At 40.9% G+C, this 123325-nt stretch overlaps 3 protein-coding genes across 4 annotated transcripts; 2 read left to right on the top strand and 1 right to left on the bottom strand.

The window, feature by feature from the left end:
* The first annotated feature begins 9532 nt into the window (after positions 1-9532).
* Positions 9533-29726, top strand: PDIA6 (protein disulfide isomerase family A member 6). 2 transcript variants are annotated; one of them, XM_042466839.1, is made up of 13 exons: positions 9533-9664; positions 16225-16366; positions 17699-17756; positions 19866-19992; positions 22063-22169; positions 23025-23161; positions 24503-24617; positions 24995-25135; positions 26429-26513; positions 26628-26700; positions 26967-27125; positions 27805-27901; positions 29240-29726. In XM_042466839.1, the coding sequence occupies exons 1-13, from the start codon at positions 9631-9633 to the stop codon at positions 29312-29314; spliced, it is 1350 nt and encodes a 449-aa protein (XP_042322773.1). In that variant the 5' UTR covers positions 9533-9630; the 3' UTR covers positions 29315-29726. The 2 variants fall into 2 exon arrangements, with proteins under 2 accessions (XP_042322773.1, XP_042322766.1); XM_042466832.1 differs by lacking the exon at positions 9533-9664 and adding an exon at positions 11096-11159.
* Positions 29727-29818: 92 nt separating this feature from the next.
* ATP6V1C2 (ATPase H+ transporting V1 subunit C2) lies at positions 29819-57155 on the bottom strand. The gene is made up of 12 exons (XM_042457602.1): positions 57027-57155; positions 50212-50279; positions 47635-47720; positions 41814-41908; positions 40763-40854; positions 40371-40469; positions 38875-38943; positions 37495-37587; positions 36390-36483; positions 34556-34653; positions 33935-34064; positions 29819-31559 (listed from the first exon to the last, which is right to left on the bottom strand). Exons 1-12 carry the CDS (start codon positions 57153-57155, stop codon positions 31464-31466), a joined length of 1149 nt encoding a protein of 382 aa, XP_042313536.1. The 3' UTR covers positions 29819-31463.
* An 8581-nt stretch (positions 57156-65736) lies between these two features.
* On the top strand, positions 65737-118224 carry NOL10 (nucleolar protein 10). The gene is given in 20 exon segments (XM_042480133.1): positions 65737-65830; positions 67249-67326; positions 69282-69319; positions 70161-70297; positions 70617-70682; positions 71528-71588; positions 73214-73299; positions 74020-74098; positions 74674-74823; positions 83788-83854; positions 86370-86422; positions 101525-101651; positions 102579-102628; positions 102630-102659; positions 102746-102844; positions 103829-103918; positions 106769-106942; positions 108625-108872; positions 115750-115852; positions 117817-118224. Coding segments are annotated over 20 exon segments (1914 nt in total). The 5' UTR covers positions 65737-65769; the 3' UTR covers positions 117934-118224.
* Positions 118225-123325: the final 5101 nt, after the last annotated feature.

The raw sequence follows: 123325 nt of genomic DNA, 5'->3' as shown, positions 1-123325 counted from the left end.
AGTCACACTGGAATAGTACCTCTTTAAGAGCTCGTCTGATAAACACCAGTGACTGAGGCTTAGAGGACTAGTGGGTGTGATTGAGGGCTGTGCCATGCAAATCTTGGACCAATCAGGTGAGAGGAGAGCCCCGAAGTCTCTCCTGTTGCAGAAGAGCCCCCTGGAGGCGAGGCTGTGAGGGCAGGGAGGGTGTGGCTCAGGGGCTGTGGAGAACGAGGGCCGTGGGCGAAGGTGCTGCTGTGGCTGGAGGGGGAGCGGAGGTGGAGGCAGGCGAAGGGAGGGCTGGGGACAGGCCAAGGTCTCACTGTGGCCTGGAAGGACATCTCAAGGAGAGGAGTCTCTGGGCAGACAGGCATGCATTCTAGCTTTGTTATTTTTCCTCTAGTTTTGAGATAATAATTCGTGAGGTAAATGCGAATTGCTATTGTTGTCGTCTGGGTTTGTATCCCATGTTAAGCAGCCTTTTTGTATTTTGTTGTATTGAAAAAGGCAGCAGAGAAGGGCTAGCCCCAACATTCTCTTTGCCTCTTTGTTCAGGGGTCTGTTCTTTTGGAGGCCATCCTTGACTCTGAGGGAGTCTTAGGCAATGATGGACTTTGCAGGAGCCCCTCTCAGAGCAGAAGGGAGGAGGAGAGGATTCCTGGGTGGATGGTGATCTCTCCAGGGGTGAGCGTAAGAGGGGCACCCCAAAGAAGAGATATAAGGACTCCCTGAAACAACATCTCAGGCTTGGCCAAATTGATCACCAACAATGGTCTGCCCTGGCCTCGCATCGGGAGGCATGGAGACGCACTATCCATGATGCTGCAGCCTTCTTCGAAAGCTAACGCCGAAGGAGTCTCAAAGAGAAACGACAACGCAGAAATGACAAATCCAACCCGGAAACATCACCCAAGGAGACATTCTGCTGTGCTTTCTGCAACCGGACTTGGTCTTTTTAGTCATCAACGCGCTTGTAGAAAGCATGGGATCATGAGTCCTTCCTGAATCTTCATTCACAAAGAAAAGCTAGAGATATACAGCCACCCCTCCATTTTCATGGACTTTGAATCCGCATCCCTCGCCTGTTTGCGTGTGGCAAAATGGGGCAGGTGCATGCCGCCATTCAAACCAATGGGGCTTTAATCTGGCAATTTTCTGGGGGGGGGGGGTTGGGGGGGGGGGGGGGTTCCTGTGGAAACAGAAGGGCTACTGTGTATTCTAACAGAAGATAAAAGTCTCCAAGAACTTTGGATGAAATCAACTGTCTGTGATTGTTTTCCTTTAAGTGTGAAAAGTGGTCAGTGCACTGCCAGTACCAATAGCTGGTGTGTGTGTGTTTATACTCTGCTGTGAATATTGATATTTGACTGTAGCTAGGCGATTTTTACCCAGACTGCACCAAGAATTGGCCTTGTCCAAATATTATTACTGGCTGACCGTGGCTCCATCCTGTGAAATCCTGGGGTTTGCAGTTTGGTGAAGATGAAAATCCTCTGGCTGAGAATCCTGAATATTTCACAGAAGTATAACTCCCAGGATTCCATAGGATGGAGCCATGGTAATTAAAGTGGCATCAAAGTACTAGAAGTGTGTAGTGTGGAAGAGATTTTGGGATTTCCCAGAAGCTGCTTTTAAAGTATTGGCACATTCAAATAACATACCTTAGAGACAACTCTGCTATGTACTTGACACTTTCCTATCTCCTGCGTCGGCTGCTAGACTGACACATGAGTCCTCTCCAGCATGGCCTCCTCTATAAGGAAACCCTATGTACCCTATATATGCTTAGAGGCATGGAAGGGTGTAAAACACTTTCATTTACAATAATGTAGGATGTAAAGCAGCTTTTGGGGGAATGCAGCTCCCAAAATCTCCCGTTAGCATGGTCAGTAGCCTTGCTGGCTGTCAGATCCTGAGAGCTATAGGTGAGAAAGGATGACGTTTTCTTCAAACGATGGTTCCTGTTAAAGTCAGATTAGCAGAGCATGTTTATTACAGAGTTACCATTGAGGCACTGAGGCAGAAACCAAGTCCTGCAACAAAGCTTGCTGCCAATATGATGCACAGAACTAGGACTGGAAAGAAAGAGAATTCAAGACTTTTGGAAATTCCAGGTTGCTAAACGAAAACGGTTTCATTATATTCTGAAATGCCTTTCCGTGGCTGGCTGCTTTCATATTAGTAACTACCAGCACAGAACTAGCTGCTGGCTAAAGATAAGCCATGATGGTTTCTGATCCAAATATTGTTCAGATGACAAGTTTCTCATACATCAATACAAACTGTGAACAAGAAGTTGTGCCCTCCCCCAAAAAACCCACATTTGGCTATTCCATGATCTTTCCTATGAGGAAATATTGCCTGCTTGCAGATGGGTGAACCTACACTTATCTTCTTGTGTCAAGGTTGTGTCATTAGGCTTTCAAATACTAGCTATTAAAATGTTAATATATACTGTGAACACTTGGCATTTGCTAATCAGTACAACAATTTAAAAGACAGGTGTGTCATAAACACACAGAAAAGGCACATTCCGGCCAATTAAAATGGTATCAGTCATCAGGATTTAAAAAATGTTGGAAGGGGACTAGAGAAAAAGATTGTACAGATGACAAGACTAAAGTTTATGTGTAACATTAGTAGAAAAAGCATTACTAACTTGGATTCTGGATGGTGTGTCATGGGAGGAGGAGGAGGTCAGTGGGGGAGTGACACCATGAGTTCCCATAGCAGGCGATGCCAGCCATAATGCCACACTGGATTTCTCAGGGGAAAAACTAGTAGACAGAACAGGTTCTGTGTTTCCAAGGCATTTTATAAAGTATCAGAGGAAATAGTGTTACTTGTTTAAAAGCCACGGAAACATAGGATCCATTCTGCCTCTTGGTTCCTATTCACTTTCGGTACTCTTCCTAACTATGGGGAAGCAGCTTTTTAACTGGCTACTACTTTTATAACAATGAAAGCATTTGAGTCTTGCACTAGAGATGATGTGTACTTTCAGGAGATACGTATCTTTCTGCTCCAAAGCCCTGCATGCTAGAATCTGATGCGCATTTGCAACTGTACAAGTTAAACGCAATAAAAAAGGAATTTGCCTTTCCCTATCCAATGTGTATTTTTAATATACATATACATATATATATATATCTATCTTTTACAACAATACTGTAAATCTCTGAGCTCAATGAGCTTTTTTCTTTTGTACAATTAAAAAATAAAATAAAACTTACAACTATGGTCAGAAACTATTTATTTATATAGTTTCGTCAGTTAATATTCCAGAGAAAGTCTTTCTAAAACATCATACAAAAGGGATCATAATTTTGAAATATAAAACAATGCAGATGCTACATAAAAATCTATAAGCAGTGACATATTAAATTAGTTCTAAAACACAAATGACATTTAAGCTGCCTTTACCTAGAAAAGGTTTCTGTTTTTTAAAAAATAGACAATCGGTGAAGTATATTGTGACTCTATAGAGGCGTTTGGACAAGGAGAGAAGTTGCATATCAATACATCAACAAAAGAATGTCCAAAACGTCAATTCTATTTCTCAGAAGTAGATCAAAGTCTGCTAGAAACATCAGGTTTTCAGGATATTGGAAACTACAAGGTAGAAGTTATAAAGAAAGCTGCAACTGAAGGAAAAGGTGAAGTTAAGTATGGTGGTGAAGATGGCAAGGCAAGTGATGGGGGCCCTCGGAAGGAGGGGGGAAAGTGGTGAAAAAGTCCGAAAAAGAGAAAACTGGAAGACTGTGAAGAGACCTTCCAGGGTACAGAAGTCTTTGTCATGCCTAATGGGATGTTGAAGAGCAACCAGCAGCTGGTAGACATCATTGAGAGAGTGAAAGCTGAGATCTGGCTGCAGATTGAGAAACGTAACACAGTCAAAATGTGGGTGCAGCTGTTGATTCCTAGGATAGAAGATGGCAACAACTTTAGTGTTTCTATTGAGAAAAAAACTGTGACTGAGCTCTGGACTATGCAGAGCAAGGCACTTCATACTTGCACCAGATCTCTAGATACTACAAAGAGCCCTCCCTGCATGTTATCTGACACCATCTGATCTGACCTGGGAGGGAGTGAAAAGGCAGATCCAGCTCCATCAGGGCTAGCCTGAAGAAGATGAGCCCTCTTTCCAGTCCATCTGCCATGGTCCAGGCCTCAGAGGAAGAGAAGAACTACTGGACGTAGGGTTGCCATCCCTGAGGGCCTCTAAACCGGGAAAAATGTAGGACATGGTTTTAAAATGTAGGACCTTTTTAAAAAAAATTCCTTGCCAGGAAATTTTTAAAAAAGGCCCCAGGGAAGGCTTGGAGGAGGCCATTTCCAAGCCTTCCCTGGGGCCTGGGAGACAGCGTCAAGGCAGTAGGCAGGCAGCCACCCGCCTAAGCTTCCTCCTCTGCCTCCGCCTCCCGGGCCCAAGAAAGTGCCCAGCACAGAGGCGCGCCAGGCAGAGGAGGCGGTGGGTGGTTGCCGGGAAGTGCCTGTTGCCCTGGCGCGTGTGTGCGCGCGCAAGGAGCACCAAGCCAGGCAGGCACCTCTGCCTCCTCCTCCGCTTGGTGCAGCCTGCAACGGAGGAGGAGGAGGAGGAGAAGGAAGTGCGCCTCCTGCACGTGCCCATGCCCCCTCCCCACCTCCCTGCCACCCTCCCCCGCCTCCTCCTGCACACCACCTCCTCCTTCGCCTCCTCCTTTGCTTCCTCCACAAGGCCTGGAACGGAAGAGGAGGTGGGTGGCGCGGCCACGCAGGGAGGCAGAGGAAGGTGGGTTGGCGCTGTGCAGGCCCCGAACTGGGGGCTGAGGGCCAAACCGGACCGGGAGGGGCCCCCAAAAGTGGGTTTGTCACGGGGGCCACCGGGTTATGGCATCCCTAACTGGACGTGATCCCTTTCCCCGCCACCATTCCTGTCTCCTTTTGTAACATGTCTTTTTAGATTATATGACTGAAGGCAGGGAACCGTCTGAATAATTATCTGTAAGCAGCTCTGAGAGCCTTTAGGGCTGAAGAGTGGAGTATAAATACACCCAATAAATAAATAAATAAATAAATAAATAAATAAATAAAGTTGACCTCTATGGATTCAGAAGACGCCAAGGACATAGAGTGCACCCTTTGGGTGATGGTGCCCAGGCTGTACATGGATTCAGACATATGCAAAATGTCCTACAGAAGCTATATGCACTCGAGACATTGATGACTTCACAGGGAAGAACTGCCTCCCTCTATTCAAATGATCAGCCAGTTTTACCTGTTAAGGGACCATCCTGTGGGTGCATTGAGATTTCTCCTGGCACTTTAGCCCTTGCTATTTTATGGCCCTTTGTTGCCCAGTGGATGGTGCATGTATATCTTCAAAGGAAAAGAAGAAATCAAAATTGAGGGCTCAATTCCACACTTTACTTTAGGACTGCTAATATTGGGAAGCTCTGGAAACCTCTAAGAACTGCAGGGTCTGGGACAGCTAAAGCTTCCATCTAGGTTTTTGCCTTCCCTTTTGTACTTCATAACGTATTTGAATAATCAATTTATCTTAGATTACAAATAGAATAAACATAGCATATCCCCCAAAATAAAAAAGGCTGATGATGCAAAGAGGTGAGAATACTGTCTTCCATTTGCTTTCAGGGGAGACCAGAGGCCCAGTCCCACTACATCATTACAGCTCTATTATTCCACTTTAACTGCCATGTAGTCCCATTTTATGGAATCTTGGGATCTGTAGTTTGGTGAGGCACTACAGGAGCTCCCTGGCTGAGAATTGTAAATGTTTCTCCCTGGCTACCAATCCCTAAAATGTCTGATTTGTTTTCAAAGGCATCCATGTGTGGCAGTGCAGGAGTCTCAATGAGATGTTTCTGCAGTACAGATAGTCAACAGATCTAGTCTAGAGGGGAAGGTCATGGCTAGCTGACTGGATCGAGTTGGTATAATGCACTCAGCATCACAACCAGGAGTAAGGCAGGTTCAAAGAGTACCCACCAGCTGAGCCCTTCTTCTTCAGGGGTAACATGGCTCCATTTAAGACAACAACAAGTCATCTTCACTCCAGGCCCAGTTTACAAGAGCAGGTTTCACAGGCATCAAGACGACACCTCATTCCCTATTGACCTGTGTTGACATTCCAGAGGACCAGAGACAAGACTGAGATCCTGTAAGGAATGAGACAGAACAGAAGTCACCCAATGCCACCCATTTTCTGATAGCAACCAGGCAGGAGCCCATCCACTATATATTCATTCCTCCAGACATTCACTTCTCCAGAGAGCTAAGAAGGATTTGCTAATCCATGGTAACAAACGCTCCCATAAGGTCAAGGACGGTCACACTTCTCAACAGGATGATCTTATGGTGCAGATTGCCTTGACAAGGGATTTTAATGTTGTTGACATCAAGGCAGTGTGTGCAACATCATGCCAGAAGTATGCATAACTAGGCAGCCTGATAGTATACAAGTTAATTTAGAAATTCCACTTAGCTTAATGTAACATTTGACATAACCCCATGAATTTCACAAGGCATTCTTAGGCAAGGAATCCTTAAAGATGGTTTTGCTGGTTCCTTCCTCTGAAATATGGCCTGCAGCAACTGGTATCCATCGGCAGTCTCCCATCTAAGTAGTAACCAGGGCTGACCCTGTTTAGCTTTCAAGATCAGACAGGATATGGTGCCTTTAGGGTATTTTGGCCACCAACATAACTTAAATAAATAAATAAAATATCTATTTATATTCCACCTCTTCCCTTTTGGGGATCAAGATAGGTAACAACAGAAGTTAATACAATACAAAATAACCAAACAACACAAACCCATGACTTCCCCTTAATCCTCACCCTCCCTCCCTGAATAAAATTACCACAATAAAACCATATATAAATACAGATCACAATAACAAATTAAAATCAATTAACACATAGAGACAGTGGTGAAATTTAATCAGAGGATCAGACTTGACTCTGAAGGCAATCTGTTTAGCTAAACAAGGCGCGTTACAGACTGCCCCTTTGGGGCGGCCTGTAGGCGCTCCTTTCCCCAGTGTATCGGGGCCTCAGCTGCCACAACGGCAGCCTCCGAGGCCCCGATCCACTGCTTTCCAGGTCATGAGGAAGCGGCAAAAGACCGCTTCCGCACGGCCTGGAAAGGGGTGTCCTTGGGGCTTCAAGCCCCAAGGACACCCGATGGCCGCGGGGAGGAGGAGAAAGGGGCCACTTGGCCCCTTTCTCCTCTGCGTTGCTGGGCGCAACCATGTAAAAGCTGCGCCCAGTGACACAAACCTGGAAGGAGCTCCGAAACGCCCTCGCGCGGCCCCACTACGTCACAACTGCGCTGCCCCGTTTAGAGGCAGCGCGGTCATGATGTTGTAATGGCAGTGGCCGTGTGGAACAGCCGCTGCCATTTTGTGTGCACTCCACGCGTGCTAGGCTTGGGAGCGTCCGGAAAGGATGCTCCTTTCTAAGCCTAGCACGCGCGGAGCACGCACTTTTAGGCCCGTCTGTAACGGGCCCAAGAGACTGTGAGCCACAAACCTCTTACTTGAATTGTCCTCCAGATAGTCAACACCAGAAAGCACTACATGGGTTTCATAGAACCATAAACCTGGGAGAGACCTCATCAGACATCTACAGTAATCCAACCCCTTGCCATGTAGGTATATACAGCTGAGGAATATCTGAAAGACAGCCATCCAACCTGTGTTTAAAGCCCTCCAAAGGGGGACAACCCACCAAGGCAGCCTATTTCTCTGCAGAGGAGCTCTTACTGTCAAGATGCTTTTTCCTAAGGTTTAGCTGGAATCCTCACAAATCCTCACACAATCTTAGCCGTTGAAACAAACCTAATAGCAAGTACAACCTATTAATGGGCAAACTTTTAATAACAAAATGGTAGTCACACATTACATTGAGGGTGCAAGAGGATAGAAGACAGACCAAAATGTTGTAGTTTCTGAAGTTTCTTGGTATCGATGAATGCAGTCTTTGTTGTCTTGGTCTGTAATCTTGCAGGCAGAGAGTGACTACAGGTTTCTTTCTGCAGTGATCCAGCGATCCTTTTTAGCAACTGCTCCTAGACTCTGGAATGACCTGCCAGACGAGATCCATCAGATTACCACCTTGGAAACCTTTAAGAAGGCTATTAAGATGGATCTCTTCTGGCAGGCCTTTCCAGACTAGAAATCCTTGCTGACCTGCCTCCTCCCCCTCCTTTTCTCCCATTATCCTCCTTCTTTATCTCTATTCTACCCAGAACCTGCTTGAAACTCTTATTTCATTTTAATCGTTATTGTATATCAACATTTTAAACTTTTTTTCTTGGTTTAATCTTCTTTTAGCATTTAATTATACTTTTATGACTGGAGGGAGGGGTGGGGATCTTAGAATTTTTAATGTATTCTCTTTTAACTGTATTTTGCTTTACTGTTGTAATCCACTTGGATTACTAGCGATTAATCAGAATAATAATAATAATAATAATAATAATAACAGGTTGAGTCTTCCTTATCTGGATTTCTGAAATCCAAAATTCAAAGTTTTCTACATGAGTGGCTGAGATAGCGACACCTTTGCTTTCTGTTGGTTCTGTGTACACAAACTTTGTTTCATGTACAAAATTATTGAAAATGTTGTGTATAAAATTATCTTCAGGCTATGTGTATAAGGTGTATATGAAATGTAAACGAATTTTGTGTTTAAACTTGGGTTCCATCCCCAAGATACCAAAATCCCCAAAGACCCCCAAAACAAAAGAAAAAGCACCTCTCAAATCCCAAACACTTCTGGTCCCAAGCATAATGTTTATGGTGCACAACATCTATTCATCTTTGCAAGCCACTCAAGGCGTATTTTTGTCACCTAAAAAGCAGGATTAAAATGCTGTACATCATAGCATTTTAACAGCAGCAGCAGCAGCAGCAGCAGCATGAGGTTTTTACAACCTGACAGTTGGGATGGATACCAGGATAAAATAAGTACCAGTATAGGTCCAAAACACACTGCAGAAGTCATCCAGTTTGATACCGCTTTAACTGCCCTGGCTCAATGCTAGGGAATCCTGGGAATGGTATTTTATGAGACAATTAGCCTTCTCTGCCAGAGAGATTTGGAGCCACAATAAACTACAATTCCCAGGATTCCCTAGCACTGAGCCAGAACAGTTAATGCAGTCTCAAACTGGATGATTTCTGCAGTGTGTGTTTGGACCTTATGCTGCATCCGCACTGGAGAAATAACCCGGTTTGGCACCGCTTTGACTCTTTGTCTGTCTGAATGCTATGGAATTCTGGGAGTTGGAGTATGTTGTGCTCCGCTCTGGGCCCACAACAAACTCCAACTCCCAGAATTCCATTGGATTCAGACAAAGAGTAAAAAGGGCTGCCAAACCGGGTTATTTCTCCAGTGCGGATGCAGGAAGCGCTCCGCCTGCTCTCTTTCCTTCCTTTGCGCCAGGCGCCATTGGCTCCTCCTCCGCTCGGGTCCTGATCCGTCGTGTTCTGATTGGCTATGCAAATGAGGGAACGCCGGGAGGGCCAATCAGCGTCAGCCACGGCTGGGCTCGCGGAGCATTTCTGGGTCCTGCTGGCAGAAGGGAAGGGCAGAGCCCAGAGGCCTCGCTCGCTCTGCAGGGAGAAGAAGGAAAGGAGGCAACATGGGCGCCTTGGCACGGAGGGGCTTCTTCCTGGGTAAGGAAGGGAGGGAGGGCAAGGAGAAGGGGATGGAAAGGGCCCCTGCTGCTGCTCTTGGTGGAGGAGCTGCCCTGGCTGGAAAGAGGAGGGGGAGGCTGTTCTTTGCAGGGATCAATAAGTCTGGGGATCAATAAGATGGGGGATCAGGAGGTCGAGATCAATAGATGGGAGGATCATTAGATCTGGGGATCAATAAGATGGGGGATCATTTGATATGGGGGTGACTAGGTGGGTTGATCAGTAGATCTGGGGATCTATAGAAGGGGTGATCAGTAGGTCTGGGGATCAGTTGATGAGGTGATCAGTTGGTCTGAAGATCAGTGGATGGAGTGATCAGTAAATCTGGGGATCCATAGAAGGGGATCATATAATCTGGGGATGAATAAAGTGGGGGACCAGTAGGTCTGGTGATCAATAGATGGGGTGATCAGTAGATCCAGGCATGAGTTGATGGGGTGACCAGTTGGTCTGAAGATCAGTGGATGGAGTGATCAGTTGATCTGGGGATCAATAGAGGGGTGATCAGTGGATCTGGGATCAGTAGATGGGATGATCAGCAGATGGAGTGACCACTAGGTCTGAGGATCAATGAACCAGGGGACCAGCAGATTTGGGGATTAACAGTTTTGGGGATCAGCAGATTTGGGGCTCTATTAACTGACATGGGCACGGCATAGTTGCAAACTGAGATACTGGGGAATCCGGGCCGGAAGGGGTATGGAAAATGGGCCTTCTTGCTCAGGCTGAAAAGGAGAGTGGGTTGCATGTGATTCTGGGATCAGGCCATAAAATCTTTTTTTAGATCATGGTGGGGAAGTGGGGGCAGGGAAGCTCTCCCCCCTCTTGAATCTGGTGCTGCCTTTTGGAGTGGGATCCTCCTCCTCTTTCTGGGGGAGCAAGGCAAGGGCAGCCACCTCCCACTTCTCTTTCAACAAGGAGCAGATTTTTCACAGAGGCCAGACAGAAACTTTGGGGTCCTTTCCAGGCTGTATTTTATTGCTGTGTTCCTCCAAGTCATTTTTTTTTATTTATAGCAACCCTAAAGCAAACCTATCATAGGATTTTGTTTTCAAGTTCCTTCAGAGGGGTCTTGCTATTGCCCTCCTCTGAGGCTGAGAGAGCGTGACTTGCCCAGGACCACCCAGTGGGTTTCCATGGCCGAGCTGGGATCCAAACTTTGGTCCCCAGAGTCTTAGTCCAGTGCTTAAACCACTTCACCATACTGGCTCTCAAGAGGCCTGTTTAGGATCCATGAAGGTAGGCCATAATGCCAGCAATCACATCTATTGCAATGAAGGATCTGGCTTTGCCTGGCAACGTTTCAATTTGATGCTGGCTGAAGCAGGAGGGAAGTGTCTGGAGAGGTGTGGAGGGGAAGAAGGACTGCTTATGATTTTAAAATTATCTCCTGATTTTCTTCCACGCAGCACATGATGTGGCACTATGGTCATCTTCCATCCCTTCAGTTTTGGCAAGATGGCATCCCGGCGAGGTAGGCTAGGCTGAGACAGAGTGACTGGTGCAGGGTCAGCTTCGTGGCTGATGGGATCTCATCCTGGGCCTAGTCCAGTGCTAAACACTACACCACTTTCATAGTTATTGTTTTATCCACCCACACATACACCAGGTACTGGAACCCAGAGTCATTTGCTGAAGCTGAATAATCAGAATTTCAGGAGAGACATACAGAAGTACAGTGGCCCCTTGGTATCTGCTGGGGTTTGGATCCAGGACCCCCAATGGATACAACTGTATTCTTTACATAACACATAGTTAAACATTAGAATTTGCTACCTTTTGGGCAGATTCTTAGGGGAGTTAAGCTATAAATGGCTGCTACTCCTTGTTGCTGTCTGTCACCTTTAGGCTTCCCATGGTTGATGGATTGACCGCTGTTTTCACAGAGTTCAGTGATGAGTCCCTAGAGGAGCTCTCTGGCTGAGAATTTTTAAGTACTGCTCCCTAAACTACAAATCCCAGGACTCGGTAGGTGGAAGCATGATAGTTAAAGTGGAATCATGGCACTACAGTCAGCCCTTAGTATCTGTGGGGTTCCATTCCAGACCCCCCTACAGATGCCAAAAAAACACAGGACTTCAAGTCTTATGATTTTTTAATGGCAGTGCATACTCCACTATTAAGGACAATGGGGATTGTCACCTGCAGATGCTCAAATCTGAGGATAGCAAGTCCACCTGGACTAGGGAGGCTTTTGGTCTGATCCAGCATAGATCTTCTCATGTCCTTAGTGATACTTATTTGAAAATAAAATGCATTGAATTATTTCTGAGTAAACAATGATTGTGCCCATGCAAACCTTCCTAATACTGATAAGCAGTGTAAGATTACTAGCTTCCACACAGGGTGAAAGGTGTACAGCCTTAAGTCACCCGCTTGTTATACAGGATGTCCTTCTTAGGTGGGTGTGGAGAACTGGAGTCAGAGTTTTTCTCCTGCCATTGACTAGGCCAGTGATTCCCAAACTTTTGTCTTCTGGGTGTTTTGGACTTCAGCTCACAGAAGCCCTAGACAGCTTGGCCAGCAGTCATGGATTCTGGGAGCTGAAGTCCAGAACATTTAGAACATTAAAGTTTGGGAACTACTGGACTAGACTAATGAACCCCATGACATTATGCTCAGCTGAAGTGCCATGTGCATCCTTTTCATCTGGTGCTTCACTAAGAAGTGGCTTTACTTTGAGGAGTTCCCGCTAGTTATGATCAAGAATAGGAGATAGGCAGGATCTTCTTTGTTATAGATTCAAGAGTTGGGATTGGAGGAAGAGGTGGGTCTTGCTCTGAGGTCTGTATTAGGTGGATCACCATGGATGGAGTTTCAGCTTTAGCAATACAAGCTTGCTTCTGGAAGGAACTGAACATCCAGGTTTCTGGAAGCAGTCTTTTTGAAGGGATAGTAGTGTAATTTCTTTTTGCAAAATTTCTGAGTTCATAGATTTCCATCAAACCATTTTATAGTCTGAAACAGACTTTGTTAGCGAGGCTGCTCTAACTCACCTTCTTTTGGCACACTTTGCTGTTTGGGTAGTAGTGACGTGTTAAAACAGCACTACTCAAAAATGTTGGTCCTTGGACCTTGAGCTAATGGCTGCTAGTTCTGGTAGGTTCCAGGAAAGAAAATAGCAATTGTAGCCAATAGGCAAATATGTATTGTTAATTTATTGTCAAAAAATTGCCAGTTCTCCACATCAGATAGCCTGGAATGCATGGTGTTGAAATATCTGTTGCTTATGAATCTTAGGGATCTGATTTGAGAATTGTTCTAGCAGAAAGAGAAAGTTCATTTTTCTCAGTTTGTAATGTAGTACAATGTCTACAGGTAGGGTGTATGTGTGTTGGAATTAATAATCTGTATAGTTTGCTGGTGGCCAGTCCCATTAATTACATTAACCAGGAATTCTGTTCATGGAATCATCTACAGAACCTCCACATTTGTGGCTTTGACTTTTGTGGATTTGATTAATATGTTCTCTCTTAAGTCCTCCACTGAAACTCTGCCAGAAGTTGACCGTAGAATTGTGCTGGATGACCTAGAAATCCCTAGAGAAAGCATTTCTCTAGGCATTTGTAGGTCCTCCTGCATGATTATATGATCAGCTTTGTCAGATGTTGACCATAGAGGTGTACTGGAGGACCTAGAGATTCCTAGAAAGATGTTCTTAGGTAAAAAAAGAATAGTGCTGTTGTTTTTAATTTGCATTCACAGGGGTCCTTCATCCCTAACCCCAGTGAATTTGGAGGGACCACTGTACAGGTGGTCTGTGCCATCAAAGTGTCTTTTCATGGGTTGCCTGGGATGGATGCATTGGGAGGGACACTTCCTTTGGGACTATCCCAGTCATGTAGAATGCATCATAGAGTCAGTGTGGTGTAGCGTTGGACCACTAGTTGGGGATAATAGTTAGGTTTCTCTCCCCTGTAGCCTATAAAGACAAGCATAATTCTCTTGGGCCATATGGAGGCCAGAGATTCTCTCTCTGCCCATGACTTAGTCTATGAGAGATTGAGGAACCATGGAACCTGCTGTACTATGCATACCTTCAGGTATATTGAGAATTGAATATACAGGCATACACACTTCCAGCAAACTTGAAGAATGCTAGAAATTTACCTTATTCTCTGAGCAATAAGGATTGCATGAAGAGAGACAGGATACCAAATGAATCCTTGTCTGACTAGTGTCAAATTTGGTTGTAGCGTTTACAGAAGAGCTTGACCTGCAAGGTAAACCTTTATGACTTTGCCGCCTCAAAACTTTCAAACGATGTCTCTGAGTTTCAGCCAACTGCCATGTACAGTCATTTGTACATACATTGTTCTTTTGGACTCAGAAAACATCAGGGGGAAAATGCTGCTCAAAATCTGATACATTTTGCCATGAGGTACATTTTCATTTCACACAGTGAGATTGTTTTGGGGCAAAAAATATTCCATTTTCTGGATGAAATACAATGCGAAGAAATGGGAGTGTTTGAATGAGTATTTGTCCTGGCCTTCTGCAGCAGGTGTACACTCATTGAATCCTCTCCAGGTAGGACCAAACAGAGATACTGACAGAAAAAGGGATGGAAATATCTGCTACAGACATCCCCAGGCAGTTAATCTGGAGTAGTTATAGATAACATTTGGGAATGTCCAGGACCAAAGAAAGATGGAAACAAAGATACATTGCTAGAAATCTTTGGCTTACTTTTCACAGAAAGCATTTTTACCACGTAATCCTTGAAACAAATAGACATGGCATATACTCAATAATAACAACAACAACAACAACAACTTTATTGGCCAGCATGATGGCATATACTCAAGACATGGACATAAAGTACACTAACAAAGTCGAATTTATTTGTTTTAAGCATATTACTCCTTGCAGGGGCATATCATGGATAACATCAAGCCTTGGAGGATCTGTAGTTAGGGTCTAGTGTCCAGGTACTGCTGTTTCATAACATTAGGGAACCTGCAGAGATTTTGTGAACTCATGAGGTTCTTGTTATTTGACAACAGAGACACACAGGATGTCTAGAGTCAGTGATAAGCTGGCTGTCTTTGAGGACATGTGGACTAAAACCGGAATCTTTTTGTTAGTTCCAAGTAGAATAGACCCATTGAATCATTAGTAACTTAATAAGTCAGCAGTTACATCGATCGACTGGGTCTGTGTTGGCTGGAATTGATAGTAGGAGTTAGGCCTGTTTTCTGAGCAGCTTTATTGACACTGTGAAGGGTAGTTGTAACTGTAGATAAATAGCTGGTTAGGTTCAGAAATACATTCAGGTTGAGTATCCCTTATCCAGAATTCCAAAATATTCAAGAATCCAAAACTTTGAGCTACAACACAAAGTAGAGTAGTATATACCTATACAGGTTGAGTATCCCTTACTCAGAATACTCCAATATTTGAAATACTCCAAAATCCAACATGGTTCACATGGATGGCTGAGATAAGTCACACTGTTCCTTCCTGATGGTTCAGTGTTTACAAACTTTGATTCTTGTACAAAATTATCAAAACCACTGTGTAATTACCTACAGTCTGTGTTTAAGGTATATATGAAACATTAAAAAATGTAATGTTTAGAGTTGACTGCCATCTCCCAAGGTATCTTATTACTAGTATGTGCAGCGCACCCGAGTTATATGTGGCTTTGAGTGTATGTGCTAAAGCTGTGCGGGAGCACGTGGGGCAGCGTGTGCTTGTTGCCACGCGCACAAGCCCCATTCACTTGAATGGGGCTCAAGCATAGGCAGAATTCACCTTATGCAGGGGGGTCCGTAACAGATCCCCTGCATAAGGCAATGTTCCATGTATATGGAAGTATTCCAAATCCAGACAAATTCAAAACACTTCTGGTCCCAAGCATTTCGGATAAGGGAGGCAAGCTGTCTTCTATACTTCTGGTAGCAAATGCCAAGGAAGTCAGGAAAAGACAGCACATGTGTGACAATGTTTCAGTACTAAGGCTTCATATCCTGTAAGGGAGTTCATCACAAGAAGCCCAGATTGCTTCCATTGTGGTAAGAATAGTACATGAATCATATTTCCACAACAACTGGAAGAAGGTTTGCTGCCTCAAAACCTGCATAGGGTGGTACCTTTCAACAGAATAAGCCTCCTCCCTCTGTTAATTCTGTAGTAGGGCCAGCAGATAAGAAAACCAGGAGCAGTTGTACATCTTGTAGGAAATTGGCTTGCAATAACTAGCATCAAAGTGATATGGTCAGGTTTTATCTTGTATATTATCTTGTTGAGATGATGTTTCACAGGATATAGTTCTTTCAGCTCAGGCTGTCTTGCTATTGCAGGATTTTGGAAGGCCCTTGCCCTATGCCTGTTCCCCAAATCTCCTCTATATATATATATATATATATATATATAGAGAGAGAGAGAGAGAGAGAGAGTGTGTGTGTGTGTGTGTGTGTGTGTGTGAAGTTTCTCTTGTGTCCCTTTTCTTCATGGGTTCTCTTGGCCATTAATACAGCTAAGCTGTTGATGGTCTTTTAAGAAATTTTAATTTTTTTAATTTTTATTTTTTGTAGGAACTGTAAGCTGCACACTCTTCTTGGCAGTCAATACCTTGTATTCTTCCGGCGATGATGTTATAGAACTGACACCAACAAATTTCAACAGAGAGGTTATTCAGAGTGACAGCTTATGGCTAGTAGAATTCTATGCTCCATGGTATGTTGTAATTGAATCATGTGTTTTGGAGAATAATTACTAGGGATATTATGTTAACAACTTTTTCTGTGTATAGTTGACCTCCTGTGAACATTTCCTCTATCTCCTCTATCTCTTGCCCCAGAATATCTGGCCAGAACCATTACAATCATCAGTTAATCTGATCAGGTGTGTGTATAGCACTGCTTGGAATAGTTACCTTTTTTGGACTACAGCTCCTAGCATCCCCAGTCAGATTGACCATGTGAGCAGCAGGAGCAGGTCCAGACATATTGGCCTTGATCATTTCCATTTTCCACTGATGTCCATATGTACAAAATTAATGAAAGAGGGCCCTATTATAGTTGTGGAGTTTTAGGGAACACTGACTTGGTTCAGGTTACCAGTCCCACAGAAATGCCTGTGCATACTCCAAACGAGTAATAGCAAACTTATGACCACTGATTTTTATAACCAGGAGGTGCAACTCATCTGGGCACGGATGTATTTTCATTGAGCCTAAATATCCTAGAGGAACCAGATCCATCTGCTCTTGGAGCTAAGCAGGATTCGTTCTGGCTAGTATTTGGATGGGAGACTGCCAACAAATGCTAGCTGCTGTGGGCTGTATTTCTGAGGAAGAAACTGGCAAAACTGCCTCTTAAATATTCTGTGCCTAAAAAAATCCTGTGAAATTCAGGGGTTTGCCATAAGTTCACAGGCGATTTGAAGGCACACATGCACAAATTATCCTTGACTTACGGTCTGATTTAGTATTTAAAATCACACTAGACCTTTTGTTGCTTTTACTGCCACAGATTAACATAACTACTCCCCTAACCAAGAAATTTTCAAGACCAAGGATCTTCGCCATTAGCAGTCAGAAATTCCAGTGATGCTTCATCTTCTAGTATGGAAAATGCTGTGATGGAGCCATGCCAGTTGAATTTCTGCTTTCTATGCATCTGTTGAAAAGTAGAGAGCTTCTATTTTGGGGGTATCTTTTCTTCTTCAGTATGTGACACTTCCCTCAGTTTGGTACATCTTTCAGCTTGCTCTACGTGTCCAGGAAATTCAAGCAGCGATGGATGTTGGTTCCAAACTGAATGGAGAACTACAGAATTAAAATTCAATCAGTAGCATTCCATAGGTTTTTCTTCATTGCTTGTTGTGCAGTTTAATGGTCTCCCTTCAAGACATGATCTTTAGAGGGTGCAAAAGGGCTGGCAGTTGATCTGCTGAGAGCATTAGGTATCTGGATTTGTATGGGGAGGCTTTGTATGGGGAGGCTTGGAATAAATGTTTTAAATTTAAAAGTTTTAAAATTTGCTTATGTTCCTCCTTCTGTACAAGGTGTGGTCATTGCCAAAGGCTGACACCTGAATGGAAGAAAGCTGCCACAGCACTGAAAGTAAGTAATATATCTGAATGAAAATGTGTTTATATGGAGCAACACCATTGGTTCTTCTAGCTCAAATGTCTGGCATTCCAAGATCTTTCCCAAACCTACCTGGAGATGTTGAGGCTTTTCCTGCACGAAAAGCATGTGCCCTGATTCTGAGCTGTGGCAGTTTTTTTGCTTGGTGGTTGGGAGGCTATCATTGACTGCCCCTTATTTGCCTTTATTAGCTAATATAACATTTTATTTTATATATTTATAATGTTATGCTATTTATGTTTTTGTATTAGCTTTGTTTTAAAATTCTGGAGTTGCAAACAACATTTGGGATTGTAATTGTAGATCCATATCCTGTTGCAGAGTAACGAATGCATAAGCACCATAGTTAACGTAAGGTTCATGTTTGGAAAGGCAGTCTATAGATAGGTATATAAATAAATGGAAAGCAATAAATATTTATAGGACTAAGTTCTGATGTAGTGCTTCTGGTTTAAGAGACCAGTTTTGTTTTTGCAGTATCAACAGATTCAAGTGCCCCTGTTTTGCAACTGTTCTCTCTGATTTGCTGCCTACATATAGACTACTATGTAATGTCCAAATTGGTAAACTCAGCATGCTGGTTTTCAGTTCTATAGCTGCATCAGATTTGGAATATTACATCTTATTTGGAATGTTATTGAAACCTTATACTAAGCAGTTATTTCATCTCCCTTCAGTTACCATGACTTCATAATTGTATAACTTCCGCAGTTATACTGCTGTCTAGATTATGCAGGACTCTCTCTTGCATTCTGTCTCATTTCCTCAGAGTTACTGTAGTTGAACTGCATTGTTTAATTGGCAAGTGGTTAAATTGACGTTGTGAAAACATTTAGTTAACTAAAATCAATACCCCTTAGAAAACTTGAGTATATCATTTTAAAATGCTCTAGACATATACTGCCTAAATGCATCTATATTGCAAGTTTAATTGATGGATGAATTGTATGATTTCTAAAATCAAGTCAGATTTTGTTTGTTAGATGACAGTCCCAGTTATAGCACATTTTATTATAAATAATCATATGAGATCGGTTACGCTGTAAGAGTGGTGGGATGCTATGTGGAAAGGCAACCACTTTAAAAAAATGTCCATTGCTGGGGAGTGCATTGAGCACAGGTTTGCCACTTAGCCTATTTCTTTGCAGATAAAATCAGCCATTGTTGTAATAGATCTTGACAAATGTGGTGGCATAGTAACAATTTAATTCACTGATAGCAAATACAGTACTTGCCTACAATATCCTCTGTGATCACAGTACCTTTAGCAAGTTAAATGTAGTCACATCCATAAGTTCTTTGGAGCTGGTTGCCACCTATTCACAAGACAGAAGGTTTTCTTCTATTGATTTAAATCAGTGGTTCTCAAATTGTGGGGCAGGACCCAGGTGGGAGGGAGAATTGCTCAAGGGCAGCATGAAACTTGGAGGCCCTGATCCCTCTTCCTCCACTTGTTTGTTTGGTGTGTGTATTTTGGTCGGCACATTCACATTGGGAAAACTTTTTCTCTCCTGGAGGGGAAGAGAGAGACAGGGAGGGCACTTGAAGCAGCCACTTTTGCCTGTGGGAGGAAGAGGAAAGCAGGGAAGCTCACTGGATTATGGTCACCACTTCTTTTCTCCCCATGTGTCCCATCACTGTCCAAATTCTCAGGATGAGATGCTACCACATGAGTATATTCCTATATATTTATGAACATACATGAATGTGTCAACAAAAATACCCCCACCAAACAATTTTTACTACATCAAACAGAGGGACACAATGTCAGCATGTAGATGTAAAGAAGGTCATAAGGACAAAAAGCTTGAGAACCCCTGATGTAAACATTCTTGGGGTTGTTGTTTTTTGTTATCCCTCTCCCCCCACCCCCTTACAGTTTCTTTCTTCTGAACTAGAAGTAACTTTTAGTTGAAGAGAATTTTATTGGTTCAGGAGACCTGAAATCATGTGCTTGTGAATAGTTTGCTTATTATATTAGTATAGTCCACATTCAGCAAAATATCCTGTTGCTTGTAGATTTTTTGTTTCTTTTTCAAATGCACTAATCCTAACTAATGTAAAGATCTTCTTTTCTTATAGGGTGTTGTGAAAGTAGGAGCAGTCGATGCAGATAAACATCAGTCCCTAGCTGGTCAGTATGGTGTCAAGGGCTTTCCCACTATCAAGATATTTGGTGCCAATAAGAACAAAGCAGAAGATTATCAAGGTACTCTTTTAAGTGGTGCATTTTGTGTAAACAATGGAGGGGGGTCTAGTCCACAGAAACACATGCTATAATAAATATAAGATGCTACAGGAATCTTTGTTAATTTTGCTGCAATTGACTAATTTTGCTATCACTTTAACAGTTTATTATTGTTGAGTCTTGAGTATTTAACTGAGGAGAACAACTAAGAAGATTCTCCTCTTCTTTACAATATAAGGCCTGACAAGTTAGGAGAGATAATTCTATCATTTTTTTTTAGTATAATGAAATTGTGGGAAAGTTGTTTTAACATCTGTCTTTTACTTTGGGGATGAACCAAGACAGTCACACCTTTCCTACTTTGGTAGTGTTTCAGCTGGAGCAAGGAACATTGTGATAAAGGCCTGCTGCAGAATAGATTTTTAGCCTTGGTGTCAGATGAATGCTGATCAAGTTTGTCAGGGATCATCTGTCAGCAATGGACAAAACCCATCTCCCTGCTGGCAGAGAAGCCTTCCCAGGCATTGCATAATTGTCGCTTACTATTTGATGTTCTTTTGTTGCCTGTTTATCAAACCATTTCCTGTATTGCTATGTACTGTATATGCATTATCATACTTGAGAGTATGTATTTTCCCTGGAAAATTATTAACCATCCATTATGAAGCCAAGCCCTCCCTCCAGTCCATCTGCCTTGGTCCAGGCCTTGGAGTAGAGAGGAACTGCTGGACCTCTTACCCTTTCCCGTCACCACTCCCTTCTCCTTCTGTGTCATGTCTTTTTAGATTGTAAGCCCGAGGGCAGGGATCCGTCTAACTAAAAAGATTGCATGTACAGCGCTGTGTAAATTTACAGCGCTTCATAAATAAAGATTAATAATAATAATAATAATAATAATAATAATAATATGATTATCAGTCTAATTGCCCAGATACTGGTGACAGGCTCAGACTCACTCTGATGTTCTTGCACCCACACAATCTTGCGAAAATACCTCCCCTAAGCATTTGAAAAAAAAAGTCAGTAGCACCAGTGCGTTTTGTCCATCAATGGCTTTTGAAAAGTTTAATATGTATGTATGTGGAGGGGATTTGAGGCAGGGTCACAGTGTTAGGCAGAGAAAGTTTAATCCTTTCCCCTCAAGAGGTGGCCTTTTGCTCCCTGAAAATGCCCCCCTCTGGTCAAATTGTTGTTGTTGTGTGCCTGCAAATTGTTTTTGACTTATGGCAACCCTGTCACGAAGTTGTCTTGGCAAGATTTGTTCCAAGGGGTTTGCCTTAGTTTTCCTCTGACGCTGAGAGAATGTGACTGCTCCAAGATAACCCAGTGAGTTTCCAGAGCTGAGTGGGAATTCAAACCCTATCTCCAGAGCCATAGGCCAGTGCTCAAACCACTGCACTACATTAACAAACTTTTCTATGGAACCAGTGGTAGTGTTTTAGAAATGTAACTTCACCATGCTGGGGTAGGAGGCATGGAGGTTGTCTTGTCTCCTGTCAGTAGTCTGAGATGAGAGAGTCTGGACGGGGAGGGGCATATCTTCTAATAGTTGCCGACTGAACATAAGATATACAGTTACCCCTCCTTTTTTGCCCCTGTTCCAGACCCCACGGGAAAACAGAGTTTGGCTTATATGTATTCGAGCACCATTAGCTTCAGTATAGGTTCAGGGGCATGCGGGCATGCCCCACAGGCACATGCCCCATTCTTTCCCCCTCTGTTCCTCCCTCGCATATAAGTGAGGAACATGAGTCTGAAGACTGCAAGAATGGAGGAAGGACTGTACTCAGTTTTTTCAGGGCACAGAGGATGCATAGGCAGATTAGGCCCAGAATTTCCCCATCTCTGCTGCAGGGGCAACAATTTGTCAAATGCAAAGTTCTCTAGTGCTCTTTATTGACTACATTAGTCCTTCTTGCAAATGTAATTTCTCCTGATACATAATTGGGTAGTGGGCACTGGGTTTTTCTCCCTGCTGGGGAAAGCATTCAGGTACTTTTCAAATCAATCAGTGGAAAGTGTGACTATCTGTTGACCTGTTGGGTGTCTGGACTTTGCTGTTGATCATTTTATTATTCTCTTTTGACTCAGGGGCTAGGACAAGTGATGCTATTGTTGATGCCGCTTTAAGTGCTCTCCGGTCACTGGTAAAAGATCGCCTTGGTGGCAGAGGAGGTGGCTATAGTTCTGGAAAACAGGTACCTATAGGCAATAACAACATATTGCTTATTTCAAAGACCCACTCTATTTTCTAAATGTCTTGTCAGAAAAATTACCCTCTGGACTCTTAACACCCAGAATCCCCATATTCTGGGAAATGTAGACTAAAGAAGTAAAATTTTCAAGCTCTGGTGGTTCTACAAAAGTGCTAGTAATTGAGACAATACTTTCCAGTGTTGGATTAAAATGCGTAACCTTTTGGAATTTAACTGGTGGATTTTAAGAGGAATTGCATTCTCTCATCTGGTGTCCTGTAGGTGTTTTGCACTTCGGCTCCCAGCAACTCTAGTCATTGTTGCCAGTGGTTGCAAATGCAGTTCACTGTAATCCAAAACAACAGGCTAAGGAAGGCTGCTGGAAGTGTACTTATAAATAGCATACCTGTTGAACATTCAGAGTTTGAGAAATAGGAAGTGGAATTTACATACTTTGAGATACAGAGGAAAAGACAATGATGTCAGAAGAATAAACAAGAAAAGAGTATATTATGAGTTTGAAGAAAGACAGAGTAAAATGACAAAAAATGTAATACATTTTTTCTAGTTTTAACAGTAACATCTCTGTAATGGCTTACAAGGTAAATGTTTTTAAAAACACGCTTGTAAATGAAATTACAAAATAAGGATCCTGGAAACAGACAGGTGATACTCCAATCTACACAGCACCCTGATTAGATGTTGTGTGGCTTGACAATATACCAACACACACAGAGGGGGGGGGAGGGTTCTGTTTTGTTGTAGCCAGAAACCAGAGCCTCATGGGTAACACTGGATCTGATGTAAGCATGTTCTGAACAAATTTGAGATGCTCTGTTTGTGTGTTTCAAACAACAGAGTAGCTATGAAAGTGGAGGCTCACGGAAAAAGGATGTGATCGAACTAACAGATGACACCTTTGATAAGAATGTCCTGAACAGCGATGACATCTGGATGGTAGAGTTTTATGCTCCTTGGTGTGGACATTGCAAAAAGTAAGTAAGGCACTCATCAGCTGAAGTAATTTTAAATAAGAGTTGGAAAAGATCTGCATAAAAAGCCTGCTTTCTACCAGCTTTGAGCCCATGGCATACACACGATGTACTCCTCCAAGATTTCCAGAAGCCAACTTCGCGCCACCCAGCTGCCCAACAGCACAGCGTTTAGATGCTGCACACTGCCAGAGCCCCTTAAAGCTGTCTTCCAGCTGAGGTGGGGCCGAAAAGCTGGCTTTTTAGTGGTGCAAAAGGAGCGGCTGTTTGCCGCTTCTTTTTCGGCCAGCAAAAAGGCAGATTGGGGCTGCGCCGTGCGGTTGCCGTGGCCCCAATACAGCATTCTTGGGGAGGCTTCAAGCAGCAGTCTTTGGGCAGTCTGTTTCATCCCTAAGTTGAATTAAATTTTGGCTTTGAATTTTCTTTCTGCATGTAGAACATAAGTAATGGTTTCTTGAGATAGTTTATTTATAGTTTAGGTTAATGACCTGGCATGAGGACTGAAACAGTGCACTCTTTATATGTGTTAGATTTGCTGAGTTAAGGTAATTAGGTAGAGGAGTGCAGTCTGAATTGCGCTTCTCCTTCCTAACTGCTACCAATGGATAAACACACTCCATTTTTTCATTGAATTAGGGCCCAGTACACACAGGCCAAAAGTAGTGTGCTGCCGACGATACTAGGGTTTGGGAGCATGCAGCAACCGCATGCTCCCGAACCCTACTACATATGAGTACCGCCATGACTGTGCGGCCCCACACAGGGTGCGCATCCATATGTCGCTGCACGGTGCTTGCATCATGGATGTGCCACAGTGATATTGGCGCACTGATGGCGGTACCCACGCACATCCAAAAGAACCTGCTTTTAGTGGGGGTTTTTTGGAGTGGATGGAGCCCGTGCGGTTTGGTTGCTGTGGGCTCCCTCTGGAAGAAAAAGGGGTAGCTCCACCACCCTTTTGGGGTGGTCTGTCGAGCACCTAGGTTTCTCCTCTCTTTGTTTGCCCTTCCATTATCACAAATGAATCTGAGAGAAAGACTGCTGGAAATTAGCCTGTAGAACATTTGATGTCTTTCTAATCTCATAAATCTATCTATGCTATTAATTTTTGTGTAGTGATAGTGGTGGTGATGATGATACAAGCATTTATAACACCATTGTCTACCTACCAATCACAACTAATTTTTTAGCTCTACCCTGTATATTGAGACTAACTGTTGTTCTTCAGTCCCTTTTGAGGCTTGAAGAAAGATTTTTGCTTTGTTTTAATTCCCACATAACCATTATCAGTTAGCAGTGATCTAGGAAAAGATGTTCTGACAGATAAGAACTTTCTTTCCACAGTTTAGAACCAGAATGGGCAGGAGCTGCAACAGAAGTGAAAGAGCAAACCAAGGGGAAAGTGAAGTTGGCAGCGGTAGATGCCACAGTCAACCAGGTGTTAGCAAATCGATATGGGGTGAGTAACTACAGCAAGCATTATCAGTTTTCTTCTATGTACTGCGATTTTTCCCCCACAGACAGGGGTTCTTTAATTGATTATTTTAAGCAGTTATATGATATAAAATACAGAAAGTAAATGCTATATTGGTGTACAAGCAGTTTGTTTGTACCAGGTCAGGAATTTTTTAAAAACTTAAGTATATGTACAGAATAAGTTCATTTTTTTTTTCATATGGCCCCCACTATTTAAAAAAGTTGAATTTTGTAAAAGTAAAATTGGTTACAATGCACCTGGAACCAAATTAACTTTGACTTTGAAAACCTTTAGTATCTAGAGATCTGTGCCTTTTGGCCACTCCCAATGGTTTATTACCATATGCAACCTTATTCCAGATCCATGGGTTTCCTACAATTAAGATCTTCCAGAAGGGAGAAGACCCTGTGGATTATGATGGTGGAAGGACAAAAAGAGATATTGTTGCTCGTGCCCTGGACCTCTTTTCAGAAAATGCACCACCACCTGAACTTCTGGAGGTATGCTTGTCCAAATAAACAAATTCCTTCCTAGCTCACATTTTAGCATTTACAAGTAGAATATGCTACAGAATTTTGGAGTCTGGAGTGCTATGCCAGCTCCTCATGTTTTCATTCAAGTTACATCATTCCATCCTCCCTCTACTGTATGCTTTGGCCCTTGATCATGCTCCGTCCTGATGGAACTTTTCTGTGGGAGTTGTACTCCAGGGGCCAGGTCGAGGGTTGTCCTGTTCTGCAAAGCTTGGGGTTTCCCAGTTCATGCTGGTAGCTTTCCTTTTGTTTTTCAGTAGCTCCATTTTAGCTGTATAGTTGTCCTAACTCTAAAACAGAGTTTTGAAAGCAGAGCTTCTTTGCAAGCCTAATTAGCCATCTTATAAGGAGCTCTTCGAGTGCCATTTTGGGGACAAGCGGCATGCATAAATAAATAAATGTAACAACTGATGACTTCTCTGTCAGTGAAATGGGGGATCTGAACCTTAAAGTAGTTATCCAGCGTGCTAAGCCTATTTGGGGGAAAGAATTCAGCACACTGGATACAGTTGGGTCCTTGGTATCTGCTGGGGTTTGGTTCCAGGACCCCCATGGATTCCAAAATCTTTGGATGCTCAAGTCCTATTATAATTATTGGGGTAGTAAAATGGATTCTCTTTCATAAAATGGAAAAATCAAGGTTTGTGTTTTGGAATTTTTTAAAAATATTTTCAATCTGTGGATGGCTGAATCCATGGATGTAGAATCATCTTACTGACATGGAAGCCATCAGAGGAGGTAGAGCAGTTGCTTTGAGAGAAGTCAAGCAAATGGTTATAGAATAGGATTGATGGGAGAATGAAACAGCAGCTTTCTAAATGTGCAGACTGATCTCTTGCTAATCCAGGCATGAGCATCTGCCTTGGTTTTAGGGGTCACTTCTCACATTAGCCAAGTACTTGACGGCCATTCTCTGAAATCACAAAATCTTTATTAAATAGGATTAAAGCCTTAAAATGACCCTCATGTTATTAACAAATAAAATTCCCTCAGTTATACTTGAACAGCTATCATTAAATTTATATGTAATGAACTGTAATTGTACTTAAATTGACTTCAAATTGATATTGATTGCGATTCTAAGTGTAGTGCATTAACTTCCTTTTCCATCGACTAATATAGACGAGATTTTCCACCAAATACCATTGACAAACCAGTGACATGATTTGAGGGCTGTATACAACCTGTGGACTTCCTTTCCCATGGGCCTAGTCTTCTTTGTCCTTGCTTATGTTCTAAAACATTTTTTCTCACTTTCAGATTATTAACGAAGATGTTTTGAAGCAAACCTGTGAAGCCCACCAGCTTTGTATCATTTCTGTCTTGCCCCATATTCTTGACACAGGTAAACAAAAAAACATATCCCTTTCCCCTTTGGTGTTTCAACATAGTGCTATAGTGTATAGTCATAGTGCATGTAATGTTATTTAATCTTCTGTGGTTTCTGTCTCTTAATCAGGAGCTGCAGGTAGAAATTCCTACTTGGAAGTCATGTTGAAAATGGCAGACAAGTACAAAAAGAAGATGTGGGGGTAAGCTTATTTCATGGAAAATGCCACTTACATTGTGCAAAATTCCTGCAGAAATGAAAATAAGAGAATGACTACAGAGATACTATGGGCCAGTGTAGATTTAACACAACAACAAAACAGTCTAGAATAGAGGTGGGAATTGTGTCTCTATCTAGATGTTGAAGTTCAACTTCCTCACCACTGACTGTGCTAGCTCTAACTGCTGGAAGTTGCAGTACTTTTATGCACGTTTTCTGTGAGATACAAATTTGGCTTTGTTTTCCTAGGTGGCTGTGGACAGAGGCTGGAGCACAGTCAGATCTTGAAAATTCCTTAGGGATTGGAGGCTTTGGATACCCAGCTATGGCGGCAGTTAATGCTCGAAAGATGAAATTTGCATTGCTGAAAGGATCTTTCAGTGAACAAGGGATTAATGAATTTCTCAGGTAGAATTATATATCTTTGTCTGTTCCTTTGTCAGTATTTACCATATATACTCGACTGTAAGCTGACCTTATGTATAGGTTGAAGGCAGGTTTGGGAGCCAAAATTATGGACTCATGGATAAGTAAAGGGTAAAATTTAGGGGCATATAACAAAGGATCTAAAGGATAAATCAAAGGAAAATAATCCCAAAGAAGTTAGAAAATTCCAGCAGCTTATGCTCACCCTAAAAGGCTGAATGGATGAGAGAGTACTCAGTGCTTCCAGGAGAAATTACACTCTTACCTTTCACCAGTGAATGGTTCTCTTTTTTTTTTTTTTAAATAAGAGTTAAAGTACAGTACTTACATTGACCCATACATAAGTTGATTGAGTTTTTTTTTTGGGTTGAACTTTTGAGTAAAATTTCTAGACTTATACATGAGTACATACAGTAAATTGTCTTTGCCCATAAAATTCTTGTTGCTCCTTTGTTTTGACATTATGTTGTGGCTCATGTGCATGGTCCTCAATCAGTCTTTTGAACATGTTAAGTGCCCCCTTTTTTAGCATATGAAACAAACAGACTGCATGTTGCCAAGTGGACAGTGAAAAACATGATGGCCTTGTCAGACCTATTGAGCAGGCTGTCTGGCGGTTGTAAAGTAAATTCTAAGAATGCTTTGACTCTTCTTCTTTTAGGGAGCTCTCTTTTGGCCGAGGGTCCACAGCACCAGTAGGTGGAGGGGGCTTTGCTAAGATTAATTCAGTAGAGCCCTGGGATGGCAAAGATGGTGAGGTAAGAGGCACTTTTTGATCTCTCTGTGTTCGAGTATTTATTTGATCTCTTGTTTAGAGTCTCTTTATCATTAGCAATCCAGACAAGCGTGTTGGGAAGGGCTGTCTCTTTTTATATTCCCAGTCTGCTTTTTGATACAACTGTAAAAATCTTCTTCTTTCTATAGGCTCCACTGAAATCTTGGTTCTAACCCTTGTTGTTTTTTTTTCCTGGCTAGAATGTGGTCATATCTGTCTTTTCTGCTGTCTACCACACCTGCAAAAAACCTCCCATAAAAACCCCACCCTGAGCTCTAAACCAGGCAGTGTGTCTCAGTTCTCTTTCTTCTGTCACTCCACTGAATTGTTTTTGTTTTAAGCTTTGGACATATTTTATGTTTTCTGTCATCCTTTCCCTCTTAGTTCAAGCTCTTCTGACTCATTTCCTTTCAGGTTTTATTTTATCATGTCTGCAAACTCATCTCTTCAGATTCAGTTTACTGCCTTGCACATCTTTGTTTGCAGTTCTCTTCCTAATACTCTTTAGAACTCAATATTCTACAGAGTGAGTAACAGAAACTAGGAATAGATCTACAACATCATGAAATGGGTTGAAGAATATTTTGAAAGAGTTCTAAGAGACTGCAGTTCCTAGCACTTCCCACCATTAGCTATGTGAGCTTGAACTGTTGGGAGTTGCAGTCCAAAAGCATCCAGAAAATCCTGCTACAAACCACTGTACAAAATATGCAGGTACTTTATAATTAGACTTTAACCCAGGCCTAAATGCATGTGCTGATTACAACTAGAGTAGATTTTATAGGTGGACGTAACATTCAGCAATTGACTCAGTAAGTCTTCTCTAGTTGGGACTAGTTTTTTCATGTTGGGCCTCTAAAAATGGTTGGCTCTTCTTACTAATGTTACTGAGTGAAACAAGCTAGTAGGGAGATTGGGGATAACTATTGTACCAAAGCTTGACAGAATTTGAATTTCCATATTTTATCATGGATGCTGTTTAGTCTTAGTCTGAGTCTCCACAGTACTCATCTCAGTAAAGTCTGATTTGGGGACCAAAGACTATTTAGGTAGCAGGATTGGATGCAGTTTATAATTCAGTACAAATCCTCAAGGGTGCAAGTTGGTGTCTATAGCTTGTTGTGCACAATCTGAAAGGCCATCTTGAAACAGTTAGCATTTCAGGTCTGTGACAACAGCTCCTCCAAGTTCCAGGCTGCTTTCTTGTCAGTCACATGAACTTGTGAGCTTCTTGTCAGCTTGTTCAAAGAAATGAAATAAATTTGTTGATGTACCTGAAGGAGGACCTGCTTAATTCATAGTCTCTTTAATTACCTCATAGCTACCACCTGAAGAGGATATCGATCTCAGTGACGTAGATCTTGATGACTGGGATAAAGAGAAGGATGAATTGTGAGACCGTGAAGACATTTTGTTTCTTGAGAGACTTTAGGTGGTGATTTGACAGAACTTCAGTTTGCACACAGAAGTACCAGTGGTCTTTTTGCTGAGACAGAGCACCTGAGTCAGCGATTGAGAATGCTGTTAATAGCGTACCTCTCAAGAAAAAAAATCTCCAAAATTCTATGAATTTTTTTTGTATTGAGTAAAACTGATTGTATTCTGTGTGACAGATACCTGGAAGATGATGACACTGACCTTTCATTGAAATAACTCCCAATTTTGGCTTTTGTCCGGCTGGTATGTGGTGATTGATGGTGACTTGAGACTTTTTATTGTAACTAGTTTGAAAATGTGGTCTTTCCCCCCTCCAAAGTGCTAGTTGCTCTAGCCTTCATTTCAGTGAAAGAATAAAACAATATTTTTGACACATTGTGTCAGTGTTGTACAATATCAAAAAAGGTCTATGTTTTGACAGAACAGTACAGCATCTCAGGTATCATTGTGCAGGGGACATGAATCATACAGAGAAATGTTTTATAAGTGTTGCTAAACTTGTAGTTCTTTATTGGAGAGGATATTTTCCATCTCCTTTTGGAGACAGCAGGGTTCACAGGAAAAAAAATTCCTTGCAGGTGTAGTGGAGAATGTCCATGGCAGGTATACTATTGACATGAACATTAATAGTTTAGAATGGGAATTTTCTAGGAGCCATAAAGCCAATGCTATTGATCTGGGAAAGGGATTGATCTGACCTATGTGCCAGGTGAACTGTGATCTGCTGGGATGCCTTCTGGTCTGATGTTTCCTTTCCTCTGCTGAAGACTATTCTGACACTACAGATGTAACTCCAGATTATTTTGGATATACAGAAAAACACAAATCCTTGGTGTGTTTCTTCCGCTTCTTTGGGCGTGTGAGAGTGCCTAGTGTCAGTATTAAATCAATGCTTCTCTCATGCCATTGGGAGTATAGAACTTTCTGAGAAAAGGCAGGAGTGGGCAGAGTGTGGGTTGCCTGCAGTCCCCCAGAGGCCTTAAAGAGATCCTCAGATCACCAATTTAAAAATAATAATAAAAAAGTAGCATGAGCCTTCCTCAGCATGAGGGCCAATTTCACTAAATCACTATATTTTGGAGTCAGGCTAAATGGTGGCGAGAGTGTCTCAGATTGGAAGCGACATCCATTGGCCTGTTCATGGGTGTAAAACAGTTCAAAGAGACCAAAAATAGTCCTCAATGCCTAGCATCATCTTGAGCAATTAATTGCCCTTAATGAAGTTGATATGAGATGCAATTTTGTCACTTTCCATCCTGCATAAACTCCACATTTTTGTATTTCCTGAAAAGTTATATTGGGTTTTGTTACAAATTGGCATTTCTACTCACTTTACAGTAGGATTTAATTGTAAAAATGGAGTGTAAGAGAGACAGTTGTACAATACTGCCTTGTAAAGATAAATGTCCAACAAGCTGTCAAAGTGGCTTAGATTCCAAAAGCTGGATTTTGTTCCAAGATTCCCTCGCTTTTAGCCATTTCACCAAACACTAGATTAACAGGGAAAATCAGTAGCTTAGTTGTGCCACTTCTCATTAATATAATCTGTGCCTGAGTTTCTCTCAAGTGCTGAACTGAACAACTTGACATGGAGAACCTCCCCCTTGTCCAATTACTTTCTAAACTATCTGTCAACTGATTGGCTTCAGTACAAGAGTGTGTACCTGCTGCATTGACTGAATCTGAACATGAAACTGTTACAGATCCATGATTTAAGAGTATTCTTGTCATCTTAATCACCAGATATTACTTGATTTTATTTAAAATCCTGTTTGAGACCTCTTTTTGTAACTTAAAAAATAAAATAAATACAACTGTAACATAATTGCCTTGTGAAGCATGTTCTCTAACATGATCAGAAAAGGCTTCCAGAATTGTCACACCTAAAATGAAAGAGGGCAAAATTATTGAATCTACAGCGTCGGGTGAAACCTGGGAACTACACAGAACACTTGCTCCACGTTATTTGGCTCATCATGGGATCCCTTACTACCATGTTTTTAAAAAATTATCTTGGAATTGGAGGTACTTGCACAGCAACTTCATTGCTCATGAACAATCAAATATTAAAATGCTGGAGACCAGTCATGGGGTAAGTCTGGCACCTCTTAGCTGCAATCCAGAAGGCTGAGGTCAATCTTGAAATAGACATAAGGGTAGTAATCTTGACTGCTTAGCTGTAAGCCAGGGATGTCCACAGAAGACTGGAAAAAGAGTCAAACAAATAAAATTTTCAGGTGTGTATGCAAGAGCTTTAGGACTCACTATAAAGACTGGTTTTATTGAATAGTTGAGGAATAGCTTCATTGCACTCACACCAGCAGCACTTCTGCAAACAAACTCCTTTTTAGGAACAGCAATATGTGGCTGTGAAGATGTTGGACTACAGCTCCCATCAGCCCAAGCAGTGGTAAGAGCTGATGAAAGCTGCAATCTAACATCCATCAGGACACTTGCTTCTCACTTCTGCTGTAATTAAAAAATACTATATGCAGTTGTTGACAGACTAAAAATTTCTTGGGTCTACAGAGAAAGACAACTCTTCAACAGAGAATAATCTTCAGTGCTAAGAACTGTCTCATTGAGTATGCAGAGAATGCACAAACAGAGGGCAAAAATATGGGAAGAACATGGGAGAGGCAGTAGAGCACTAACGTAAGAGCTTCAACTTTTAAAAGTGGTAGGAGCTCTTGCCATCTCAGATTTTGACCCTATTCGAGAGGACAGTAAATCTTTGAGAATTTGGAAAATCACTTTAAAAATTGGTTACATTTATAGTCCCTAAGGCCCACCCAACCACCACTATAATACATTGTTTTAAAAGTAATTTTACTTGGTCATTTCTGGAAAAATAACCAAAATAGTTACCACATAGTCAGGAGTTGTTTTAAGAAACAAGGTATTTTTAAGTAACTGGCCTGTGGTTGTAAACGTACCCTCTCATCAACCTTTTCATTACTTCAATATCCATAATAAAATACTATACACAGCATGAAAAAGCACTATAAAAGTGATATTCCAGCTCCACTGCTTAGTGAGGCCATACTTCTATAACTAAACTAAAGCAGTACAATTACATTGCAAAGTTCCCCCATAACAAGTTATAATTGTAATGCAATTCAAGTTTCTTCTTCACGGTCTCTCTATGTCAAACGTATGGGCCTGGGCCTGGGCCTGTGCAGAATCAAACTGTATTGTTTCTGCAATGTGTTTTGGATCCTTATATTGCATAACTGGACAACCATTTTCCACCTCTCGCTTCATGCACCACAGTTACACTTTTTTACAGAAAAAAAAGGGAGAATTAATTGCAAATCACTAATGAAGAAGCCAAAGAGAAGCATGTTCTAAGACTTGTCCACTTAAGCTCTCTGAAGCCCATTTTCAACCTAGTCAGATATTGCAGTAGGACAGAGGTATTCAGGATGTATGCAAAACTGTTTCTTATTCCTCTACACTTTTATAGCATCTTTTCAAAACCCAATATGAGTAAGATTATCAAATGTTAGAAAGGCTTCTTGCTTCATTGTGGTAACCTGACTTAATTGCATCTATTTGAGCTACAGGGAGTATGTCCAATGAAGAGAAAAAAATTGTATACTGAGAGATAAATGTACTTTTGATTGCACAACTACAGGTGTAGAAAGCAAATTTTCACTATATGTGGCTAGATGTTACAGTCCAAATGGCTTTGTTAAGCATCTTTAAGGCAAGTGTCAGCACAGTATGAAATATCATGCAAAATAAATGGCTATGGACAACCTAGGATGCATCTTTGTTGTTGTTGTGTGCCTTCAAATAATTTCTAACTTATGGAGACCCTCGGGTTGAAGCTATCATAGGGTTTTCTTGGCAAGTTTCTTCAGAGCGCATTTGCTATTGCCATCCTCTGAAGCTGAAAGCATGTGATTTGCCCAAAGTCATCCAGTGGGTTTCCACAGCTGAACCAGGATTCAACATCCAAGAAAAAAGTGAAACATTACCAAATAAATACTAAAAGCACTAAATCCATGCTTCTTAGTCATGCTTAAAATGGATGACATTTTGACATTCTTCTTGTTTGAAATTTAGGACATGTCCTGGAAAAGGAGGACATCTAGTCACCCTGACCAGGTTGTCTGCTCGGTATCCCTTAAGGCCCCGTGCTGCCCTCAGATGCATTTAAGGACTCTGCCCCTTCAATCAGGTCAAAGGAAGATTCTTCTATGCATAACATTGGGGAAGATGGGCATCATATTGTCCTCCTAGGCAGCAAAATATCACAGGTCAGACTAGATCTTCTGCCATGCTATTATGGCACTATTTGTTCATTCAAAGCTGCTGCTTCTATAACTACAATATGGGCTGTGAGAAATCTAAAACATCCAAACCTAATAGGACATAAAAGAAACCACTATGAAGAACGCAAAGATATAACTGTGTTAGTCTGTAGAATCAGTATGTAGAGAAATCTTGTAGCAGATCCCTACAAGATTGTTCTACGTTATGAACAATGGTGTATTTCTTACTTTTTGATTAACTGCTGTAAGGCAAACAATGGTGATAGATCAGAAATGGTGTCTTCCATTTCAGCACTTACATCCATGATACTGGCTGCTGCTACTTCATCCAGATGTTTGAAGACTGCATTAAGGACCTCTCTCAACCTCTTTGCAGATTTCTTGTTAGGCTGAATTAGCATTGCCTGGAAATTCACTGGTAGTCCATACCTTTAAAAATTGAATATATCCATTGACCAGTCAGCATGTTGGACCACATTCTGGGTGTAATTTCAAATACTGTTTATTTCAGCTATTTTCAATTTTTATTTGCAAACCTGTAGTCTAAGCTCCAGTTGTCATTGCCTCTTTTGCCTTATTAATGGCAACCTTGCTCCCCAACTTGCAACCCTAGATACTGCTGGGACTTAGCCAGCATGGCAGGTGCAATAAATGTTTCTGGGAGTTGTAGTCTTATAATATTCAGGGACAAGCAGGTTCAGAGCGAACTGAAACATCAAATTAAATTAACAGGTTTGCAATCAGCTTCCTTACCTCTATTATGAAGCGTATATTCACCATGATATAGCCAAAGCACTTATTGTTTTCATTCTCATTGTTTTCAATGGGAAACATTAAAAGCTTAAATCTCTTCCATTGAAATAAGTGGAGATCTGAATTAGTTTTGTTTTATACCTTGATTTAAGAAAAGTCTTACTTACCTGAGGACAGATTCAGAGAAAACTCTAAGAGCCTTTATATGAATCCAAGCCACAAACATCTCACTGAAGTTCACCTTTAACCAACGCAACAGTGGACCCTTGGATAATGAAAAAGGAAAAAAACCAGGTATATTATATTTGGTTGTTTTGGAGTGTGTGTGTGGATTCAATACCTATGCATCAAACTGTTGTTTGCTACGGGAATTTGTAAAGCTAATCTCTGGCTGAAGTCTTTTCATACAATATAAATACACTAATCCTGTGCACGCTATGTTCCCCTAGCTCTGTTCCACAGTCAACAAGTCATTCATGTGGATAAAATGGGAGAATGCTATATACAATTTAAAGGTATACCAGATAGATTGTCAATTATTTCATTTACTAGTGTGATTCCCACCTTTAGACTTCCAGCTGTTCCTGAATTACAGCTCCCAGAACCTCAGACCACTGGTCATGCTGGCCCAATCTTCCAGCAGTTGTAATCCAACATCTGGGGATTCATGGGTCAGTGCCAGATTATTAGTATTACCTGTATATCAAACAAATATTTCTGGGGAATGGGGTGCATCACCCAATCGTTGCAGGAGGAGCGCTGCTTAGTCCACCTGCTGCCAGTATTTTTACCACTACTGTGATGCCATTTCAATTTTCTCCCTAGGATTTTGGGAGAAATTCTGGGACTCCCCAGGAAGTTTGGTTATCAAATTTCAACCATCTTCAAGCTGGATTAGGCTCACAAGGAAGAGAATCCCTCTGAACCACGGTTCTGACCTAAAGCATCAACATGTCTTGCACTGTTTTTGCCCTGGCACTGTATCCCATCTCCACACATTGCCACAAAAGAGTCATTTTAATTGAGCTTCACTTTCCTATTTTTACACAGTTAAGGGTTGGGAGAACTCTGCAGTGCTGGAAAGGATGAAGGCAGAGTCTTAAGAAAAAACCCTAACAGGAGACGACTGAGAGAAACATCCATAGAATGAGGCTTTGAAGAAGAGAATAGTGTTGCTGCTACCTGCATTTGAAAAACTCACTAACAGGTGCAGAGCAAGCTTTAACTATGTGCCATTCCTCCCAGGCACTCTGTTGCAAGGCAGAAAATGGCATCCTTGGCTGAGGGAAGGGGATGATGGGGAATCCCCTTTTCGGAAACTGTTGAGTTGGCCAGATGGAGGAGGAGGAGGAGGAGACCATCACCATCACCACTGCCACCACAACCACCACATGCCCAGGCAAAGGCTATCATGAGCAATGGAAAATAACTATGAACAGAACCAACCCACTAGTGACCAGGTCTCCTTCTGACCCTTCCACCCAGAGCACACACATTCCAAGTCCCCAAGCTTTTTATCACACCTGTTAACAGGGAACACCAACCTACAAGCAAGTCTTATCTTCTCCTGCCTGGGGTATTAAAAAATAATCTGCTCTGGGTATCTAACATGCTAGGCAGACCACTTCTTTCAACTACTCTGACTTCACTGAATCCCATCTACCTGAAATACCATATAATGCATATAATACTTCACATACTTCACATGTAAGAGGATGTAGACTGTAGTTCATGAACTATACGTGTGTTTCAGAAGCCGCAGGGATTTTTGTTGTTTTAACGGTGCTGCTTGTTAACTGCACAGTTTTTAAACTAAAGTGTCATCCTCAGAGGAGCACAGAATATTCAGCTGGTCTAGATGTTATCTTTAGATACTATAGCATTATGTGTTTCAGTCTCCATCATAGAGAAGACAGTGCTCTAATCTACCTGACTCTTAGAGATGACACAGAAACCAATAAGAGTTAGGCAAAGGTATGCAACATGATGCAATGTACTCACATACTGTTGCTTCTTATCAGAAGCTAATTTCCTCATTTCTTCCTTTTCACATTTCAGTTCTTTCTCATCAAAGTAAAATTCCCGCACCATGAATCTTAAAAAAAAAAATAATGAAAAGGTATTGACATTCAGTATCCGTGCCTTATTAAACCTCTTGCCCCGTGTGTTTATGTGTATATATCCCTGCACATATTTAATCTAAATGCTACAGAACTAAGGCTTTGCCAAGAAGCAAAAACAAGCCCTGTCAGTGTAGCATGTTATCCAAGTAAGTCACTTCAGAAAAAGGATTAGAGCTTTGTAAACAAGCTCTTCTAAACACTAATCCTCTCCTCTCTGATGTGTCTGTATATCCAAGATGATACATCATTTTGTTACTATGGAATTTGACTTATTAGGTTCAGCTGTACATCTGTAATAAAAGATTTATCATTTTTCCTCTAAGAAACTCAGAGTGTCAATTTTAATTTCACAAAAGCTCTGTGAAAATGGTTGATTTGAAGATGGTGGCATCAAGCCAACATAAATGTGTAGTGACTTCAGATACAATCTTGAACATGACAGGCATTATTTCCAGGGAGACATGCAAAAAATTGCACAATATTATCGAAAAATACATGGTGCAAGTGAGTTGCATTTGGTTGGTACACTTCCTCAGGGTAAAGTCTTTTGACATTGAAAACTTTTGTAATTGTATGAGAAAGTGGAGTAGCTGTTGCTCCTTGTGGAGCTAATTTGCAGTATTCTCTGATCAGAAACCATGACCTACAAGGCATTTTCAGTCATGATGATCCTAAATATGCTTGCTCTCCTTTCCTCAATTATATAGTGTGAATTAATTGGCGAGAATTAACATTTTTCCTTAAAAAACCACATTTCTCTCTTTTCTGGTCCTGATCTTACACAACAATAGTAGGTATGACAATGCCTTTTAATGGGTTTGACACCAGATTAAAATGTAGAATGATGGTGTGCTCTTACTAAAGAATTAAATATTGGTGGAACTGAGCACCTATCTTCCTGGCTTCACTAGGGTACATTTGGATTTTTAAAAATATGTTATTCCTAGTCTTCCTTTGGAATACTAATAGAAAATAAACATCACTTGTTCTCTCTTGCTTTGGCCTTAAAGTCATCCATCACTTTTCGGAATAGTGTTACAGTGAACAGTCCTCCTTCTGTATCTTCAGTAATCATCCTGTTGGAATAAAATACACATATTGATTTTTTGCTCTTTCTTTGATGTCTTTCTGCATGAAGTGCCTCCAACAGTTAGCACTTAACAGTAATAAAAATAAAAATACTATCCAATAAGCAAGCTGGTGATTTCTTGGCCAGTTTACTTTCTCAGCAGTCTCTTAATTAGGAAATGCTACAAATACTATCATGCGTTGTATTGCTATAAACAAGTTTCCCCTTCCTTCCCCTTCCTCAATGTACTTTTGCTGTCATCAGATTATAGGAAAGAATTTCAGGGCATTTCAAAAAGTAAAAGCAAGTTATAAACACCACCACCTCATACACCCAAGAAATTGCTATTTGTTTCTTTCACAAGACTATGGCTGATCAGTGACATTTTGCTGCCCAAAGCAGAAGAGAAGATGGCATTCCATCCAGTTTCATGTGCAGACCTGATCAGGAATTGTAATTAGATATTCAGCATTTCCACATTACTACCATCCAGGAAAAGGTGCTGGAAGTGGTTGCCTTGTTTTTGTTTAATGGAAGGCCCAGTCCTGCCTATGGTGAGAATGAGGCCTCTCCCAAGCAGGCATCTTCAACTCCACCTTTCTAAGAACGTTTGAGTGTCATGCCCAGGGAGTATGATGCTAAGGGGTAGCATTTTTCTTCAAAAACCCTAAAGCAACAGGAGCCGTGTCCTTTGCTGTATCTGATTACCCAAATCACTATTTGCCCTAGTTGACTACCTCTCAATAAACCTTAATTCCTGCACATACTTCAGTCCAGTAGAAGGGGAGGCTCCCAGGTTATTGGAAGAGCTTTACATGAATTATCCAAAGTGATGAACCTATTCCGTACCTTGGATAGCTCCTTTAACATTTGGAGCATAGCAAATGCACAACCCTACTGACACAAAAGTCATGAGCCGCCACGGCTCCAAAATTCCATATTTCCATGATATCCATATAGGGAATATTGGGAAATGTTTCTAAGTAACTTAATATCATGTTAAGCTCAGCTTCACCAAAGCAAGATATGCAGAAAGGACGCGAACCCTGCTAAATGCCAGAGTAAAGAATTTGTTTGCTTTCTATATTAATCTGAATCCTCATTCAAATTCATTGTTTCCCAGATCTATGCTTTACTATCAGGGCCCTTGAAGCTGCCACTGGGATGATACAGAATCTGTAGACAAAAGCTAATAAATACAGTCAAACCATTAATTATCATTATAAATTAAGAATGGAATGAAGGTCAAGATGGAATGCGTGAAAAACAAGCCTGTTCAGAAATCTCAACTTACTTTGTAGACCGCGGTACCACCATATCAGAAAGTGATTCGTAGGTTTTTTGCCACTGTACATAGCTTGACCTATATCAAGAAAGTTGGGGTTGTTTATACAGCAAAAATGTTTTTAGTACAACTTGTTTTTCCTAAGTCCATGTAAGTTCAATTAATGAAGTGAAAAATAAGCTGCCATCTATACATGCCAGGCACCCAGGCTTGCACCACCAAAACCTGGAAGGATTAGAATTGTTCAGCTCTGTTTAACAGATTTCTTAATGGCGCAACTAAGAACAAGCTCTAAGACATTTGGGAAATAGATCAACAGATCTATTTAGATCAGCTTCTGGCAATGGGAACGAGACAGCAAGCACACACTGTGGTGCTCTCCAGTAGAGTAAAACTCCATGCCCCAAGTTGCAGAAGAATTTAGACCACCTCTGCTATGGGAGGGGGGGGGGTCACTATTATCTAGGCTATTTCAATCCCTCTTTTTTAAGACACTCTGTCTTACAGTCAGCCCCAAACGAAGAGCTTAGAATAGACTAAAAACTCTGTTGGTGCACAGTTTAACCCACTGCCTAAATAAAGGGTAGAGAAATTGTTTCTCCCCAGTGCAAGTGGGCACAAGTGGCCCACCCCTGGCTTAAATAGTCTACCTGTCTGAGTTGACATGATGCTGGAGGCAGGAAGACTTACCCTTTTAGAGGCTGGGGCTTCAGTGTCCATGATGCACCAGACCTGCACCTTTTCCAACTAATATCTGGTCCCACATAGGTTCCATCTTACCTACATCTTCTTTTCAACATCTGCCTGAAGCTACTGAGTGAAGTTGTCAGAGATACAAGCTGAGGAACTCTGCCTCTTGTTATCAAGAACCCCTAATAGGTTGTATGAATGAGCCCTACTTTTTATTCCAAAATACATTATATTACACTGTTAATTTAGCTGCTTTGAGTTTACTTCATAAAGAAAATCAGATTATAAATTCTAAAAGATAAAATAAACAGCTCCTGGTTCTAGTATTGTGTTTTCAGTCTCTCTCTCTCTCTCTTTCTCTCTGTTTAAGTGTTCATATTTTACATGCAGTATGCATGCACTAAATGCAGTCTGGTGCAGGACAGTAGTTAACAAAGTGAGTTACCATACAGTGCCAAGCTCAAATCTTGCTTTACTTAGCAATTTAGCAGGTAACTAGTAATGGGTTTGCACTCAATTTCATATCTATAAAATGGGGATAATACTGAACTTCCTGGCAGGCTGAGAAGATTACTAACATAACAAGTATAAAATATTTCATGGCCTGTAAAGCAGGATTGAATAGGTAGTCCTTCACATGTTGCTGGACTGAAACTCCCATCAGCCACAGTCAGCATAGCTAGCAATGAGGAATGAAGGGAGCTGAAGTCCAACAACATTTGGATAGGAACATATTCCGCATTCTTTCTATTCACGTTATATAAATGTATGTATTGTGATTATAAACATTGACAAGACAGCAAAGTTTTGCTTACTTGGGAACTACAACAAGTAGAGTGATGAGATATTCAGAATTCAACACAAAGTCTTCTTTGTTCACTATGTCCGTTAAAGTACGTGTCAAAAGATTTCCCCTATGGAAAAGACAAAAGACAAAAATAAGAGAGAGTGATATAACCAAGTTCTGACATTATGGTCAGAATTCACGTAGGGTTTTCAACATTTTTAGGAAATTGACTTGAGTCTGCATAATTAATTTCTATTTTGCTTTTTTGCCATCAAATACACAATTAATCCAGTCCACATGATCTATCTGTAAAGCTATATCCCAGTGTACTCAACACATTAGGGTCCCATGATCATTTCAAATTAATGGCCACATACAGGTGCTGCTCACTAATATTTTCATAAACTCATATATACATACATGTTTTTCCTTTCCAGATTCTGAAGATTTCCTTTGATGTTGTTGTACACAGCTGCTCGGCTTTTCAAGTCTGTTTCTATTTGTGTAATTTGCTGAATATAAAAAAAAGAGAGAAAAAGGTCCAAGGGAACAATTGTAGTTAGCAGATTTATATATCATCCCGAATGCACAAATCTACAGTGAATATGGATTATATTGTTCACCCAGCTGGACAACTGTAAGCCAAAGTAGTTCTGATGTCAAATACATATTTGCATTTAATGTACAGGCTTTTACTAATACAAACAGTATTTTCCACAGCCATGGAAAATAGGATTTGCTCAAGCTAATTGTGCAGGATGTGATGGCAAAGAAATACAGTGGCTTTCCATGCAAAAATATGGCTTTCCATGCAATATTTGACATGTGGTAACCTGATTTAATTCTCCGTCCCGCTTCTCAAAGCACCTTGGGAACAGTAGTTCAGGGGAGTGCATTGGAGCAATCCTTCTCAAAGTATATGATGTGGTAGACTGAGTTCCCCTTCTCCCTTAATGTGCCAGGGACCAGTACCATATTTGTGCCATTGGCTATGGCTTGTTTTTTTGTTCCTTGGAAAATCACTGCAAACCAGCAGCCATTGAAGGGGCGCTGATCTAGAAACTACCATTCTCAATCGTACTCCACTAGAGCTGTCTAGCATAGAACTTAAGAATCCCTCACTAAATCACAAATGCCAGAATTCCAGAGCATGGAACCATACAGTTGAAGTGGTATCAAAATGATACTGTATAACAGTGTAGTGTAAATACACTTAGTACATGCTTAGAACGGGCCAAATGAAGTCAGAGGGAGTGAAGGCAGTCATGGCTACACTCACAGATATCCACAGCTCTACATTAAGCATGACTAGATGTGGATTCAGCAGCTCGTAATGCTTGATTGTGATTCTGTGAAAGTGCAGTAGTCACAAAATTCACTGACTTTAATAACAAAACAACATCTTGTTCCTGTGAACTGATTTTTGTAAGAGTGATTTTTCCATATGAAAGAGAGTGAAAGATTATATTACCTTTGCTAATGTTTCTGAGATATTCTTCAGTGGCTGTTTTATGGGGTACTTAGCCATATCCCACTCAAACCTTGTCAGGTAGCTAATCAGGTCAACTGAAAAGATATGAGTAAACACAGTAATAGCACATTTATAAATAATAAAAAGGCATGGGCAACTGTTGTCTTGCTTTTTGCAATTATTCCCATGTTTTCATTATCACATGTCATCATGTAAGCAGATTCAGGTCATCTGATCATTTTTATGTAAACTGTATGGTTTAGGGGTGGGAATAATGTGGCCCTCCAGATACTGTTGGACTGAATTTCTCAGCAGCCTTTGTTACCATAGCTCTAGACAAGAATCCTGGAATCTGCAGTCCAACAAAATCAGGACAGCTGCACAATTCCCACCTCTGGTGCAGATGGCCTCTTGTATATTAATCCAGGGAAGTCATCTTTTAAAAATCAGCACACTATATGAAATGTCACATAGGATTTATCCTAGCAGTTGAAATCCCATCACAGATAGCTTTGACCCGAGTATCCAATTTGAATGGAATACCTTCTGGTATCATTAGAGATCTACAGTGCCAAAGCACTATCTTTCATGTACGCCATGATGTGTCCAGTCTGTCTCTGTTGTGTATGTTGCCTTGCCAGGGCTTTGACCTCAAAGACATGCTGTAAATATTTTTGATTTTAAAAAAGCACTGTGTCTAAATCTCACCTGACTGAAATCCTAATTCAAATAGAGAGGAGTTTTGTCAATAACCTCATGGTGGTGTGAACTGTTTCAAAAATATGCATCCTTGCATCTGTTTCCAACCCATTCATCTCCATATCTTGGAGATGGGACCCAAATCTAAACATGTGTCACGGGACACATTGAGAGAATTGGTTGTGGTTGGGCCCTGAGAGATCTCTCCAGCTGCCTATTCTTGACCCATAACTGCGAGAGCCCTGCAGACATCATGCCTTATTATGCACTGCACTTTCAACAACCTCTTCTTCCATGGTATGAAACTTGTTCCTTTTCTGTATCTGCATCCATTTTGCTAGAGTCTCTAGCTCTTGAAAGAGTCACTTTACCATCTTAGATTTCCTGGGTGTGGAAAATCTGACATGCACAGAAAGAACCAGGTACAAAAAGTCCTGGTACATAGAGATGCCATCTTTAGTGCTGTCATATAAAGTATGCATGAGAATGCCAATAAACTTATTAAGAACTGTTTCCTCTGAAAGTGTACTCACTCTGTCCATCTGTGTCTAGTTTGGGGCTTGTACACAGCACAGACTGACTAGTGTATATGAGATCATGCAGTCCCCCTGCTCCCTTTGAATATTTTTGCAGATGAGAAATGAATTTATTGTTTAAATGCACATGGGGAATACTATATATACTCATGTAAAAGTCTAGAAATTTTAGTCAAAAATTTGACCCAAAAATCTGGGTTGACTTATCCATGGGTCAATGTAAGTATTGTACTTTCACTCTTATGTATATATTAAAAGGAGCCATCCTCTTTCTCTGAATAGAGTGTTAAAAAGTGAGAGATTAGTCCATCCTGGGAGCACCAAAAACAAGCATGGATCCCCTCTACTCTCTCATCCATCCAGCCTTTTAGGATAAGCACAAACAGTTATGCCTGTCAGAATTTTCTAAGTTCTTTGGCATCATTTTCCTTTGCATCATCCTTTACATCCTTTGTTACATGCCCCTACATTTTACCCCTGACTTATCCATGGGTCATATCAAAATCCATAATTTTGGCCCCAAAAACCTGTCCTCGAATTATACATGAAGTTGACTTATAATCAAGTATATATGGTATTTGCATTCTGTGACACCTGGGGGAACTATTTTACTTGTCTAGGCAAAATATGTTTGTCACAGTGTCAGAGTAATAACAGTTAATTTAAGGACTAGAATCCTGTAATCCAGTCAGCAATTAAGAGCCAGGAGGATGTACTGCAGGCACTTATAAACAATGTATTTAAGTTATTTTATGAATGTCCCATTTTGAAGGAGCTGCTTGTCTGAAAGTATTAGATCCATTCACAGAAAAGTGTACATAGAGACTTAACTTTCAAGCAAAAAAATTAAATATGGACAATAACAATACAGTACATGGAAGTGCCAGAGGATCATTATATAAGAGTTCCTTATGTTTTGATATTTTGTACTTAATTAACAACATTTGCTACTATGTTCTTTTGTCTATCTTCTCTGCTTCAGTCATAGACAATAGCTATTTTTAATTTCTCTGTTAGGATCTCTTCCAGAGTTGATTTATTTAAAACCACTTAGATTTTAAAATAAAAAGCCCAGTTTAAGTCATTTGTTTACATAAAGTGTCCAATTTGAAATTCACATATTTCTATAATAATAATAATGGTGATGAAATTCATATATTTCCTGAATAAGCATGTAATTATACTTGAAAATACATTGATTTGCTTGTGTTCTCTAGCAAGTGGATACTGAGAAGCTCTTGATTCTGGAGGTAATTTCCAGTCAACACGAATTGTTACTCTGATAACTTTATTTTTCATGCATTTGTCTAATGTCCTTTAAAAGTTGTCCAAGGGTTCATCCAAACTGTAGAACTAATGCAGTTTGACACCAACTGACTACCATGGCTCCAACCTATTAAATCTTGGGATTTGTAGTTTTGTGAGGCTCCAGCACTCTTTGGCAGATAAAGCTAAAGACTTTGTAAAACTATAAATACCAGGATTCTGTAGGATGGAGCTGCAGTACTTAAAGTGGTGTCAAACTGTATTATTTCTACAGTGTAGATGCAACCCCAGTTGGCTAGCATCACCATATCCTGAGGCAGTGAATCTGACACTTCCTGTTTCTCTCTTGAATCTCCAACTATCTAACTTTATTGAATGACCTGTTCTGGATGCTCTATATACTGTACTTTCCTTTGATGTGAATGGGTCTTTGAAATTGGAACAAACAAGTCCAATGAAGTTAGTGACAAAACTCATAACCTGATCAGCTTCCATCTACATTTTATAACACAAAAGTGCAGGGTTAAACTAGACATTTTAACATTCAGTTGCCATCAAAATCAGCAACTGCACATCTAAATCTATCCTGTCACAACCTACCTCATGTCACGTCCCAAATTTTCTACCCTTTCCCACTGGCAGCCAATGACTGAAAGAGGTGGCCAGGGAAGAAAAGATATTGTGACATGACAATATGCTGTAATGTCTACTAAATATTGGGATGGAGATAAGAGACGACTGATTTTGTATTTCTCCTGCAGCAACTGCATGTTTCCCGTTGTGTCTATTTTGGCCCTCAGTTAGGCAGTCTCTACTTTTCTAATCTATGAATAAAAGTTTATATTAAAACACTTTTTGGAGAATCAAGAGCACGGGTATTTTTTAAGTCCAGGACAAAGTGATCACAGGAAGGCAGTTTTCACCACACGGTCGGTCTGGTTAGACATGCAGAGTGGTTAGAAGTGGAAATAAAGATTAGGGTAAAGAGGAAACAGAAGGTTGGAGGAGTAGGCAAACCTGCTGTAATCTGAATCATAGGGAGATGGTGATCAAGCTACGAGGCTGTTACTAGAGAAATCCATCGTAACCTGATCACTGTACCCCTACAGTCCGACAAGAGACTCAACCCTCTCGTTAAACACAACATGCACATGCTTGCAAAACACACAACTGTCACCCATATTCTACATACTCTTTAGACATTTCACTTTATTCTTCGCTCCTGAAATATAGTAAGTGTGATCATTAAACGTTAAAAAATAAAATTAAGCATAATATATACAACAGACACTATACCAAAAAATACAATTCTCCTCTGGTCTTTCCACTTGAGAGAAAGTACTACTGTTAAAAACTGACCATCAGAACACAGGAATGGTCAAAGATGTGACTGCTCAGACTTCTTTAAAGAATTAAAATCCTAGCCAGGGCCAACTCTACATCTGAGGTTTTGGGCAAAGCATCCTTCAGGGGACTCTTCTTTGTCTGTCAGTCATGCCAGTTTTTTAAACAGTGCTGTCCAGCTTATGGGTCTGATCATACTTTTAATTTCCCATAATGCTCGAAAGTGAAATAAATAAAGTGATAAGGGGCCTGTACAGAATGGCACTTTGTAATGGCCTGAGCCTGAATTAGGGTTGCCCGAGGACTTAGCATTTACACGCTGCAAGCTACAATTAACAGAATAAATGTGAATCAAAAGAACTGGATTCTAGATTATGTTATATGAAAACATATCCAAATCCTTCCGAACCATGGAACCTTTGTCTTCTACATCTAAAGTAATGTAGTTTGGTGTGTGTACCTGTATTACTTAGAAGATTGGTTTGCTCCCAGTTGAGGGGGGGAAAATAAGAATTTGCATCTTGATGCATGCCCGACTAGATAACATGCACCATGATGACACACTCCAAACGGCGCAGCCCTTATGGCATCTCTGTAATGCCAGAAATAGCTCCTTTTTCCAGCAAGTTGGGGGTGTGGCATCTGGTTGCCACATCCCCAACCCAGAGCCGCCCCTGTTGGGCTATCTGTTGAGCCCCTAAGTCTAATTTCCCACAAGTGATTAAGTCAGTGAGAAATCCTTGTAATACTAGGCCAGGGTCGTTGTTTAAGATACATAGTACCATGCAGGATAGATATCACAAAGAGGCACCAGGATGCCAGCTTCTAGCATTGTTTCAGATCCTACCAAGAAGCTTTTGTTAATGAGTTCTGGAATTAAGTTTCCCAGCCACATTCTCCTTTGTCCATCAAAGGCGTCACAACTTTTCTGTGGCACAGAGTTTAGACACGCAGCTCCGAAGAAACGGGGGGAAAGCCACCATCGCTCCAGCAAGGGTGACTTTTTGCCAGCTCCAAAAGGAGCAGCTTTCTGTCACTTCTCTTGGAGCCGGCAAATCTCCGGATTGGGGCCACAGCATATGGTTGCTGCAGCCTTGATTTTGAGGCTTACTCAAAGGCAAGTTGCTCCTTTGGGGCCATCTGCTTAACCCCTTAATGAAGAATTATATTCCTAGGAGAGAAGTGCATAAGTAGTCACACTGGGGGACCTGTGGGGATGCACATTTTCATCATGCAGACAGAGGAGTGGGGGAAATTAAATCACATCACGCACTAAGAGTGTTAAGAATCTGCCCTTAAGACAGAAATTGATTTTGGGAGCAGTATTTTCTAAAAGTGGAAGTGCTGCCCAGTTACTAAACTTATGGATGTATTCATTCCCACTTTTTTTTGTTTTGTTGGAAACTTGGGTGAAAACAACGGCCGCATTCCCACTTAAAAATAAATCACTTCTGATTCGAATTGATGGATTAGTTTGGCAGCAGAGCTTAATTCACAACTACATTTGCCCCAATCGCATTTTCTTGCTGCAAAACAACCCACTTGTGGTTCCCATTGATGAATGAATGGATTCAAAATGGACTTGCTGCAGCCGGCCAAATGGCAAATTTTAAGTGATTCTGATTTGTATCTGGTTCACACATGCACTGAATCGATTTAGAATCACAGAATCGTAGAGTTGGAAGAGACCACAAGAGCCATCCAGTACAAACCCCTGCCATGCAGGAACTCTCAATCAAAGTATCCTCGACAGATGGCCATCCAAAAAGTTGCAGAAAAAATCAGTGTCAAAAAGATGTGTGTTAAATGGGTCTAGTGTATGGTCCCCTCTCCGAATCGCTTTAGCGATTCGGTTCAAGTGTGAACCAGAGTCATTTAAATCACTTGAAACCGATTTAAAACATAGTGGGAATGAGGCTGTTAAGACCAAAAACACAAGCAGCATATCAAGAATATTCCAGTTTTGTCTGACATACCTCCATTTGCCAGTAGGTTTTCCTGAACTTTATCTTTGGAGTCTTCCAAAACCTCTCCAATATACTGGGCAATTTTCTTTATTACACTTCATGCAATACAGAATGGTAAAAAGAACATAAAAAATGAATGAGAAAATCATGAAAGGACTGGCAGCAAAAATACCACAAACCAATGCAATTCAGAGTTACCAGGTGCAGGCCCTGAAATAGCTGATTATTGCTTGAAAAGCAAGATTGACATGAAGTGTGCAATGCATTGTGCAGTCCATACAGCATTATAGTAGGAAAAGCAGAAACAGGGTTTGGATCTGGCTGGTTTATAGACTGAAGTCCACATGCAGCCAAGCAGGGAGAAAGTACTTCTGTTCATGGACAGCTTTTTAAAATGTAGCCAGAGCTTGTGGGGGATTTTGGCCTGTTGATGCCATATCCCCCACTCATCAGGCTTCCCTGTTCCCTCTGGATTTAGCTGCAGTCTTTACTATAGCTAGTACACAGTGTCACGTAATTTAGTTCTTTGGTCTGGGGGAACTATAACTCCTCCAGTGTCCCAAGTTGTTGCAGTGTGACTTCAAGTCGTTTCAGACTTATGGCAACCCTAAGGTAAACCTATCATGGGAATTTCTTGGCCAGATTTGTCTAGAAGAAGTTTTCCATTGCGTTTCTCTGAGGATGAGAGAATGTGACTTGCCCCAATTCACCCAGTGGGTGTCATGTCTGAGCGGAGAATTGAATCCTGGCCTCCAGAGTCCTAGTCTAACACTCAAACCACTTTGCCACACTGACCTACTTCTTTAATTTACTTCTTTTCACCTGGCAAATTTTAAAACAAATTTAAAGATGAAAAGACCCCATAACTAGGGGAACAAATAAAAAACAAATGGGCAGAAAGCATCAGAAGTTTGCATCCTACTTTACAATGACATGGAAAAATACTCAGTCTCACTGTGTAAATAAGTAATAAAAGTACATGGAAGCAACAGACCCTGCAGACTCTCACTCTTTCTGTGCTGTCCTGCCGAGAAGCAGTGCAGACAGGTTTCTGCTGCCTAGCTAGGTTTACCAGCAAGCCTCACATGTGTTGATCTAATAACAGATCCATCAAGAGTAAGTTGCTCAGGAGCACCAAATGCAAATACGTTTCTCATTTGCACAGCTTCCAGACCAATCACCTTCTGTTTGGGACCTGTAATATTAACCCTTATAAACCTTTGCAAAGCCCTACATCATCATAGTCTCTTGCCAGTGGCTGCTGTACCTTGAGGAAGCTGCTTTTCAGCACAATTATGAGTAAAGCATGAGTTGTGAGAAGTTGCTGGTTCAGTTCTCACCTGAGCTTATGAAGATGCTTACTCAGAAATAAGGAACAAAGGCTCACTCCCAAGTAAGCCAGCTCAGGAATGGAGCTAGTCCTAAAGATTGTATCCCCATCAGACAATAAGCTTCTTTGAACAAGATGGGACTCCTTTTCTGAGTAAACCTGCCTAAAACTTCTTTCACACAGGCTGGATCCCCACTGCAGAAATAATTCAGTTTGAAACCCTTTTAATGGCTATGGCTCAATGCTATGGAATTTTGGAAACTGTAGTTCGTTGTTGCATCAGAGCTCTCAGAGAAGGCTAAATGTCTCACAAAACTACAATTCCCTAGCACTGAGTCATGGCAGTTAAAGTGGTTTCAGACTGGATTATTTCTGCAGTCTGGATGCAGTCACAGTTAATCTGAAAGCTGCAGCTAGATCCCTTTGCATTTTAGAATTGTGTTTTAAATGACCTTAGAGGGACTGCAGCTCAGTGGCAGAATATACCAGAGGTGAGCAGAAGCAAAGAGGCCACTACAACAGCCTTGGATAACACACACAGCTGGTTGGGGATGATGGGAATTGTAGTGCAACAATATGATCAAGCTAAATCACACTTCTATATTCCTGGCTGACATAATTAGGCTGTGTCTACTAGTGGCAACCCTTACCAATATAGCAGAGACATCAACTCAACTCATATGCTTCTGGACTGACAGCAGAGCTACACCTAGGACTACAGTAGGAGATACAAGAAGAAATGGTTTAGAGAAGGAGAAAAAGAGCTGGAAGACTTCTGAAAAGAAGAGCTGGCTCTAAAAAAATAGTGCAGAACACAGGTATTTACCCTAATGAATCTTGTTGTAGTCACTGGGGTGCCTTTCATATTCCTGTAATGTTTTATCCCTGTCCCTAGTCTGAGCAGAACCATCTCACTTTAGATCAGCATAACACAGAACAGAACAGAACAGAAAACATAAGATACATGCTGTACCATGCATACAAAGGGATGTGCCTGCCTACCCTCAGTGTAAATTCCACCACCTACGCTGACCTTAAGGATTCCATTATTATTGTCAAGTTAGGTAGGAAAGGCAGGATCTGGACCTTATTAAGGGCAACTTGTCTTTAAGGACAATAAAGTCATGCCTGTCCATCCTGGCTGAATGCTAAGGATGGGCTTGAACAAGTCAGAGTTAGGTTAATACAGGAACACTGTGTCCTGTAAAAACAACATCCGCTTGATGTTTGTGTGTAGTAAATAAAATCTATTTTACCTTTCAGCAAAGCTATCAAGTTTCCCCAACTCATCTGAGAGGCCAACAAGAGCATCCAGTGTTCCCACCTGCAGAAAGAACCACAAGTGGACTCAGCATGAACAAGTCAGTGATTGGCCATATTTTGCCAGATTTTAGTGGCCTTTCTTTGAGAGCCAGGATCTTCCATGTTATCCAGTTGGTAAGGACATTCACGGAAAACCTGAGAGGACTTTTCCCTTGAATGGAAAATGCTTGCAATGCATCATATTAGACAGTCTATTCTAAGTATGGAAAGATATGTTTTTGTCTTATGATTATGAGGAATTGTGGTTTGTTTCAATTTTTTTGTTCCTTAGTTGCTCAAAATATGAATGCCATTAAGTACAGCCCTGAGTACTTAATGTGCATTAAAAGGTTTGCTTCCAACATTCAATCGGAAGAAAACTTAGGGAGCATTCACACATGAAATAACCGGTGTGAAACCTGATTATTTTCGTGGCATCACACTTGCCCCGATTGCACTTGGGTGCCGTTTGCGGGTGGGGGGGGCATGGAAAACCCACTTAAATGAATGTATTTGACACCCAGGTCCTTAAGTGGTCTTTTTTTAAGAACTGTAATGATCCACATCTTTGGCAAGTAAGCTGTCGAACGTACGGATCGTGCTGCAATCGTTCCCCAGAAAAGGAGGCACATCCATTTTAAAACCGAATGGGGCAAGTGTGAATGCAGCAGGTTAAAATACCATGGAGAGATTCAGAATGAAAGTTCTAGGGGAACATCAGTTGCCTCACCGTGGGGAGTCTGCAATCTCCTTGGGACAAAAAAAATATGGTGAATGCCCCCTCAGGCTGCATCCACCACTGAAGACAACTCCGTTGGACAGCACTCCCATGACTCTATCATACAGAATCCTAGGTCTGTATTTGGTGTGTCAGTCTGTGTGGTCAGAGAGCTCTGGTGTCTCATCAAACTATAAATCCCCAGGATTCAGTAGGACAGAGTCCTAGGCATTTAAATGGTATCATTCTGCAGCATGGATACATCCTAAGCTCTCATCCATAATCTCTGATATGCATCCTCCCCAAACTAACTAAACACAACAGTGGGGGAGCCAGATAATTGGTCACATCTGTTCTTCTTGATGTGCTACAGATTCCTGAAAACAGAGGAAGTTATCTTTAAGGCCATGACACATCACTTCGTAATGTCACCATGCTTATAAATCACAGCCCTTTACGGAAGTAAGATGGTTAACAAAATGCAGCTTGCACACACACAAAAAGCTAGTGAACTAGCAGGAAACAACCACATCAATATTAATAAGATATCAGAGGTTCTGCATGCTGGGGCTGGATAATGAAACCCCCTCAAAACATGGTTCTAATCTAGAGAATATATTTGGAAGTTTCCATAAATACAAAGCTGTCATTTAAAATATAATGACTAGATATGTCAAAAGCTTAATGTACACTCAACAAATTATGGTTTCAGTTGATTAACATAAGCAGAATGTAACCCAACGAGATTATGAATTGATATACCAGCTTCCCATACCTGATATTCTAGACTACAAACCTCCCATTATCCTGTCAAACTGACCATGCTATCTGGAGCTGTTAAGTGTGGGACAGATGCATAGAGAACACACCAGCAGGGGAAGGCAGCTACACAGGCTGTAGTGTGGGAGTAAGTCCTAATGAAGTGAACAGGAACCTACTCCTAAGTAAACACACATAGGACTAAAATGTGAGATGGGGTGGGAATTGTGTGGCACTCCAGAATGGCCAACTCCAGCATTCTAATAATTTGCTATTCTAGTTGAGACATCACTGGGAGATGCAATCACCAGCATCAGGGAGCTGTATAAAGCCATATCCTTGCCACAAGATGTTTGTAACAGCTCAATCCTATAGTCTGGTCAGAAAGAAGTAAGTTACTCCCAGGCTTACTTGGAAGGAAGTGCAACAGATCAACCTCTATCAACACTTGCTTGGGAGTCAAACTCTACTGAAGTCCAATTATAATGAGAAGTATGATTGTAAGAAGTCCAAACTATTTCAGCAAACCTTTTTGAATTCCTCTGGCGAGGTGCTGCTTAATATACCCACAGAAGGAGAAGAGCAACACACCCCACTTTTCAGGATGCTCCACACTGGTTAATTGGGATCCTTTCCCTGCCATGACTATTTGATTACAAAAAGATGTTTGATTACAAAAAAAAGCTTGTCCCCCAGGTAACAGGTGGTGGAATATTAAGATAATAAATATATTTTCTCTACCGGCAACCAATCGACAGTTTAATCACCACAGAACAGGGACCGCTTTCCACCCAATGTAGAACAGGGACCTGCTTTCATCCCCATGTCAAATCACCTCCATAATTTCGGTACTGCAGTACAGATCTAGACTAATAGAAGGTGATGGTGGGGCAGAAATGTGACTGTCTCCCCCTGCCCCTTCCATGTTTGTTCTGTTCTGGTTTCTTTCCTCCTCCCAGCTTTTACCCCATCTTTACCTGAGGGTCAGGGATAATGAACTTGCTGTTGGTGACAGGTTGCTTTGGACGTCACAGTATGCACTATCCCAGGCCACCATGTTCGCCTTTCCCCAGGTGCTGAAATTAACCAGAATCTGACATGGCTCAGTGGTCCCTTCAACCTGAAATCACTGCAGCCAAACAAAGGGGGTGAAATGGGAGAAATAACAAAATTTAGGAAATAATTACATTAGTCAGCGCTCTCGCCTTTTCAGATTAACTTTTTCAAAATGGTGCAGGAGGATTAGTTTTTCAGTGGATTGAGAAATGTTAAATCACATTTCAGTGTGAATGAGTATGAAAGTGTCACCCTCCCCGAAGGTCAGTGTAAGGCTGTAGTAGTCCTTTTTTCTCTGCTGGGGGTTGTTTCATCTGGTCTGTGGGTAAGCAAGAGTTGGCAGTCACAAGGTCACTGATGCCTGGAGCAATTCAAATGTTTGCAAAAGTAATCATCCAAGATGTTATCAATCCATCCCAAGAGAAGTCGCATGACTGTAATGCAACTACTTTTAAGGCTGCTCATCCTCATACACACTCATGGGAATAAGCCCCTCTGAACTCAGTGGGACTTATGACTGTAAGTGAACACATATGGCTGCAACCTAAAAAAATTGTTATTATCTTCAGGTGAAGGGATCCTAAGATAAACCTCCCACTGCGACCATAATTAAACTGTCATCAAGAGGAAAAGGGAAAACATTTCCCTATCCTAGAAAAAACGAAACCTGCTACTGGAATATTGTTGTTTGAATACTATACTAAGCCTTAAACAGTTTGTTGTTGTTATGTGCCTTCCAATCATTCCATATGGTGAACCTAAGGCGACCTGAGGCTGAGAGAGGTGACTTGCCCAAGGTCACCCAGTGGCAGAAGGTGGAATTGAACCTGATCTCAGTTTCATGCGCCCAAACACTTAAACCACTATGACACACTGTCCTCTTAACAAGCAGGATAAAATTAACAGACATCCGAAACAGCAAATTATGATAATTTACCCTCCTCACTGTATTTCTGAACTTAGGAACTGTGTCTGAACTACAGGCTATGCTTATGTGTTTGACCAAGGCTGTTACTTTTTCCTAAGTGGAAGACAGCAGCGATCTCTCAAGGTCATGTCTTACATTACTCTTTGTACGAGGAGAGGAGAGAAAACCAACTCCTGGGTATAAATATACAGAACAGTAATTTATAAATGAGTGTACTGTATAAATATGTGGTGTTTGCGGACAAAGTGCAGATGACAGGCACTGGCCCTTTTCAGAACCCTCGCTTGCATTTATGATGCCTGCAAAAAGCCTGAGAGTACAGACATGTTTAGACAACGGACCTTGCATTCACGTGGACACCTGGATTTCTGAGTACAAAAAGTGACTGTTGGTGCCTCGAATCATTTCTGAATTATGGCGACCCTAAGACAAACCTATACGGGGGTTTCTTGGCATGCATTTCTCAGAGGAGGTTTGCCATTGCCTCCCCGAGGCTGAGAAGCATGGACTTGGCCAAAGTCACCCAGTGGTATTCCCGCCAAACTGAGAATTGAACCCGGTCCCCAGAATTGTAGTCCAACACTCAACACCACTAAGCCCATGATGCTCTCACAAAAAGTTAACCTCAAGCATATCACACACTGACTTCCTTCCCACCTTGATAGACTTCTAATTAGGAAGTTATTTTTTACATCTACAATGGAGGGTGTTTCCTCCCTGCAGAAACAGTGCCTTCCCCTGCAGCCAATGACTGCAGGGTATAAACCTGTGCTGTAATCCATATTTCAGTCACTGATTAATCAGGACTTGCTCTAAATAGAGAACAAACGTGGGTATAAACTAGGGATATATCAAAATGCATCTTCAGAGGTCTGCTTGCACCTCGAATCAACCTTTTATTATTTTGTTCCCATCAAGCAGCTCTTTAAATCAGGCTACTTCGAATTAACATAATAAAACTCACCAAAGGGTTGATCCTATCACACATATTGTTGTTGTTGTTGTATTATGAACACTTTATTTCTCCTTCTAATCCTATACAAATTCTTCCTTGGGGCAGGCAACAAACAAGGACAGATCTGCATCTGCGCTGCAAAAATAATGCAGTTTGATCCCCCGTTAACTGCCATGGCCCTATCCTAACAGCATCCTGTGATCTGTAGTTTGGTAGGGCACCAACACTCAGTGGCACTGAGGGCTTCTCTGGAAACTAACAATCCCAGGATCCTACAAGACAGAGTTAAAAACACTTCAAATGGTGCCAAACTGCATTATTATACATTGCAGATGCACATATAGAGGGTAGCCACACTGAAAAAAATTAAAGCTGCATGACTGCCATGGCTGGATCCTCAGAATCCTGGGACCTTGGGTGAGACACGACAGCCGGTAGTCAGAGAGATCTGGTGCCTCACCAAACTACATACTCCCAGGATTTTGTAGGATAGATCATGAAAGTCAAATGGTGTCCTTGTTGTGTGTGTGCCTCCCAAAGCGTTCCAACTATGGCTACACCTTTATATAATAAATATAATAATAAACTTATTTGTATAACCGCCCTCTGAAAAATCAGAAGGCTGCAGGGGTTTTCATAGCAAGAGAGGTTGCTATGGCCTTCCATTGAGGCGCCTGAGCGAGTGTGACTTCCTCAAAGGTCACCAGTGGGTTTGCCAAGCGGAAATCGGAGAATCCAGCGTATAGGTCCAAAACACACTCCAGAAATAATCCAGTCTGAGAACTGCTTTAACTGCTAAGGATCTGGAAACTGTAGTTTTGTGATACAATCAAAGATATGCCCATGTTAGTCAATAGAATCGGTAGTAGACAAAATCTTGGAGCACCTTGAGGAAAATGAAAGAAAGCAGTGGCGCAGAGCTTCCTAGACTAAGTCGAGTTTCCTCAGCAAGCCTTTACGTGGATGGTCCTGGTTTCACTGTGTGTCTGCTTTCAACTCCAGCAAATGCACCTGAGGTCTAGGAAAGCTGCATGCTGCCAACTTCTTTCTTTCAGTGAGTCTCAAAGGTACAAGATCTCTCTACAATAGTTTTGTTACCCTTTTACCTTCTCTGCCAGGAGAGTCTAGTTTCACAACAACTCCGTCAGTCCCAGGATTCAGGGCCAGTTAAACCGTTCCAACTGGATAATTTCTACAGTGTGTTTGTTTGCGACCGTAGCCAAACACTCACGATTCCTGGGCGAGGTATCTAACGAGATGAAGGGGGCGATACCATAACCATCAGCTGAGGAGCGTGAGAGAGTGTGCCCAAAGGTCACCCAGGGGGTTTCTGCAGTGACAGTGGACAGTCAAAGCGCCCCCCCCCCCGACTGAAAAGCTTGAGGAGGGAGCGTGGAGAAGGAAGGACGAAGAAGCACGGAAGCGAATCTGGTCTCCAGGAGAGTCATCTCAACCCACACCTGCAAACAGTAATCCCGCTGAGACTACTTTACAACTGGCCTTGGCTCACTGCTAAGAATTCTGGCAAACTGAGTTTGTGATCCAGTTCACAAGACTATAGCCTGTGCTTACGTCTGTGGAACAGTCTGTAGCGGCGAAAATCTTGTCGAACCTTGAGACTGGACTGAAAGAAAGAAGTTGGCCCAGCACGGCAAGCTTTGTTAGCACTTCCAGTCTACTCCTCCAGTTGGCCAGTTCAGAGATCAATCATAATAATAATAATCCAACAACACACAACAACAACACACAACAAGAAACACCACCACAATCATGAGAGCAGATCTTGTGGCCCCTTGGAGACTAAAAACTAAAGAGAATAGTTTGGCCAGCAGGAAGGCGCTTCCTAAACTTCACCCCAACCCTCCAGATGCATTTAGTGGAGTGGTCCTAGGTTCCCACACAGCAAATGCATCTGCAGGAGAGAGTAGATGAACAGTCTAGGGCAACTCATGGCCCAATCCCCGAGAGGCCGGACAGAGAGACGTGTGGACTTGCCCCAAGGGCGGGGTATGCCAGTGGACCAGTCGGGGACCAAACCGATCCCCCCCCCCTGAGACTGAAGAGCTTGAGGGGGGAGGGAAGGAAGGACGGAAGGGAAGTTAGTTCTCCCTTGGCCCAGGCTCCTGGGCTGCCCAGTTCCCTTCCTGGTGCTCTGTACAGGTGAGCAGGAGGATGGCTGCAGGCTGGGGCTCCGTTGCTGAGCTGCCCTCTGCATTTTGCAAGGCTGCCTTGGTTGATGATGGAGAATCAATGCGCTGGAGCGCACTCATCTGATTTCCTTTCTCCTCCTCTTCTCCTTTCTCCTCACGCCATCCTCTTCTTCTTTCCATCATCCTTTGCCATCCGCCCACACCTCCCAGTCCACCACAACTCCCCAGCGGTGTCCCCGGCGTAACTGCTCCACCAACTCTGCCTCTGTGCCAGAGTTGCCTCTTTCTGTGTGGCTGGACCGTCTTCTGGGGACCCTAAGGAAACCTGTCATGTCGGGTTCCTGGCCAGTATGATACTGGCCTATTCATTTTTTCTTTACTGCCCTAGTACCAGTTGTGTTCTCTGTGTGTTCTTGCCCAGTATATGATACTGGTTATTTCATTTTTCTTACCAGTTTATTCTCTGTGTCATGTTATTTTCATGTGGTTTTTATACTTGTGGTTTTTGTATTTAAAAAATCAAATCACGAAAGACATAATTCATATGCTAAGGGTAACCCCAGAGTAGGATTCAGACATCAGTTTCTGAAGGAAAGAATTCTCACACTTATAACGTTTAGCAATTTAAGCCTGTTACAGACTGCCCAAAATAAAGCTGCTCGGTCTCTTTGGAGGTCTGGTGTTTAAATGTGCCTGTATCCTAAGAATCCGGAAGCTGCATCCAAACTGCACTTCCGTGCTAGGAATGGAGTTGTTTCTTTTTGGTGCGACCTCCAGACTCTTAGGACCATGCTCATTTAAATACACATACTTCCAAAGGAGGACCCGAAGCAGCAGGCTTTATTTTGGCATCTGTAACAGGCCCTAGAAAACACTTTACTGTCTTGGGTTTATAATTTCTAAAGATCATGATCTTAAAGCGCTTGGTTAACAGAGATGGGTGATGAAAACAGGGCCTGAAGATCTGCAAGGAAGCAGAACCACTTTGTAACACTCGAGGACAATACAATAAAGATTATTTTTCATAGGATGACAAATAATATTGACCCACGTAATAGCATTATGAGCCAAGCCGATGTGGAAGGATGAAGAAAAGAAAGCACGGGACAAGAGTAAAGATTATATATATATTCTATTTAGATATCCTATTATATATACATAATACAGTATTGGAACAGAACACTTGTTGTCAACAGTAATATACCTGCTATCTTTATAATTTTATAAAAACTGTTATAAATTTAAAAAAATTAAAATTCAATTATGGCTCGACCATAATGTAACTGTCAATAAGAGTTTCTGCCTTGGATGACACTGATTATTATTTTTTCTTAGGACTTAGTACCCAATCTTCTTTTATTCTCTGGTATGTTCTTGTTCATATGGTTATTATGGTTATTATTGTTATTAAAGCTTATTTATATTGCCCCCATTAGTTTGCATGGCACTTACATAATCATCCCAGCAAATACAGATTGCTACTCGCCTACAATCTAGCACTCAGCTAGCAGGCAAGTTACAAAATAGAAATTTATGATTAAAATAAACTCAAAAACAGCAAGACTATAAAGCAAGCCCACACTTTAAAACACCACGTCTCCTGACTCAATTTATGTCAGCCTTAGGCGAACCTGCATATAGGTTTTACTCAGGACAAGCTTCTTCAGAGGAGTTTGTCATGGCAACCCTTGAGGCTGAGGTGAGTGACTTTGTTCAGCTTCACTCCACTGGGTTTCCATGGCTCAGTGGGGAGTCAAACCCTGGTCTCCAGAGGTTCCTCGCTCCCTCAGCTCATATAGTCTATCAACCGCCGCTGATCGCTTTTAGGCTGAAGGGCCAGGGGATAAAAGACCCATTTAAAAAATCATTCAAAACCACTACTTCCACACTGGACGTTGTAAATGATTATATATATCTATTCATTCCTCCTACTAAGCGAACCATTCTACATTTTCTCTAAGGCTGGTCTTAGCAGTCTGACTGAGCCACTATCACATTCAGAGGCAGCGGAATTATTAAAAGCCTTAGGGGCCCCTCATCTCTGCTGATGGAAGTCCTGGAAATCTTTTCTCAAGTCTCTTTGCTGTCGATTGTAACCCAATCCCAGTGATACGTTCCAAGTTGAGAAAACTACTGATAATGATTTATTAATTTTCTTGTTGAATTACGTAGAACACAGATCGTTTTTATTCGGTGCAGTATGTTTGTCATATGGTTACTCTGGTTTTTTGATAAACTTAAAAATACAACTCAGATTTATGGCGAGACCCTAAGGCGTGTCCTTGGCGAGTTCATAAGAGGGGGTTGCCATGGCCCATCCCCTGAGCGTAAGCAGAGTGTGACTGCCCAAGGTCACCCCAGTGGGTTCTCCATAGCTGAAACTGGGAACTGAACCCTACCTCTTTCCAGAGTCACAACCCAAACCACCTGCCACCCACCACCTGCCCTCAACTACATATCAACTTCTCTGTTGGCGCTGAACAGCGCGCCACTAGTATTAAACAGTGATACTCATTTTTTTACCCTTGGCGACCCCTCCCCCTTTAACATCGTGTGGATGCTGCCCCCCCCAATATAGTATATGGATTAAAAATAATTTATTTATTTACGTGTGTGTAGTTTCATTGCACACTTCACATTTTATCACTTTGTAAGGAAATAACAACTCATCAAAGGCACAGCGTTTTATTAAGTTCACTTCACGTATTGAACTCAATGTCATGTTTACATATCATACAAAACATTTTAACATAACATTTACACATTAAAAAAAATTGGGGAAGAGACGCGTACGACAGGACGAGGTCCAGGGCCTGCAAGTCTCAAACCCCACAGCACAGGAAGAAGAGGAAAAACTCATCACAGCAACTCCTGTCCATAAGCATTCAGGAAGAAAGACAGAAAGTCCCATGGAGGTCACCTGGTTGCTGCTTCACTCCCCAGGCAAGTGGAACAAAAGATGCTGCCCCCACCTCTTTTTTCTGGCACATAACGATTAGTTACAGCCCAACCATACTACTCATATACACCATACATCTGGAATCGCCATAAGCGCACCAAGATCCTGTCTGATCTTGGCAGCTAAGCACGGGTCAACCCTGCGTAGTACTTGAGGGGAGACCTCTAAGTGTAAGTGCTGCAGGCTGTCTCCCATCCTAGTACTAAAACCAGAGTGACCGTGCTAACTTCCAAGAACCAGACGGCCAGCATACGGCGGCCTTAGGGTAATATTTCTGGAGGGCCAGAACACCACCCCTGCTCCATCTTCGGTGCATACAGACGACAGAAACCCACCTCCACTGATTGGTGGAGGGGGGAGGGCAAAAAAAAAAAAAAAAAAGAAGAAGAAGAATAATCGAAGAATCATAATAAGCAAGGAGAAGGCTCGCTACTGAGGATGGGCAAGGCTGCATGCGCATGGCATGTACAAGGCGACGGAATGGAAGCGGTAGGGGACAGAAAACAGGGGAGAAGAACAAGTAAGTAATAAGAAGTCGAAAGCAACACAAGAACAAAGGATCAACAAAAGCAACAACACACAATAACAGATGCAACAATAACAACAAGAAAAGAATAAGAACGAGAGGGGCGAGTAGGTAAGAGGGAGAATAGAGCTAGACGAGAGACACACACAGGACGGGGGGACTGGGTGGGGCAGGGTGGGCAAAAAAGAATACAAGCAATACACCAGAAGAGTATACGAGAGATAGACCTACGGACAGATACGATACGGGAAGATATAATACAGAGGAGAGCGAGAGAGCGAGCGAGCGGGGAACTGTAAGAATAAGAAGCTCTCGATGGTATGATTCATGCCTCACTTCTTGTGCTTAATGTATTTCTTGTTACATGATTCTGTGCCATTAATGTTACAGGTCAGGTTGTAAGGTTTCCGGAGGTGAAAACGTAGAAATATAAAATATTTCAATCATAATAAAATATGTACATGTTTCAAGTGAACATCCTCTATGCTAAACATCTTAATAATAGCACAATACTACTAATAATTTTTCCAAGTTTCAAGCGTGAAAACTTACTACATCTAAATATTAATAATAATAATAACTAGTCTGTAACTGGCTTCAAGTGAAAACTTGTAAATGTAAACTGTAACTATGAATACATAATACATAATAATAATATGTAATGCTTCATGTTAAAATTTTTAAAAATCCAACATATTCAAAACAACAACAATAATAATAATGTTTGTATGTTTTAAGCAACACTTATCTAAATATAAGCATTAATAATTACTAGTAATTGTAATGTTTCAAGTGAAACTTGTAAATCTAAACATTAATAATAATATAATAATAATAATAATAGATGCATAAATAAAAGATAACACGAGGCCATAACAACAAAAATTAATACACAGCAGCAATAAACTAACTTAAATATTAATAACAATAATAGTTTGTTATATTTCAAGTGCAACTTGTAAGTTAATCGTTTAATAACATAAGGATAATGTATGCATTTTGCCATGGCCACAAATGTTCTCTAGGATGGAGGGGGCGTTCTCTTTCCCTCCCAAAATCTATGACCGGAGTGGTCTTATTGACCCCGGAGTTGAAGCCTGCCCTGTTCCTGGCAGAGAACAGAGAAGCGCCATGCAGGTCTCCGCCTGAAACGAAGTTAAGATCTACAGCCTGAGCGCCGGACGGAGCCTCCCAGAGGTACAGCCTCCCCTTCTTTCCTCTTTCAAGGCCTGCTTTGGGGCGCGGAAGGGGGAATGGAGCCCAGGCCAAGGGAGGGCTGTCCCGAGGGCTGGTGGTGGGGATAGTAGCCCCTGGATGAGAGGCAGGGGGCCAGAGGGCAAGCCTCCCTGTTCAGCCAACACTTCCTTCCATTCTGAGCAGCATAGGGAAGCCTGGGTCCATAGAAGGCATTTCAGCTTTCATTGGTTTGTTTTTCCTGGAAGGAAGCAGCAGAAAAACACGCTTCCTCCCTCCTCCATACTGACATCCCTTCAAGATCTAAACAGGGCTATCCTTCACCTCTAACCTTCTCTTCTCCGGCTAAAACCCCCCGGCTCCCTCTGAGTCCTTCTCATAGGGCTTCATGGTTTCCAGACCCCTTCTTTGACTCACCACCTTTAAAATAAATGTCATAGAGAGTCAGCCATAGCATAGTGGCTTGAGCATCGGATTGCTGCCGTCAGGGTTCAAATCCCGTCTCTGCTCTCACCCCCAGAGGAAGGCAATTGCCAAAACCACCCGGGTGAAGAACCTTGCTAAGAAAAAGAAACCCATGATAGGTTTGCCTTAGGGTCCACCATAAGATGGAACAACAATTGGAGCCACAACAAAGCACAACAATAAAGGCAAACACTTCTGAGCCGGTGAGAAATCCTGGATTTGCAGTTTTTTGTGGCATCAGATCCTCTGACAAAGAAGGATAAATAGCTCACCAGAGCTACAAATCCCAGGAATCCACAGGATTTTAAGCAATTCAGTCGTTTGTAGATGCATGTGGCTCTAAGCAACTTCAACCTGATGTGAGCATGCAAGTTTGGTTAAGAGCATTTGAAGGCAGGAGCCTCAACTGAGTTTTCAGGATGAAGCATGACCTGTCTGGGCAATTTATCTTAGAGTCCAATATTCCTCAGAGGCCCATATATATATATATATATCATATTATTCTATACACACACCACACACAACACCAACAACACACACACATAATATATACTATATATTATGGCTAATTGTCAGTACCTGATCACTTGTTCACATTCTCTTGCACATAGTAATTGACCAAGTAATTAGGATCTGCTTATTTTAGTCTATTTACTGCCATTTACCTCTTCTGCATAAATCTTTGCCAATAAAAACCCAACGATAGGCTTGCTTAAGGTAACCCTTAAGTGGGTTTTAACTTGAGGGCACACAGCAGCAACAACAACAAAATAGTATTTACAGTCCTTCTACGCAGAGAAATCAATACCTAATTTCCCCACGTTTCTTTAATTTCAGCAGTGCAATTTTGTCGCTGAGGGAAGTTATTATGCCGCTTCTGTTAAACAAGAGGGAGGAAGTTAGACTTCAATGAAGGATTGTTGTTTTTCTGCCTTTTTTCTTCATTTGCAGGATTGTGTATTTAAGATTCATATTTGAGAGCTGCTCAGTCTAGTTACTTTATCGCTTTCTAGTCCCTTAAAAATAGACGCTTGTCAGAATTTTGTCAAGTGTCCTATTATAAGTTGCCTTACTATCAGGCCTTACAGACTGCCAAAATAAAGCTGCTTTGGGTCTCTTTTTGGAGGTATGCTGTTTAAATGATGCATGTCCCTAAGAATACGAAGGCGCACCAAAAGCTGCCCTCCGTGCTTAGGAATGGAGGTGGCTTTGGCGCAACCTCCGGACTTTTAGGACCCCATGCCTCATTTAAAAACAGCATACCTCCAAAGAGACCCAACAGCAGCTTTATTTGGCAGTCTGTAACAGGCCTCAGTTTCCACCATGTTTTCTTTTGGGGCATTGAGTAGAAATGGGGTGCCTGGTTCCCTGTGGCATGACTGTTCGTTCATGTGAATTGCTATTTACATGAATAGGTACCCAGAAGAACACCTCTGCTTTGTCTGTATTAGAATACGTGATACTCAAAGAATGAGATTTCCTGGTATTAATTATAATTTGAACATGAGAAGTTATTGTTCTAATGAATCATTGGTTAGTTCCTAGTGAATTGCTATCAGATCACTTTGGCTTTGAAATAAAACACTTAGGACTTCCAACACATTTTGGGGAAAGGTGTGTGTACAAATCCCTTAACTAATCAGCTGAATAAATAAATATGTTCATGAATTTATTTACTGTTCTTATTCATTTTAATAACGATTTCATGTATTCCATCACTATTCTTTTCCGTTGGACCACTAGCCCTCAGTTTTGTTTTGTTTTTTATTTTCTTCCAGTGGCTTTCTGAGTAGAAATAAAAGAGCACTGCAGAAGAAAGAGTGTTGGTGAGTTACCTTCATACAGAATGGAAAGAGTATTGCAAAATGTTGTCTGTTATGGAGCGATGAAAGTGTAAAGCCCTGTTTGTTGTGTGCAGCCCCTATGGGACCACAGCTGTATGGAGGAATTAATCATGCTTGTTCAAAAAACATGGTGGGAACCTACGGACCTTTTTCTCTGTTCCGCTGGTCTGACAGGTTGCTTTTGCATGGTGCGTCTATACTGTAAAAAGAGTCAGTTTGATACCACTTTAAGTGATTGTAGTCCCATCCTAAGGAATACTTGACATCTGTAGTTTTAAACAAGGTCTTTGAGCCCCTCTCTGTCAGAGCCCTACTTTTCTACATACAAATTTCAAAATTCCCAGCATTCGTAGGATGGCACTACTGACAGGTTAAAAGCGGTGGTATCAAACGGCATTACTACTCTACCAGTGAGACTGCACCTGCTGTACACTAGTAGGGCATGACCAGGCAGACCTAGCACTTTTTCTACAGTAACACAGGAAACATAGGACTTTTGTTCCAGGTAAGAACCGTGCTCTTGAGCTGTGTGTGAACGCTCTGTCCCTCCTTATCCCTCTCAGGTACTCTTACAACTCTTCTACTTGAGAATGATGCCCCATTTCCCCACATGATTCACCAATGATATAGCAATGCCAGGAAAACCAAAATATGGAACATGATTAAACGAGTTGGAATGTTTTTGGAAAACCTGTCAACGATTAAAAGGAAATTTTAGCCTGCAGTGTAATAGACAAATTTAAAAACTTGGCTTGTTTTGGACTTTTTTTCATGTGTGTGAAGCTTGCATATTAAAAATAACCAGTTTGATTAGTGGCTTGGTTTGCTCTGAGTGCGTCCCACTTGAACCAAACTCTTAGGGAGCACTAATTGAGCTAAGAATGAGGCGGGTTACAGACTGCTGAAAAGCGGCGGCCTGCACCCGCCCCTTTCCCCGCCAGATCGGGGCCTCAGTGGCCAGAGCAGCAGCCGCTGAGGCCCCGATCCGCCGCTTTTCAGGCCGTGGGGAAGCGGTAAAAGGCCCCTTCTCTGCAGCCGCCCCGTATAGAGGCGGTGCGGTCATGACGTAATGGCGGCCATGTGGAACGGCCGTCACCATTTTGTGCGCGCTCCGCGTGTGTTAGGGTTAGGGGGCATCCGGAAAGGACGCCCCTTTCTAACCCTAGCATGCACGGAGCGCGCACTTTTAGGCCCGTTTGTAACGGGCCTGAGTTTCACTTCTTCCTCATTGAAATAAGTAGTCTCTTAAAAATGCTTAACTTGTGAGTTGTGCCCATTGTTATTAAAAGCAGTTGTACATTATTATTCAACACAACCTTTTCAAGGGAGCAGAAATCCCTACAGCATGTTCACATCATTCTTTCTATCTTCAACTGGGGTGATTATCACTACTGATGCAATTATTCCTAAATGGTAGCATGATAAATTTTCTTGCCTCCGTTTTGGCTCACTCATTATAAGTCCAAGGATTTAAACTACCACAAGCAGCAAGGAGGATTTTCAGCTGCTCTGTTTGACTGGCTGTCCATGAAAAGTCTTTTTCCAAGATTGGGATCCCTTCCTGGGAGATGGTCCTTAAGGCAAGAAGGACTGTCCTCCCACAACTAATACAAAGAACTTTCCTACACTAAACATACTATGGCCTGAACCAATGTGAAAGAAAATGAAGCGGGAGATTCAATCAGTCCTGGCAGGACATCACAGTCACCAAAAAGACAGGTTGCCCTTGTCATGTGCAAGCCAGAGCCCTTTATGTTTTTCCAGGGCATGTGTTTGAGGGTGGAATGCTCCCTAAAATTCTCTAGAAATCGTTTTTAAAATTACACTCTTCTCAGTACTTTCTTCAGTAAAAGCTCATATTATTTTGAAGTTTTGACTAGGAAATCTTTCATATAATTAATTACCTTTATATTTTTAAAGATATTCGTAGGAGAATTGAACTCATCCAAGATTTTGACATGCCTGCTGTTAGCAACAAGCTCAAGGTGTCGAGGGATGGCCAGTATGTCCTGGCAACTGGTGAGCCAAGAACCATGTCCTTTCATATTTCCGTATGCCTTTTACAGTTGTTAAATGTGTCTGCTTTGAATTGTTCTGGGCTGGTGCCCCAGAGATAGTATGATTGAGGAAGACAGGGTGCTAAAGACTGTATGGGGTGTTCATCTACTGGACAGTAAGCTTAGTAACTGACAAAGAATGAAATAACAGGAACAAAATGCTTATTAAATAGTTAAAGCCAGGAGTGGGAAATATGCAACATCCCAGATGTTGCTGGACTACAAATCCCATCAGCCCTAGCCAGCAGTAAAGGATAGTGGACATTGCAGGCTGACAACGTCTAGGGGCCTTCAAGTTGCCTTCCCCTGCTTCGGGGACAGTGCAACTATAAGCCTCAAGACAATTTAAAAAACCCATTCAGGATCTGCAAATAATGTCTGAATTCTTAATTTTCTAGTGTACTAAACAATGTGTATCACTGCATTTTCCCAATAATTATTTTTTGCTATGGTCAGTTACATACATGGCTGAACTTAATCTAGATACTTCGATGTGATACCTCATTTAACAATGTAGATGTTTGTATTACTTCTTTAATAGAACATTTCATACCAGAGGCATAACTAACATGGAAAGGATAGGTAAAGGTTCCTACATCACAAAAAGGAGGAGTACTTCAACATGCTTCAGCAAAGTTTTTATTCAAATCTAACAATATGCACATGTGAAAATAAACAGGTCAAGTAAGACTTGTAAAAATAAACAAAAATATTTTGAACCTTCTAGATACCACTTGAAAGCTTTCCAAAATGCATCCAGGGATGATATTTTCTTCATCAGCCTTCTCTTTTCTCAATGATTTCTATTTTGGTGGCCAAACTTATATGACTGGAGGAGATGGTGATACAGGTGTACAATTAAGAATACTTCAGTCCAATTTTCCAAGGGATATATGTGAGTTTAACTATGTAGTAGTGAATTTAGAAGAAGTAAGATTATCATTGAGTCAGGTTTTGGTTAATATATTGCTACTACTGATGCACTCTTTTATCCAGTTATAGGAGGAGTTGTTATTTAAAATGGTATTTTAAAAAGCAATGGCATATGGTTAATGCTGCAATGCTAAGAACTAGTGATGTTTAATGAGTGCTATTGTTGTTAATGAGGTTAAACTCAAGTATCTAGGTGAAACTTTACAGCCTTTTTAAAACCTTTTTATTTCTAGAGCAGAAATTCTTTCAAAACCTGAATAATCTTTCTTCCTCAGCTAAATGGAATGACAAAAACTCCTATTATTATATTATATTATATTATATTATATTAATTTAAAGCCCACCTTTCTCCCAGTGTAGGGATTCAAGATAGCTAAATACTAACTACAATACTAAAGCGGTTGCTCTTATTTTTACATTAAATATAGTATTTTGTTTTTTAAACAGGAACATATAAACCAAGGGTTCGTTGTTTCGATACCTATCAATTATCAATGAAGTTTGAAAGATGTTTAGATGCTGAAGGTTAGTAAAAAAAAATTGTTCTGAAAACTACTTATTTATTTATCAATTAAAATATTTCTATCTGTTGTGAAGTCTTAGAGCAGTGTACAATTAAAACTACACTGGGCCCTTGATATCTACTGTGGTTTGGTTCCAGGACCACCCCTCCTTGGATATCAAAATCCATACATGTTCAAGTCCCGCTATCTACAGTGGTGTTGTAAAATGGTACCCCTTATATAAAGTGGCAAAATCAAGGTTTTTGCCTTTCGGATTTTTAAAAATATATTTTTAAGCTGTGGATAGTTGACTCCATTGGTGCAAAATCCCTGGATATTGAGGTCTGACTATATAGAAACAATATAAAACAATTCCAGATAAAACAATGAAAGAATAGGAGAAAAACCTATTAAATAGTAGGTTTGTTGCTGCTGTTGTTCTTGTTAACTGCTTTTGAGTCAACCACAGCTCATGATGACCCTGTGGATGAGACATCTCCATGCCCCACTGTCCTCCACTGCTCTGCTTAGGTCCTGTAAGTTCAGACCCATAACTTCTCTGATTGATTCCATCTATCTGGCATGCAGTCTTTCTTTCCTACCCTTCCTGGAATTATTGTACTTTTCCCAATGATCCATGCCTTCTCATGATGTGCCCAAAGGATGACAGCCTCAGTTTGATCATCTTGGCTTCTAGGGAAAGTTAAGGCTTGAATTGTTCAATTACCCATTTGTTTGTCTTTTTGGCTGTCCATTATATTCTCAACATTCTCCTGTAGTACCACATCTCAAAAGCGTCAATTTTCTTTTTATCCGCTTTAAAGCCATATATCTGTACACTTAAAATAAGATTAAGTCCCAAGCGCTATAATACAAACCATGTTTTAAATTAATGCCTAAAAGAAACCAGGGTTAGCACTTGTTGGCCTCTAAGGGAAGAATATTGCATAAATGAAGGGTCACAGCAGAGAAGACCATCTCCCATGTTCCCATATAATGTGCTGTTCCTATTCTCACTGTCTAGACCAGTACAGTGCTACCTCGGGTTACGAAATTAATTCGTTCCGCCGCTCCGTTCGTAACCCGATACATTTTGCAACCTGAAAAGGCTTTCCGTTAGCGCTGGAAAGCCGCTAGCCGCGCTTTGCGTTTGAATTTCGCGCCGAAATAAATTTCGTAACCCGAAAAAAACATCGTATCCCGAAACAGTTTTTTCCAATCTAACTTTTTCGTATCCCGGAAATTTCGTAATGCGATCAATTCGTATCCCGGGGTACCACTGTATTGCTCATACTGACTCACTGGTGCTCTCTAGGGTGTTGGCCAGGTTTTGTTCCTAGGCCTGTCTGAAGATGCTGGGCATTGAACTTATGACCTTTTCCATGTAGAGCACATAGTTTCCCAGTTCTCCCATAGGTCAGCACTTGGTCGTCAAGTTAAACTTTCTGTGTAGTTTGTCATGTAAGCACAGTTTCACGTTCTATGTCACTCGACTTTGAAGCTGGCAGCAGCTCCAACCATGTTAAATTGTGTTCATGTTTCTTATTCTCTCTTGCTGCTGATTCCCTAAGGCACAAGGAGTCTAAAGAGCCATGAGTTAATTTGGCTATAGCTTGTCAACATTTTTCATGGGTCATTCAGTCCCAAAGGGATTTTCTACTGTGGCAAAAAGATGAGCTCAAAAGTTACCTGCTGTCCCCATGAGTTGCTTGTTGCTTCTGCCCTCTTGGATCCAGATGTGGCAACAGTATGGATCAAGTACTAAGATGACTAGTCTCACAACAGGGCAAACATGCAGTGTTGCCAATGGCAGTGCCAGCTTCAGCACCTTCCTGGTCTTGTTTTTAATATCACAAGTACAGTAGGCAGGTAAGCAGGATGATTTTGTGGAACTTGAAAGCACTTACATATGCAGTGTAATGTAAAAATGAATGTCTTAGTGATGCCTGGTCATAATTTGTTTTTTCATTTCCTCAGTGGTTACATTTGATATTTTATCCGATGATTACTCCAAGGTATGTATGCTCTTGATTTTGAAATTATGTTCGGAAACAATAGCCAGTGTTGCATTTCAGAATTGTTAACAACATCCAGTTGTTTTTGTTTAAGGAACAGTTACCTAAAAGAAAATTGTTTGTCCTGTTATGTATGGCTTATTCCTTTGAACTAGCTGTGTGTGCCACATCTACACTGCAGAATTAGTGCAATTTGACACTGCTTTAACTGCCTTGGTTCAATGCTATGAATTCTGGACTTGGTAATTTTGTGAGATATTTAGCCTTCTCTGTCAGAGAGCTCTGATGCCATGATAAACTATAAATCCCAACATTCCATAGAATGGAACCATGGCAGTTAAAACAGTGTCAAAGTGCATTAGTTCTGCAGTGCATATGTAGCTTGTGCTTCTGAACAAATAGTCATCCTTCATAGTGAAAGTGGAACAATGGATCTGAGAAAGGTTACTTTCTCTGACAGTGAGGTTGTAGATGAGCTGACATCTGAAACTTTTGAGCTTCAGGCACATAAACCCTATGCCAACCAGCAATAAACAAGGTTAAGTATAGTCAGGATACAGACATAGCCTCTATGGGGGCTTTCTTAAATATACAATCAGGTGCTTCTGAAAACAGTCATACAAATGTAAGACAAAATATATTCTGATGTGTACCATTTAAATTACTGAATTATATGTGTTCTGTTACTACGTTACTGTGCTTTAAGTTATGTTTTCTGGAGGATAAATCTCTCATTATTTTCTTTTAAACAGCCAAATGTACTTATTGTGATGATGACCTTTTAGGTGTGGGAGAAAACTATTCCCCTGAAAATCTCAGTCCTGTGCTTTGTATTTTTCAGATAGTTTTCTTGCAGTGTGACAGATATGTGGAATTTCATTCGCAACATGGCCGTTACTACAGAACAAGAATACCAAAGTTTGGTAGAGATTTTTCATACCACTATCCATCATGTGACCTGTACTTTGTAGGAGCAAGGTATTTAAGATGCCCCAAGTCCTTATTTGGTTATACTTAATTGTACTTGTTGCTGTGTCTGATGTCCTGCAAAAACAAGTGGCTTGACAGTTACTGATATATTTTGGCAGTCCTCTAAAGAAACAGAGTAGTATATGTTGGGTAAAAAAACTAAGTAGATTAAGTATACTTATTAAGATTCTCTGTCAAAGGTCAGTTTGATTTCTGAATTAAATGCATGGCATTTCAATTTTATTGTGATTTGTCGAGATTTAGGTCCATTTTAGTAATAATAAAGATAAATGAGTAACTATTGATTTTGTTGTCATTGTTGTTGTAGCTCGGAAATATACCGATTAAATCTGGAACAAGGAAGATATTTGAATTCTTTACAGACAGATGCTTCGTAAGTATCTGCATTTTTTTCACATTCATCTCCTTCTTCCAGCAGGTGGAGCTGCATGTCTGGTTGTAACAAGGTTCAGATTATGAGCTATCCAACATGTATTCCAAACTGCATTAGAAATAGGAGTAGGAGATGGTTGTTTTGGTTTATATTTTAAAATATAATCAAGAAAAATCAGATGTAATATATTTATTTACTGGTGGCATTTGCACATGAGACCAAGCTGGACATCCTAACTTAATGAACTGGGATATGCATGTGTACCACACGCCTACACAGAGCAACTTTCCTGCAGCTTTGCTCTTCCCTTTGTACAAGTGACAAAGCATCCCAAGCTTCAGCACCTAAGTATATCTTCTCATTATGCTACAACACAGATCTCTGCTTGTGCTGATTCATGTGGCGCTCATTAGCTTGCTCATGCAAAGCAGGAATAAAACTAGGTATATGAGACTTCTGCTTGTTTTAGTTTATTAAGCCAAAATTTTTTGCTTAGTGTGATGTGGAAACTGAGGCTTTGTTGCTGGATCAAAAAGAGGCAGTATTTTGTATTCAAACAATTTCAGAAAGAAATGATTATTCGGTTTTAAATAGCTATAACTGTTAAACAAGTCAAACTGTTACATTTTCTATGATAGGGAATTTCTGATTTCTTACTTGTATAATTATACTGTATATTTTATTCAGAGACATAGGCATGTTAGTCTGGATTATCAGTATGCAAAGGAATCTTGTAGCACCCTTGAGACTAACTGAGGTTTTGTTTAATTTTATCACTTTCCCAAGTGTGCTTATTTTAACATTTTATACCCCAGCCATTAATTTTATTTGTTTTGATTTTCCAGGGAGAATCATGTCTGTGACATAAATTCAGCACATGGCTTGTTTGCTACTGGAACAATTGAGGTAAGCATTGCTCCTATGAATCAAGGCACTAACTTTTCCTTTAAAAATGCTGACACCTAGACCTGTTCTTGGTGTACAGATCGTTATTACAGCTGAAATGGCACCATCCACATCCAAACCCTTTGGTAAGGGAGGTATTAGCAAGGTTGGACAACAACAGGTTTGGATAAAATATAGGAGAAAGTAATCTTTGGGAAAACCTCCTAAGGAGCTGATATCTCAGTGCAGATTGAGCATACTCAGTGACCATAGATTGCTGAGAGACCTGGAAGCAGGAAGAAGGAAAACAGAGTGGTTGTAGAAGGGAAAAATTTGTGAAAAGGCATGGCTGACTAGATAGAATAATGCTGTTCATACTGCATCATTTTTGTTGTAGGTTTCATTGTGTTTGTGCACATAGGATTTTTGCTGGAGGCATTTACGTTATTAACAGTATATAGGAAGGATGCAAATTATATTTTATATATTCAGTTGTATATTATAATGTTGGACATGCATTTTTTTTAAAAAAAATGAAGCCCACATAGCTTAGTGGAAACATGTTGACATTTGCAACTGATGCTGTTCTGTTGATGTGTTAGAAGCAACAGTTGTTATGAGAATGAAGAAAAGAGGAAAACAAACCTCCTCCTCCCAAGTTGTGATACAGTGATGTACTCCACTTCTGGCATCTGTTCCTCACTATGTGTAGGCTTTCTTTGGTGGAGGAAAGCCTACAGACAACACATGGCATAATTAGAGCAGCCATGGAGTGGAACTCTGATTTGCTGCCAGTCTATCCCACTGGTTGATACTTAATACTTAAGAGGAGGCACCATTTCAACTTATGTGTAGTTGCAAGGACAATGACACTGGATAAATAAAAATAAATGTCCACTAATTTCTTCCAGGGGAGGAACTTTTAATCCCATCTTCTCTTGGATTGAAGTTTTCCCTCTTAATCTTATACTCAAAGTAGGCAAGAGGGTGAGAAGGTGCCTACTCTCTGTCTCTTAGTTTTCTAAAATAAAAGCCACCCAAAAACCCAAAAGTGGCAGAAATGCATAAAAGGAATGTGTGGAGAACTTGACCTGGCAATCACAAATGTCTGCTGCACTTGGAAGTGATCTCTTCTTAGTACATGGACAGAGTATTTCCTTGGATGATCATACACATATGCTGAGTGATTCCTGAGAATAACTGGGTGGCATTCTATAGCTGTAGGTACAGCCTGGAGCTGACTCTGCTACAGTCCGAATCTGTTCACTTCTGCCCCTCTATCCCACTTCCCTGTTCTTAATTGAGGGGGGGGGGGTGCAGCAGTAAGCCCAGTTAACTTTGACTTACAGTTCTGTTGCCTCACATGGTGTGGTGAACAGATTACCCACAGCTGTACCCACAACTGTTGAATACCCCTCAGTTATTCTCAGGAATCTCTTAGCATATGTGTATGATCACCTGAGGAAATACTCAGTCCAAGCACTAGAGGCGATCACTGTTAAGTGCAGCAGACATCTGGAAGAATAGGAACAGATCTGGCATGACTTGGAAAGAACCCGCCAGATCAGAGATTTCAATGAAAAGTGATACATAGATAAAACATGCAGAATGACTTGAGAGCCCTAAAATTACTTTGTTTTCCATAGGGAAAAGTGGAATGCTGGGATCCCAGAACAAGAAATCGAGTTGGGGTGCTGGATTGTGCGTTAAGCAGTGTGACAGCAGATAAAGAGTATGGAGGATATCTATTTTTACCCCTCCCCCATAACTTTGCTTTCCTCTCTAAAATTTTACAACTTTTTGGGTGTAACATATATAACAGGATGCTTACAGTTCTCAGTATAGTTTCGCACCTTCACATGCAGATTTTTAAAGAGGTAGTTACATTAGACTCTTACAGCTTAGAAAGGAAATGGAGGACAAAAGGAATCTAGTGACACCTTTTAGACTAAGTTCAGCATGAGCATGAGTTTTTGTGGATGTTAGCCACTTGGCATACCACATTTGTTACAGAGATCCTCACAATTGCACATGTAACCAAATAATTATCAGAAAAGTTTCTGATAAAGAGAAGTGACTTTTGGTAAGCAGACTCACTGTTGCCACACCTTAGGACTGATAGACCCGTATTGTCTTACACTTTTTTGAAGGTTTATGGCTGGTATTTCAATATATATTTTTGTATCCTATTATACTCTGACCACCACCAGCACCACTGTGTAACTACGAGTAGATCTGTTGCTTTAAAATTAACTCCATCAGTGGCATCTGAAGAGGGGGACTGAAATCCATCAAAGTTAATTTCGATATAAATCATTTTATCTTAAATAGGCTGCTTTCTAAAGATTTCTTCCCCCTTTTTTCCATTCTGTGCAAATTGTAGTTGACAGTAAGTTTCAGAGTCAGTTGTTACAATGTTTAACTAAAATGAATTGTTTTAAAATTATTTCAGGGTAGAAGGTTTGCCATCTGTTTCAGCCCTGAGGTTTGATGGAGCTTTGAACATGGCTATTGGAACATCCACAGGGCAGGTAGCTATGCTGTCAACTCAGTTGCTAAGCAGATCAAATAATGCTCCTATAGTGAATAACAGAATGGCCTGCATTAACTCAGTCTTTTTGAGTTTATCAGGGCTGCATGGAGAATCCACAAATAAAATTATGGACCATGAATTCTATGAGATGTGACTAATAAGTGTTGAACTGAATATGCATGTTATCAAATCTGAATGTGACTGTTATCAAATCAACTGCACTCCCCCCCCCCCCCAATCAACATGATGGTGATGCATCTCAGCTCAGAGCACCTACTGACTCAGCTGTGTAAACTTTACAGTTTACAGTTTCAAAGCAAATTCAACATTATGCATTCTTTCAAGGTTCAGGTTAAGTTATGCTAAATAGGGTCATTCTTAACACTATTTTTCTGGTCTGTAACTCTTGTTGCTTAACAACATAATGCATAATCTCCATACACACCCCATCAGCAAGATTAATTATAAAATTCTTTGTTTGATCACTGTAATCTATTTAAGAGTTTAAAGTGGATTTTAAAAACTCTGTTTTAACATTGAAAAATGAATGTGGTCCTTTTTCTCTCTCACTAGGTCTTGCTTTATGATCTCCGCTCAAGTAACCCGTTATTAGTGAAGGATCATCAGTACAACTTGCCTATTAAATCAATCCAGTTCCACAGTTCCTTAGATTTAATTATTTCTTCAGATTCACGAATCATAAAATTGTGGAATAAGGACACAGTAAGTTTTGTATTGATCTTTGTCTCTACATTGAACAACTTCTAGCTTCATTATTTCTAATATATCTAGATAGTAAATACAGTCATCCCTCCCTGTTTGTGGGGGATCTGTTCCGACACCCTCCCCCCATGAGAAAAAACGCAGATAATCAAGCCCCATTAACTATATTGGTGGCGCACTCCCACTTGCACCATTTTGTCCCTCCTGGGCTTGCCATCTGCGGAAACTCAAGACCATGAACTGGAACTCCACGAACGGGGGGGGGGGGGGGGCTGAGTATGTTTTGTGCTGACTTTTGTATTCCCACTGAGGAAAATGTGGATATTTGATTAAGTAGTGTTATTTTTGTTTTCCAAGCTATTTCTATTCTTATGGCAAATCATATGGGAAAATGCATAGTGTCGTTTTGTTTTGTTTTGTTTTTTGTAAAGTTGAATCCCTCCTTCCCACCCTCTCACTTGGATATATCTCCATCCACTTATGATAACTTTGATTTTGGAGGCAGCGACCTGGAAGCCAATGTCTAGCTTGTAGTTGAACCGACTTAGGAATATGCATTAAATGCATGTAATTCTGGATTGAGCCATCATGCAGTCCTAGGCCAAGGTAGAGCTGACATTAGACTTATGGGATCGACTTTCTTTCACTTGAATTGAGGGATCCAGCAACCAAAGGCTGATGCAAAAACTATATGCATAGTATAAATAATTCTGGAACCATGATTTTGTTTTGAGGACAGAACTCAATGAAGCTGACATTTGTTCCACAAAAAACCAAACTGTTTTTTACCCTCTCCCCTCCCTTCAAGTTATCTTTATTTTGTTGTTGCCACCCTTAGGAGCATTAACTAGACTTTTTTAAAATAAAAACTTTATTCAAAATATATAATACAAAATCTTATAATCATAAGACAATGGTATAAAAAAATGTCTTATCATTGAAAAACCTTCCTTGTTAAAGTTTTACACAATTCAGTTTATTTAAAATAAATCTGACCACGAAGAACAGTGGCTAGATGGAGGAGAAACGGATGTAAAATTTGTATTAATGTAATCTATAAGAGGAGACCATTTTTCCTGAACAGGTCTTTGATTTTGTTGTTTTGAGTTATATTTCATGTTATCTATTAATTTCTCCATAAGCCATTGATCCCAAACTCTTTTCCACCAGCTATCCAGGGATACAAGACCTGTTTTGGTTGATCACGTCATGCCAGAAGTGGTTAAATTTGAAACAGTCTAACTACATATGGATATAAGTCCCTAAGACTGGACAACCTCTCCAACATAGAGGTGGTATAGATTTTATCATCTGTGATTTTCTAATAGGGGTCCAATACCATTTATGTACTAGCTTTAGAAAGTTTTCTCTGGTTAAAGCTAATCTTGACTTCAACACAGAAGATGACCAAATAGCATGCCAATCTGATTCTGGAATTGATATATTTAGTTCAGTTTCCCACAGTGTTTCGATACATGTGGTATCATTATATGAATTTGTCAAGATGAGATGATATATGTGGGAGACTGAAACCTTGCTATTTCCAACAGGATCATTGCATAAAATTTCAAAGGGAATCATAGATCTCAATCTTTCCCCTTTCTTGATTAAGTTAGAGGAGAAAGTTTTTATTTGCATAAATTGAAACCACAAAATCGGTAATGGGTCTAGAGTTGATGCTAAATCTTCAATTGACTAGACTTGAAAGAAGCAGACATGCCTCTCCCTGTCCTCCCCATAGAAGCCTCTCCAGGTCCAGAAATTTTTCCACAAAGGCTATGGGGAAGTACTTAATGTAGGGCGCTGTGAGTGGGGGCAATACCCCAAAATAGATTCAAGACACCTTGATAACTGGAGGAGTCCTTTGATCCACAGAAGCATATCCTGAATCTGGTCTATGATTGTTCTGTTGAGAAATAGGAAATCTTTGTTTATCACTGTTGACTCACCAAGAGGTCTACCAGTAACTCTTCATCTCTATCTTAATTTCACATCTCTCCTAAGCAATAAAAATATTTTTTTGCGCCTGTTGCCTTATAAATGGCACTTGCAGCAGAAGTTCAGAATGATTGTGGGGCAGCAAATGATGGGATTTCTTTCTGTTCCCACTTGCTCTCCTTTTCTGATGCTTGTTCCTAACTATCTCTAGCTGGCAATCAGTGGAAAAAAGAGGACAGCAGTGAGCCAGATTACTCTGTTTAACCGCAGGCTGGGGAGCATCCAAGTCTTTGTTTTCAGAGAGAGTGGAGGTGGGGGAAAACCCTTCCCTCTGTTAATTATCAAGGAGGAAGGCAGCAGAGGCGGGTGGGGTGGCAAAATTAAAACAGGGAGGGGAAGGAAGCACCCAGGAGAGAGGTGAAGCTGTTAAAGAAGCCAACAGAGAGGGAGGTGTCCAAAGGAAAACAATCTCCCCCATTTTACTCTTTCAAAGTCAGATTTGTGACCACAATACCCAGATGCTCATGCCCTCTTATCTACTTAATTGGCTGAATCATTCTGAATTCAGTGTGAAGCAAGTTCTGATCTGGTTCTTTTTTTTTGCAGGGATGGCCAGCTACCTAATTGCTTCACCATTGCATTTCCCCCGAGATCTTGAGAAAGTTACTTTTTGAATTATAGCTCCCAGAATCTCCCACCAGCATAACCACTGGAGACAGGAGGATTCTGGGAATTGTAATCCAAAAAGAAACTTTTCCAAGATCTTGGGAAAATTCACCAAGGCCTGTTCGGAAGCAGTCTGCTAACTGGCTACCCCAAGCCCTGGGATCCCACCTAACAAGGCAAAGCTCAGGCTTGATTCTGTGCCAGAGCTGGGCCTGTGGGTTTCTCTGTTCCTCTCCAGGCTAACCACAGATCTCTGCCAGTCCTGCAGCATACATGCAACAGCTGTGATTTGGCATTTCAGCTTTTATGTGGAATAAGGTTGCTAGATGGAAAACTTGAGATGGTTACTGTACCTTTAAAGGTTTTGTAGAAGAGGGGATTTCAACAGGTGTTGCTTGTTGACTTGTTATGTGGCAAGTAAGACCTTCTGAAATTCTTTCTTTGGTACAGCCATCTCCAGTTCGCACTGGTGACCATATGTAGGAAATACTTTCTGTCATGGGAGTTGGGACAAGGAAACAACAAGATTTGGTATCGGGGTGTGAAGCACACCCAGCAGAGAGAGGTGTTAGGCTAGGGAACAAGTTTCTCTCTTCAAAGTAATAGCTCTTCTTCTTTCATCCTTCCCCTTCCAATTTCTACATTAGGGCTGGTTTTGACCAAACAACTTTTTTTCCTCTACATGAGTCCTCTGGAGTGATTCCTCAAGAGGAAGATATGTGGAAAATGTTACAGTAAAATGGAAAATCCACTCAACTCCCATGAAAAGGGGAAAGAAATATTACAGTTTTTTTAAAGTCCAACCACCGTACTGAATATATGAGGCAAGTGAGAGCATGGGTCAGTTCTTCCTCCATTCAACAGGAAGTGGTCTTGCCTTGGCAAGGATTGCCCGTGGGTTCCATTCACTTGAAAAGCTGAGTCTTCATTTTGTGATATTTTTTCAAATTCCTCATGTGTTCTTGTCCCACCCTTTATTCCTATTAGGTTGCAAGGATTTGTTTTTCTCTGCATTGAAATTTGTACACATTTCATTTTTTCACCTAATATGTACATTTAGTTTACATAATACAGTGTTTCTTAAGCATCTTGATGTGGTAGATTAACAAGATGAGGTTCTCAAAGTTCCAAGGACCAGCACCATATTTGTGTCCATTGTAGCTGTAGCTGCTTCTTTCTTTCCTGAAAACCCTCCAGGGACCAGCAGCCAAAGGGACCACCACTTTGAATATCATTAAGCTAATACATAGGGTTTCCTCCATTGACTGAAGTATTTTATGCATTTTTTTACATCGCACACATTTTTCAGCTATTCACATTTGTAAATGTGCACACTGTTTTGTGCATGCTTCATTTTCCAGAATACTTGGCAAGCCTCAAAAAAGCCTAGGGATTTTGAGTTGAGGTGAGATGAGGTGAGTTTCATCTCTCAGTGATACCTGAGGGGTGTGAAACAAGTATTTTCAGTGAGGCTCTTTTCTGTCCTTATTGGTACCTGTTAAAGTAAAGATGGTTAAGTTTTTTCCCCTAAAATTGAGGGCTGCCGTCTCCCATATATAATCTACCAGGGACTGCATGCTGCTAGTGGGCAAGCTTGAAACCACTGATGGATGGAGTTAGATTGAAAGGTTACAAGCCCCATTTTCTTCTCTCTTGTTTTTGCCACTTTCTTTCTCACATTGCTACCCTGTTGTCCCCCTGACCCCAGGATCTTTTCTTTTCCCTCTGCCCTCAGCTGCTTAGGAAAGAACAAATCACTCTAGCAGAGACCTGAATTAACTATTTACCACAGGCTTTTGAAGTTAGACTAAGGGCTACAGGAGATCAGATAGAAAGTTGTGTGTGGCCTGAAAGCTGCAAATTGCCCATACCTGTGTTAAAGGGAGGAGAACCTGGCAGTATGCAAGACACATGGGGATTCCTTTGCATGAGTGGAACATGAGTTTCTCAAGAGTGAATATCTTTTCACTGCTTGCTAAATTTCTCTGTAGATTCAGCCACCTGATAAGCTCAGTGAGGCCCATGGGGAGGTCTTCAAAGGTGGGCTGGGATGGTATGCATGTGGCCCTTGGAGAATGTACTTTTGAGTACTGTCCCCTTTCTGATTGTGGCTTTCCAAAGGCATTTGGCTGGTCACTTTTGTGGGGAAAAGATGTTGGCTTAAATAGAAGATGGGGTGGTCCAGATATTTTCTTGCATAGGACTGAGATTCCAGAAAGCTCTGCAGCAATACAATTGGTTGAAAGAAACGAGCAACAAGAATTTGAGTAGAAAGGGATGCATTAATCTCATGAATAATAAGTGGTAAATTCCAAGTAGGGACTTTCAGTTTTGGTGGATATTTCAAATTGATGTAAAGCATTGCAGCTGTGTAACAGGTTACATTCCACCTTCTGTTGCATTTGTACATTAATAAGATAAACCATGTATATACATATAATATGGTTGTGCTTTTTGTTATGTCCCTTCAAGTCATTTGGCAATCCTGAGGCAAATCTATCATAGGGTTTTCTTAGCAAGATTTGTTCAGATAGTGAGCTACTATTGCCTTCCTCTGAGACCGAGAGTGTAAGACTTGTTCAGCTTCACCCATTGGGTTTTTGTAGCTGAACTGGGATTTGAATCCTGGCCTCCCAGAGTTCTCATCCAGCGCTCAAACCATGACACGTTGGCTTTTATATATGAATGAATGCTTCTGGATTTATTCTACTTCAAAAATTTCACAAAGGCAAATGCTTTAACAAAGTTATCCTGTAGATTTCACCACAGAAGTAAATCCCATTGAATTCAGTAGGTCTAAATTTCACTTATGTGAAAATGAAGCCCGTCTAAAGTCATCATACGTGTACCATTTATTGGTTATACAATTTAGCACACCTCTCCAATAGTTTGAAAGATTTCTTTAGTGCGATCTTAAGGAATGTAAAGGCAAAGCTCAGTTTTGATAAAGAATTGGCAGTTAGTCTTCCCATAGTGGAATGAAACAGTAAATATCACTAGAACGTTGGATCACTCCAAAGGACTGCTTAATCCAGTATTCTGTTGCAACCATCAGCAACCAACCTGATGCCCAGTAAGAAGTCCCCAAGAAGGGCATGAGCACCAGAGCAATACCATCACCTCTCATGCTCCCTGACAATCAGTACATAGAAACACACTGCCCCTCAAAGTAGGAGGTATACATATCTGTCCTGATAGTTGCCATCAATAGTCACATCCCATGATGGGTTTGTTTTGTTGTTTAAAACCATCCAAGTTGACAGTCATCACATTCCACAAAACAGGGGCCCTTTCACAGTACACACTAACACAGTGCTACCACTGCATCTGCTACAGCAACATCCTGTGCAACCCTGAGGTTTGTATTTTGATCAGAGGCCATAGAGCTTTCTGCCTGAGGATTATAAATGGCCCCCCTTCTGCTGTCAGTCCCAGGATTCCATGGGAAGAAACCATGGCAGTTAAAGTGCAGTCATAGTGCTATAGAGATCCCCATCCATAGATTTTTGAGGGTTTTTGGGCTATGTGGCCATGTTCTAAAAGAGTTTATTCCTGACATTTCACCAGCATCTGTGGCTGGCATTTTCAGGGAAGATTCTGATTGTTTGAAAAGCAAGACAGACAAGCACTCACCAAAGTGTTATAACATGGTTGGTGCTTGGGAAGTGAAGGGTAAACTTCATGAAGGATGCCCAGGAGTGATCTTTCATTCTTGGGAAAATCTTTAAATTGAGTCAGTCTATTCTACAATATGATTTTTTAAAAAGAATCTTTGCAAAGTCATAGTAATTTGAATTGTTTGCCACTAGGTCATATTTATTGGCTCTCTTAAAGAATATTGCAAGTCATAAAAACTGTATAATGTCTCATTTTGTGTCTGAGAGAAGGATTTCATGGAAACATGTTTTATGCTCAGCCCATTTTGCTATTTCTTTTACATAAGGTTGAAATGAGGCTAGGCTACATAGAACTCACATGTTCAAAGGTTTCTGCCCAAATGGGCTGGAGTGGCAAAATGCCAGAGGCAATTTGTGTGGCCTCACCCAGCTTACATAAAATAAAACTGTGTCTGCTGCAGACATCTGCATCATATGCACAGAGTTCCAGGCTAGAGGATTGCATGTCCTGACATGTTTTCTCCTCAACTGAAGGGATTAGAGGTCCCATCCCATCATGGAAATGAAGAATTGGCTTATGCAATATTGCATGGGGAGGGGAATTAGAGATCCAGCTGAAACTAGGAATTGTAAGGTTCTGCTGCTTTCAGTGGAGTTAAGTTTGAGCTGTTTGATTCTCCCATTGAAATCAATGGGAAACAAATGTTTTGAGCTTGGACTGAATTGTGCCCTTCTACATCTGTGATCCTTCCTGCTTCATTTTTATGTTTCAAAGTTATCAGTAACAAACTCCCTCTCTGTGGAGTTTCTTTTCTGCATTTCTATTCTAATTATACATAGGAAGCAAAGTGCCGATGGGATATGAGCATTTTCACAAATACTGAATTTTTATAGCTGGTAGTGATGCCAGCTTTAGGTGAAAGTAGAGTTAATAAAGGGAAGTTTAAATGAGAGACACTCAGGACCGTTTTGGTTGGTATTCAGTAGTGTGTTATTGGCCAACTTCAGATTCTCTTTTACTTGTTAAGAGGCAAGTTATAAAATGGATTAGGTCTGTACATTTTTGCTGAAATACCAGATAGAGGAGTGGAGGAGGAACAGTTTGTTCATCTAATAAACTGCCTTCAATTAACCAATCAGCAGATTAAGAGATACTTTTTAAAATACTTCCAAAAAGCTGGAAGTCTAAGGTGGCTCCCTCCTTACTTTCCTTTCACTGGCAGGCAAAGGACTTTTTGTTTAAGCAAACTTTTAATGTAGTATAAGCAGGGAGCCTTTTTAGTGCTATGTTTTATCTCTCTTTTAAACCTTTGTCTTTTAAATAAATCTATATTGTTTGTGTGATGATTTTAATTGTTTTTTAAAAAATACTTATTGTGCTCTGTTTTTTTAAGTGACTTTCTGGGAGCTGTCTAGTGTCTGGGAGAAAGGCAGCATACAAATGAAATAAATATATGCAGTAGAACTATTGTCCTATTAAAACTAATGGGATGGGATAAATTCTTTTAATGATGACAACCATAAAAAAATAGTCATATGTGTTTTGACAGCACATTTCAATAGTTGAACCACAGTCAGGGATAAATTTGTTTGGGGAGAGTTATGCATGTGTTAAATTTGCAACCAGATTGGCAATTACAAGAAAAAAATACACCAAGCTGGACATTGCATCTAAGCTTTGGCAAGCAGCTGAATTTGACACCCCCCTCCCCAGTGTAACGCTTCATCACAGAATGAACCGCATCTAGTAGATTTCTGGTTACTAGAATGGAGAATATTCTCATTCAGGTTAAATGCATTAAGTCTTTTTGGTGGTATCCTTAGACGCTATGCTGGTTTTTTAAATCTTCATTCTTCTTTGTCCCCTGATCATAAATTTAAGGTACTAGTGATGGGGTGGAAAAACAATAATAAAATGTCAGGGTGGGATGGTGATCATTTAAAGATTCTTGGGGCTCTTTCACACTACACAATTTTAGCACTAATCCTCTTTAACCATCATGATATTTTATGGAATCCTGGGATGTGTAGTTTGGTTAGAAGCACCAAAGAAGCTCCCTGGTTGAGGATTCTATATGGCCCTCCCTTGACTGCCAATCCCAGAATTCCACAGGATGGAACCATGGAAATTAAAGTGGAATAATAGTGCTATAGAATCATAGAGCTGGAAGAGACTGCAAGGGCCATCTAGTCCAACCCCCTGCCATGCAGAAAATCCAGATCAAAGCATCCCTGACAGATGGCCATCCAGCCTCAGTTGTGTGGTGTGGATGGGCCCCTGCTCTCTGGTAGTGTTCAACTTGGCAGCAGGTGCAGAAATGATATATTACTGGAGCGGGCAACTTGGGGCCTTCCAGATGTTGGTTTCAACTTTGCTCAGCCCTAGGCACTGGTAATGGCTGCTGGGAGCAGAACTCCAACAAGGAGATTATCATATGTGGCTAGTATAGTACAAATACAGTAGGATAATGCTGCCAGATAATACTTTGGCAGGTACTTATCACACATGACCTTTTTCTCTCCCTGTCGCTGCTTTGCATTTCAGTCATCGGCAGAGTATCTATCAGTAACACTCTGTGTGCTCCATGAAGGATTAAAAAGTAAGACGAGAACTTGAGAGACATGATGTTGTGTGATAAGTGCCTGCCAAAGACCACAACTTGCATGGCCTTAGTTATATCTTTGGTTGATTGTTTTTAAGAGTTGTATTCCTTCTTTTCAATTTTGTATTCTTTTATTTCAGGGAAAAATATTTACTTCCATTGAGCCTGAACATGACATTAATGATGTTTGTCTGTATCCTAATTCAGGTATGCATAAACATAATTCACCATTATTACATGTGCCTGATGAAAACCACAATAGTCTCCATAGGTCTCCTAGTTTTCTCATCTGGTAGTTGCTGACCATAGTTAATAATTAGATCATAATATGTCCTTGAGAGTTTTGAACAAAATGATGCCTGTTGGGTTTTTTTGGGTTTGTTTGTTTGTGTTGTTGTTGTTGTTGTTGTTGGAAATATTGAGACATTTGTTGCTTGTTGAAAAATTCCAAGCCATTTTAACCAGAATAGGAATTTTATCCCACAGCCAGGATGATTTGTAGAATCCTTAGTTTACAGAGTTGAATAATAACCTAGTTTTCCTTCTCTAAAAAGGAATTTCCATTGAAACAGAAGCAGTTTCTGTCAAGCATTGATTTTGAGAAGAGTGGTTTTGTAGTTCAGTACAAGTTGAGTCTCCTTTATCCAAAATGCTTGGGACCAGAAGTGTTTTTGACTATTTTCAGACTTTGGAATAATTGCATATACATGTTGAAATATCTTGGAAATGGGACCCAAGTCTAAACATAAAATTCATTTATGTCTCATATTCACCTTATACACATAGTCTGAAAGTAACTTCATGCATAAAAATTTTAATAATTTTGGGTATGAAACACAGGGCCCAAGCTGGACTCAGGCTTGCATCCTTCCGAGGTCGCTAAAATGAGTACCCAGACTGTTGGGGGCAAATTAGCTTACTTGCTAATTAGCTTACTTGCTGTTCACCACTATGATCTTTGGAATAGCGGTATATAAATAAAAAAAATAAAATAATAATAATAAAAGTTGGTGTATACTGAACTATCAGAAAGCAAAGGTGTGACTGTCTCAGCCACCCAGGAAATTTTTTATTTTATTTTGGAGTATTTTGGATTTTGGAAATCTGACTAAGGTATATTCAATAAAATCCATTTCCCTCCCTTTCTCATAAAAAAGGTTGTTATGTCAGAACTGGGTATTTCATTCTTCCATTCCCAACTTTCATAATGGAATCATTTTAAAAATTGTGTGTGTGTGTGTGGGGGGGGATAGATAGATGGATGGATAGATAGATAATTATGCAAGGTGACGAGATAGAATCACTCTGATGTTGTCTCTTCCCCCCCCCTCTCTCTCTATATATAAATATCCCTGCATTTTCTCTCTCTCCACACACTCACACAAATATTTATCAATCAGATATATATCAATCAATTCTTGTATTAATCCAAAGATTTTTCAAGATTATCAGATTCCTCCCCCCCCCCCAATTGGGTTACTCTGTTTTCTTTCTTATTAGGTATACCTCTCCGTTGTGAAAACCATAACCAGGATTAACATGTATAAACAATTTGGTTCTTCTTCCATCAGATTTTCCCCTTGATGTGTATCTAGTCACTTCCCACATGTTGGCACCACTGCAGTTTCAGGAAATACCACTTCAACAGGAAGCCTTTTCTTTTAAAACTGTATTAATTTTTTCTTCACCTGCACCTTTTACTTGGTGCTGAACAAGATTACTTCCACGTAGATCCAAAGTTGCCCTTCCGTTAGGAGGAAGCCTTTTGAATGTACAGCAAGGCTGTTTCTGATAGTGGCAGAGCACTGAGTAAGAAAAGCCCTAAATCCAGTTAATTTCTTCCGTTTGTGCATCTTTTCTCAGAAGATCTTTTTATAGCCTATATGAATCTTGTTTACCAAATTGTCTGGCCTGACAAATAATTAAACCCACAGAGAAAGTTTAAACATTTCATTTCTTGCCCTATTAAACTTTATAGTAATTTGGCAATTGATTTCAGGAAGCAATCAATCAATCAATCAATAAAGAAAGAAAGAAAGTCTTTTTCTTTTTTGAAGGAAGAATACTGCCGCCCCCCCAAATTTAAAAAATAAATAAATACTTGGATTGTATTGAGCATTTGTCTGAATTAAATGGAACTAAGGTTGTTCTCTGAATAAAATAGCATGTACAGGTGCTTGCAAAATGCTTAAATACCCTAAAGGCAACAGATTCTCTCTGATTTTGAAAGCTAAGCAGGGTCAACCCTGATTAATACTTGGATGGGAGACTGTCAACGAATACCAGGTGCTATAGGCTGTATTTGAAGAGGAAGGAGCTGGGAAGCTACGTCTGAGTATTCTTTGCCTAAGAAACCCCTATGAAATTCATGGGGTCAGCATAAATCAGCATAAACACACACATAAACACACACACACACACACACACACACACAAACACTCACAATTGCATGAGGGTATGTATGGTACATGGGTCAGGGGGAGAAAGAAAGAATCCAGGACAACGGTGAGCCTTGAAGAGTAGGGGATGGAGGGTGGACCAAGCTAAAGATGTCACATTGGTTGTATTCCTTCCTATTTTTGTAATGAATCTGAGATCCATGATATGTCAGCTTTGTTTTCACTAACAGCCTAGTTCAGTTATAATTCTTAGAAGATTAAGAGGGGGGGGGAGGAAGGAAGGAAAAAACCCTCTAATTTTCTCCCAATTTTGTGATTTATAGGAATGCTGTTCACAGCCAATGAAGCTCCCAAAATGAACATCTACTACATACCTGTGAGTAAAGCAAAAATATTTACTCTTCTGTGATACTCTAGGTTCCGTGAACTAAGGTTGCACTTCAGATGACATAGGTGGTTGCCCTTGAGAAACCCTGGCCACAAGCTGTTCAGGGCCTCATAGGTTGGGAACAGTTATTTGAACTGTCCCCATAGTTGAAGTGAAGCTGGAAGTAGTCCTGGCTTTTTTTTTTTTTTTTTTTTTTGGTGTGAATGTCACACACCAAAAGATTGGCTGCTCCATGCTGGACTGTATGACATCTCTGCACACTTTTAAAAGGCAGACCTATGTAAAATATCTTGTAATAATTTAGCCTAATCAATTTCAGACATGCCCATGGTGTTAAGATGTACCCATTGCCCTTTTTGTTTGAACAGCCATTTCCAATTCCACAGGGCAGACTGCTAGTCAAAATCCCTTCCATTTCAGCAGTAATTTGTAATGAACCACAAGTTGGGTATTTCTTGAGAAACACAAGAAATCAGTTCAACTTGCAAAATGTGTCATGCTGTCAGGGTCATGTCATATTTCAAAGACCAAATCCACGGTTTGTGTCTTCTGTGTGATTTTGATTGGCCTTTATGAAAATATTTGCCTGAGGATGGGTTTTTGTTCTTATTCATGGCTCCCTGTTTTTTATGTTTTATGGAGGCTTTCTTCCAGTCATCAAGTGTATCAGAAGAGGGAAGAGAGAAATCAAACAAACAGACTATTCAGTCATGATTTCAAGGAGGAAATGCAAATTGGCATGCTTAGAAAATGACGATCCTCTTTATTGCCAGTCTGTATTGATATATTTTGATTTCAGGTTGTATGGTGTGTCTTTTCCCCCCCTTTCCTCACTGAACTTTGACAGAACTTGAAACATCTAAGAGAATTGTAGTGCTGCTAGTCACATCCTCCCTTGATGATTATGAGGAAGAACAGCACTGTGAAATTCCCCAAATGACTACAGTCACACAGAAATCAATTTGTGTTTATTTGCCCCGCAGCCATACTTAAAGTGGATGGCTTTCCTAGATTTGTAATTTCTAGATTTGATTCAAAATTAGGGCAAGTTACAATTCATCACATCATTTGCCAGATACAAAAGAGCATTGGATTTAGTCACTCCATATAAGAGGGTATGCACACAGTGGTTCGTGTGTATGTATGTGTGTGTATTAAAAAACAGCATGCACTTGCTTGTATGCCTGAGACTGGAAAATTCCAGAGAAAGGGAATCCTCCATTTTAATTTGCATAACAGATATATAAGATCTGGAAGCTGAGATCTGCACGTAAATGGCACTTGTTCTGTTAATAACTTAGAGAAAACTCTCACCTGCAGGGAATTTGTGCTGACTGTTTGTCTTTTAATTCTCAGTTGGATCTGGCTTAATAACCCACAGCGATGGGCAGCTGTGACATACCTGATGTTGTTGGACTACCACTCCTTCAGCTGTACCCAGCATAGCTAATAGTGAGAGATTCTGAGAGTTGCAGTTCAACAAAATCTGGAGCTGGAGTTGCCCACTCCTCCTGTAGAGCTGTGTTTCTCTGTGGGCCATTAAGCTGATAGTTAGAAATGCAAACTTTTGCATCCTTTATCCTTAAGCATCAGAATGTGTGTGTGTGCGTGTGCACTTGCATTCAAGTGTGTGCTAACCCTGTGGTTACTAATTTTCTTCTGGCATAGGTCGGGGATTGGGGTAAGACAGGAAACTTGCCTATGGATCTGAAGTGAGCTTTTGTTTTAACCTTATAACAAAACTTTAACCTGTGATAAACCTGTCATGTATGAAGCAATAGCATTTTTAACTGTGCCTCTTTTGAGGTGTTCATTGACTAATCTATATATCAGTAGTGTTAAGATCTGCACTGGATTTCCATGGCATTTAAGCAATGTTCAGGCCACAGGTTGTAAACATGAACTAATATTATTATAGGTTGAATTCCAAAATCTGAAGTACTCCAGAATAGAAAACTTTTTGAGCTACAACATGTAGCATAGTGTGCACCTGTATTTGCGAGGCTGGAGAGAGAGACATCTGGGAAGAGATGTGGCTGGAGAGAGATGCAAAGATCTGTGAAATGGTAGGAATCTGTAGGTTGCTCCATTTCACAGAATCTCAGTTTCCCCCAGCCTCATTATGTCTCATTATTTATTTGCAAATACAGATATTTCAAAATTTGAAAAAATCCAAAATAAAGAACACCTCTGGGCATGTGCATTTTGGATAAGGAATACTAAACCTGTAGTATTTTCCATATATTGTCTGGGCTATCTCTTTGTTCCATGGTAATGTCTGCTGTCAGCAGAGAGCAATCTCTTGTTGGTGATCTCCTCCCATGAAGTCTAAATATGTACATAGGAAGGCACTCTTACTGGCTACTCTCAGACTTTGGGAGATGAGTTGTCTGAGAAATCTCAAATTTCTTGGAAGTGATGGAAGATCTGAAAGGAATTCTGTCACATCTTTGAGCTGGCTGTTCCTCTGTCAGTTAGTCACTAGATTCGCTCTTAGATTTTGCCAGTCAAGACAATGTTTAAAATTGTCTTTTAAATAATTTTTTAAAACATTTTTTAAAAAATCTAAATAGCAATACAGTACAACTTCCATATCTATGGGACCAGTACCCACAGTGTCACTTAATGATGTCTGAAAAAAAGTTTTCTCTAGACATTTTCTATGTCCTCTAGCATGATTCTGTGATATGCTTCCAGCAGAAGTTGACCATACACTAGAGGACCTACAGATGCTTAGAGAAATGCTCTCTTTAGCTCCCCTAGTGTGACTCTAAATAGCAATGCAGTACTACAGTCAGCTTCCACCAGAAGTCATTAATTTCAATAGGATTCAGTATTATTCATGTGTCCATGGTAAGTCTAGGAACATGTTCTCCACTGATATGGGAATCATACTGTACTTACAAAAACAGAGTGGTGGTCAGGATACTTCTAAGCTGAAGTTGCCTGGAACATGTTCATGGAGCATAAAAAAACCAAATCAGCTTTTTCCCCTCTTCAAATCTATTCTTTATTTGCAAATTCATGTGGAGTAATGATTAACTGGCTAAGATTTCTCTATAGCTGAATGTCAGGCTGCCAGCTATGTGGTTTTGATTAATGTGTTTTTAAAGTTTGTTGCTTTCCAGCACAAAGAATATGAGAAACTCTTTGGGGTTACTATTTTTAAACAGTAGTATTTCATAGACTACACTCAAGGTCAGAATCACATGATATGATGATCTGAAAATTAAAGAGGCTTGGGTTGATTTTATGGGTATGTGTCTTATGTTGGCCATAGATAGCTAGATTTCACAGAAATCTAGTATTTTCTATATAAATTAAAAAAAATAAAAGTTTTATTTGTATACCGCCCTTCCATCGATCAGGGCGGTGAACAACATATAACAATACAAAAACACCATAAAAATACACTGCATTCATATTAAAAACAAAATTAAAACACCATCAGCCAATCACCAATTGTCGTCGGGGAGGGAAGACCAATTGGAGCTTTATTCGGGAAATGCAGATTGAAATAAGAAGGTTTTTAACTCCTTCTTAAACTGGGCCAGGGAGGTGGCCGAGCGGAGCTCTATGGGCAGCGTATTCCAGAGGGCCAGGGCGACGATGGAATATGACCTCCTCGTTGTGGAGGTTAGTCTAGCCCCGGGACCCTCAGTAGTTGCTGCCCAGAAGTTCTGAGGGTGCGGGGCGGAATGTATGGAGAGAGGCGGTCCTTCAGGTATCCTAGGCCCAAGCCATATAGGGCTTTATAGGTTATCACCAACACCTTGTACTGTGCCCGGAAGGGGATGGGCAGCCAATGCAGATCTTTGAGTATAGGTGTAATATGGCTGGCCCTGGAAGTACCAGTGACCAGTCTGGCCGCCGTATTCTGTACCATCTGTAGCTTCCGAGTATGGTATAAGGGTTGCCCCATGTAGAGCGCATTGCAGAAATCCAATCAAGAGGTTACCAGAGCATGTACTACCGTTTCAAGGTCCCTCTGGGCCAGGTATGGGCGCAGCTGGCGAATAAGCCGAAGCTGGTAACAGGTGCTCTTGACCGTCGCATTCACCTGAGCTGTAAGGTGAAGCGACGAATCAAGAAGCACCCCCAGACTGCGCACGGAGTCCTTCACAGGAAGCGTGATCCCGTTCAGGACAGGTGGAACCACCGCCATTCCTGGACCAGGGGAACCTATCACAAGTACCTCCGTTTTCTCTGGATTCAGACTGAGTCGGTTTTCCCTCATCCAGCCCATTACCGACTCCAGACAGACCACGAGAGGAGAGACGCCATCCTCAGTCACTGCATCAGTCGGAGACATAGAGAAGACTATTTGGGTGTCATCAGCGTACTGATAACCCCGCGCCCCATGTCTCCGGATGATCTCTCCCAGCGGTTTCATGTAAATGTTAAATAGCATGGGAGACAGAATGGCTCCTTGAGGGACCCCAGTTGTGAGGGCCCTTTTATCGGAGCACACGTCTCCCAGCTGCACCATCTGGAACCTCCCGGAGAGGTAGGAGCGGAACCACTGGAGCGCAGTGCCCCTGATTCCCACCTCTGCCAGGCGCTCCAGAAGGATACCATGGTCTATGGTATCGAAAGCCGCTGAGATGTCCAAGAGCACCAACAGGGACACGTTTCCCCTGTCGATGCCCAGACGGAGATCATCGACCAAGGCGACCATGGCCGTCTCAACCCCGTAGCCTGCCTGAAAGCCAGTTTGAAATGGGTTCAGATAATCCGTTTCATCCAAGATCGATCGAAGCTGGATTGCAACCGCCCTCTCGATCACCTTCCCCAAAAATGGCAGCAGCGAGACTGGCCGATAATTACTATGTACCAGGGGGTCGAGGGAGGGCTTTTTTAGCAGCGGTTTTATGGTGGCCAATTTCAAGCTGGTTGGAAATTGCCCATCCCTCAGTGATGTATTTATAATCCGGTGTAACAACAAGGTTACAGCCGGTCCCCCCTGAGCCGCTAGCCATGAGGGACAGGGATCGAGAGAGCAGGTTGTCTTCCGAACACTTCCAAGGATCTTGTCCACATCATCGGTACTCACCAACTCAAACTGATCCAGTTTAATAGAGTCCACAGAGGCTCTGGATGCCTCTACCCTAGGTTCTGCTCTAATGCCGGTGTTCAGACCTTCGCTTATCCGAGAGGTTTTATCCGTGAAGAAGTTGTTAAATTGGTCGCAGCAGGCCTTTGAAGGTTCAAGGATCTGGTTCAGGGCGGGAGGGAGCTGAGTTAGCTCCTTGACCACCCTGAACAACTCTGTTGGACGCGACTCCGCGGACGCGACACGAGCACCATAGAACGAGTTCTTAGCTGCTCGTATCGCCTCTCCATAGTCCTCCAACAGGCGGTCTAGGAGAGCCTTGTCGGCTAAGTGTAGGTGTTTCCGCCAGCGGTGCTCTAGCCGTCGCAGGTCCCGCTTCCTCGCCCGGAGATCTTCCGTATACCAAGGCTTATGTTTGGAAGCAGGCCTGAGAGGGCGCTTGGGAGCGATACTGTGTATAGCCCTAGAGAGACCGGTATTCCAGATACCAGTCAGGGCATCAACAGAGTCGCCGTCACTTCCAACCATATGCCCCTCTAGGGCTTCCTGGAACCTTTTGGGTTCCATCAGCCTTCGAGGGTGGACCATCCTAATAGGTCCACCACCCCCGGGGGGGATCTGGGTAGAGACCTTGATTTTTGCCTCCACGAGGAAATGATCCGTCCATGACAGGGGGGAAATACCGGTTATTTCCGCCCACGGATTTTCCACATCCGAACAGAAGACCAAATCAAGAGTATTACCCGCAAAATGCGTTGGACCCGAAATCAGCTGGGACAGGCCCATGGCCGTCATGGTATCCATGAATTCCTGAGCCGCACCGGATGGAACATAGCTGGCTGTGAGGGAGATGTTGAAGTCGCCCAGGACAAGTAGCCTGGGCGTCTCCAGCATCAGCTCCGCGACCAGCTGTGTCAGCTCGTTAAGGGAGTCCGTTAGCGCACGGGGTGGCCGATACACCAATAGAATCCCTAGACTATCCCTAGCTTTTAGGGTCAGGGAAATACACTCGATAAAGGAAGTCTGCCGGATGTGGTTCCTGGTAAGAGACAAGGTGTTCTTATATATCAAGGCCACACACCCCCCGCCCACCTAACCTGGGCTGGTCCTTCACCGAGATCCCGTCAGGAAGGGCCTGTGCCCACACAGCGTCTCCCTCAGGCCCAAGCCAGGTCTCGGTAATGCAAGCCAGGTCGCACTTGCTGTCATCCAGTAAGTCATAGGTTATGTGGGACTTGTTGTTGATCGACCTGGCATTGCACAGGAGCAGCGACAGGGTTTGTGGTACGGTTGGAGTGACCCTCAGGTCCCTTTGGTTGGGAGGGAGACAGGAAGGAGAGATAGATATGACGCATCGATCTCGCCTTCCTCTGTAATGCAAGTCCCTTCTCCCACCGCCATACCTCCCCTTGCCCCACACTACCTCAATAGGAGCTCCGCTCATGTCGATGTTATCCCCCTCCTCCCCAGCCAAAGCATCCCCCGCGTCCATGTCCTCCCCCTCCCCAACAATTAAAAGAGCAGAGGTCAGCCACTTCAGGCATCCTCTGCTCTAAGGCTGACATCCGCACAGTCTCTCCCAGCTCTTACACAGCCAAGGGTGCGCAGTTGCGCAGCTGCGGAGTCCTCCAAACAGTCCGTGGGCGGCCTCTCTGGGACGGTGCGCAGACGCGCACCTCCGACACCCCAGAGAGGGCCGCCCGGCAGCAGCGCAGCCCCTGGCCCAAAGTCCGGAGAGAGAGGGAGGCGTGGTGAAGGAGGAGTCCAGCAAGCTGGTTTTAGCGTGTTGCTGCCCCAACACGCCCCTCACTCCACCTTCCTCCCAGGTGTCCCAGATCAGGTCCTCCGGAGCCGCCTTGGAGCCGCAGGCAAAACAAAGAGGAGTCCTCCAAACAGTCCGTGGGCGGCCTCTCTGGGACGGTGCGCAGACGCGCACCTCCGACACCCCAGAGAGGGCCATAGAAAGCTAGTCTCTTATGTTGGCCATAGAAAATTAAAGAGGTTGAGGCAGAATCTTGGGCACTGAAAGATGGCTGAAAGTTCTTTGAACTATATAGATGAGAATCTAAATTTGCAAGTGCATTGATAAATTAGAAAAAATTCTCCAGTAGTGTTTTACAGACATTTATATCAAGGACAACAAAGAGCAGTGAGGATACTGTACAGGAAATAATATTGCCTTCTCTTGACTCTTTGTGTGTGTGTGTGTGTGTGTGTGATTTTAAACTTACATAAACTCAGCAGGGCTGTTTTAATTGCTTTTTTTGGACATAACAATAAAACTGGAAGTTATGGGAATCTTGGCTTATCAAGTAGGAGTGGTATGCTATGTGTACTGACTTGCTGGTCATGCTTGCTTTGGAAGCAGCTAAATGAGCCATGGAACTTGCTGTGTGATTTATTTCTTGGGACACCTAAACTTGGCAGTACCCTGCACTCCAGTTTGTCTCCTACTCTCCGCTCCGTACTATGCTAGAATAAGAAACCAGGGAACAAGGCCATGGAGTCTGGTTCTGACAAGCCAGTTTCCCGTTTATTCAAACCAGCCAGAGGGCCCAGCTGCTTTGTATGATTCAAGAAGCACTATTGGTCAGTATACACACTACTTGTATTAAAAAAAAAAACACATGGATACTGCATTCCATTGTTTTTATCAAACGTGGTCAGTACAGTTAGTTTACTGGAGTTGCTTTAATCATTTCAGATTTGCTAATGTTACACCCTTGCTTCCCATTACCAAAAGAACAGTGCTTGTTACTGGCAAAATTGGTTGTTTAATATTTTGCTACTAAGGTAAAATAAAAAACTGTTGGTTTTGAATTTTGTTATAACAGCAGTTCCCTTCTCTCTTCCTACCCTTCCCAGCCACAAGTGAAATGCATGCTCCTAGAACAGTAAGAAACAGGGGGGAATAGAGACCTGGAAATGTAAAAATCTGTGTAAATTCTCCCAGTAGTTGTTACACTAATAATGCTGCAAAAAATTAGATAGATAGATAGATAGATAGATAGAGCAGTGTTATTAGTGTAACAGCTACTGGGAGAATTTACACAGATTTTTACATTTCCAGGTCTCTATTCTGGATCTGTAGGATGGATTTCAGGTGAAAGGCTATGTCTAATCCACTGCTTTTTTTTTTAACATATAACCTCCTAAAGGACTGCCATTTCTTCACAAAACAGGAAATGTAGGGTTCCTATCTGTTTTCAGATAAGCACTTTCAATCTGAAAAGTAACACGTTGGGCTTATTCACAACAAAGGAAATCCTCTGCTTCCCATCATAACATGTTGCCTCAAAGGAAATGCGCGTGTGCGGGCATCAGTGCGGAAACCATCCAATGTGTGACACTCAGGAAGTAATTTTGTGGCCATCCTGTAGGATCTTTTAACACATTTAAATGTTGAGTCCCCCCCCCCCAGCAAATCCCGTCTGTGCAGCAGATGTGAAGCTCAGATACTGCCTCTGGAAGTGAGCCGCATCAGTTGTCCGGAAGTGAGAGTGCCCAGCTTAGGTTGGAGCTGAGTTGGCCCCCTTCTGTGGTTTTGGAACTCTAGTTCCCATCAGTCCTAGTCAGCCTGGGCAGTGGTGTGGCATGAGGGCTGTTGTAGTTCAACACCTGGAGGGCCAAATTTTTCCAATCCGTAAAGTAGAGGCAACTTGTGGGAGGGCTGTTGTAGTTCAAGATCTGGAGGGCCCAGTTTTCCCAATCCCTGTAGTAGAGGCAGCTTGTGGGTGTTTGCCATAGTTTAAAGTATGAGTTTCCTAGAAGCCTGTAGGGATAGGCTCAGGTGAACTTAATAATATGTTTGCACTCCTGTGTACACTTGTGTGTTTGTTGTCTGCCTCCAAATCCTTTCCAACTTACGGCCTCCCTAAGGCAAACCTATCACAAGGTTTTCTTGGTAAGTTTCTTCAGAGGAGGTTTGCCATTGGCATCCTCTGAGTCTGAGAGAGTGTGAATCGCCTAAGGTCACCCAGTAGATATTTGTGACATCCGGGATTCAAACTCTGGTCTCCTGAGTCCAGTGCTCAAACCACTACACCACACTGGCTGTACACATAGTTGGCAAGAAGTACTGTGTAGGATTGTTTTGTGTGACTCTTTGGTGACTTAATGTCTGTCAAATGGTGGGGAAAGCTGGCAGTTTCTTTCACCTTGAATAATGAGGAGAGACAGTATACGGTTTGGGGGCTATATGTGACCTACCAAGATTCTTTCTCCTCCATGACCCACCACCACCAACACCCTCTGTGCTAATTTCTCATGCTGTCCTTTGTGATGCCTGTCCTGCTGGCTGTTTTTCATGGGAGAAGTTGGGGGAGAACTTTTTTTGCCCTGTGGTTCTGCTAGAACTGTAGTCCAAAAAATCACCGAATCATAGAGTTGAAAGAGACAGCAAGGGCCGCCCAGGCCTACTCCATTCTGCTATGCAGGATATCTCAATCAAATCATCCCCGACAGATGGCTATCCAGCCTCTGTTTAAAGACCTCCAAGGAAGGAGACTCCATAACACTAAGAGGGAGTGTGTTCCCCTGTCAAACAACCCTTACTGTCAGGAAGTTCCTCCTAATGTTGAGGTGGAATCTCTTTTCCTTGTTTCCAACAAGACTGTGAGATCAGTATGCCAAACTTCTAGCTCCAACACCTCTATTTTTCTAAGCTCCAACTCCCAACTCCTTCATAATTGGCAAATGTATATTAATTTGCAAGAGGAAATGAAATAGAGATACATAAAATGGTGTGTTGTCATGGTTTGAGCATTGGACTATTACTCCAGAGACCAGGATTCAGTTCCCAGCTCGGTCATGGAAACTCACTGAGTGACCATGCACAAGTCACATGCTGTCAACCTCAGGGGATGGTAATGGCAAACTTCCTCTGAATAAATCATGCCAAGAAATCTCTATGTCTTAGGGTTGCCATAATTGGAAACAACTTGAAGGCACACAACAACAGTAGCAACAATAACAACAACATAAATGGTTGCACAAGATCTCCACCATGTGAATCATCAGGCTACTTAGTTTAATAGAACATAAAATATATTTACTTTAAAATTTCTAAACAAGGAAACATAGCTAAATTCCTATGAAAGTAAATATGCATCAAGCTGGGCATTTAATGTTATGTTTTTATTTTGAAGCCAGAATTGAAGTGATTACATTTCTACCAACTCCAACTCCATCTAAAAATCACTTCCAACACGACAGCCCTTGTTTGAAATGCTTTGGTAGCATGAAAGAAGGCCATACATTCTCCTTTGCAACCTGTGTGACTCAGGTTTCATTGAGAGACTAGCTGTAAAAGACAACATTACAAAAAGAGCCAATTAAAGGCCCTCAAAGAAGGTTATTAGGCCAGCTTTTGGGAAGTGAAATAAAAGATGCCCAGCAAAGAGGAAATGAATGGAACTTGTCTATAGTAGAGCTTTCTGTGTTTTTTAGTGTTCTCAATTGCAATTTATCCTGTTAGTGTTGACAAATTATTAATGTAATATCTTCCTTGGGGCATCTTGCTAAAGCGATGAGCAAGTCTTCCATGAACCTCTTGAGAAAGCAGAAGGCCTCTCTGTGCGGCAATCTGACTTCTTGATAATTAAAGACTAAACAAAATTTTGGCAGATATAAAAATGCCACAGAATATACAAAGCCAGATTGGATAGGATTAATGAAAGAAAGAAACATAGGCTGTTTATTGGATAATGCTGTGACAAAAATGTAATGGTGTATGCTGTGCTTATATTGAGCCTCTTTTCAACAATAAGATGTTTTTTGGTGTGGTTATTGTCCAAGGTGCTGTCTCTGAGCATAGAAGAGGAGAAGGTGCTTAGAAGATGTGCTTGCCTGGGGCAAGAATAGACAAACTTCACATCTAGAGGGTCTCCTTTTCTTCTTTTTAAACTAGATTTCCCAAGACCTGTCAAATTATTCCAAACCCAGGAATTTGGTAGGTTGTTAGAATGGAACAAAGCTAGCAGCTTTTCCATGCACAAATCCACTCTTGATTACTCCAAAAGCTCTCCTCATTTCAGCCGTACATATTGGCATGTTGGAGAGAAGTCATTTTGTGGTAAAAATTGGAAGTTGGAAGTCTTTGGTGATCTAATATTGCAGAGCTGTCACACAGATCTGTTGGGGGATTCTCTTCTCTTCTGTTTTCCCCTGATCTAGAGTAAAGAAAGGAAAATGAGCCGTTAAAGAGCCTTAAATGTAGGGATAGGGAGCATGAACCTGGTGTGGCAAGTGATAGAAAAGAATCTCATAAAGAGGGAAGTGACATGATCCCAGTGACAGGGGGAGTAAAGAGAATAGTTCAGCCACATTTTTTTAAATAAAGTGGAGAGTGGGTTAGTGAGGACAGTGTTTCTGTAGTGCAGGCAAAGATGACGATTTAGCAGCAGATGTGAAAAGAAAGGGCAAATAGGAGTAAATGATGCTAACAGTTTAAGCAGATAAATACACAGGCCTGTAGATGTGAGTCATTTGCTTTAAAATGTGGGCGAAAGTGGGGAAAGGAAAAATAGCTGGAGGGTGACAATTGTAGAACTATAATAGTACATCTTTGCTTTTTTAAAGTGGAAACCCCTCCTTCCCCCAGAATTATATCAACAGTGCAACTTGCAAGTGTCTCTTGGGTGAACTGCGCAAGCAGCCACAGCTGTTATAGATCTACTTTTGAATAACTTCAGATCTCATTTCATCCATTTTATCAAGTAGCTCTTGTTTGTTTCGGAGTAATTGTGTAACAGTTTAGCTTTCTCTGCTCAAGTAGTAGAGAAGATACTTACTTAGTAGAGGACCTGAGCACATTGTTTTTGGAAGTGAGTGAATGCTGAGGTTTTGGGTTTTTTAAAAACACAAAATCTAAACCATCCATTGTTGTTATAGTTACTCAATTGAGCTTTATCTGAATCCAGACTCAATAACATCCAACTGAGCCAAACAGTTTCTGCATGAGGAACATCTTGAATCCGCATGAAAGACACTATACTGGCAAGCTACTTATGCCTAGACTATTTTCAAGTAAAAAAAAGAAAAGAAAAAGAATATATGGGACTCCTGTCTAGGATGTCAAAGATATGACGGGTATGACAGCTTCTTTATAGCAATTGCTGTTACATGCCAACATACCTTGCTAAAGAAGATGTCATGTCTTCATTATAAATCTGACACTTTAAATATAATTCTCATGGACTGAAGATTTGGTTGAACAATATTTCACCCAAATAGTTATATAAACGTCACTGATCCTTAGTCACCATTAGCTTTCCCCAGCGTAACTGAGCGTGTGTGTACCTAAAAGTAAAGTCATATCAGTTATGCCAAGGAAATATTTTTGAACAGCTTGGAACAAAAATAGATACTCACTTGAAATACCTCATCTACTTTTATCAAAGATCCTCCTGGGCTGCTGTTTTCTTCCGAAACATACAATCAATCAGTCAATCAATCAATATACTTAGCCATTACAGTAGACCTTCCTTTCAGCATGTTATAAACATATACATGCAGATTGTCAAGGCTTCCTCAATTTCTACAGGGATTTTTCTGACTATAAAATTTTGAATATCTATCCTCCCCAACCAAAAAAAAAAATTAATAGGGTTTTACATGCTGTGTACAGTCTTTCAGGATATGATGATCATAATATTAAGAGCAGCAATGTGGGCAGCAGAGCTAAATTATATTTCCCCCCTTTTTTGGATTATCAAGGACCATAATCATTTGGACAGCAGCCAATGTTTTGTTTTGTTTTGTTTCCATCGAAATGATCACCCCTGATACAACCTAGCCAGGTCATCTAAACTTCCATTTTGTAGGTGCTATGAGTATTCCAAATTTGCCATTATTTCCTTTTTCCTTCCTCCCGGGGAGAGGACTTTTGATGTCTTCCTATCTGGGCCAAATAGATTCAGTGGGTGTGATTGTGAGTACATGAAAGTGGGAAAGTGATTGTTATCAACAGTGGAAAATAGATTAGCCACTCTAGGTTTGGGAGGAAGTGCATTTTGATATACATCACACATCACACCGAGGGGTGGGGGGATAAATCTATCAAACATTTCCCACAAAATCCTTCCCATGTGATATTCCCTTGTACTCCTGTGAAACAAAGAAGTCAGTCATGTCGGTTAACCTCCATCCCATTCCCAGTTTGACAGTTTGCATCATTGTATAAGGACATTGATGAAGGGCCCCCTCTCCATCCCAAATCACTGCCCTGGGGTTGGAAGAAGAGAAGAAGCAGGTACAGTTCTACCATGCCTAGGCCCAGCAGTGAATGGGGGGCTCTTTTACCATCCCAAACATCTCACTGGCTTGGCCACAGAGAAACAGAAGAAGAAACAGGCACAGCTCCACCATTCCTAGGTCCAGAAGGAGATGAAAGGCCTCCATCCATCGCATATGTCACTGCTGTGGTCTCAGGGAGAGAAGATAAGGCAGGCACAGCACCGCCAGATACAAATGAAAGCCCCTCTCCCCCTCCATTCCAACTATCACTCTTCTGAAGAACCGGCAGTATCTGCTGGATTTAATATAGTATAATTATAGAGTATAAATCTTCTAAGATAAATAAATGAATAAATTTAAAGTGAATTTAGCAAGGGGAGAATGAAGCAATACATTTATAATTTACTGAGGATCAATTGTAACTACAACATAGTGAACATCTGCTTTTAACATAAATTAAGTTGTTATAGTAGCTAAGTACAAAGCAAGTGCATAGTATTTTTCATTCTTTCAAAAACTCTGGTGAAGAAAAAATGCATAAATAGTATGTGCAGCCACATCAAAAAAAAATAACATTTGGGGTCTTTACAGAGTCATGATGGGGTCTTTATATTTATTTAGGAGAATTTATGAACATTATATCACCTAGTCCTCAGTATTATATTAATTTCAGGGACAATAAACTGTGATCCTTAACTGTGATCTACAAAGATCTGTGTGCAGAGGTGATTTGTGAAAGTTTACATCTTTCCGTCCAGCGTCAGGCACTCTTTGGGCTTCAAGGGGAAATTGCCCATAACGTTCCCTTATCAACAAGGGGTTGAAAAGCTCCATTGTGACCCTCATCCACTCTACCTTCAAGGTACTTGGATCGATTCCTGGTGCTTCTTTGTCCTTTGGTGTTCAAAGGACCATGATAATTTCTGCAATCATGATAATTTCTTTCACTAGGAAGTGGTTCAGCCACGGCTATTGCTTCCTAGTAAAATCTAATGGAAATGATGGCGTTTATCATGTTAGTAGTATGACTTGAACAGACACCAAAGGACCAAGAAACTGTATCTTAACACAGTATAACATTCTAAGCCATAAGTTCTATGTTGGTATAAAGGCAGAATATAAATAGAATAGAATAAGAAGTTCTAGATGGTTAGAAATTATTTATAGTTTTTTTTTTTTTGCCTACTATATTTACTTTTTAAATTATTTACTTTTGCTACCTGTACCTGAGAACTTCTAGGAAGGATGTAATTATTTTAATTAAGAATTCAACTAAGGGACTGAATAAAGTATGGCATTCCACAAGTGTGGTATCATCACCAAGTAGGGACTGTTACCTATTCATCAGGACTGCATCTTCAGCACCTTTATGTTACATGGGTAATGATTACTATGGCCAGGCAGAAATAGCCTGGCCATAGAAGATCACAGTTTGTACAGTATGCGCCTGTGAAAGTGGTGACTGATTTGGCTATACTTGAACATGAAAAAAACCTACTTTAGCTATGTATTTGTCACTGTGACCAATCAAGCTGTTGAAGATCCAATCTTATTGAATAGGTAACAGCCCCTTCTTGGTGGTATTGCCACAGCTGTGGAATATTTTTCTCCTAGAGGTTAGACTCGTATCAGTGCTGGTCAGCTTTTGGCAATATTTTTGACAGGTCTCTTGATTAAGTCAGTTGAGCTTATCTATTAAAAGTAGAGTGTTGTGGTCAGAGTAATGACAAATAAAATAACTGCCACCAGGCCTCCCTAAAAATAGTGATTTGTTAGTAAATCTAACATTAATATATCTCCAGATTTTGGGTCCTGCTCCCAAATGGTGCTCATTCCTTGATAATTTGACAGAGGAGTTGGAAGAGAACCCAGAGACGACTGTGTATGATGACTATAAGTTTGTTACAAGAAAAGACCTTGAAAACCTAGGTAAGTTCTTAGTACAGAACTTTAAACAATGCAAATACTTTTTTGTCCTTTTACATCACTTCTATTTTCAGTTGTCCGCTTTCCAAAGATGTTTTCACATTTGCCATATGCAGCTCACTGTCTACTGATTCTCATTCTGATTTTGCCAGTCCAGACTTGCATCCTTGTTTACTTGCCTTTGTCCAATTTCAAGAAATATTTATATTGTTTATATATTAATTAGTTATTAGTAAACTTATATAATATAAATATATTACATTGTGTTATATAAATATTGTATTCCATAGTATAGCGTAAGTCATATAATAAGATATTATGTGATAATATGTAATATTATATAATAGTATAATACATGAATGGTCACAACTCAAGATATTATATGAATGTAAGAAATAAAAACTTAGCAAGGATCCTGTTGGATCCACTAGGGGTAGTGATGCCCCTGACAGATGGAAAAGTGGGGAATTGACTAGAGATCTCTAACAGAAAATTCTTAGCACTTCAGCAAGCTACAAATCCCAGGATTCTAGAGAATAAAGTCACAGCAGGTAAAGAGATATCAAAGTGCTATAGTGACATAGGCCTGTTACAGACTGCCAAAATAAAGCTGCTTTGGGTCTCTTTGGAGGTATGCTATTTAAATGATGCATGGGTCCTAAGAGTCCGGAGGTTGCGCCAAAGCCACACTCCATTCCTAAGCATAGGAGTGCAGCTTTGGTGCAGCTTCTGGATTCTTAGGATGCATGCATCATTTAAATAGCATACCTCCAAAGAGACCCAAAGCAGCTTTATTTTGGCAGTCTGTAACAGGCCATAGTGTTGATTGGCTCAACAGCAGCCTTAAGATTATGTACCTTCTACTTTACTGAAAGATTGTCTGATATATTAACATCCTTGTCTCTGTGTGTGTTTCTCCCCTGCCTCCAGGTCTGGCCCATCTTATAGGATCTCCACTCCTCCGAGCATATATGCATGGCTTTTTTCATGGACATACGACTGTACCATAAGGTAATCTGGGCTAAATAAAATGGGTGACATAGATGATGGTTTCTGAACGATTCATTTTTTATGTCAGATCCATTTTGTTTCCACAGGTTAAAATGATGGTGAATCCTTTTGCATATGAGGAGTACAGGAGGGAAAAAATTAGACAGAAGATAGAAGAAACAAGGGCACAAAGAGTGCAGCTAAAGGTAAAGGTTAAACTTTGGATGAAAGCATACATAAATCCTCCATTGCTGCTTCAGAAAGTAGAGTGAACTCACTCTACAAAACCTTATTATTCTTTGGTGCTTTGAAGCTGTTATGCTTTATGTTAGAGACTTTTTAGGCTTGTGTCGGCATTATGCTTAGACCTGAATCAGTATGAAGAGTGGAGAGGTGTGTTGTTCTCTAACACTGGCACCTATGCCTATTTCCATCCTTGCCATATTATATTGTCTGATGTGCCTTATATTTGTTAGAATGCAAGGAGAACTTCCCATGCAGTCAGGATCCTTGATAAAGCAGGATGATTTATTCAAACAAATCATATTCCACATTCAAATGAATCCAGGTATAAAGTCCCTTCAGACTTTGTCATGTAATGCAGCACTGTTGGTATAAGGGAAAATGAAACACTGGAGCCAACATGCATGACCCACTGTCTCCTTACAGAGGTTCAGATTTCCCCCCCGGAAAAATCAGAACAGGATATAGTCTTTCCCAGGGTCTTATGCTCTGCATCTTGGCAAAGCACACAATTAGAGCTAAATTAGAAGAAATAACCATAGGTGAAATTTGGATCTTCCTCATATAGATATTCCAGCCTGAAGCATAGAAGTCTTATTATGTTGATGTTGCAGGAATCATTGTAATATGGTTTTCCCCATGCCATTAGCATAGCATTTATCTGAGCTGAAACCCTTTTCATTAGAAAGCCTTGGCATGGGCACCACCTCTTGTCATTTCAGACTTCTTAAGTTAATATTGTAGGACAGGAAACAGATGCAGGTGAGGTTTAAACCTGGTTTTTAACTGATTGAATTTTTTTGTTTGAATCAACACAAAAAATTGTGCTGTAATCTGTGTGCGTCATTCCAAATTATATTCTACCAGGTTTTATGTGGGAAAATATGCAAGATACTGTGTGGGAAATCTCAGACAAAGAGGTCTGTTTTTCTTCTCATTCATTACAGAAACTGCCTAAGGTTAATAAAGAACTCGCCCTGAAGTTGATTGAGGAGGGAGAAGAAGAGTCACAAAATGCAAGAAAAAAGAAGCAAAAGGTAGGCTATCCTTCCCCCTTATTCTTGTATCAGAGAGTAGATGTGCCAGCTCAGCCAGTACGGTTGTTCAGGATGAATGTGTTTCAATTTATCTGCGAGTGAAGGGCTGTAGCTTCATGACAAAGCAAGTGCTTTGCAGATGTTCCACCTTCAGCTCTGGTCATCTCCACTTGAAACATCTCTGCTAGCAGCAGTAGGCTTTGGAGATTTAACTAGTTTTGGATCACTCGCAAATTCCACCAGCCATCATTGATACTGCCATGCTTTCTGGAAGTTTCAGAAAGTTGTAGTCCATAAATACAATATTTCCAAGTTCTGGAAGTAGCCTTGATAGTTCAGCTATAAAGGAGATTCATGTTCTCACTTGACATCTGTTAACCAAATATAACCTTTCCCTGGTGATTGGTCACAACTTACCATTTTATTAATGTATACTGCATTTCAGATAAGTTTGTTTGTATGTTATTCTAAGTTATTAAATATATTGCAGTTGAGATATAGTTTGATTTGATGTAGACAGGAAAATGAGGAGGGGAAGAGTGCATCCCAATATAAAGAAGTTATATTGGAATTAATAGTGATCAAGTCTAACTCAGACTGTTGAATGTGACATCTGGTAAAAGTTAGACAGCATGACTGTGATCTGTGGGGGATGACGCAGTTGCTTTATCACATGAGCTTTCTGTCTTCAATTCTTCTGGCATTTTAAACTTGGCCTTCCATTTCCACTGAGATAAATGTAAAACAAATTATGACAACAGCTTCTGACTCTTTCCCTAATGGGCCATCAAGCAGCTGGGGTTAGTAAGATTCTTGCCCGTTATTCTTTCTGCATATTTTTAGACCTGCCATTACAGCACAGAAGAATTTTCCTTTCTGGGCAGCTGTACAAACAAGTTGTTGGGCCAGACTGATCCCCAGGTGTTAGTACTTTTCCACCAGCAGAAGCAACAGTCGTCCCTTGCCTTTTTCCTAACTAAGAAAAAACTGAGCTTTTATTAAAAAGCTTGTTAAAATATTGTACTCTTAATTAAAATTGCGGTGGTGTTTAATGATGAATCTGATTCACTTGTGGAAGTGAGATGGTGCACAAGCTGTTAGAAGTTCCCATCACCTTTTAAGTAAAGATGACAATTAGATGCTGAACCTAGGACCTTCTATTGTGAATGATACACTGGTCTCCATTGCTTCACATATAACAATATGCAGTAGTTCACCCCTATCCGCAGGTTTGCTTTCCTCAGATTCAGTTCCCTCTGGTCAGCCATAGTCCAAAAATATTATGTAGTCGCTCCCTTATCGTGAGCCAAAAACATTACTGGTATAGGGTTGAATACTGTCTGTGATTTCACGAATCTCTCTGTGTGTGTGTGAGAATGTATCCCCCGTGGAGAAGGAGGGACTACTGTAATATACACTATAATACAGTACAATGTAGAGACAATATATATTGTGCCGTGTGTGTGTGTGAATCCTGTTGGATACACACACACACACACACACACAGAGAGTTATTATGTGCCTTCAAGTTGTTTCCAACTTATAGTGACTCTAAGGCAAATCTATCATGGGATTTTCTTGGCAAAAATTGTTCAGAGGAGGTTTGTCATTGCCTCCCCCCAAGTATATCTATTATTTTATTTTTAAAAGTTACATTTGACTGTTTTCCCAAAACACTACAGATTTTACTGTTTTGAATCTGATATATTCAAAAAAGATGTTCAGATATATAAGGTATGCAATGCATAAAAACATATGTAGAAATAAATATGCTGGAGCTGGGATTATCAACTATGTAAGGTAGTTCCATTTTCCATAAAGTATGTCATTTGCCATTCCATTTTAGTGGTTTATAGTCAAATGTTAGGGAAGTCTGGAAAAAGGTTTTTACATTCGTAGACATTAACTTCAAACATTTAGCCATCCAGAATATTTCCAGACCTTCCCAGGGTTTGGCTCTCGGATAATTGAAAAGAATTTAGGTTGAAGCTGTTGGTGAGTCATCCATGGTAAAAATTCATGTCCTTCTAGTATTTTTGAACTTCTGGATTGTTGTTTTATTTTTCTTCCTTTAAGAAGTGTGTCCAGTGTAGAATCAATAAACTGCATAAATATTCTGAACATATCATTAATTTATGCATTGGTACAAAAGTATATGACCGTGATGAGACCTCACACTGCGGTTTGAAGCAGTTTGTTTTTATGAAACGATAGTTTATTTTGAACCGAACAAGCTACTGTAAGCCTCAAATGCATGTGTTCTCTCCTACCCTTTTCCCTTCTAAAACAGCTGTGAGGATATTTAGCATTCCTTTTAGCCTTCAGTTAATCATAGTTTAGTATTGCTTTCAAACTCTAACCTGTGACTAAAATTAACTATTGTTTGTAATAAGCCAGCTTGAAGACAGTGGTTGAAATTGGCTTGTTTGAAACAAAATATAGTTAGGATCAATCACAGTTTGTCAAGTTCAGATTACATAGCAAACTAGAGTATATCTAAAATGAAAGTAATATTCCTACCTCCTGCTTGCAGCATTACTGGAAAAAGAGCTGGTAGGTCACCAGCTCAAGGCTCATTTTTTGTCCTCTTAAATTGTGGTTTAGCTTGATGGCCAAATTGTCTCACACTTATACCTAAGATGTCTTTTTGATATTTGCAAATAATATGAAACATTCCAAGTAAATGGGAGAAGGAATTATTTGTTTTTTTTAAAGTCTCTATTCCATGAAATGCCTTTTTGCTTAGCAAACTCCTACGAAGATTATATGCACTTAACAGATTTATTCAAAATGCTGTACATTTTTTTTATCAATTTCTCAATTATGTTGTTGTTTTGGTTTTTTTCCTAGAAAACGCCTAGCATTCTTAGTGATGATCGCTTCAAAGTCATGTTTGAGAACCCAGATTTCCAGGTGGATGAGAAGAGCGAAGAGTTCAGGCTGCTTAATCCACTTGTTTCTAAAATAAGTGAAAAACGAAAGAAGAAATTAAAGCTTTTAGAGCAAGAAGAAACCCTTAGAGAGGTAAATCTGTCTTTTTGTCTTCTCTTATCTCTTTAAAGGATTATATATGTATACAATGAGGGTGGGGAAAGTGCAGTGTGTGGGCTGCGTGTGCCTCCCAGCCTACCATTGTGACCCAAAAATTGGAAGGGGGATATTATTTCACCCAAAATGGCTCCTGTGCCCTCTTGGAGAAAATGACTCACTTCAGCTTAGAACAGTTGTGGAAAGACATGACAAAGTTGCCCCCATGCATCTTAGGGAACATGGGGACCCATTTGGGCCCAAAACCTTCTTTTTTTTGGGGGGGGGGGGGGTTCAAAAAAAGTGTTGGATGGATATTGTTCAGCTTTCAAAATCCTGTTGAGGACCAATGCAGTTGCCCACTTTCTCTCACCCCTTGTCTGCATACCCCTGGGAGCATGAACCATTCACTAATGGCTTGGCACAGGTGTTGAAATCATGTTAGCCAATAATATTGTTCTTGTGGAGTTAACTAACCATGTACTGTAGGTATGATGAGTGAAAATGCAGGATGGGGTGGTGATAAAATGGAAGAGATGCTACAATATAGAGAGTGAAACTGTAAACAAATACATATGTTGTTGAGACACTGCATCTTTGTCTTGGGGTACTGGGGCTGCCTTGGCAGAGTTGGCTCTGGATTTTCTCCACTTGTCATTGGCTCAGCCCATATAGTAAGACATGCTCTTGGCTCGATTTTCTTAATTCAAAGGTGGGGGAAGTGTGGCCTATGGGCCATATGTGAGTTCCAGTGCTGATTTTGTGACTCTCAGGCCCCTAAATTTTTGTTTTGTTTCTTTTTAACCTTCCCCCAAACATCTCTGGGAGGTGAAAAATTTTGAGGCCTCCCAGATTATTTTAAGTCCAGGAAATGCCTTCTTTTCAAACTGCAATTAACCCAAGAGTTGGACCTGAAGAAGCCATCTATGAAAGTGTCCTTAACATAGCAATAGAATCTGTGCTGTAACAGAGCTAAGATAGTACCAGAACATGGATTTGGTTGCATAAAGTCCTACATTGGTTCTCCCGCACCCTTTCAGGTTACAGAGCTGGAAAAAAGCATCAGCTGGAGACCTCAGGGAACTGTGGCCAGTTGGCATTAGCACTGATATGTGCATTGACAGGCCGGCCAGCCAACAATTTGAACCAGGACAAGACGTATATGTAAAAGGAGTCAAGCAGATAGTTGCAACTGGGTTCTAAGTACTCACACTGTGGGAACATTTAAAGTGGTTTTGTAACCCAGTAGTCAAAACTGTTAGTGTAACACATTTGAATGAGGCCAAGCTAAATCACATGGCAGGAATTTTGGGGTGGGAATGGAATCAGTGACAGTTGACAGGGAAAAAAAGCTTTCATAGCTGTTTGTTTGGGTGGTTGTTTTTCTTCCACTGTAGACTGTTAAATTGACTGGGTATATTTTGTCTCTTGTTTTTATGAAAGACTTTTGTCATGATTCAACCAATCTAGACTTGTAGGTAAAATAGCTGGGATAACCTTGCTGCTAATAATAATAAATTAATAATACTTTTCTATTGTGTGCCCTTGCCTTGTAGCCCTTTCCAGATAATATACTGTATCTGTGAAGTGTCACGTACTCCTAATTGGGTAAATGGTTTGTTTAAGGAACATTGACAAGTTTTTTTAAATAGAAAAAAAATAACTATTTTTGTCTACAGGAAGAAGAGGAAGAACCAGAAGGAAAACCAAGTGATGCCGAAAGTTCTGAGACTTCAGATGATGAAAAAGGCTGGGTTGAAGAGGTCAGGAAACAGCGCAGACTTCTACGCCAAGAGGAAAAAGTAAAACGGCAGGAAAGGTTCAAGGAGGATCAGCAAACAGTATTGGAACCCAGATTTTTTGAGATTAAGGCTGGGGAAGAATTTAGAAGTTTCAAGGACACTGCCAAAAAACAGAAGTTGATGAAGTAAGGCTATAGCATCTCTTTTTTCATTCACTAGACATGTACATCATTGTTCTCCTTGAATGTGATTGAGATGTTCGCATTTCTCCTGTGGTTTCCCTGGTTTCTTCTGAAGACCATTATTTTTACAGCCAGACATGCTGATGGAAAGGGAATCTCTTAATTCATCTCTTATTACAGGGATGGGTGACTCAGTGTGGCCCTCTGTATGATGATGGACTGCAACTCATCTTAGTCATAGCTAGCATGGTTAATGGTGAGGGATGATGGGAACTGTGGTCAAACAACATCTGGAAGGTCTGTCTTATCCTTCCAGATGTTAAACCTAAATACACTAAAAGCACCATAGCCTATCTGATTCTGGAAACCAGTTAGGGTCAGCACTGGTTAGTGCCTGGATGGGGGACCGCCAAGGAATACCAAGTGCTGTAGGCTATATTTCAAAGAAAGCCAATGGCAAACCACTGCTGAGTATCTGTTGCGTAAGGAAATCCTATGACATTCACGAGGTTGCCATAAGTTGACAGATGAATTCAAAGCATGTATATGCACATCCAAAGGTTGGTTAGATTATCTGTTCATCAAAAATTTCCCCACACCATTAGTTTTAGCCACATTAAAAAAAAGAAAAAAGACATAGCTTCAAAATTGCTTACACTGCCTCTATCCTCAAAATAAAACTGATATCATGGTGTGTGTGTGTAAGGCTGGCATACTTTGAGGCTGCCTGTTTTCATCATGTTTTAATCTAGCTTTTTTTTGGACATACATAATAGCTCATAGTGAATCATACCATCAGGAAGACCTTGATAAATATTGGCCGGCGGCAAAAAGGAGCACTTCTGCTGCCAGAACTGGTTCTCTCAGCAGAATCAAAAAGAGAGAATGCTCTTCTTCCCCCCTGCAGCCCCCCCCCCCCCCCAAATCCTATATCGTAGAGCTGGCAAACCTTCTGGAGTCAGTTTTTAGGTGATGCAGAGGCCTGCAGGTGTGAGAGGAGGAATGTATCTTTGATTTGTAATGCTAGAGTGTCATTACTAGTGAATGCTCAGGTGAGCTGTGTGATTTAAAATGCGTGTAAAATGAGTCTTGAATTTGTCATGATTAACAAGCCTGATTGGTTTCAGTGGGTGTATTTTAAATATGCCTAAATTCAGATCCTGTTCAGATCTCTCAATTTAGATGAGCTTTTGTTCTGTTTCAGAAAAGTGCTGCCTTTTGCCTGTTAACTAAATAATTACCCCAAAAGCTAGAATGAAGATACAGTATCATCCTTTTATCTGCAAGGGATATGTTTCCAGACTTACTGCGAATAGTGAAAATCACTGACAATAGTGAACCCTATACTTCCGGCAGAGGTTGACCACAGAGTTGTGCTAGAGGACCTCTAGGCACAGGTCAGCAAAACCATGTTACTAGTCCCGCAAATGAAAGCCGGTCAACAACAACAACAACACAGTTGATGTGCTGTAATATCTGTGAAACCCCACACATAGAAAGAAGGAGGGCTTTTGGTTAATTATAGGCTGCTTTTTTCAATGTGCCCAAATAATTCATTTCTTCAACCCCACACAAAAAGCTGTAAGGAATAAGTTGATCTTTCAGTCATGATGCACATGGGCATCATGGATAGAGAGGTGTTTAAAAATGCATCAGTAATTTGAACCTAATTAAAAGACAGCTGCAGAAATGTTCATAATTGTACTTATTTGGCCATGTAAACCCACTGAGTGACCTTGGGCAAGTCACATTCTCTCTGCCTCAGAAGGTAACAGTGGCAAACCATATCTGAAGCAATTTGCCAAGAAAACCCCATAATAGGGTTGCCATAAGTCAGAAATGACTTGAAGGCACACCGCAACAACAAACATGTCTTTCTGCCAGGTTTATAAGTATCACATTGATAGTGGTGCCAAAGGCCACCAAAATATATCCCTTAGTTGCCTGGAGTGAATAAAGCCTTAATTAGCCTTGTGCTATTCTCCTTATAAAGAGAACAGGAATGTTGGCAGCTTTCTTCTGCATTGTCAAACCATTGGTCCATCTATCTCAGTACCGTCTGCACTGATGGGTAGCATCTCTAAGGAGTGGGCAAACACACAGGCCCCAAAACCATTTTTCTCCCATCCACTGAACCTGGCTTCATGACAATTACAGTGCCAGAATTCATCAGCAACCCAAGGAAGCATTTTGCTTAATATAAATGCATTGCCTTCAACATTTGGTAAAAACAAACAAACCCAAAACCATGCTTTACCATAGAGTTTACAGAGGTAGGGCAGCAGTGGGTGATGCAACACATTGTGGATCAAGGGTAGGCAAAATTCAGCCTATTGACTACATATGGTTCCAGAGCCCCCAGGAGTCAAAAATAAATGTTTTCCAAAAACAATTGCCCCAAAAATGGCTTCTAGGGGTGCGGAAAATAATTCCACCACATTTTGGGACTTCTGGGCCATTTTAGGCCCAGGAGAAACTATTTTTGAAACAGGAAATAACTTCTACTCACTTTCTGATGTTAAAAAAATATCCCTTAGAAGACATTTGGGGACAAAAAACAAATACAAAAAACCTTATGTGTGATGGGTGGGTAGGAGGTGCAGCAAAGGTGTACAGCAGTGTCTAATGTGACCTCTCCCCCCCCCCCCCAAGCTTTCTACAGTTGCCCACTCATGCTCTAGATTTTGAGAGAGGTGTCTTTCTGAATCCTTGGAGATGAAGATTTGAACTGGGACCTTCTGGTTACAAAGGTCTACTTTACCACAGAGCTATAATCCTTTACCAAATTAACTCCCATGATAGTTCCTCCATTCAGTTGTTATTGTTGTTGTTAATGTATATTTATATAGCACCATAAATTTGCGTGGCACTTTACAAACATCATCGAAACAGCATATAACCTGCCAATAGCATACAACCTAAAAGTCATAAAATTTAAACTATGCAAAATTAAGCAAGTTATGCAGTTTAAATACAAAATGTAAAAACAACTAATACATATAATCAAATATAAAATTATAAAACAATATTAAAATACAATTCCAAATGTTTTAGAGAACAAGAAAGTCTTTAATTTGGATTTTAAACTAGCAAGAGAGAGTCTGCAGATGTTCAGGGAGGCAGTTCCAAGAATATGGTGCTGCAAGTGAAAAAGGAGGAAACTGAACCAAGGAAGAAGAAACCCTTGGATAGGTTAGGTAAGAAGCCCCGAGCTCCCGGACTGCAAATCTCAAACAGAAAGGTGAGATGAAATAAGGACTGACAGATAAGGGGGAGCTAGGTTGTGTAAAGCTTTAAACGTTAAGAGAAGAAGCTTGTACCGAATCCTAAAAGGAATGGGTAGCCAGTGAAGAGATGCCAGAAGTGGAGTGACATGATCAAAGCGAAGAGCTAAAAAGATAATCTTAACAGCAGAATGTTGAATGGAGATCAGAGGACTAAGGTGGGAAAATAGGAGCCCTGTCAAAAGAAGGTTGCAGTAGTCAAGGTGGGAGATAACTAGGGCATGAACTAAGGTCTTAGCAGAAGAAGCTGGTAGAAAAGGTCTAATTTTAGCAAAATTATAAAGAAAAAATTGTCATGACCTAGCTACAACCTGAATCTGAGGAGTGAAGGGCAAAGAAGAATAAAAAATAAAGCCAAGGCTACGTGCTTCCTTCACAGGATGAATGAGAACATTACTGACCATGATAAAAAATGAGTATTGTAAAGTAGGTTTTGGAGGAAAGATGAGTACTTCTGTCTTAGCCATGTTAAGTTTTAGACGTCGATGAAGCTTCCACGATAAGATAGAGAGACTTGATGTAACACGTTCAATATCTGAAGAAAATTCTGGAGTAGAAAAATATAACTATGTTGAAAACCATACAAACTGATAAGATTACCAAAAGATAAGGTGTGTAAAAAAAATTAACAATGAGTCCAAAACGGAGCCCTGTGGAATCTCAACTAACAGAGCAAAAGGATAAGATACCTGACCTCCGGCTACAACAGCAAATGACTGATTTGAAACTTACGATCTGAACCAACTAAGGACTAAATCAGTAAATCCTAGGTTCTGAAGCAAATCTAACAAAAGGCCATGATTGACTGTGTTAAAAGCTGCAGAAAGATCAAGGAGAATGAGAGCTGACTTGGCCTGGAGCAAATATCTGTAATTTTTGTGAGAGCCATCTCCGTAGAGTGCAGAGGGTGAAATCCATATTGAAAAGGATCCATGATGGGATTATTAGAGAGAAACTCAAGACAGCATATGTAAACAGCACGTTCCAAGACTTTCAAAAAGAAAGGCAACAGTGAGACAGGATGATAGAGAGAGAAGATGGATCAAGTGAGGACTTCTTGAGAATTGGAGACAGTAGCATGTTCAAACCCAGAAGGATAGTTTCTCTGTTCAGTTAAGATAGTTCCTCCAAATCTGTGATTCTGGGATCCCAAGGAATTTGTCTGGAGAAGGGCACATTTTCCCACCAGAATGTATGTGGGAGCTGAAAAGCCTCTTGCACATGTGTATCAGTGCTGTGGATAATACTTTGAGTCCTGGGCTGGACCATATGTATCATACTGAAACAGAATTCAAAGCAATTGGATGCATGACAAAGCAAAGTCGTTTTTAAAATACCAGTTTGATTTTAAGAGAGACAGTCAAGCTTGTTAGTTCTCCCCCAGTAAAATAACAGTATTTTATTTTAGCTGAATCATGTAATTTGGTAATAAAGTTCTGCTCCTGATGTATTTTCTACTGAATATGTGCAAAAAGATATCCATCTGGTAAATTTGTGCAGAATTACTGATTTGTTTGGGTTTGGATAATGCGTGTAGAGAGAAACTTACTCAATCTTCCAGAAGGGTTACCCATGTTTCCCTGTCATTACCAAACAACAGAGAGAGTCTTGTAGCATATTAAAGCTGGAAACATACATTATAGTATATGGGGGGAAATGGACACCGATTTCCAAATTTTACACCACAATATATTTGTTAGTATTTAAGATGCCACAAGCTTCTTTGTGGTTTTTATCTTGAATCTTTCTTAACAATCTTAATGTCTCCCCAATCCACTTAGCGGCTAGACATTTTGGTTTTTATGGTGACGTTTGTGAAGAGATTTATGACTTTTAAAAATATAAAACAGGGTGTTCCTTTTTCGTATTTCTGACTCAGTGCTGCTTGAAGCTTTTTTAAAAGCTCTGATGTCTTCAGCTTTAGGTCCTCAAAATTTGTCTCCTTTCAAGTATTACACATTAGAAAAGTTGATATCTGTGTGTGCCCCCTTCCTTCTCTTTTCCCATATTGGAGTTTTAAACATTAATGATGCCATTGGCCTGGGGTTCATCTGCTGGGGGTGCTTTGATTGTGATTTCCGGCATGGCAGAATGGGGTTGGACTAGGTGGCCCTTGTGGTCTCTTCCAACTACGATTCTATGAAGTGCAGAGGTGGCTATTTTGTCAGCAATTACACACATGTAACATGCTGTTGAGAACCAGTATGGTATAATGGTTTGGGTGTTGGGCTGTGATTCTAGAAACCAGGGCTTGAATCCCTGCTCAGCTATGGAAACCCACTGGGTGACCTTGAGCAAGTCACACTCTCTCTGCCTCAGGGGTAAGCAAAGGCTCTGAAAAAATCTTGCCAAGAAAAACCTGTAGTAGGTTCACCTTAGGTCAGGACTGACCTGAAGACACACAACAATACTCTGTTCTGCTGCAAGTAGATAAAAAGAGAACTTAAGGAACAAACCATTCTTCCGTCAATGGAAACAAGCCCAATCAAATGTTGTTTTAGATCCTGGTTGGGAAATTCCTGACCATTGGTCATGCTAGCTAGGAGTGGTGGGTTTTGCAGTTTGACAGCACCGAGAAAGCTACCAGTTGCCCACATGTTTGAGAAGATTATTTGTCTGTGAGGCAATACTCAAAACTGCTGGACCTGGACATTCAGTATCCATGGCTTGGCTTCTTGACTCCTATAATTTGTTTGTGAGTCCCCTGTTAAAAAGTACAAAAGTGTTCAAAAGCGGTTTCATGCCAAAACTTCCTTTGCCTAAGGTGCAAATGTTAGTATTTCTGCAGTGTTGGAAAATAAGCTAAGCTCAACTGGTTTCTTTGGACAGATTTGTTATTGTGTAAATTTTCTTTGCTTTGTCCAGATGAAAATTGTTTCGATAAAGATAATCATTTTTTGTTACTCAGAAATTATTAGAAATGAACACAGAGTTACCATCACTGGTTTGAGAGGTTGGGAGAAGTCTACAGGGCAGTCTCTGCATAGAACCATTTTCTTAAACACCTTTCCATTGTTTGGAAATCGATCTTGTGTGTGTGGAAAAGAGAGAGAAATACAAAATGTTTTGTATATGTCAGTGCAATATTTGGAAAGATGACAATTTCATTGAAAGTTTCACAAAAGGAACTATTCAGAACAGTAGCCGACAGGTTGTTTTGTGTTACTTCATATAATGTTTATTGAATTTCTCTCTGTGTGTATGTACATTCTGACCAGGAAAGTACAGTTGTCCCTCCATATTTTCTAGGGTTAGGGGAACAAGACCCCCGTGAATATGGAAAAACTGCAAATAACACAAACACTGTTTTTACCTGAGAGGACACCTCTCTAGGAATCTCCAGGTCCTCCAGTGCAACTCTGTGGTCAATGTCCAACATACACTGACCATAGAATGGCACTGGAGTAGCTACAAATGGTCTTTCAGTGCAACCTTTAGTTAAAGTTGACCACAGAGTTGCACTGGAGGACCTAGACAGTCCTAGAGAGAACATATTAAGGAAATCCATGAGTAATCAAATCTGCAAATATCAAAGGCGCAAATATGGAGGGATGACTGTAGAAGAAATTGACTCTCCCCCTTTATGTTTTATACAGAAAAACACTTGGAGATCGCTTGCAGCTTGAAGAGAGAGTTGGTGCGCTTAGCGTACATGATACCACTGTAGGAAGCAAACAAGTTACATTTAAATTAAAAAAGGTAAGCCTAGAACCTTAGAAAAACAAACTTAATGGTAGTAACAATGCAGCAAAGCCACTAAATGACCCTTCTAGTGGCATTGTTTTCTCTTCTTTGTGGTTGCTTCAGTTTATTTCAAGGGTTTTGTTCTGCAAATTTTATTTCACATGGCAAAGTTATGCATTTCTTCTGGCTTTACATAATTTTTATTCAATTGCTTTCGTGGGTTTAGGCAATAAGCTGAACAAAGCACAGATTATCTTCTCTGGGCAACTATGAAGTCTGCTTGTTCATTCAACTATCATCTGGAGTTTTACCACATATTATTTTAGATCTAACAGTTTGGAAATGCCACTCTTTTCTAGCACAGATTCCAGAATTCCTCAACTTGTCAGTTTTGGGCGTCAGTTTTCAAGCCTCTTATTGATCCAGCAAAACTGTACAGGCAGAAAAAGCAACTTGGTATGCCTACATGTATTTCTTAGTCTGCATCCAGCATTGTTCTGGAGGAGGCTCCTAGCCTTAAAAGAGTGGCTTTTAGGGGTTGTGCTGAGAACTTCCAGAAGGGGGACAATATAGGCAATTGTTTCTCCACCTGCAACTCTTAGACCACAGGCTAAAACAGGAAACTCTGGCTCTCCAGATGTCCATGCTCCAAACACCCATACATCCTTACCACTGGCTATTCTGGCTAGGGCTGGTGGAAATTATAGGCCAAAAGCAGGACACAGTTGTCCACCCTTGGTCTGTAGTCTTATTCTCTTTCCAAGCCTGACTTCATAGCCATGAGAATTAGAAGCTATTTTTAGTGTTGTTCTTTCTGCAAAAGCATGTTTAAGATTCTCAAGAAATTGAATTTAGCAGCCAGTATGACAAAACACCAAACTATGTCCTCTGGTTTTCTGATGTCTACAGCATAGATCTTTTCTATATTTTCAAATGAGTTGGGATTGCAAGACCCTTCTTAGATTTTCATTGGAAGGACATTAGTTGCAGGGAAGTAAGAAGAGTCATCTTCCTTGATAAAGGAGAAGCTACTTTACTTCAGCCTACTCACAGAATGAATAAATGTATAGATAAACATTTCCACCCCATAGATCACATTCCTTCCCCAACCTTTTGCTTCTAAGGCATCAAATTGGCCGCTGTGTTGTGGTTTCGGCCTGGCTGTATTGTGTGCCTTGTATTCAGTGTTTTTTATTAGTGAGAAGCACTTGAGGGGGAGGTTTTGTGTTATGTACAGCACACAAAAACTTCTACTGTTCAGTGTTTCATTTTGGAGATCTGTGTGGGCACATGTCCAACCTGATCTTGTCATTCAGTATGTGAACATGCAGATTTTGTTGGATTGCTTCTCCCAGCAGTCCTAGCCAGTAGGTGGGAGTTGTAGTCCTTCAGCATCCAGAAGGGGACATGTTCTCCTGCCCTGGTGTGATTGGAGGTCAAGTGTTGTGCATCAGAAATGGTGAAATATTTTTCTCACTCAAGTAATAAGGACATCAATAAAGCACACAGCCAGATGTGAGCATTTTTATTATTTAGTTTATCCTGTTCAGATGAGAATTCTGTATACTTTCTCTGAGGCAAGTACTGTCACCTGTAAGGTGTCTTATTAGAAGGAAATTGAGAGTCAGAAGAAATGTGTAGAGGTATTTAAAGAATGTGGACCTTTCATTGCTACCCTGTCCATGTCCAGAAGCAAGCTTCCCTGTGTGTGAAAAGGGATTATTTCCATTTAAGTGGGAAGTGGAATTACAGTTTGTATGTACTTGGAATTGTTTCTCTAGGAGGAGAAACCTAACAGCTTATTAGTAAACCTTTGTGCTCCAGATTTGGTGTTTGTTTTTTTTTTAAAAGAACTCTCTGATTATTTGTATATGTCTCTGTGTTACTGCTGTAAAGTTGCATTTTCTTCATTTCCATGACGGTGCTAGTTTGGTTTGGAAGTGCATCTCTCATTTGGGTATTTTCTGCAACTTTTTCAGACAGAGCAACAGCGAAAACAGCAAGAAGCAGAGAAGCATCATCACCAAGAGAGGAGAAAACTTAGGCGTTCGGCAGGCCACCTGAAGAGTAAACGAGGAAGAGGACGGCCTTTCTAATGACTGGGGGGACTTTTCAAAAGGGGAACTTAAGAGATGTGCTTCCTTTTATCTAAATTATGGACATAAATCATGAGCACCTCAAGTCCTTTTTTTACAGAGAACTGTCTACAGCCTCATTGTCTTCTAGAGAGAAAAAAAACTCATGACAATCTCATGTTTGGAGCAGAGATATTTATGTTTCTAATGGAGCTGTAGCTGGTTATTGTATAACCTTATGTGGGATTCACATGCAAATATTGTTATGTGAACAGGACTCCATCATTTTATAATTAAATTTTAATAACAATACACAGGTTCGAAAGACTCCGGCTTTCACGAACTGGAAAAAGCTTGACCTTCCAACTCTTAAAATAAAAGTGTTAAAGTACTTTTGTCCTGCTGTATCAGAGAACCAAATGGTGAGTGTATTGGCACTTAGGTTTTGACCCAAGAATATCTCACAGAAGTTCTGTCCATAACCTGAAAGGGAGGCTACACTTAAACAAATGTACGTGTCTTTGGATTCAGCAAACATGTCTGGCTTTATTGGAAAAGAAAACAGAAACCATGGAGATAATTTTTAAAAGGTGAACCGAAAACAATCCATCTTCTAGGGTGATTGTATGTGTTGTGTGTCTTCATTTGCCACTGCCTTCCTCTTAGGTGGAGAGAGTGTGACTTGTCCAAGAGCTGAGCATGGATTCAAACCTTACCCTCCTAAAGCCCTAGTCCAACATGCAAACCACTACACCACACTGGGTCTCCATTCGAGGTGATTATCCATTTCCTTTATAATGCTTTCCCTGCCTTGGCCCCACATCTTTGCATAGCCACCAGTTGCTATATGTTGTGGAGCAGGTTGGGCAGAATACAGTCCTGGGACATAATGTTGACTTCCAAGGTTGTTTTTTGCTCTCATCCCTCGTGGCATCTCTCGATCACCCTTTTCTTGCCAAATAAATCAGGGAAGGTGAACTACCTCTTCTAGAAGCTTCCAGGAGTTAAAAATCACTTTTTAAATAGGATTTTATTTCCCTTTTTATATGAGACTATCAGTGTTTGGAGATCTTCTGGTACAACACCATCCTCTCTGCCCCACCATCCTTATAGGACAGGGCCTTCTTGGTGGCTACTCACAGGCTTGGGAATTCTTCCTCTCCATGCATAAGCCTATTTATTTTGGCAAGGATTTGAGGTCTGATTGCTCAGAATATGCTATGCTATTTAATTGTTGTTTTCTTTTTAACTCCTTTTAATTCTGTTGCTAATTTAATGATCTTTTTTAACTTTTGCATGGTAAGCATTTTAAAGCTGAACCTGTTTTAATTTGGATGGGGGGAAAGGCAGGACATAACAACAAAAATAACTAATATTTCCACACACAGAAGTGGGTTCTAGCAACTTTCAGTTTTGATGGCCTCCCTGCAATTTTTGACATTTGTGGGTTCCAAGGCACAAAATATTCCTACATCTCTCTCAGTAGCTCACTGCTATTCTGTTACCTACTTTTCCTTCATGGTCTGGACAAAGTTTACTTTGCAGCTGGTTCCTTCTTTCCTTTGAGCGATCTTCTTTTATAATTCTGATGCTTTCAGTCTTTAGCTGAACAAAAAGAAGGGACTTTGAAGTTGCAGTAGGATTTTTTTTTAAAAATCAGTTTCTGAAAAGTAGGGTACTAGGCTAATCCTTACTATCACTCACTAGGGCAATGTGTACAGTATACCGTTGTGCTGAGAGATATTGTTGCTGTGAGATTACACTATTTGTGGCTTCATGTTTGACAATTTCATGACTGGAGGAAGGGGGGGGCTCCACAACTCTGACCCAATTCTTGCTGTTGATCTTCTTTGGCTTCCATATGAAAAGAAGACAGCGCTCATCTTAATCCTGTAGTCACTTAATTGAAGATGAGGGGAGGATCATGGGAAATTCTACATCCTCTGAGAATCCAAATACTGCTACTAAGAATGAATCAATCAGGTTTGTGGAAATGTAGTTCATGTGTCAGCATGGTTGCGGTTCTAATCCCAATATAAGGCTAGTCTATATGTAAGTGTGTTATGTGAATTGCTGCAGATTTTCACACATTTGCATCGGTGCTTGTTTGCACTTTCCTTTGCAAATTCACATCTGTTCACCCTCCCACTGCAGAGCCATGTGAATCCATGTGAAACGGACTTTGTGGAAGCACGGATTGCCCCAGAGTTTATTTGGATGTTGTGGTGTAGCGGTTTGGCGTGTCAGACTATGACTCTGGAGATCAGGGTTCTGTTCTCCACTCAGCCATAGAAACCCAGTGGGTGACCTTAGGTAAGTCACACACTCTCAGCCCCAGAAACCCCATGATTAGGGTCACCATAAATAAAAAATGACAACAACAGGAATGTTGCCACAGAACACTGCAAAGTGGCCATGAAATCCTTCATTTACAATAATATTTTAGAACATTTTGTTCTCCTCGGAGAGATTAGGATGCTTCCAGATGGGTACAAATCTTTCCTATTCTTTTTATACCTGAATATTCAGGGGTTTGCGTACTAACATGCCGCCTTGAATCCCATTTTGGAAGAAATGCAGGGTATAAAATGAATAAATAAAATTCCCTTTTCCCTTTGATCTTTTTCAAATCTGTGTTCTGGAAACTATTGCTATGCTTATTTGGCAGCTACTGAGACAGTAGAAACACCTAGCAGGCACAGATATATTTCATTTGGAAAGTACTGGTTTAATTTAAATTGATCTGGGAAGTGGGAATGAAAAATCTTTATTAATACTGGGAACCCTTTAGGAATAGTTCAGAATGAGGAAAATGGACAGTTCCAAAATAATCCCCAAAATAAAATCGGTTAGTACAGAAACAAAACCTTCATCTTCCAGGGGCTTTTTACTGTCTGGAGGCTGATATATCAATGTTAACTACATCTTGTAGTATGTAGACATTTTTAAGCATTTCATGTAATAAGTGTGTAATGAAATTTCATGTAATATTCAGCTGTCCTTTCTGCTGAATAAATTCCTGTGGAAATCTCCAAATGATTTTCTAAATTCATATGGAAATCTGCCTTACGATGTCTTGCATGTCTTAAAAGCGGAGAGCGTTATGAAAGAGTGCTCTTAAATGGACACACGGGTGGATTTTTGCTGATGAAGCAATTTGTACTTTCCTTCTGTCTGAGTCGTTTGGGCTCGTTCACTGATACCTTTATGAAAATTATGTATTATTTATTAGAGACAGAGAGTACCCGGGTGCTCCCATAAGGCATCCTTGTGCCCTGAGGTGTGAGATTGCAAACTAAAAAGCTGGAACACAAACCACGTCACTTCAGAAAGGCTGCACACCCTTTTGTTAGGAAAATTGTAGCTGTAAATGTAAATTCTGTTGGTAACATTAAAATGGGGCTCCCTGTTGCTATGATTCCTGAAGTGGTTGTCATTCATAGTATGTATCAACATGCTTTCTGTTGACTTTCAATAAGTTATTGAACCTCCAGGCTGGTGTTGCCATGCAGCAGAGTGAAACCACTTATGTACTTCAGGTGGCACAATGAAGCCACCTGAATGGTGCAGTTTTGGCCTCAGGGATAGGGAGGGTCGCATTCAGATTCAAGGGATAGGATTACCAGACTGTATCCAGGATGGGGACTCCTGTAACTTTCTTAAATTACAGGACTGGAGCTAGACAAGATACCATAAAGCTCCTTCAAACATGTCCCTCACCATCCAAACCCCAATTTTCAGCTACAGGCATTCCTCCTCAGTAGAAGAGAGGATACAGAGGACCATCCAGCTCTGTGCTTCTCATAGGTTCCTCTGCTATTTGCACCCCCCTCCCCATGCCACGTGTACTTAGTGGTGTCACTAGAGTTGGCATCATCATAGTGTCACCTCCTGCATTGACCGCTTCCCGTACCACACCATACAGAATCCTTAGCAATGGTTTTTGTACTAATGTCACTCGCAATTTATAGTTCCTGTATGTCGCTGAATGTCAAGGTAATAGTTGTGACATAAACAACTAGCAAAATTAAAATTATGCCTTTAACTTATAATACAGCCCAAATGTATTGACATGTACCTAGTTGCATGTGGTTAAAGTGAACATTTGGTAAGGTGAGATGTTTCTAAAGAAAATTTAAAAATAATAAAAAATATATATATTTGTAAAAAAAAACCCTGAGGACCCTTCTCACTGAGCCTTGCCCCACCTGCACCATCTCTTCCACTGGGCTCAGGGTTTTAAAGGGATGCAAGTTAACACCACGGCTTGCTTCTTCCAAAAAGGTAGATGCTTGGGAGCAGTGGTATCACCCCCATCTAATAATGTCACCTGGTGTAGTCTGCACTCCCCACACATCCCTAATGATGCTCCCACTTGCACTGCTTGCTCTCCCATCTCACCCACTCCCTCCTTCCCCTTTCATGTTCATAGTGTACCACTCTCTTCTTGAACATTGTGGCTCACAATGTTTGCAACGCTCACTTTCCTATCTCTCATACTCCCTCCGTCACCTCACCCCCTTGCAGGGTCTTCCTACCTTGTGTCTTGCCTTCTGTTTCTCACACTGCTTACTCCTGCTTCCCAGGTGAAATTGTTTCTTACAGAACAATTTGACGGGAGAGTGCCTTCATATTTTCCCGATTACAAGGGTTGGAGACTTATTTTTAAATAAAAATTAAAATTAAAAAAAGCTTATAATCTGGACCAGAAGGTGATCCAAATTTGCGTGTTCTGCCTAGAATTCAGATAAATCAAGCCAAACCAGGAGTATGGTAACCCTAGCTACCTCTTCATCGTGAAAGAAAAGCTACCCACTAATTTTGTTGTTGTTGCTGTGTGCCTTCAAGTCATTTCTGACTTATGGTGACCCTAAGGCAACCATATCATGGGGTTTTTCAAGTTAAAAATGCAGAGCCTCCTAGAACAGGTCTGCTGCCACCTATTTTGTCCTACTGCTGGGTTGGAGTGAGCAACGGCAGTAGGTGCATCAACCAATTTTCACCTCTGTATTGACTGAATGGTGCCCAGATTGGCCCAGAACTAGGACTGGAAGTGACTTCCAGGTGTGATTTCCAAGTTTTCCTTAGTAGTCTGGAGGTTTGTGGTGCTTTAAAATTAATTGCTGCTCTTCATGCTTCCTGGAGTAGTGGTTGACATACACACACATCCAAAATGGTGGTTGCAGGTGCTTTGGAGAAGGTCCAAATAAACCAGGGCTGCCACAAAAAAATAAAAAGTGCCCACTTACATTTGCAATTTGAATATGGTTTGCACCAATGGAAGTAAACTGAGATTAAAGGGAGAAAGACAGAGAATCTGGGACATTCTAAAAACAACTGAAAAGTGGGATGACAGTGAATTAATCGGGACTGTCTGTGGCAAATCAGGACAATTGCAGGATATGCAGGTCTA

The sequence above is a fragment of the Sceloporus undulatus genome, chromosome 1, assembly GCF_019175285.1.
Source record: "Sceloporus undulatus isolate JIND9_A2432 ecotype Alabama chromosome 1, SceUnd_v1.1, whole genome shotgun sequence".
NCBI lineage: Eukaryota > Metazoa > Chordata > Lepidosauria > Squamata > Phrynosomatidae > Sceloporus > Sceloporus undulatus.
Note: the sequence above shows the minus strand (reverse complement) of the source record. Positions and strands in the feature narration are given on the sequence as shown.

Bases quoted from the DNA above. Each gene is read 5' to 3' on its own strand.
- PDIA6 (XM_042466832.1), top strand. From the start codon at position 11,111: ATGGTCATCTTCCATCCCTTCAGTTTTGGCAAGATGGCATCCCGGCGA. The intron at 11,160-16,224 runs GTAGGCTAGGCT...TATTTTTTGTAG, and splicing joins CAAGATGGCATCCCGGCGAG to GAACTGTAAGCTGCACACTC. The intron at 26,701-26,966 runs GTAAGCTTATTT...TTGTTTTCCTAG, and splicing joins TACAAAAAGAAGATGTGGGG to GTGGCTGTGGACAGAGGCTG.
- ATP6V1C2 (XM_042457602.1), bottom strand. From the start codon at position 57,155: ATGACAGGTTTCCTTAGGGTCCCCAGAAGACGGTCCAGCCACACAGAA. The intron at 38,944-40,370 runs GTAAGCAAAACT...TTCTTGATATAG, and splicing joins CTACTTGTTGTAGTTCCCAA to GTCAAGCTATGTACAGTGGC. The intron at 37,588-38,874 runs GTAAGTTGAGAT...TTATTCCAACAG, and splicing joins GTGGTACCGCGGTCTACAAA to GATGATTACTGAAGATACAG.